The following is a 144,179-nucleotide window of genomic DNA, read 5'->3' as shown; positions in this document are numbered from 1 at the left end:
ATTCTTTCATATGTGATAGATTTTGTATATAGTACAAAATATGCCATCTCAGTGAAACGATCTATAATTACAAATATGGAATCATATGAACTTGAAATTGAAAGATCTATAATAAAATCCATAGAGACAAAAGACTATGATTGTTCTGCTATAGGTAATGGTTGGAAGAGTCCATAAGATTAATGACGAGGAATTTTTGATCTTCAATAAATATCACATATCTATACAAATTCTTTAACAGCCTTCTAGATTTGAAGCCACCAAAAATCTTTGGATACAAGCTCCAAAGTCTTATTATATCCAAAATGTTCTACTGTAGGAAAATTGTGACGAGCTTCAAGAGCACATAATCATGTTTCTTCTTTTGAAACATGTAAGTGTCCTTCAAAAAAGAATAATTTCTCCTTAAACTAAAATTTAGAAGTATCTTGAGACTTAGACGAATTATTTTTTAATATCATGAATAAGAAGGTTTGAGGACATACTTACTTAGATTTGCTTGAAAAAAGTTACATCAACAGTCAATATTGATTTCATTGTTCAAAGATGAAATTATTTTCGCTTCAGTAAAATTCTCTTTTAATGGTCAAAAGCTGCTTCTTCTTCTTCTTCTTTTGGTATAAGATAAGAACATCTATAAATGGCATCAAATAAATCTTATTATTTTCTTGATTGATAAGTGATATTGAACTTGAATCTTCACAAAGACATGCTTCAACAAGCCTAGTGACAATTCATAATATGTGCTAACATGAAATACTCAAGGTTCTTGTGATCCGTGTATATAGTGTCGTGATGTAAAATGACTAATAGGTGAAAGGATGAAGAAATATATCATGCTTTGAGGATCTCACTTCAAAAATATTGTAGCAAATTATCTTGGCAAAATACATATTAGTAAAAGGGTAGAAAAATTAAAGGTGCTAATGCTGCCTTTTTACAAATTATGCTTCTATTTACTTTGTAAGGCCATAAATAAGGCAAAAAAAGATAGATTAGAAAAATAAAGAATATAGACATATGTAAGGAGGAGTTAGGAGTGCAAATTAGTAAAAATTACCTCAAGAAGACGAAAGTTGATACCGAGAGAAGGCCGGTTATGAACCAGAGTTGAATTCAGACCCTGAGGCACAAAACCGAGTCTTGACGACGACTCCAAGAATCTTTGGCAGATCGGAGAATGGGATTTAATAGAAGATTGAATAAGGTTTCTATGGGCATTGATTTTGGGTGATTTGGAGTTGATATGACTTTGTAAGAGCTTTGCAACATGGAGGTTTGTTTCGGATGATTTGGATTTTATGAAATAAAATAGGATTTATGTTTTGAGTGATTTCGAGAGTTTTGTTATAGATCTACGGGTGAAATTTTTTTGAGTTCATGATTATATTTGTGCATAATACATGTTTTAAATTTGAACTTGATCTAACGGTTGAAGTGAGAGATATTGAGGTGTAAGCGGGTCAAGATCTTAGAAAGTAGAATTTTTGGTTCAGTGAGGGTTTTTAAGATTTCATGCAATCTACTAGTTGGATTGGAGTAAAACTTATGTGAAAGGGTATTAGACTTATTTTTCTATGTTCTTGAGAAATTTGAAACCAATCGAACAATGCAAAGAAGAGAAATTGGCTTTGGAAGGTTGGCATCAAGATTGGAGAAGGAGGCCAACTAACACCCGAACACATTTTTGAGGTTTTCGTCAATTTGGTAACTCCGATCCTTTTCAAATTTTTTGTGCTTGTTTTAAACTTGACTTTTAAAAATTATTCAAATTTTGAATTGAGATCAACGGTTTATTCATTAGATATTGAGGTTTAAATTTTTCATAGGAATTATTAGGATTTGGATTAGGGTTTGGCTAGGGTTCGATTTAGGATTTGATTTAGAGTTTAGGATTTGGATTAGGGTTTGGTTAGGATTTGATTTAGGATTTGGATTAGGATTTGGATTAGGATTTAGAGTTTGATTAGGATTTGATTTAGGATTTGGATTAGGGTTTGGATTAGGATTTGGATTAGGATTTAGGATTTGATTAGGATTTAGGATTGGATTAGGGTTTGGATTTGATTTAGAATTTGGTTAGGATTTGATTTAGGGTTTGGATTAAGATTTGATTTAATGTTTGGTTTAGGATTTAATTTAAGATTTGTTTAGGATTTGACTTAGGATTTAGGATTTATTAGGGTTTAAGATTTAATTAGGTTTGGTCTAAAGTTTGAGTGAAATTCAATAGGTTTTTAACTAGAATTAAATTAAGATTGAATTGACATATATTTGAATAATATTTGTGATCATTCTAATATTTCTTTAAGAATTTTATTGTTTGTTTGAAATTTCTTTGAGCTGTTTTGAAATTGATTACGTTTGTTTACCATTATTATAGTCTAATTAGAGCATTGTTAGTATTCTATTAGAATTAGGATTTTGTTATGACAATTTCTATTCTTCCTTCTATACCCAGGTGCCCGGAGCATTCTCAAGCAAGTCTTCACACATTACAACAACGGTGTCGGGGTAGAGAGAGTTTGCCTCAAGAAAGTACTGGACTTCTCGCTACCACTAAATGCTCAATCAAGTCTAAGATGTAAAGTACCAAGTTTATATATATAATATATTTTCTTTTAGGACAATTACATCAATACATAAGTCCAAGTACCAAAAAAACATCCAAATATATGATAAAGTATCTTAAAACCTTATATATCCATATAAAAAATGTTTTCTAAACTTTAACAGCTCATATCTCATGATCGGACTGTCCAAACAATTCTAAATTTAATACAAAGTATTGATATACTTTCAAAAACTACTACAAAAAATATTCAACTGCAAATTCATTACGGATCTTGAGATATCACCAAAATCCTAAAAATAGCTTTAAACCTTAGTTTACATACACCCACATGCTATTTTCTTCATATCTCACAAAATAAGTACTCAAATACTATGAAACTTTAATCTATAGCTTTTTAACCTCATAATTCACAATTATGAAAATTTTGAGCTACAAATTCATCCAAATATTCAAGATATGGCTCCAACCATTACTATCAATAAAATGACTCACTTACTATCTTTGAATTACATGTGCTATCTTCAATGCCCTATAAGTCTTTTATCCAGATTAGAAATTCGTCAAAAAATATATATAAAGTATAGCCATGAAAGCTTTCTTTCCAATTCCAGTCTCCGATCTTTCATTGCACTCCATCCGTATATGTTATGCTTCAAAGAGTGACAGTAGGTATAAATTTGACACCTTAACTTTGAACACCTATATCTTCTTCACAAAAATTCGAAATCATACAAAATCTTTATCCAAATTATACCCAAAACCTTGAACTTAGTGATCCTAGCCTCTAAAGCTCGAATGACTTCGAAAAAGAAACCCTAATCCCTAATAAGGCCTCGGACAGCCTCCTTGAAGCCCATTGGGCATGACATTTGACCAATAGGGATGAAGGTCTTCACTCCTTGCCTTCATCCAACCATGCCTTCCTTTCATCCCTCCCAATAAACCTTCTAGTAGTTAAGAATTTCTTCTTTAGGCTCTAATCTCCTCTCAAGGCTCCATACTAAACATTTAGGTTCTATAATGTTTTTTTTTTGAAATGCTATAAGTAAAAAGATAAACTCAAAATAAAGTTTCTTAAATCCATTCTTTTTAAATTAATCTATTTAACCATTCTAACATACACCAAGTCTTATGAACATATTATATGTTCTAATTAATTTTTACATAGCATAAGCATTTATAATATGACAACAGTGATTGGATTTGAAGTGCCTTCTAAATAATGAAGCCATTCTTGAAAAAAATCCATGGTTACAAAAAGTTCTTTGGTATAGATCTCATAATTAATCTCGCTTACTGAAAATTTTCTTGAATGAAAAGCTATTTGATGAAGTTTGTCATATGCTCCTATTTTTTATAAGACTGCATTAAAGGCAAAGTCACATGCATCTGTCTCCATAAAAATTGCTTTGGAGAAGTCGATGTGATGCAAGATTGGTGCAAAAGTAATTTTTTTTTTCAAAGCTTCAAATGTTGCTTCTATTTCTTTATTCCACATGAGCTTGTCTTTATAAGTTAAGCATATAAGTGGCACTATAACTTGAAAAAAGTTTTAGATGAAGATTTAATAGTAATTGACAAATTCTAAAAAGTATTATAAATCTTTTATTATTTTTAGAAACTTCCATTCCATAATTGTATGAATTTTTTTAGGATCCATCATTAGACCATTGTTTGAAATAATGTATCGTAAGAAGTCAACTTGAGTAGTGTAAAATACACACTTTTCCATCTTGGCATACAATTTCACATCTCTAAGTTTTTGTAATACACGATGAATATGAACTTTGTATTCTTTTGCATTCTTAGAGTAGATTAAAATGTCATCTAAATAACAGACAACAAAATCATCTAGAAACTTATAAAAAATAGCATTCATAAAATATTAAAAAGTAGTTAATGCATTTGTGAGTTCAAAAAGTATGACCTTATATTCAAAATATTCATACTTTGTTTGAAATAAAATCTTCTATTCATCTCTTTCTTTGATGTAGACCAGATTTAATGCTCTTTGTAGATCCATTTTATATAGATCTTAGCTTGATTTAATTGATGAAGAAGTCCAAATATTAAAGGCAGAGGATATCTAATTTTGATGGTAATTTTGTTGAGTCCTTGATAATTCACATACATTCACAATGATCTATCTTTTTTTTTATAAATAAGATAGGAGATTTTGAATGACATAAAATTCCAAGTTACTATGAGTAAGTTATGATAGATTAAAGATAGAATGTAAATAATAAAAAGTTAAGTGAATAATTTTTACCTCAAGGGAAATTTGCTTAAGAAATCAGGAGTTCGAGCCTCACCAAGGCTCATAAGTAGTGTATATTCCCCCCCTCAAGAGGCCTTGAGACCTTGGTCTTATCTTCCTACCTATACCCAAGGTGCTACAACCCATATGGGAATTGTGCACCTCTCTTCCTACAAGGACTACACTAGCTGCTGGTCCTCCTATTATCTACTAGTAAAACTACTTTTTTTGCATTTTTGACTTCACCATAGTGTTCAAAAACACCCAATTAGCCTGAAAACCTTACATTGTCTTCAAATCTTGCCTCATTTCTTCATAATGGCTCTCAAGGTGATAAAATTCAATTTTACCAAAGTCTTGAAATTTTCTCTAAAAATTCATAAAAAATTCTAAATAAAATTTAAAAAATCCTATAATATTTCTATAATATTAATATCCATATGAGGCTGTATTTTCCTATCTTGATGATTTTTTACAGTAATAAAATCAATTTAAATCGACTAAAAATCCTATTTTTTATATAATTAACTAAAAAGACATGAAGCTCTTTTTCATGCTTCTTCTAACTACTAACTAATTATTGATAGGATTTTATAAGTAATACATGTAGATAGGAGCCAATGAAGATATTGGTTTCAATAACTAACTCTTAATACTTAACAATAAGAAAAATACTAAATTAACTAAAATAATTATCTCGGAGACTTACTAAGACTCGATTTTTATAACTTTTCTTCTAATAATACATTTGTAACTTATGAATACTTCTAAATTATAATAAATCCTCGAATAGTCAAAAAAAAAACTCTCTACTCTTAACATTTGTAAAATTGAATGACTTAAAACTATGTTTTTAACTAATCCACTAATTAAGATCAATTTTTGGGACTCACAAACCAAATGGCGGTGTCATGGACATATATATTTACCTCAATAGTTACTTATAAGATTAAGTAGAAATAAATAAAATAGAATAATTTCATAAAATCTTCTTAAGAAGCTTTCTAGAAGCTTTATAGATGTGGTTTTGACTTCAGATATGTTTGTAGGTTAGAAACTTGGCCAAAAAGCTAACCATGTATTGATAGCTTGTGGAACAAGTTATCTCTGTATAGTAGCTTGTAGAATAAGCTAACTACATGGCGCATACATAGATAACTTGCCTTGCAAGATAAGACATGTGACTAGCAAAGTCAATACATGTTGGAGGTTCTATAGGACATCGCCATGTAGCTTTTAGTTAGATAGTATATATGGAAGTAAGAGTAAAGCCTTCTTCTTTCTTAACAATGTCTTTCTAGTCTTAGTCTTGTTTCAAGACTTTTTAGTCTTCTTATTTTTGGCAATAGCCATTCTAGTTAATATTACATCATCTTTAGAGTGACTTTCTAGTTTTCTTCAGTGATAGAAGAGTATATTGAGGATTCTCTTTCTTCAAGATTCATGTCCTTGATAGTTAGACAAGAGTGTTAACATATTCTTTCTGTCTTGTTTTAGAAAATAGTGGATTATCCCGTTTCTATTGTTGTATTTTGAAGGTTGCAGACTATCCACCTTTAAACAAAAAACCTTATTTTCTAATACTTATCTTCTCTTTACCCCTCTTTGTAGGATTTGTTTTAAGAAGTTACAGTTTATTCTCTTCTAATTTAACTTTTGAATTTGTTTGAGTTATCTATAGAAAGAAAGATTATGGATGCTACTATATGTTAAGGACAAGAACATGATAAAGATAAATAAACAAGTGAGACTTCTCTCAAAGAAAGATGATAAAATAGAAATAACTTGATATGTATATTAAGAAAGAAACCGGAATGGCTATTGCCAAAAGCCAAGAAAACTAAAGACCCTTGAAACTAGACTGGAAGCAAGAACGGAGTTGACAAGAGTGAAGAAGGCTTCACTCTTGTTTCTATATATATTATCTTACTAGGGGCTACGTGGGGACGTTCTATAGGACCTCCAATATGTATTGACTTTGTAGAACACATGCCTTGACTTACAAGGCAAGTTTTTTTACATGTGGACCACATAGTTAGCTTGGTCTTCAAGCTAACAACATGTGTGGTACATGATCAACTTGTTGACCACGTTTCTAATTCCAAAAAGTCAATTAAAGATACCTATAAAATCAAAGCAGGATCTATAAAGCTTCTAAGAAGCTTCTATATCAAATACTATAGAATTAACTTACTTTTATCTATTTTTACTGACTTATACTTATTTATACATGTAATTATTGGCTTACATGCATATATCCATGACATTACCCCCCTTCTAGGGATGAGTTCCATGAAGAGCGATAATCATATGTTGAATAAATCTATGATGCGATGAATTGTATTCGCCACATACTCTGATCTTTATTCTCTTCGAAGATGATTAATAGGGCCTTTCAACCATCAGTAGTGTCTCATATCAGGGCGAGAAGACCACCTAGTTATTTGATCATTGTTGAGGCCTTCATAACTTCCTTCAAATAAAATATTTGGAATACCATGAGGAATTGTTCCTACTTCTAGTAAAATCACCAAACATCAAGGGTCCCTTCTAAAGTTGTGATACCAAACGTATTGTATCTTGCCATCTATTTGAGGAAGAACATATCGTTCTTGAAGATCTTCATCTCGATTACATCATCTTGAAGGTTGTGATAATTGTAATGTCTCATCCGATAGGTTAGTAAACAAAGGTTCTTGAGTCAAATCCCCTCGTTGTTGGTTCTCCATCTCTTGAGTGTCACAACTACAATGAAGCTACAAACAAGGATTGAAAGTAGAATGTAATCTTGCCTAGATCTTCTTTTTTTTATAAAGAAGGTTTTCATCTTGATTTTGATGGATGTCGTCAATGAAAAGCCTCGACCGCCTTTGTTATATTTGTAAGATTCTTTACTGCTCTCATGTGAATTCATTAATGTCATATCCATGCCAATGGATAAGATATTCCAATTTATATTGGCGCCTCTTTGAATCTAAAACTTCTTCCACTTCAAACTCTTCATTATTGTCTACTTCTATAAGAGGAGGTAGAACTTGTCTTCTTCTTGGTATGTCCACTGTCTTGTATGGTTCTAGAAGAAAAATGTGGAATACTAGATGGATTTTTATTAACTATGGTAGCTGTAAATGATATGCAATTGGATTGATTTGTACAGAAATAGAAAATGGTTCAAGCCTTCGATAGTCCAACTTGTCACAAAGACGAGTGGTCTTGATATTACGATGAAGTAATCATACCTTATCACCCATGTGAAATGGTGGTTGTTCCTTTCGATAGACACCCGCATTGATCTTTTGTTGTTCTTGAGCCTCTTTTAATTGCGCCTTCATCGTTGCATGTAGCTTTGACAAATGAATTGCCAAATTTTTTGCAGCAGGATTATCAACTTTTGAAAAGTCAAAAGTATCGAGTCGTGGATGATAACCATAATTGACAAAGAAAGGTGTTCGTTTTGTAGAAGTATGTGCTGTGTTATTGTAAGCAAACTCTATCAATGGCAAAAGAGTCATCCAATCATCTTGTTAGTAGTTAATGGTACATCTTAAATACTACTCCAAAACTTCATTAACATGCTCCATTTGTCCATCAATTTGAGGATGGAATGCCAAAGATAGTTTTATATCCACTTTTAAAATCTTGAAAAGTGTCCGCCAAAATCTTGATACAAATTGAATTCCCCTACCTGATATAATATCTTTGAATAATCCATTATAGCGATAGATATTGTCAAGAAAGAGCATAGCTGTTTCTTCACTTGTGATAAATTTTGTACACAGTACAAAATGTGCCATCTTGGTAAAACGATCTACTATCACAAATATAGAGTCATAAGAACCTGAGATTGGAAGATCTGTGATGAAATCCATAGAAATAGAAGACCATAGTTATTCTCGAATGGGTAATGGCTGAAGAATTCCGTAAGGTCGATAACGAGGAGTTTTTGATCTTGAGCAAACATCACAAGATTGTACAAAATCTTTTACTGCTTTCCACATTTATGGCCACCAAAAGTCCTTGGATATTAGTTCTAAATAATATTATTGTATCCAAAATGTCCTGCTACAAAAAAGTCATGACGAGCTTGAAGAATATGTAATCGAACTTCACCTTCCGAAACATATAGGCGTCTCTCAAAATATAGTAGATTCTTCTTGAATTCAAACTTGGAAGTATCATAAGACTTTGAAGGATTTACCTTAATATCATGAATAAGAGGATCAAAAGACATACTTGATTAAACTTGCTTAATGAAAGTTGAATCAACAGTTAGTGTTGATTTTATTGTTCAAAGATGAAGATGCTCTAACTTCAAGAGAATTATTCGCTGTTGATTAAAAGCAGCATTTTCTTCCTTTGCTGCAAAGTAAGATCATCTAGAGAGTGCATCTGATAAACCTTGTTGTTTTCTTCATCGATAAGTGATCTTGAATTCAAATCTTGATAAAGACATACTCCAACGGGCTTGGCGACAATTCAAAATAGGTGCTAACATAAAATATTCAAGGTTCTTGTGATCCGTATATATTTTGGCTTGGCTAGAAGCATCCTTTAGATAATCGCACCATTCTTGAAACAAATCCACGATTACAAGAAGTTCTTTGTCATGGATCTCGTAGTAGATCTCGGCTACTGAAAATTTTCTGGAATGAAAAGCTATTAGGTAAAGTTTATTATCTATTTCCATTTGTGACAATACCGCATCCAAAGCAAAGTGTAATGCATTTATTTCCATAAAAAAATAGCTTAGAAAAATTGACGGGATACAAGATTGGTGCAAAAACAAAGGTTGTCTTCAAAGCTTCAAATGCTACTTCTGCTTCTTGATTCCATTGAAGTTTGTCTTTTCAAGTCAAACGTGTAAGTGGAACTGTAACTTGAAAGAAATCTTTGATGAAGATCCAATAGTAGTTGACAAATCCCAAAAACCATTGGACATCTCTTATCATTTTTGAGATCTTTCAATCCATAATAGTTTGAACTTTCTTAGGATCCATCATAAGTCCATCATTTGAAATGATGTATCCTAAGAAATTGACTTCAAAAGTGTGAAATACACACTTTTCTATCATGGCATAGAGTCCTACATCTATTAGTTTTTGTTATACTTAGTGAACATGTAGTTCATGTTCTTCAGAGTTCTTAGAATAGATTAAGATGTCATCTAGGTAACAGACAACAAAATCATCTAAAAACTCCCAAAAGACATCATTCATTAGATGTTGAAATGCTACTGGTGCATTTATAAGTCCAAAAGACATGATGTTGTTGTACTGTAAATGCTTACAGTATGTAAAAATTAATTAAAACATATTATATATTGATAAATCTAGATGTGTGTTAGAGTGGCTAATAGATTAAATTAAAGAGAGTTGATATAACAAACTTTACTTTGTTTCTTTACTTGTTTTGATTTTGACATTAAAAAATATATATAAAAATATATAGGACTTAAATGTTTAGTATGAAGCCTTGGAAGAAGGTGGAAGCCTAAGGATAAAAATCTAAAATAGTAGGAGGCTAATTGGAAGGGATGAAGGTAATGCATGGTCGGATGAAGGCAAGGAATGGAGAACTTCATCCCTATTGGTCGAATACCATGCTCAATGGGCTTTGAGGAGGCTGCCCGCGACCTTAACAAGCGTTTTGGCGACTTCAAAGAGGGCATTCAGAAATTACAAACTAAGGTTGTAAAGTTTAGAATTTAAGGTACAATTTTTATACAAAAATTAGAGGATTTGGAATTAGGGTGAAGAAGTTATAGCCATTTGAAGTTAAGGTGTTTATTTAAGACATAGTGTTACTCTTTTGAAAGTACGAAGAGTTTTACAGCAGCTTTTGAAGATCGGAAGGTGTGACTAAAACGGCGATTTCAAAGCGTACATCTTTTACAAAAGAATTATTGCTTTTAGAGTTTATATAAAGGAGTTGTAAGGAGTTGAAGGCGGTGCTTCCAAATCAAAAGCAGTAAGTAAACGGGTTTGTTTGTAGTAATGGTTGGAGCCATAACTTGAGTTTTTGGACAGATTTTTGGCTCGAACTTTTTGGAGAATGTAAAATTTTGTGTTAAAAAGCTATACATACAAATTTCGTGGTATTTGAGCTTTTATTTTGTGAGATATGAAGAAAATTGCACGCGGATGTATAAAGACAAGGTTTGAAGCGGCTGTTAGGGTTTTCAAGATATCTCAAGATCTGCAACGAATTTGCAGTTGAGAATTGTTGTAGAGGTTAATAAAAATATATAAGTACCTCATGTAAAATTTGAGTTTGTTTGGACGGTCGGATTAGGAGATATGAGATGTTGAAGTTCAGGAAAATCTCCACATAAGAATAAACAAGGTTTTAGAAGATTTTATCATATTTTGGAAGTTGTGGGTTACTTGAGGATTGTGTATTTGGTGTAATTACTCAAAAAGGGAAAAATTATATATAAACTTAGGGCTTCTCTTATTTTGAAGCTTGATTGAATAATTAGTGACAGCCAGAAGCCCTGCGTTTTCTTAAGGCAAACTTTCTCTATCCTGACAACATTGTATTCGAAATGTCCATACCTTATTCGAAATGTAGTCTTCCATTCATCTCATTCTTTGATGCGTACCAAGTTATATGCTCTTTGTAGATCTATTTTTGTATAGATCTTAGCTTGATTCAACTGATCAAGAAATCCAGATATTAAAGGTAGTGGGTACTAGTTTTTGATAGTGATTTTGTTGAGTCTTCAATAATCAACACCTATCCGCAATGATTCATCTTTTTTCTTCACAAATAAAATTGGAGCTTCTACTGGAGATTTGGAATAGCATATGAAGTTTTTGGCCAAATTATCTTTAATATACTCTTTGAGTTCAGCCAACTCATTTTGAGATAATATGTAGATTGGTCCAAATGGTGGTTGTGCTCCTTCTTGAAGGTCAATTGAGCAATCATAGGAATGATGTTCTGAAAGAGTATCCACATTCTTTTTCTCAAATACATCTTGAAAATCTTGATATTGGCTTGGAATGCTACTTCAGGTCTTTCCACCTATAGAAACAAGTGTGGCATAAATGATACTAGGTGATCCTTCTTTTGCATCATGCAAGAAAGCACTTACACCTACAAATATAGGTTTAATTATACTAGACTTATGACTTCTTATTTGATTAACTACACTCTTAGTTATACTTTTAAAAAAGTCAGGACTACAAGAAGTTCAATCTATTTTAGGGCTATTTTTTTAGCCATGATAAACCTAAAATAACTGGATTAGAAAGAGATCTTATGATATTAAATATTATAATCCTACTATGACCATTAGTTACTATTTCTATACGAAGGATTTTATGAGTAATATCTCTTGAAGATAATGGACGACCATCTATGATTTTTACATGAATAAGTTTAGTTTTCTTTACTAAAAATATGTTATGTCTTTTAGTAAATTTTTCATCTAAGAAACATGCTGAGGCTCCTAAATCTAGCAAGGTAGAGGCTTTGAGATGTTTAGGTCCCAGAATAACATTTATCGTAAAATATAGAGAGGATTTTGAGGAGAGGATAGGACCTTCATTAGGTATTGTACAAGTTTCAGCCACATGGTCCCTATTCTAGTTGGATAAATTCATTTTCCGACATGCTATCTTCTTTGATTGCCGTATTCTTCATTATATGGTTGTGTCATTTCTTTGAGCAATGTTGAGCAGTGTACTTAGGTTCTCTACAATATAAACATAATACCTCCTAACGAGGACAAGTCTTTTCTTACTCAATAAGAGGTTTGAAACATACTGCATCAATTTGCATAACTTCTACTTTCAAATATATGTGTTGAAGAGATATTGGTATTGCTATTGAATTATAGTAATATTGAGGTCCACTTGTATGATTCTCAGATCGAAATTCAAAAAGGGGATTGTTGCACTTCACAACAAAGTCAATTCCTTGTCTCAATGTTTGAGGATCAGGTAAGTTGAGCATTAATTTTTTTTATCTCATAATGTAATCCGTAGAGAAATTGGTGTCACGGACATACTCATGTAAGCTAGTAATTACATATACAAATAAGTGGAAGTAAGTAAAAGTAGATAAAAGTAAATTAATTCTATAGTATTTAATATAGAAGCTTCCTAGAAGCTTCATAGATGTTGCTTTGACTTCATAGGTGTCTTTAATTGACTTTTTGGGATTAGAAACGTGGTCAACAAGTTGGCCATGTACCATACATGTTGTTAGCTTGAAGATCAAGCTAACTATGTGGCCCATATGTAGAAAAACTTGCCTTGTAAGTCAAGGCATGTGTCCTACAAAGTCAACACATATTGGAGGTCCTATAGAACGTCGCCACGTTGCCCCTAGTTAGATAGTATATATAGAGACTAGAGTGAAGGCTTCTTCATTCTTGTCAACTTCTTTCTTGCTTCTAGTCTAGTTTCAAGGATCTCTAGTTTTCTTGTCTTTTGGCAATAGCCATTCTAGTTTCTCTTTTAATATACATACTTATTTATTTATATTTTGTTACCTTTCTTTGAGTGAAGGTTCACTTATCTGAATTATTTTTTTATCGAGTTCTTGTCCTTGATAGATTGACAAGAGTACACCTACAATATTAGAGCTTTGTCTAATCTTGATTAAGAGTGGAGTATCTCTTTTTTTTGATAAGATATAAGCATATTAGAAGTTGCGGATTACCTTCTTCTCAATTGATATTGTCCTTAGTATTTTCTTTGTTCCCAAGTCCTCTCTTCTATTTGTCTTGAGCGATATTAGACATCTTCTCTCTTCTAAGTGTTATCATAGCAGAACTTATTGAAATGAAGAGTACAATGGCACAAATACAAGAGCAATTGAGGGAGTTAATGCTTGCGATGCATCAACTCAATTTACTACCTCAAGGAGTAACAAGATTGGCAGGAAGTGAAGATATAGAAATGGTTGGAGCTGCTTCAACATCTGCACTAAACCATGTGCTTTCTCCTATGATAGAATGCTGTCGTATTACATGCTATCTTGCTTGAGAACACGTCGGGCGTCTGGCTGTAGGAGGTAGTATGATGTTTTGCTAGTACTCAAGCAGTCTATCGAGTTCTTGACTACCCAAATACAATCTATATCGGATTGCAATGTAAAAACTTAATTCCAATATAAAACGCCTAAAGACCCTATATAACTTCAATCTCTTTTGTTATTTTTATTTTATTTTATTTATTTTATATTTTTTTTTATTTTATCTTTATCATTAATTACCTTAATCCTAGACCATGAACTTCGATAAGCTGTGATTCTTAATTTGTCCTTCCAACTTATTGTGAAACATCTATCGCTAGTGTCTCTGCAAGCCCTTTCAAATGCTCAAGAAGTTCAAGTTCAATCTCGCTTACAGATTGTGAGGCTATGCTGCAATCTGCACATATGTCTCTTGGCCGCTCGTCGATATTCCTCTTATCCCTGTCGATAGGTTCCTAGTTATCATAGAAATCGTAAACAACCCCCAATTTGCCAACTCCCAATACTTCTTTAAACTATTGGCAGATATCCTCTATCCGTACAGTCAGATTAACACAACCACGCATGTATTCAGCATACTCAACCTTCTAGACAACTCTGAATTTCAACCACAAAAGTATCTTCTATTTCATCAACAATCAAGAGTACCAGCCTTTTCCTCTCTTAAGAAAAAATCCAGTTCATCAATATAACACTGACCTTCAACAACCCTCTTCTCAGTCTCCCCAAAATCCTATGTATAAAAAAAAATCTTAATTCTTCATCTTTTTCCGAAAGCATGAAACTAGCTCTCCGACCTAAAACCCTGATTCTCAAAAAAAAATAAATACATTTCTTAACCTATCCTCTTCTTTTATCCTAAGAAGATCCTATTCTTCCACCTTGGACTCCTTTTTTTTGCCTTTAAGAGATCCCTTTACAGAAAGGACGTTCCCGGAATGGCACAAAGAAAGGAACAGCCTGAAACAGAATCGAAGCCCCGTAATTGGACCGCATTGGGTTGCCCGACCAAGTTAGGTTTCATACTAGGTAAGAGGCCGTAATAGGACCTGGATTAGATGTCTTCTGAAATTGGATCCAATTGGCTCTCCGAACAAGGCTCACCCGACGTTGAATTGGTCCTTTCCCTTCCTGCTCACTCTTGTTACTGGAATCGAATGTAGCATTTCGTTATTGGTGAGTATGCCCCGGCTGACTATAACGGGGTGACTGAACCTGGCCTCTTAATATTTGAACTCGAATTGGCCGCCGCTTCTAACATCCAAGAAGACTAAATATTAATAGATCTTCTTCATTTATATTTTCATCATATAGACTTATTACAACACGACAACGTATCTCTTCTTGAACCATACAAGATAGTAGACATATCAAGAAGACGACAAGCTCCACCTCCTCCTATAGAAGTAGCTAATAATGAAGAGTTTGAAATAGAAGAAGTCTTAGATTCAAGGCGGCGCCGAAATAAATTAGAATATCTTCTCCATTGGTGCGGATATGATATTAGTGAATGCACATGAGAGCCAATAAAGAATCTTGTAAATGCAGCAAAGGCGATGGAGGCTTTTCATCGATGACATCCATCAAAATGAAGATGAAAACCTTCTTTATAAAAGAAACAACATCTAGGCAAGATAACATTCAAATTTCAATCCTTGTTTGTAGCTTCTTTGTAGTTGTGACGCTGTCGTACTACGTACTTTCTTGCTTGAGAACACGCCGGGCGTCTGGCTGTAGAAGGTAGTATGGAGATTCGCCGATAGTCAAGCAGTCTATCAGTTTTGACTGCTGAAATATAAACGACTGCGACAATGTACCGTAAATCTATACGGATGCTCTTCGACTGCTTGTCGAAGTCCTTTTTGTCCCAGCCGGTAGGTCTCTAGACGTTACAGAGAACCCCGAACAATCCAAATTGTTAATCTTCAATACCGCTTTGTACTTACGATCTTGTATCCACTGACTATCTTGTTAGATTAATCCAATAAATTTCATTCACTCCGCATACTCAATCCTATAGACACCTTTTTAATCCTTCAATCACAGACGTGACTCGATTTCACAAAACAGTCAAGAGTATTCAAACCCACTTCATTAAAAATCCCGATTCACCATTACAATACTGACTTTAGCAACGATTGCCTCAGTCTTCCCAAAACTCTACGAAGAAGAAAAATCCAAATTCTATGTCTTTCCTTCACCGACCCGAAGCATGAAGCTCCTCTTCTCTAATCCCCTTGATCTTCAAAAACCTCCAATGAAAACCGAACTAGTAACCTTGCAAAAGCTTGAAACTAGCTCATCTCGATTCCCAAAGAAAAAAAAAAACCCCCCCTTCAAAACTATATCCCCCTTAACCTTATCCTCTGAATTTCTTTAATCTTCCGTCTTAGATCCGGAATTGGCTTCCACCGTCAAGCTTGGATCCGAAATTGGCTCTCGCCATCAGAGCTTTCTCCTCCGTTTTTACCTTTAAGAAATCCATTTACCGAAAACAACGTTCCCTGAAACGGCACAGAGAACAGGACAGCCTGAAACAGAATCGAACCCCGTAATCGGGACCACATTGAGTCGCCCGACCAATTCAGGTCTCATATTGGATAAGAGTCCAGTAGTAACCTGGATGTTCCCGTAATTGGGTCAAATTGGTCCTCGCGTCGAATTGGCTAAGACCCGTAGTAAGACCTGGATTTCCTGTAATTGGGTTGACTGGCCAATTCAGGTCTCATATTGGATAAGACGACCCGGATTGGATTCTCGAAATTGGATCCAATTGGCTCTTCGAACCCGTCGTGTGAATTGGTCCTTCTCTTCCTACTGACTCCCGTTATTGGAATCGAATGGAGCATTTCAGTATGCCTTGGCTGACTGTAACGGAGTGACTGAACCTAACCACTCAGTATTTGCACTGGAGTTGGTCGATGCTCCCAATATTCGAGGTAACTGAATATTAATAAAATTCCCCTTTCTTTTTATTTTCACTGTATACTCGTGTTACAACACGACAACGCTCAAGAGATGGAGAACCAATAACCAGTGGATTCGACTCAAGAGCCTTCATTTGTTGACCTATCAGACGAGACATTACGATTGTTACAACCTTCAAGATGGTACAATCGAGATAAAGATCTTCAAGAACGACATGTTCTTCCTTGAATAGATGGCGAGATACAACGTGTTTGGTATCACGATTTGGGAAGGGACTCCCCATGTTTGGTGATTTTACTAGAGGTAGGAATAACTCATGATGGTGTTCCAAATGTTCTATTCGAAGGAAGTTATGAAGGCCTCAACAATGATCAAATAATTGGATAGTCTTCCCGCCCTAATATGGGACACTACCAATGGTTGAGAGGCCCTATCAATCATCTTTGAAGAGAACAAAGATTAGGATATGTGGCGAATACAATTCATTGCATCATAGATTTCCTCAATATATGATGATCACTCCTCATGGAACTCGTCTCTAAAGGGGAGGGTAATGTCACAGACATATTCATGTAAGCTAATAATTATATATATAAATAGGTGGAAGTAAGTAAAAGTAGATAAAAGTAAGTTAATTCTATAGTATTTAATATAGAAGCTTCCTAGAAGCTTCATAGATGTTACTTTGACTTCATAGGTGTCTTTAATTGACTTTTTGGGATTAGAAACGTGGTCAATAAGTTGGCCATGTGCCACACCTATTGTTAGCTTGAAGATTAAGCTAACTATGTGGCCCACACGTAGAAAAACTTGCCTTGTAAGTCAAGGCATGTGTCCTACAAAGTCAACACATATTGGAGGTCCTATAGAATATCGCCACGTTGCCCCTAGTTAGATAGTATATATAGAGACAAGAGTGAAGCCTTCTTCACTCTTGTCAATTCTTTTCTTGCTTCTAGTCTAGTTTCAAGGGTCTCTAGTTTTCTTATCTTTTGGCAATAGCCATTCTAGTTTCTCTTTTAATATACATACTTATTTATTTATATTTTGTTACCTTTCTTTGAGTGAAGGTTCACTTATCTGAATTATTTTTTTATCGAGTTCTTGTCCTTAATAATTGGCTAATAAAAGCAGCATCATCCCACTTGATATAAGTTACAATTTGTCAAAATTGTGAAGCATATAACGTTACTGATCGATTATCTTATCATCAAATATGAATCTTATTGGTTGCAACACGAATTGCATCATGTTTTCTATACATGGATCAAAACTCTGTCAAAAAAGCCTCTAGATTATCTAATATTGAATCTCGTTGTTCAAAAAAAGATGAAAACCATGATAATGGTGAACTTGAAAGAAGCGTATCAATGAATCTAACTTGCGATCTTGGAGTTGGATAGCTTTGGGATTGTAGTTCAATCACAAGTTGTACTTGATTAATAAATCCTCTAAACTTTGATCTGGTGCTATCAAACCTCTCGGATAGGAAAATTCTTGGTTCTCTAACACTAGAAGGGCATTCCACCATACCAGAAGGGATATGATTTGGTGCAGATGTTGAAGCAGCTCCAAACATTTCTATATCTTCACTTCCTGCTAATCTTGTTGCTCCTTGTGGTGGTAAATTTAGTTGATGCATCGTAAGCATTAACGCCCTCAATTGCTCTTGCATTTGTGCCATTGCATTCTTCTTTTCAGCAAGTTCTGCCATGATAACACTTAGAAAAGAGAAGATGTCTTATATCGCTCAAGACAAATAGAAGGGAGGACTTGAGAACATAGAAAATACTAAGGACAATATCAATTTAGAAGAGGGTAATCTGTAACTTTTAATATGCTTATGTCGTATCAAGAGAAAGGATTAATCCATTCTTAATCAAGATTAGACAAAGCTCTGATATTGTAAGTGTACTTTTGTCAATCTGTCAAGGACAAGAACAAGATAAAGACAAATAAACAGGTGAGACTTCTCTCAAAGAAAGATGATAAAATAGAAATAACTTGATATGTATATTAAGAAAGAAATTGGAATGGCTATTGCCAAAAGCCAAGAAAACTAGAGATCCTTGAAACTAGACTGGAAAGAAGAACGGAGTTGACAAGAATGAAGAAGGCTTCACTCTTGTCTCTATATATACTATCTTACTAGAGGCTATGTAACAATGTCCTATAGGACCTCTAATATGTCTTGACTTTGTAGGACACATGCCTTGATTTACAAGGCAGTTTTTCTATGTGTAGGTCAAATAATTAGCTTGGTCTTCAAGCTAACAACATGTGTGGCACATGGCCAACTTATTGACCACATTTCTAATTCCAAAAAGTCAATTAAAGACACCTATAAAATCAAAGCAACGTCTATAAAGCTTCTAAGAAGCTTCTATATCAAATATTATAGAATTAATTTATTTTTACTTACTTTTACTTACTTCTATCTATTTATACATATAATTTTTGGCTTACATGCGTATCCATGATACTCTCAATGGAAGTGAGAATAAATTTGCAACTATTACAGATCTTGATGAGCTCATCAACAGTCTAAGAAAGGAAATCTTACATATTTCTAACATGAATTATGGAAGTACTATGCCTATATATATGTAAGAAGTTTAGAGTTTGTGGCAAGAAGTTGTGCAGTTGAAAGAAGCAAATAGATCAACGTCACAATCAAATTTAAGGAGTTTTGTTTCTACAAGTATGACAAGGACAAGGATTAGTATGCATGAGAAGTTTGATGGAATAAGATCAAAATTTCAAGGATTTTTGCAATAAGTCAAGCTCTATCTAAGGCTCCATCCTTTCCAATATCCTAATGTATTTACCTAAGTAAAATTTGTAGGTGTACTACTATCAGGAAGTTTGATGGAATAAGATCAAAATTTCAAGGATTTTTTTAATAAGTCAAGCTCTATCTAAGGCTGCATCCTTTTCAATATCCTAATGTATTTACCTTAGTGGAATTTGTAGGTGCACTACTATCAAGAAGTGCTCTCTCTTGGTTTACACCTTTAATGGAAGAAGATTCATGACTCCTTTATAATTTGAATTCATTCTTAGAAGTGTTTACGGCTACATTTGGAGAAAGTGATTGATAACGAGTAGTAGAGACTAAGCTTTAATCCTTATGGCAAGGATCACAATCAGCCACTACATATGCTGCCAAATTCTAAAATCTTGCTTGCAACATGGATTGGAACGATAAAGCTCTTAGCAACCAATTTCGATATGGATTGAAGGATAGCATCACAGATTTGTTATTAACAATTTTCAAAAGTAGAATCTTTGAAATAATTTAATACTCAAGCCATTGCATGTGATAATCATTTTTTTGAAAGGCGTCAAGAATAAAGATTTGATTGAAGAAGAACAAGTCAAGTAATGGTGTCACCTCCTAATTTTTCTTGAAATATATTTGTCAAAGTTGAAACCAATGCAAATTGATATGATACATTTTAAACCTCTCATAAAGCAAGAAAAGACTCGAGGTCACCAAGAGGGGTTGTATTTATATTATAGAGAAACTAAGTATACTGCTCAATATTGTTCAAAGAAGCAACACAATTATAAAATGAGGAGCATAATTACCAAAGAAGATAATGTGTCTGAAAACGAGTTTTTCTAGCTACAATAAGGATCGTGTGGCTGGAATCATGTGCAACACCTAATAAAGGTCCTATCTTCTCTTCAGATCCTTCACCTTATTTTATAATAGAAGTATATTTAGGACCAAATAATCACAAAATCTTTACCTTGTTAGATTCAGGAGCTTGAGCATGTTTTATAGATGAAGATTTTGCCAAAAATAAAAAAATACCTTTAATAAAGAAAGTTAAATCCGTACATGTAGAAGTCATAGATGGTCGTTCGTTGTCTTTTAGAAATATTATCCATGAAACTATTCCTTTAGATGTACTAATTAAAGATCATAACAGTATAGTAGTATTTAATATAATAAAATCTCCTTCTAATCCAATTATTTTAGGATTATCATGGCTAGAAAAATATAACCATCAAGTAGATTGGATTTCTTCTAACCTTAACTTTCTTGATAGTTTAATCCAAGATTGCATTACCAAAGTAGAAGTATGTAAGTCCAGTATATCCAAATCTTTAGTAGTAGGTGCAAAAGATTTCATGCATAGTGCAAAAGAAGGATCATCTTTTACTATATATGCTACACCCATTTCTAATGGTGAAACAACTTTGAGTGGTATTCCTAAGCAATATCAAGAATTCCAAGACGTTTTTGAAAAGAAGAATGCAGAAATTCTTCTAAAGCATCGACCTTATGATTGTTCAATTGATCTGCAAGAAAGAGCTCAACCACCATTTGGACCAATCTATAGCTTATTGTAGAATAACTTGGTTGCATTAAATGAGTACATTGATGAGAATTTGGCAAAGAATTTCATATACCATTCTAAATCTTTAGCTAGGGCTCTTATCTTATTTGTGAAGAAGAAAGACGAATCCCTGCAAATGTGTGTGGATTATCGAGGACTCAACAAGATCACCATTAAAAATAGGTATCCTTTACCTTTAATTTAATGACTTTTTGACCAACTCAATCAAGCAAAGATCTATACCAAAATAGATCTACAAGGAGCATACAACTTAGTTTGTATCAAAGAAGGAGATGAATGGAAGATTGCTTTTCGAATTAGGTATGGATATTTTGAATATAATATCATGCCTTTTGGACTCACGAATGTACCGGCTACTTTTCAACATCTTATGAATGATATTTTTTGTGAGTTCTTAGATGATTTCATTGTTTTCTATTTAGACGACATTCTAATCTACTCTAAGAACATGGAAGAACATGAGCTTTGTATTTGTCGCGTGTTACAAAAACTTAGAGATGTAGGATTACATGCTAAGTTGAAAAAGTGTGTATTCTATACTACTCAACTTGACTTTTTAGGATACATCATTTCCAATGAAGATCTTATGATAGATCCCAAGAAGATTCAAACTATCATAGATTAGAAGATTCCAAAAAAAATACGAGATGTGTAATGCTTTTTGAGCTTTGCTAATTACTATCGAATCTTCATCAAGAATTTTTCTCAAGTTGCAGTTCTACTTATATGTTTGACTTGTAAAGACAAATTTGAGTGGAATAAAGAAACAGAAGCATCATTTGATGCTTTAAAAAAGAAGTTTATTTTTGTACCAATCTTATATTACGTTGACTTCTTCAAGGCATTTTTTTATAGAAATAGACATGTTAGATTTTTCTATAGGTGTTGTCTTATCACAAATGAGAATAGATAACAAACTCCACCCAATACCTTTCCATTCGAGGAAATTTTTAGCAGCAAAGATTAATTATCAGATCCATGACAAAGAGCTCCTTACAATCGTGGATTCATTTCAAGAATGGTGTCATTATCTAGAAGGCATCTCAAGTCTTTTTACCGTATATACAGACCATAAGAACTGGGAGTACTTCATGTCAATACAAGTCTTGAATCATTGTTAAGCTCATTAGAGCATGTCTTTATCTAGATTTAATTTCAAGATCACTTATCAACCCAAAAAACAACATGGTCTATCACACAACCTTTATAGACATTCTTATCTTGCACCAAAAGAAGGAAATGCATCTTTAAATCAACAAAGATCAATTCTCTTGAAGCCTTAGCATTTTCAACTTTGAGTTATAAAATCAACATTCATTATTAATTCAATATTTGTGAAGCAAATTCAATCAAGCATATCCTCTAATCCTCTTATTTAAGATATCAAAGATACTTCTTCTAAGTCTTATGATACTTCCAAGTTTGAATTCAAGAATAATCTATTATATTTTCAATGATGCCTATATGTTCCAAAAGGTGAAGCTCGATTACATGTTTTTCAAGCTTGTCATGACTTTCTAGTAGCAAGACATTTTGGATACAATAAAACTTTTGAACTAATATTTAAAGATTTTTGGTGACCGCAAATGTGGAAGGTAGTCAAAGATTTTGTACAATCTTGTGATATTTTTTTAAGATCAAAAACTCCTCGTCATCAACCTTATGGATTTCTTCAGCCATTACCCATTCCAAAACAACCATGGTCTATTGTTTCTATTGATTTCATCACAGATCTTTCAATCTCAAGTTCTTATGGCTCTATACTTGTGATAGTAGATTGTTTTATCAAGATGGTACATTTTGTACCATATACAAAATCTATCACAAGTGAAGAAACAGCTAAGCTTTTCGTTGACAATATCTATCACTATAATGGATTGCCAAAGGATATTATATCAGATAGGGAGACTCAACATGTATCAAGATTCAAAAAAACCTTATTCAATATTCTAAAGGTGGATATAAAGCTTTCTTCAACTTTTCATCCTCAAACTAATGGACAAATGGAAGGTGTAAATCAAGTTCTGGAGTAATATTTGAGATGTACCATCAACTATGATCAAGATGATTGGACAACTCTTTTACCATGGGTAGAGTTTGTATATAATAATTTGGTACATTCTTCCACTCAACAAATATCTTTCTTTCCCAATTATGGTTATCATCCATGTCTTGATACTTTTGACTTTTCAAAAGTTGATAATCTTGCAGTGGAAGATTTAGCAAATCGCTTGTAAGAGCTACATACAACAATGAAGATACAATTAATGGAAGCTCAAGAAGGACAAGAGACCAACGTGGATGCCTATCACAAGGACCAATATCAATATAATATGCGTGATAAGGTATGGTTATTTTGTCGTAATATCAAGACTACTCGTCTTTGTGATAAATTAGATTATCGTAGGCTGAGACCTTTTCCTATATTTGAACAAATCAATCCTATTGCCTATCGATTATATCTAACAGAGTCTATGAAGATCCACCCTATATTTCACATATCTCTTTTGGAGCCGTAGAAGACAGTGAATATCTTGAGAAGAACACAAATGCCACCTCCTCCTATAAAACAGGATAATAACCAAGAGTTTGAAGTGGAAAAAGTCTTAGACTCAAGGTGGCACCGAAATAGGTTAGAATATCTTATTTATTAGCATGGATATGATATTAGTGAACGCATATGGGACCCATCAAAAAATCTTACAAATGTAGTAAAGAAAGTTGAAGACTTTCATCAATAATATCCATCAAAACCAAGATGAAGAATAGCAAATCTTTGCTATAAAAGAAATAAGACCAAAGAAAAATAACATTCTACCTTCTATCTTTCATTGTAGCTTCTGTGTATTTGTGATGAGATGGAGTACCAACAACTAGCTGAATGAGCTCAAGAGCTTTTATTTGTGGACTTACCAGATGAAATATTATGATTGTCACAACCTTTAAGATGATGGAATCGAGATGAAGATTATCAAGAACAACATGTTCTTCCTCGAAGATGGCAACATACAACATGTTTGGTATCACAACCTTGGAAGAGACTCCCAATATTTAGTGATTTTATTAGAGATAGAAACAACTCCTAACGATGTTTCAAATGTTTTATTTGAAGAAAGTTATGAAGGCCTCAACAATGACCAAATAAGAGGGTGGTCTTCTTGTCTTGGTATGGGACACTATAGATGGTTGAGAGGACCTATCAACCATCTTCAAAGAGAACAAAGATCAGAGTATGTAGCAAATACAATTTACCGCATCTTGGACTTCTTTAACATATGAAGACTGTTCCTTATGGAACTCGTCCCTATAAGGAGGTGTAATATCATGGAAATATATATTTATCTCAATAGTTACTTATAAGATTAAGTAGAAGTAGGTAAAATAGAATAATTTTATAAAGTCTTCTAAATAAGCTTCCTAAATGCTTTATAGATATGGTTTTGACTTTAGATGTGTTTGTAGGTTATAAACTTGGCCAAAAAGCTAACCATGTATTGGTAGCTTGTAGAACAAGTTATCTTAATATAATAGCTTGTGGAAAAAGCCAACTACATGGTGCATACATAGATAACTTGCCTTATAAGATAAGACATATGGCTAGCAAAGTCAATATATGTTGGAGGTCCTATAGGACATCGCCATATAGCTTTTAGTTAGATAGTATATATGGAGGCAAGAGTGAAGCCTTCTTTACTCTTGTGAATGCCTTTCTAGTCTTAAACTTATTTCAAGACTTTCTAGTCTTCTTGTTTTTGACAAAAGCGATTCTAGTTAATATTATATCATCTTTTGAGTGACTTTTTAGTTTTTTTCAGTGATAGAAGAGTATATTGAGGATTCTCTTTCTTCAAGATTTATGTCCTTGACAGGCAATTGAATTCCTTCTTTAAGATCGATTGAAAAATCATATAGACAATGCTCCAAGAAAATATTTGCATTCTTCTTTTCAAAAATATCTTTAAAATCTTAATAATTACTTGAAATTTCACTTGAAATCTTTCCATCATTTAAAATGGATGTGGCATAAATAACAAAAGACGATCCAATTTTTGCATCATAAAAAAAAGCTTTTGTACCTACAAGTATAAGTTTGGTTATATTAGACTCATGGCTTTTTACTAAATTAAAAAAATTATAAATGATTTTTGACAAAAAATCAACTTTATAAGAAATCCAATCTATAATAGGATTTTATTTTTCTAGCAACGATAATCCTAAAGTAATTGGATTGAAAGGAGATTTAATTATATTAAAATTTATGCCACTATTATGACCATTTATTACTATATCTATAGGAAGTATTTCATAACTAATATCTCTAAATAATAATGGACGATTGTTTATAATTTCTATGTGTATGGATTTAATTTTTTGTACTAACTATATTATGTCTTTTAAAAAATTCTTCATCTAAAAAACAAATTGAGGCTCTTGAATATATTAAGATAGAAGCTTTGTGATTTTTAGATCTTGAATGCACATCTATTATAAATTAAAGAGAGGATTTTGAGGAGAGAATAGGACTTTCATTAAGGATTGTATAAGATTCCAACTACATGATTTCTATTGTACTTGAACAAATTTATTTTCTATTATGTTTTCATCTTAGACAACAGTACTCCTCATTTTGTAGTTATGTGGTTTCTTTGGACAATATTGAACAGTGTGCTTAGCTTCTCCATAATATAAATGTAATCTTTTTTGATGACAACAAGTCTTTTTTTGTTTAATAAGAGGTTTAAAATATATTGCATCAATTTGCATATCTTTTACTTCCAAATATTTAGATTGAGAAGTCATTGATATTGTCATTGAATTGTAATAATGTTGAAGTTCTATTATGTAATTTTTAGATCAAAAATCAAAAAGCCAATTATTACATTTCACAACAAAGTCAATTGTTTGATTCAATGTCTAAGGATTAGGTAAATTGAACATCAATTTCTTTACTTCATATTATAATCCATAAGAAAACTGACTGATGAGTGTTGCATCATCCCACTTAATATTTATTGCTAGTTGTTGAAATTATAAAGCATATAATATTACTGATTGATTGCTTTGTTGCAAGATATAAATCTTGTTAGTTGCAACATGGATTGTATTATGTTCTCTATATATAGATTGAAACTCCACTAAGAATACTTCCAAATTATCCAATATTAGATTATATCATTCAAAAAATGATGAAAATCCTCATAAAGCAGAACTTGAAAGTAATGTTCTAATAAATCTTACTTGTAATCCTTGAGTTGAATAATTTTGAGGTTTTAGTTCAATCACCAGTTGTACTTAATTGATGAATCCTCAAACTTAAATCTTATACCATCAAACTTTTCAAACAATTCAATTTTTGGTTCATTGAAACTTGAACGATGTTCTATTGTAGGAAGAGTAGTATGATTTAGTGTAGATATTGAAGCAACTCTGATCATCTCTATATCTTCATTGCCTGATAATCTTATTGCTACTTATGGTGGAAGACTGAGTTGATGCATTGTAAGCATTAATTCTCTCATTTGCTCTTGTATTTGAGCCATTGCACTTTTCATTTCAACAAGTTTTACCATGCTAGTGCAATAAAAAGAAAGGTGTCTATTTTCACAGAATAAAATACTCAAGAATCAAGAAAAAAAAATTCTAAAAATAATATTGATTTAGAAGAGGGTAATCTGTAACTTCTAATATGCTTATGTCTTATCAAGAGAAAGGGATAATCTATTCTTAATTAAGAAAGGACAAAGCTTTGATATTGTATGTGTACTCTTGTCAATCTATCAAGGATATAAATTGGAAGAAGATACATAAATTCATGGAATCTATGTCAAAATGAAAGTGATAAATTAGAAGAAAGTATGTATATTCAAGGAAGAATTAGAATAGCTATTGTTAAAGATTACAATACATAAGATTCTTGAAACTAGACTAAAAGTAAAAAAAGAATTGAAAAGAGTGAGGAGGGCCTCATTCTTGCCTCTATATATACTACTTAATTAAGAACTATGTAGCAACATGCTATAGGACCTCTAACACATATCCAACTTATAGGACACATGTCTAATTTGTAAGGCAAGTTTCCTAGGTATATGCCATGTGTCCAACTTATACTACAAGTGGTCAGCATGTTGACACGTGGTCTCTTTGTTGGCTAAATTTTCAATCTACCAATCACTTGTAGATATGTATAAAAGAAAAACAACATCTTATGAAGCTTCTAAGAAGCTTTTTATAAGATATTATTATATTTATCTATTTTGACTTACTTCTATCTATTTTTATTATCTAAATAATTATCAAGATAAATATGTATGTCCGTGATATAAGTCTAATGTAATTAAACCTATATTTGTAGATACAAGAGTTTTCTTACATGCTGCAAAAGAAAGATTAGCATGTGTCATTTATGATGCATCCGTTTCTAATGGTAGAAAGATTTCAAGTGGCATTTCAAGCCAATATCAAGATTTTTAAGATGTATTTGAGATAAAAAATACAAATATTCTACTAAAACATCATGCCTATGACTGCTCAATTGACCTTCAAGAAGGAGATCTACTACTATTTGGACCAATTTATAGTTTATCACAGAATGAGTTGGCTTAACTCAATAAATATTTTAAAAAAATTGGCCAAGAACTTCATAAGCTATTCCAAATTTCCAAAAAGAGCTCCGATTTTATTTGTGAAGAAAAACAATGAATTATTGAAGATGTATGTTGATTATCAAAACCTCAATAATATCACCATCAAGAATACGTACCTATTATCTTTAATATCTAGACTTTTTAATCAATTGAATCAAGCTAAGATCTATATAAAAATAAATCTACAAGGAGTAAACAATTTGGTATGCATCAAATAATGAGATGAATAGAAAATTATATTTTGAACAAGATATGGATATTTTAAAAACAATGTCATGCATCTTAGACTTACAAATGTAATAGCAACTTTCTAACATCTAATGAATGATATTTTTTGAGAGTTCTTAGATGACTTTATTATCTATTACTTAGACAATATCTTAATCTATTCCAGGAATACAAAAAAATATGAATTTTATCTTCATCATATATTACAAAAACTAAGATACAAGACTCTATGCCAAGATAGAAAAGTATATATTTCATACTATTCATATTGACTTCTTAGCATACATCATTTCAAATGATGGATTTATAATAGATCCTAAGAAAGTTTAAACTATTATAGATTGGAAGATCTCATTAACAAAAAGAGATGTCTAATATTTTTTAGAATTTGCTAACTACTATTAGATTTTTATCAAGAATTTTCTCAAGTTGCACGTCTACTTATATATTTGACTTGTAAAGACAAACTTCAATGGCATCAAGAAGTGAAAGCATCATTTGAAGCTTTAAAGACAGTGTTTATTTTTGCACCAATTTTATATCTCATTGACTTTTTTAAGCTATTTTTTATGAAAAAAGATGCATTTGAATTTGCTTTGAGTGTTGTATTATCACAAATAGGAAAAAATGATAAAATTCACCAAATAGCTTTTCATTCAAGAAATGTTTTAGTAACCAAGGTCAACTACAAGATTCACGATAAAGAACTTCTTTCAATTAGAGATTCATTTCAAGAATGGCACCATTATTTAGAAGGTGCTTCTAATCTAATCACTATTTATACCAACCATAAGAATCTTAAATATTTTATATCAATACATATTTTGAATTGTCACCAAGCTCAATAGACCATGACTTTGTGAAGTTTTGATTTTAGGATTATTTATTGATTTGAAAAATAATAAGATTTATCAAACGTCCTTTCTAGACATTCTTATCTTGCACCAAAAGAGGAAGACACATGTTTTGATCAACAAAGAATGATTCTCTTGAATTTGGAGTATTTTCATCTTCAAGCAATAAAATCAACATTAATTGTTGATTCGATCTAATAGTAGTTAGCAAACTCTAAAAAATATTTTGTTTAAATTCAATAAAGTATGTCCCATTTTTATATTGTAACAAGACCATATAGTGAAAGATAATAATATGGATCTTATTATAGAAGAGCCAAGTTGAAAGATAAAGTAAAAAAATATAGATAAAAAATAGGAAGGTAGTAAAACTTTTAGTAGTAATGCCGCTTTTTTAAAAAAAATAGCTTCTACTTACTTTGTAGGATAAAAAATAAGGCAAAATAAGGTGGATTCAAAAAATAAATGACATCAACATCTTTAGGAAGAAGTTAAGAGTAAATTCTAGCAAAAATTATCTAGAAAAACTAGATATTGATACCTGAGGAGGGCCAATTATCAACCTGGGTCGAAATCAGACCTTGAGGCACAAAACCGAACACCTACGGCAATTCAAGGATTCTTTTGTAAATCAAAGAGTGGAATTTGATAGAAAACTAGATAGGATTTTTATGAGTATTGGTTTTAGATGATTCCAATTTTTAATGACTTTGTAAGAGCTTTACAAAGTTAAGTTTGTTTTCTGATGACTTGGATTTTGTGAAATAAAATAAGGTTGATATATCTAACTATAGAATAGATATTAATTCGTTTTTGAAAGATATTAGTAAAATATATTAATAGTCTATATAATAAGAAATTCAAGAGGATGGATGAGTGATTTAATTCTTAAAAGTGGTTAATTATAGAATTATGGTTAGAATTTGGAGAATCAGGGGAAAGTATATAGGAGTTGTAGAAGTTAATTAAGGTGCCATCGCTTTGATAGTTGTGAGCCAGGGTAAGCTTGGTGCTACCTCTTTTCTTTTGTTTGTTATTTTCTTTAAATAAGAGGATTGAGAGTTTCTGAATATTGTGAAGTAAATTATGGAATGGAAATGTGATTGGTATTATTTGAGAAGAAGAAAGATTGAATGCTGAAATCTAATTGTAGTTCAGCAGAGAGAATGAGTTTGTGTTTGTGTGAAACACGATAATGTGAATGGCATTTCTATGTGAAGAATTCCAGTGATTGGAATGAAGGTAATTGTGTGATGAAAGCTGTGAGGGCATAGTATTACAGTTGGAGATTATGAAGGTGAATATATTGGTGGAAATAGTAGTTATTGATACGACTGAATTATTGTAAGGAAGAGACCGATAAGGTGAAAGAAGAGATTATAGTTTCCTTGTGTATTCAGATATTAGAAATAGAGACGATACATTCAGGAGGTAATTGATTGTATGACCCTAACGTGAACGCTTAAGCAACTAGTCATTCCCCATGTTCGAATCCCCCTATACAAGTTTATTCCCATTAGATTAATTTGGAATAAGTAAAACGACCAATCACACTAACAATTTCAAGAATTTTGTTATAGATCTATAGGTGAAATTTTTTAGGTTAATGGTTATAATTATGCTTAATATGTATTATAAATCTAAGCTCGATGTAATAGTTGAATTGAGGATTATTGAGGTTTAAGTGGGTTAAGGTCTCAAAAAATAGAATTTTAGATCTAGTGAAGGCTTTTAAGATTTTTTACAATCTACTAATTGGATTAGAGTGAAATTTTTGTGTGAAGATATTAGTCTTGTTTTCCTATGTATATGAAAAATTTGAAATCAATCAAATAGTGAAAAGAAGGAAGATTGGCATCAAGGTTAAAGAAAGAGGCTGGCCTATATCTAAGCACATTTTTGAGGCTATCGTCTATTTGGAAATTTCGATCCTTTTCAAATTTTTTGTGTTTGTTTTTAACTTAATTTTTAAAAAGCATACAAATTTTGAATTAAGATCAATATTTATTTATTAATAATTGAGGTTTAAATCTGTTGTATGAATTACTAGGATTTGATTTAGGATTTAGGATTTGGTTTAGGATTTGGTTAGGATTTGATTTAGAATTAAAGATTTAGTTAGGATTTTATTTAGGATTTAGGATTTGATTAGGGTTTGATTTAGGGTTTAGAATTTAATTAGGATTTATTTAGGATTTAAGATTTAGTTAGTTTTTGGCCTAAAATTTGAATGAAATTCAATAGGATTTTAACTAGGATTAGATTAAGATTGAATTGAGATGTATTTGAGATATATTTCTTTAAGATTTCTTATTATTTCTTTGTAATTCCTTTGAGGTTTCTTTAAATTTGATTAAAGTTTGTTTAGCATTATTATGGTCTAAATAGAGTTTAGTTAGTATTCTATTAGAGTTAGGATTTTATTGTTGTAATTTCCATTCTACCTTCCATAGCCAAGTGCCCAGAGCATTCTCAAGCAAGACTTCACATATTACGACACCATGATCTTCTTATTAATGATATCAAGAACTCTTCTTTTAAGTCTCATGATGCTTTCAAGTTCAAGTTTAAAGACAATCTACTCTATTTTGAAGGATGCTTATATATAATTTTATAATATGTATCAAATCTATCACAAGTGAAGAAACAGCCAAGCTTTTCTTTGATAACATCTATTACTATTATGAATTACTTAAGGATATTGTATCAGATAGGAAAACTCAATTTATATCAAGATTTTGGAGAATGCTTTTCAAGATTCTAAAAGTGGATAAAAAACTAACTTTAGCTTTCCACCATTAAACTAATGGACAAATAGAGCATGTAAATCAAGTTTTGGAGCAGTATTTTAGATACACCATCAACTATCAATAAGATGATTGGATAATTCTTTTGCAATTGGTAATGAAACAAGATCACTCTATCTTGAAAGTCTAAGACTCTTTTAATCCATAGCAATATAAAATCTCATGACAAAGTAGGACAAATGGATCAAAATAAAATTGAACAAAATTAAACAAAATATGACACGAAAGACAAAATTGTGTAAATGGAAATTTGAACAAAAGAAGAAATGAACAAAAAGATGCAAAATCAAAATTTACTAAGAGAGAAGGTCCAAAGCCATACCTCTTTATTTCTTTCAAAAGGCCCTAGCCAATTATAATTATATTTATTCTATCACCCTAGATTTTAAAGAATGTTCCTATATGGTGGATCTCATTTAGATAACTGTCCTAAATTCCTTCTAAAAGGTTCTATGGTGGATTCTACCTAGATAATTTTCCTAAGCTCTTTCTAAAATATTCTACGATGGATCTTGCATAATCCACTAACCTAGCCTCAACTCTAAAAACTTTCAAAATTTTTCAAATATGATTTCAACTATCTAATCCTAAGTATCAATAATACAAATATCTTATTTATACCTTGTTATTGTAAATTCTCCTCCACAAATACAGAACGTCCTCGTTTTGCTCTCTATAGTATTTCTAAATTATCTCTTGGCAAAGGTTGAGGTTCTGTATAGATTTCCACATTGTATCATAGATGAGATAACCTTTCTAAAGAATTTTATATTAAAATTATAAACATCCATTGCCAAAACAAAGGTTACGATATTCCAAAATACTATCTACTTAATATTCTTATTGATCATCAATTACAACTAGTGGTAGTAGTAGTTAGTATTGATTCGTAAAATAAATTTGACTCGATATGAAATTCCTTCAATTGTAAAATATAAAAAATTGAATGGATCCAAATATGTGGCGAAAGCTGAAGGCCGTATGTGACCTCAAAAATCACTTCAAAAATGATGAAAGAACTAAGCTATTGAGGTGCTACTTTAAAGATTTAGGTTGATGTAAAAAGTTGTAAGTTGGGATTGAAAAGTAATACTTGATCACATTCTTCGAAGGTCTTATATTACCAATAGTTATCCGCATAATAATAAGGTATAAGAGAGATATTAAGACATATCAATCATCTTCAAAGAGAACAAAGATCAGAGTATGTGGCAAATACAATTCGCCGCATCTTAGACTTCTTTGACATGTGATCACCGCTCCTCATGGAACTCGTCCCTAAAAGAGAGGATAATATTATGGACATATATTTATTATAATTATTACCTAGAAAATATGAATAGGTAGAAATATGTAAAAGTAGATTAATTTCATAATATCTTCTAGAATAGCTTCTTAGAAGCTTTATAGAGGTTATTTTTACTTTCTATGTATTTATACTTAATTAATAGGTTAGAAACTTAGTCAACAAGTTAATCACATACCACACATGTTGGTAGCTTGTGGAACAAGGTAAATATGTAGTGCCTATATAAAAAATTTGCCTTGCAAGTTAAGATACATGTTGTGCAAAGTCAACATATTTTTGGATGTCTTATAGAACATCGCCATGTAGCTCTTTGGTAGATAGTATATATAGAGGCAAGAGTGAAGCCTTCTTCACTCTTGTCAACTCCTTTCTTGCTTCTAGTCTAGTTTTCAGAGTCTCTAGTTTTCTTGTCTTTTGGTAATAGCCATTCCTGTTTCTTTCTTAATAATTACATTTAGTTATTTCTATTTTATTATCTTTCTTTAAGAAAAGTCTCACTTGTTTATTTTTTTTTTATCAAAATCTTGTCCTTGACAAGTAGCTTTTTAGAAGCTTTATAGATATTGCTTTGATTTTATAGATGTCTTTAATTGACTTTTTAGATTAAAAATATGATCAATAAGTTGGCCATATGCTACACATATTGATAGCTTGAAGAATAAGCTAACTATGTAGCTTACACGTAGAAAACTTGCCTTGTAAGCTAAGGTATGTGTCTTACAAAGTCTACACATATTAGAGGTCTTATAGAACATCGCCACATAGCTCCTAATTAGATAGTATATATAGAGGCAAGAGTGAAGCCCTCTTTACACTTGTCAACTCTTTTCTTATTTCTAGTCTAGATTTAAGAGTTTTTAGTTTCTTTGTTATTTGGCAATAGCCACTCTAATTTTTTTTTAATATACATATTACTTTATTGTGATTTTGCCACTTTTCTTTTGACATAGATTTTTCAAGTTTATGCATCTTCTTCTTGTTAATGTCCTTGATACCACCGTGGAACATTCTAAAAAGAATATAAGATGGTTATCTAGGTAGGGCCATCATAGAATCTTCTTAAAGGAATTTAAAGCAATTATCTAAGTGGGATCTACCATCTAGGAATGTTCTATAAATTCCAAGGTAGTAGAAAAAAGTATAAATAGGACTGGCTAGGGCCTTTTGGGACATTTGATCAAGTATGGCTTCTGACCTTTTTACATAATATAATTGGATTTTGTATCTTCATGTTTTGGTTTGTTTTATTTTAGTTCTATTTGCTCAATTTTATCTTTCTTATGTCATTTTATTTAATTCTATTCAATCTTTTTTTAGTCTAGTTTGTCCTACCTTGTGATGAGGTTTTGTGTTGGTAATGATTAGAAGGCTCTTGCTCACTTGAAATAGACCGGTCCTATTTCATTGATATTTGAGCTAGTATTATATTATTTTTTTAGTAGTGTATCAATAGGTATTATCTAGTCCAATGTTCATTGTTGTGGACATATTAAATATTATTTTGATGCTACCACAAGCTACTTTTAAAAAATCAATCACAACATGAAATGACATTTTAATAGTGGGAACTAGTAAAAAAATTACAACATAGAAGATATGGTAGTGCAATCCCACATAGAGGCTCAAAAACAAGATTTTTTAGGCCACATAGCTACTTTACAAGGACAAATATAAGCTTTATAGACAATGAAGTCGATATCTGCTGGACTAAAATTGAGTAAGGTTAGTACATATTTTTGAACTTTAAGAAAAAAAGATGTATGTCAATATTTCTTTAATATGCAATAATATTTGTAACTATTTGGAATAAATAATGTTGAAGGATTTATATATGTAGCGACCTATTTGAAAGATACGGTAGCCATTTTGTGGCCACATTGAGTTAAAAATTCTGAAGCTTAAGGCAGAGTTTGGAATTCAGAGGAATTTGAGACTGAGTTTAAGAATCAATTTTGGTCCAGTAATATGAGAAAGATAGCATGCAATCAAGTAACAAATCTTATACAATCTAGATCGGTGTAAGATTATGTCTTCCAATTCAATTCTATATGTCTTCAAATAGGTAATAATTTGGAAGTGGAAATAATCGATCGAATCTTACAAGATTGACAACGTGTGGTCTTGTCAAGAACATAAATAGGAAGAAGATGCATAAACTTGGAAAATATGTGTCAAAAGAAAAGTGGCAAAATAACAATAAATTAGTATGTATATTAAAAGATAATTAGAATGGCTACTACCAAATGACAAAAAAACTAGAAATTCTTAAATCTAGACTAGAAGCAAGAAAAGAATTGAGAAGAATGAAGACGGCTTTATTCTTACCTCTATATATACTATCTAATTAGGAGCTATATGGCAATGTTCTATAGGACCTCTAATATGTGTTGACTTTGCAAGACATATGTCTTAACTTACAAGGCAAGTTTTCTATATGTGGGCCACATAGTTAGCTTTTTTTTCAAGCTACTAACATGTGTGGCATATGGCCAACTTATTGATCATATTTTTAATCTAAAAAGTCAATTAAAAATACCTATAAAATCAAAGCAACATCCATAAAGCTTTTAAGAAGCTTCTATAGAAGATATTATGGAATTGACGTACTTTTACTTACTATTATCTAAATCATATAAGTAATTATTGGTTTACATGTATGTCCGTGATACTACCTCCTTTCTAGGCATGACTTCAACAAGGAGCGATCTTCATATATTGAAGAAATTTAAAATATGGTGAATTATATTTATCACATATTTCAATCTTTGTTCTCTTTGAAGATAGTTGATAGGCCCTCTCAACCATCGATAGCATTCCATACTAGGATGGAAAGACCATCTTGTTATTTGGTTGTTGTTGAAGCCTTCGTAACTTCTTTCAAATAAAATATTTAGAATACCATCAAGAGTTGTTCCTACCTCTAATAAAATCACTAAACATCAAGAGTTTCTTCCAAGGTTGTGATACCAAATACGTTGTATCTCGCCATTTATTTGAGGAAGGACATGTCATTCTTAAGAATCTTTATCTCAGTTTTTTTATCTTTAAGGTTGTAACAATCACAATATCTTATATGATAAATTTGAAAATAAAAGCTCTTAAGTTGAATTTACTAGTTATTGATTCTCCATCTCCTTATCATCAAAAATATACAAAAACTACAAAGAAAGATAGAAGATAGAATAAATTCTTATTAGAATCTTATTTCTTTTATAGCAAAGATTAATTATTCTTCATCTTGATTTAGATAGATGTCATCAATGAAAAGCCTCTATTGCCTTTGCTACATTTCCAAGATTCTTTATTGGCTCTTATGTCCATTCATTAATATCATATTCAAGCCAATAGACAAGATATTCCAATTTATTTTGGCACCATTGTTGTATCACGTGATTTACTATCTGAGAATATACTAGGTATGTAGCTATAGAGAGTTTAGCTTAAACTTTTATATATATCTTGTCTTAACTTCCAAAACTCCTTTATTTTCTATACAATTCAAAATATAACAAAATCCCTTCAAAACATATTTTTTCTGCAAAGGATTTTCTCTTCTTGAACTTTATAAATTCATAACACTTGATCTAACAGTTCAATTTGTCTCAAATTTATAAAACAGGTAGGATTCATCCTTAAATTTTATTAAAAAAAAAAACAATTACAAATTCACAACCGATCTTTTGGCATCTAAGAAACCCTATCAGATGCTCTAAACCCTAATTTATAAGCACCTAAAAACTATTTTCTTAATATCTCAAGAATCCAATATTTAAAGACCATCAAAATTATGTATAAATTTTTTTAACATGAACATATACATTTCCTGAAATTTTGAGCCAAAATCTTATCAAATTGCTCAAGATATAGTTCAAGAAACAACCACTAGTAAATCGAGTTACTTATTACCCTTAGATTGCATGTATTGACTTCAAAATCTAATATCTCCTTTATTTTAACTTGGAATCTAGCAAGCAGTATGCAAAAAAGATAGCTGCAAAAGTGTTCTCTCCAATTGTAGTTGCCGATCTTCAATTGCTTTTTGTACACATGCATTATGTCAAAAAGAGTGACAATAGCTCCTAAATCAACACCTTAGCTTTGAGCACCTATATCTGCTTCATATAAACTCCAAATCATATAAAATTTGTATCAAAATCATAGCCAAAAATCTGAGCTCTCTAATCTTATTCTTTAAAGTTTAAATGGTCCCAAAAAACTAACCCTAATCTTTAATATGGCCTCGAACAACCTCCTCAAAGTCCATTGGTCATGATTTTTGACCAATAGGAATGGAGATTTTCATCATCCATCTCCATTCATCTATATGGATGCCCTAAATTCTCTTTTTATTACTAAAATTCCTCTCCAATTCTTTTTTTTACAAGATTTATTCAATATATGCCTTAAACACCAAATTAAAGAATCAAATTAAGACTTCAAGGGTCACCAATGTCTAATAAAGGTGTTTCTAAATATTTAAAGTTACTACCAAAAAAATCAATCTCAAAAGCTTCTATCGAAAGAAAATAAAGTTATACAAATTCTAATGATAATCTTTTTAAACAACCTCCTTTTAAAGTGGTAATTTAACCACATTCTATAACCAACTAAAATCCAGTAACATGGCTCTCACCATGTTGTTAAGTAAATTATATATTAAATACATAATCACATTATTTTTACATGGTAGCCAAACCACAACACAACAACGTAGAAGTGGATATCCATTTTTAATAATCTGTTTATTGAAGCCTTAATAGTCATTGCAAAGTTAAAGTCCACCATCTTTCTTAGGTACAAAGAGTACATGTGCTCTCCATGGTGATGTATTTTTTTGAATCAAGTCCTTTTCTTAGAGTTTGTCTAATATTTTTGCAGCTCTTTAAGTTCATTTGATGCTTGATAATAAATTAGCTAACTTGTTGTTTTTCTCTAAGCAAAGTTCTATTTGAAAGGAAATACCTTAATCAAGAGGCATGCCACTAGGTAGGTCAATTGAAAAAACAACTTGATATTTTTATATGAATTGTTCTGCCCATTCTATTCCTTTGGTTGTCTTTTCCACCACTAATGAAAGATTTGGAACCACCGTATATACCGGTTACTTATGTTATATTTGTTTCTTCTTAAAGATCATCCCTACGAGTAAGTTTTTAGTTGTAGAATGTTTTTTCTCTTCACTTGATATAGAGGTATAAAGAGACACCTTGCATCTACCAGCTTTGAAAGAGATTGTTCTTGCTACTCAATCAACTTGCTTATTTTCTACCTCTAGCCATAACATATCAAGAATAACATCATATCTTAGCTATATCACCTTAAACCTCTTTCTTAGAACATAAGTATTATTCAATGTCAAGATTTCTTCTTCACATATTTCACTTAATATATTCTCTCGGTGTCGTGTTATAACACGAGTATATCGTGAAAATATAAAAAAAAGGGGACTTTTATTAATATTCAATTACCTCGAATATTGGGAGCAACGACCAACTCGAGTGCAAATACTGAGTGGTCAGGTTCAATCACCTCGTTACAGTCAGCCGGGGCATACTGAAATGCTCCATTCGATTCCAATAACGGGAGTCAGCATGAAGAGAAAGGACCAATTCACGCGACGGATGAGCCTGGTTTGAAGAGCCAATTGGATCCAATTTCAAGAATCCAATCTGGGTCCTCTTACCCAATATGAGACCTGCATTGGTCGGGCAACCCAATGCAATCTAGTTACGGGAACATCCAAGTTACTACGGACATCTTACCCAATATGAGACCTGCATTGGTCGGGCAACCCAATGCAGTCTAATTACGGGAACATCCAGGTTACTACGGGCATCGTACCTAATATGAGACCTATATTGGTCGGGCAACCCAATGCAGTCTAATTACGGGGAAATCCGGGTCTTACTACTAGACTCTTATCTAATATGAGACCTGAATTGGTCGGCCAACCCAATGCAGTCTAATTACGAGAAAATCCAAGTTACTACGGGCATCTTACCCAATGTGAGACCTGAATTGGTCGGACGACTCAATGTGGATCCGAGTATGGGGTTTCGATTCTGTTTCAAGCTGTCTTATTCTCTATGCCGTTTCGAAAGCTCTGACGATGGGAGTCAATTTCGGATCTAAGCTCTGACGATGGAAGCCAATTCTGGATCTAAGACGGAAGATTGAAGAAATTCCGAGGATAAGGTTAAAGAGAGAATGAGATCAAGGGAGGGGGGGGTTTTTTTTTGGATCGAGGAGCTAGCTTCAAGCTCTTTTCAAGGTTACTAGTTCGTTTTCATGGGAGGTTTTTGAAGATCAATGGGATTGGAGAGGAGCTTCATGCTTCGGGTCGGGGAAGAAAAGAAGAAGAATTGGATTTTTCTTCTTCATAGAGTTTTAGGAAGACTGAGGCAATCGTTGCTGAAGTCAATGTTGTAATGGTGAATTGAGATTTTTAATGAAGTGGGTTTGATTACTCTTGACTGTTTTATAAAATCGAGTTACGTCTGTGATTGAAGAATTAAAAGAGTGTCTATAGGATTGAGTATGTGGAGTGAATGAAATTTATTGGGTTAATCTAACAAGACAGTCAGTGGATACAAGATCGTAAGTACAAAGCGGTATCGGATATTAACAGATTGGGTTGTTCGGGGTTCTCTGTAACGTCTAGAGACCTATCGGCTGGGGCAAAAAGGACTTCAACAAGCAGTCGAAGGGCATTCGTATAGATTTATAGTGTATTCTTGCAGTGGTTTATATTCCAATAGTCAAAAACAGATAGACTGCTTGAGTATTGGCGAATCTCCATACTACCTTCTACAGCCAGACGCCCGGCACGTTCTCGAGCAGGAAAGCACATAATACGATAAAAGTGGTGAACCCGACGTGAAAGCTTGAGGTAGAAGGTATTGGATTTCGGTTGATTTTATCTTTATTTTATGGAAAACGAAAATAAAAATTTTGAAGGATTTTTGGGAGGAGTTTTTGGTGGGGAGTCTTTTAAAGGACAAGGTATGCACATGGATCCGTCTATTGCTAGTATGTTTCAAGCCTTCTCATTATCAATGCAGCAACAGCAAAGCAATGATTGAAAGGAAGCTTTGGCAACCAAAGCATTGCAAGCAATGGTCAATAAAATTGATCAATTTGATGGGAGGAATATTTCAAGGTATTTAAGATGTTATGTTCGTGAAATGGAATTAAATCGGGTTTCTGAGAAGAAAATGGTTGCACTATTTGGACTTGCCACGATACCGGAGATAAGAGACCACATTACATCGATTACGGATCGTTATGGAAATTCATGGGAGGTTTTTTCACATGCATTGAAAGACGAATATTTCTTGGAAGATGCTGATCGCGTTACTAAGAAGTTGTTTCTAGAATGGATTGAACGGCCCAATAAGAATTTGCAAGCAACAGAGCTACTAAGGGAATTTGAGAGGCAGTACTCTCAGTGTCGAAGGTAGAAAAATTGACATTGGAGCCGAACAAAGTTGATCTATTTCTTCAAGCTGCTCATGGAGAATTGCAAGGGAAATTAGAACTTCTTCTTGAAGACAAAGAAGAAGATGAAGGATTGACAACAAAGTGGAAGAACGTTGAAGATGCGGTGGGGTTGCTTACAAAAAAAGAAAGGAGGAAGGATAGGAGCAATATTCAGAAAACAGTACAAGCACCCAAAGCTCCAGTACGTACAACACCACCAACAATGCCTACAGTTCAACCTTTGACATCCTTATCAAAGAAAGCAGATATGGGGATGGAAGAAATTATACGAGGAATGCGAGATCTTCAAATAAAATTGGCAAGACTTGAAGAGAATACTTCTACGAACAATTCAAAGAATATTTCAAAATAAGGATATGTACAAAGATGCATTTGGTGTGATGATGCTTCACACACTAGAAAAGATTGCAATGAATTTAATAATATGATACAACAGGGAATTATTTGCTGGAAAGATGGGAAGATAGCATTGAAAAATAGAAATGATCTTCTTCAAACCAATTTTGGCAAGGGAAGAATGAGAGCATTAGTTCAAGATTACCTAAAAGAGCATGAAACAGCAACACGAGAAAGAGCAAGTTATGGTGCTAGAGTAGATGATGAAATTGGTGGAAGTACGAAAACTAGTGAGTTTTGGGCTTCTGCCGTTTCTACAATGCAAGAAGAAAAATTACCTCGAGAAGCGTTATTGAGGACTGCAGCTACAATACGAGGTAGAACAGGTTGGGAGAATCTTGTTGAGTCTCTTTCAGTTCATGCATATATTGCTAAGAGCCAACATGAAGCTTTGATGGAAGAAAAGAGACGAGAAAATTTTGATGATATTAGAGAAGGAAATTCTTCTAAGAGGTAAACTTGAGGAGACAAGGCTCGGGAGGCAGCTTCACAAGAATTGCCTGTAAAGGATACCTCAGCATCATTGAGAGAAAAAACAAAGGAGACAAAAGATAAGGGCAAATCAATTGCTTATAAACTACTTTCTGACATTGAAGCGGCAACAAATTTGAAAGGAGTGTTGGAAGAACGTATATTAAATGCTAAGGTGGAATTCACATTGAAAGAAGTCTTGGGAATTGCAAAGAAGGAGTTTCATGATATCATCATTGACAGCATTAAGCGAAAGAGGCAATTAATGGGCGAAACTGGAATGAGTCATGCTATTGATGCAAGAATATATAAAGATGAAGAAGAGGTTGATATTGGTTACAAGCAAGCAACAAATGAAAAGAATGGGTATAATCAACGAGTGCATTTAGAAGATTCTAGTGACAAGGAAATGGGAACTTTGAGCCATTATACTCGAAAGCATTGGGCAAGGGCAACTACTGAGGTATTGGTGAAAGTAGGAGATATAGAAGAACCAATAGTTGCTTTAGTCGACCATGGTTCTGAAATAAATCTCATGTCTAAAGGTCTTTATAAGAAGCAAAAATGGCCAATTGATATGGAACATGGATGGACAATTCGAGCAGCTAATAACACATGGGGCGAATTATATGGAGCTTGTCTAGATGTCAAAATTTGGATTGGGGATGTTGCGACGGAGCAACATTTCTTTGTTCAAGATACAACGTCTTATCCGTTGATCTTAGGACAACCTTATATTATAGCAACACGGATGGAAACAAAAGTACTTGACAATGGTTCTGCTTATGCAAAGGTACGTAGTGAGGATGGGAGGAAAGCTGTACAATTTCTAACAGTACCTCCTAACCATGAACGGAATCGAGATAGGTTGAGGGAGAAACCATTGCCAAAGATTGTTGAAGGATTTAAGGATTTTGAGAAGGTACCACTGTAAACGAGATTATAGAGGTACAAAAGAGGAGGTACTCTAGCGAGATGAAGGTGCCTTTGATGCGAGTTTTATTGGTATATTCGAGAATAGAAATATTATGTATAACAAAGTTGATGATTTTAAAAGAAAAGAAAGAAAAAGATTATATGATATTGAAGGACAATTATGCAAAATAGGTACATTGTAAGATAATGAGAGGATTTTAGGTGTTTATGAAGAAAATGGACTGAAAGATTCATTCGAATTGATTACATCTATTGGGTTAGGCGATAATGATAAGATTGTTGAGATTCATTCAAGAGAGGTTTATACCATACTTGAATCTTTTCAAGCACCAGAAGTCACTGTAGAGACAAGATATAAAACGGCAGATAAGAAGGTAAAGCCTGTTGCCAGACCATTACCAGAAGATTCTAAAGAACAAATGGGAGAAGCATCAAAAGAAGCAAGTTTAAGAGATCCAATGAGTATTGGACACTAATTTACTAAAGAGACTTTTGATGAATTGAAGATTGATTCTGATGGTTCTTTATTGCCGAAGGAAATTACTTGCTTCAAAAAGATGTTGGCTAAACAAGGTAGATCGTTTGCTTTTGAATCTCATGAAATTGGGTGTGTGGATCCAAATATTATAACACCTATGGTTATCTTCACTGTACCGCATGTACCTTGGAATCTAAGACCGATTCCAGTACCGAGGGCACATTTACCTAAATTGGTGGAACTATTGAAAGAAAAGATAAAGATGAAAATATTGGAACCTTCATTTGCGCTGTATTCTAGTCGATGGTTTACGGTACCTAAGAAGAATGGGTCACTACGGTTTATTCAAGATATGCAACCGGTGAATACAGTAACTGTGAGGAATGCAGGAATTGGACCTATTGTGGATGAATTTGCTGAGGCGTTTGCTAGAAGGGCGATCTATTCAATGGATGATTTGTATTCAGGTTATGATCAATTTCAACTTGGCGAAGGAAGTAGAGATATGACAACGATGAGGACACCGCTTGGATTGGTTACAATGTGCACTCTTCCTCAAGGCGCGACCAACTCAGTTGTGCATATGATGAATGGGATGAATAAGGTATTGAGAGATTTTATTCCGGAAAAGACTATACATTTTCTGGATGATGTTCCTATAAAAGCATGCAGAGAAGGAGACAAGGATGAAACTTTAGATACGAGGGGGTGTCGCAGATATGTTGTTGATCATATACAAGATTGTGAAAAGATTTTAACTCAGCTTGGAGAAGTTCATCTTACATTATCAGGTATGAAGTCCGTATTTGGAGTACGAGAGGTTGTGATTGTTGGACATTTATGTGGATCTTACGGAAGAAAACCAGATCCAACTAAAGTTGGTGCAATTGGAAGGATGAAAGAGGATTGTGATTCTTTAACAGAGATTCGTAGATTTTTGGGTGCATGTGTATTTTATCGAATCTGGATCCCTCATTTTGCTCACATAGCGGATCCATTATATGAACTGTTACGCAAGGGTTACCGATTTGAATGGAAAGAAAGGCATATTCAGGCAATGCAAAGATTGAAGAAATTATTGATGTCACCTCCAATATTGAGGAAGGTTGATTATAAGTGCAATAGACCAGTGATTCTTACTGTGGACGCTAGTCCAATTGCCATTGGATGGGCTGTGGATCAAGATGATTCAAATGGGAGTAGATTTGCAATTCGATTTGGGGCTAAAGTTTTAAGTATTCATCAGCGTGCATATTCGCAAGTCAAAAGAGAACTTTGGGGAGTCGTTTCGGCTATGAAAGCTGAAAAGGACTATTTGATTGGGGCAGTAGTAGTAATTAAAATAGATTGCTTGCCATTGCTTGGAATGATTATTAAATGTTCAATGCCAGATATTGCAATGTTAAGATGGATTGCTTATATTAAGTCACTAAATCCAGAATTTAAGCATATTACTGAGAAGGACAATTTAGTAGCAAACATGCTATCTCGAGCAAGATACAAGAGGGAGGACGAAATGATTGAAGACATTGATGACGTCGGATAGAAATTCTATTCAATATCAAATCTCAACAGAGAAGACAAGCTATTTCTTGAAGAATCTTATGAAGGAGAATTATTGGATATTGGTCATTACTTGAATATCTTGACTAAGCAGGGGAATTGGTCTACAGAAAAATTCAAACAAATAAGAAAAAAAGCATATGGATTTTTACTTCGAGATGGATTCTTATGGAAGAGATCGAAGAAAGGAATTGGGATGCCACAATGAATGATAGGCAAAAAGGAAGAAAGACTAAAATTATTAAAGGAATTTCACGATAGTTTATGGGCAGGGCATAGAAGAATCTAGGCTACTTTTGCTAAACTCAAGGAACGATATTGGTGGAAAAATATATATCGAGATGTGCTCTCATTTGTAGAGTCATGTGAAATCTGTCAATTGTATTCTAATATCCGACATCGAGATGGTCTTCATCCTACGTATCCTCTGGCTATTCATTTTAAAAGGGTTGTTGATTTGGTTATTATGTCGGTTGGGTTATGGCAGATGAGATATTTGGTTTTAGCTCGTGAAGATTTATCAAAGCAAGTAGAAGGAAGAGCATTGAGGACAAAATCTATAGAGGGGATTTATAGGTTTTTGCTTGAAGATGTCATTTGCCGTTACGGGTGCGTAGGAAAAATCACTGCAGATCGTGGAGAATTAAATGGACAAGAAGCTCGTAAGTTCTTTGAAAGATGTGGAGTTAAACTATCACTGACTACTGCTTATAATCCGGAAGGGAATGCAAAAAGCGAACGCGGTCACCCGCCGATTGTGAAAGCATTGGTTAAAGCTTGTAATGGGAAGGTTAAAGAGTGGCCACGGCTATTGTCATTTGCATTATGGGTTGATCGAACTACACATAGTTCGGTGACATAATATATGCCAGTAGAACTTATGACAGGTCAAAAACCAATTATGTCGATTGAAGAAAAGGTATTTACTTGGAGTATGCTACCATGGGAAGATAGATTGACAAGAGAAGAACTTTTGGCTATTAGGATTCGACAATTGGAGCAAAGAACGGAAGATGTCCGGATAGCATTGGAAAGGTTAAAAAGAGCAAGGTTACAAAACAAGGCGCGATTCGATAAGCAACATCGATTGAGACCAAAAGCAATCGAGGAAGGTGACTGGGTATTTGTTTATGACAATAGTCTGGATAATCAACATAGTACTTTGCGGAAATTTTTAAAACGTTGGTTTGGACCATATGTAGTAACAACAGTTCATGATAATGCGACTTACTCGTTACGGGAGTTGGATGGTACAAAATTGAAAATACCAATTGCAGGGAAGCTAGTAAAAATATTTAAACGAAGATACGCAGAGATGAATATGGAAGACCTTAATGAAAGTATAGAGATTCCACAGCAAGAAGATGAAAGTGATTTGGATAATGAAGGTGACGAAGACGAATTGGCCAAAGACGTAGAAGATATATTCTGAATCAAACAGCAATTGGGTAAATTGGTGCATATCGGAGGATGCACAGGTTCAGAGGGGGTGGATGTCGTGTTGTAATACGAGTATACCGTGAAAATATAAAAAAAGGAGACTTTTATTAATATTATGTTACCTCGAATATTGGGAGCAACGACCAACTCCAGTGCAAATACTGAGTGGTCAGGTTCAGTCACCCCGTTACAGTCAGCCATGGCATACTGAAATGCTCCGTTCGATTCCAATAACGGGAGTCAACATGAAGAGAAAGGACCAATTCATGCGACGGGTGAGCTTGGTTCGAAGAGCCAATTGGATCCAATTTCAAGAATCCAATTCGGGTCCTCTTACCCAATATGAGACCTGCATTGGTCGGGCAACCCAATGCAATCTAGTTACGGGAACATCCAGGTTACTACGGGCATCTTACCCAATATGAGACCTGCATTGGTCGAGCAACCATATGCAGTCTAATTACGAGAACATCCAGGTTACTACGGGCATCGTACCCAATATGAGACCTGCATTGGTCGGGCAACCCAATGCAGTCTAATTATGGAGAAATCCGGGTCTTACTACTGGACTCTTATCTAATATGAGACCTGAATTGGTCGGCCAACCCAATACAGTCTAATTACGGAAAAATCCAAGTTACTACGGGCATCTTATTCTCTGTGTCGTTTCGAAAGCTCTGACAACGGGAGTCAATTTCGGATCTAAGCTCTGACGATGGGAGCCAATTCCGGATCCAAGACGGAAGATTGAAGAAATTCAGAGGATAAGGTTAAAGGGAGAATGAGATCAAGGGGGGGGGGGGATTTTGGATCGAGGAGCTAGCTTCAAGCTCTTTTCAAGGTTACTAGTTCGTTTTCATGGGAGGTTTTTGAAGATCAAGGGGATTGAAAAAGAGCTTCATGCTTCGGGTCGGAGAAGAAAAGACGGAGAATTGGATTTTTCTTCTTCATAGAGTTTTAGGAAGACTGAGGCAATCGTTGCTGAAGTCAATGTTGTAATGGTGAATCGAGATTTTTAATGAAGTGGATTTGATTACTCTTGACTGTTTTGTAAAATCGAATTATGTCTGTGATTGAAGGATTAAAAGGGTGTCTATAGGATTGAGTATGTGGAGTGAATGAAATTTATTGGGTTAATCTAACAAGACAGTCAGTGGATACAAGCTCGTAAGTACAAAGTGGTATCGGAGATTAACAGATTGGGTGGTTCGGGGTTCTCTGTAACGTCTAGAGACCTACAGGCTGGGGCAAAAAGGACTTCGACAAGCAGTCGAAGGGCATCCGTATAGATTTATGGTATATTCTTGCAGTCGTTTATTTTCCAACAGTCAAAAACTGATAGATTGCTTGACTATTGGCGAATCTCCATACTATCTTCTACAGCCAGATGCCCGACGCATTCTCGAGCAAAAAAGCACGTAATACGACATCGGTCATCTACAAGATATATACTTCGTCTCTTAATTACCTTAGTTTTAATCTTAAGTCAATTGATAATTTCAATCGAGATATAATTTCTTGTAGATCTACAATCCACAAAGACTTAACATCGTTGTCTTCTAAGTAGTCCTATTAGATGCACCAGTTGAGTCTTTTTATAATTATCCAAGGTCATATCATTTTTCTCTGAGAGATAATAGCTATCTCTAATATTGGCCTTTGGTACCTTTATTAGAAACCCTCATTTTTCTACTCTATTTCATGATCAACTTAGTGAGTCTTGAGATAATAAACTTTCTTTATTTTATTGGACATTGAATTTTGATGTTTGGGACAATCTCCAATCTCATGGCTTAGCTCCCAACAATAAAAATACAATCTCTTTTAAACCAATATTTGTCATCTTTGTAGTATCATTGATTCTTGTAGGACATCAATTTCCATTGGCATTGATTATACTATCATAATATTAAATCATAGTATATGATTTCATGCTTTAGATTGTGTCCTACAATTTCTAAAATCTATAGCATCAATCTTCTTTGTAATTATAATTGCCTCTTCAAATATTCGTAGATCCTTTAATTCTACCTTTTGCTCAACTCCACATTTCAAATCTCGTAGAAATCAATCTATTATTTCTACATTTGAAACATTGTCAATTTAGAGACATAAGAACTTAAATCAAGAGACATAATCTTGCACCAAATTAGATTCTATAAGTTTTGTCAATTAATCATGTGCTATTTTTTCTGCATTGATGGGCCAAAATTAATTCCTAAATTCAATCTCAAACTCCTTTTAATCACAAAATCAACCTTGAGCTCTATAACTTTATACTTGATGTTGCTACCAAATGGCTATCGCATATCTCAAATAGGTGGCTGCATACATAATTCCTTCAATAATATTTACCTCAGATAGTTAGATGTATTGTCATATATTTAAGAGCCATTGACATACATCTTCTTGTCTTGAAGTTCTATAGTATCTACTAGACTTACTCAATTTTAGCCTAGAAGATGTTAACTTTCTTGTCCTTGAGGCTTCTATTTGTCCTTACAAAGTAGCTATCTGGCTTAAGAGGTACTATATTTGAGCCTCCATCTAGGATTGCTCTATCATATCTTCCATGTTGTAATTTCCTTATTAGACTCCACTATTGTAATGTCTTTTAATCTTTTGGTTGATTTTTTAAGAATAGCTCATTGTAGCCACAACATAGTATTCAATATGACCATAATAATTGACTTCAAATTAAATGATGGCTATTGACACATTATCAAAGAATAATCTAATAGTTGATTTGATACCAATGAAATAAGATCAATCTATTTTGAGAGTCTAAGATTCTTTTAATCCATAGCAATATAAAAATTCATCACAAAATAGGACAAATAGACCAGAACAAAATTAAAGAAAATTAAATAAAATAAGACATGAAAGACAAAACTCTACAAATAGAAATAAAATAAAATAGAACTAAATAAAAAGATGCAAAATCAAACTTTACTAAGAAAGAAGGTCTAAAGCCATATCTAATCAGCTCTCTCAAAAGGCCTTAGTCAGTCTTATTTATACTTGTTCAATCACCCTCAATTTTATAGAATGTTCCTAAATGATGGATTCCACTTAAATAATTGTCCTAAATTCCTTTTAGAAGGTTCCATAGTGGATTCTACCTAGATAAATACCCTAATTTTTCTTTAAAATATTTTTTCGTGGATTTTATAGAAGTTTCTTATAATAATATGGTACATTCTTTTTTCTAACAAACATCTTTTTTTTTACTAATTATGATTATCATCCATGACTTGATGTTTTTGATATTTCAAAAGTTGATAATCTTGTGACAAAAGATTTAGATAAGTATTTATCTGAGCTACATAGAATATTGAAAGTACAACTTAAAGAGGCTTAAAATAGTAAAAGAGCAATGTAAATGCTTATTGTAAGGAATAACTTCATTTTCATATTGGTGATAAGGTATTATTACTTTATCATAATATTAAAACTATTTGTCCTTATGACAAGTTGGATTATCATAGTCTTACACCATTTCTTATTTGTGAACAAGTCAATTTAGTTGCTTATCAATTACATCTATTGGAGTCTATGAAAATCCATCTCATATTTCATGTGTCTCTTTTAGAGCCATATAAGACAATAAATATTCCAGTGTTGTGATGCACTTAATTTAAGTGCATCAAAGATATTTAGAGGAAAATTAATTTTACTTATAGGAAAAAGAGAAAGAACATAATATTAATACATTTATAATTTGAATAGAATTTAGAATGTGAAATTGATGTCTTATGGGAATTATTTGATCTAAAAAGTATTATAAATATCTAACTCTATAAAGATTTAAGAGGGATATTGGAAGGAGGTGAAGAGTAAGAATTTTTGACATCAAGGTTTTTTTAATTTTGAAAAAAGAATGAAAGGGACTGAGTCAAAAAGAAGAAAAAGAGAAGTCGCTAGAGTTTTTGGAATAAGAAGGACAAGATTCAAGTCTTGTTTGGAGTTTTGAAGGCTACTTATACAATTTTAATTTTTTTTTTCTAAAATTTCAAAAGAAGTTAGGTCATACTTTAAGCTTTTCAATAAGCTATAGCACGCAAAAAATAGAGCTATGACAAAGAAAAACCATATAAATTTGTAAAATTAAGGGTTGTTGGAGTTTTCAGGTAGTGAGATTCAAGATTGGTTAGGTATTTCTATGCCATTTCTTGTATTTTCTTCTTCTTCCTATTTTATAATTTTGAGAGAAGTTAGATTATTTTGTTATCTTTTCAACAAGTTATAGGATGTAAGAAATGGAGCTATATCGAGGAAAAACCATACAAATTTGTGAAAGGGGGGTTGTTGGAGTTTTTGGGCGGCAAGATTTAAGACTAGTTAGGGATTTCTATGCCATTTCTTATATTTTCTTCTTATTATTTTGAAATTTTGAAAAAAATTGGATCTTATTTTTAGCTTTTTAAAAAGCTATTTTATCTAAAAAATAGAGCTATAAAGAGGGAGATACCAAAAGATTTGTGAGAAGGGAATTGCAAGAGTTTTTTGGGTGGCGAATTCAAGACTACTTTGGATCTTTCTATGCCATTTACTGGATTTTTTTTTTTTTTAATTTTAAAAATTTAGAAGAAGCTAAAACTCATTGTCAGCTTTTCAACAAGCCTTAATATACAAGAAGAAGAGCTATAATGAGGGAAATCCAAGCTGATTTGTATACAAGGGTTTTGAGGCAGCTATTGCAACAAGTGGCCAATGTTTTTTTCTCCTTGATTTGGCTCTAATTTCCACAAGATTTTATTTATGGACTTTAATAATTTGAAGTTTATAGCTTGAATTTAGCTTAACAAGCTAAACTTTTCTTAGATTAGATTAATAATAAGTAAATTATAGGTATTTTAATAAGATGAGGTATGGATTTAAGATTTGAATAAGGAGTTGGATACATCTTGGTACAATAAAGAAATTAGTCTAAATTTTGTATTTAGCCTTTGACTAACTTTTCATATTTGACTTCATTTAGGTAATATTATGCTCTTTACAACCTACTTGTAATTAAAGACCCTATATTCTTTCAAGGAGGCTTGCCTTCTTGACATCAAAAAGAAGACAAATACCATCGCCTTCTATAAAAGTAGATAATAATCAAAAATTTGAGGTCGAAGAAATCTTAGACTCAAGGGGGCATCGACCTAGGTTGGAATATCTTATTCATTAGCATGGATATGATATTAGCAAAAGTACATATAAGCCAACAAAAAATCTTACAAATGTAATAGAGAAGATCAAAGTTTTTTATCAACAATATCCATCAAAATTAAGATGAAGGATAGCAAACCTTTCCTATGAAAGAAATACAATTTACGATAAATTGCATTCAACTTTCTATCCTTGTTTATAATTTATGTATAATTGTGGCATTAAAGAGATAGAGAACCAATACTTAGTTGATTCAACTCAAGAACCATCATTTGTTAATTTACCAGATGAGATCTTGTGATTATTACAACCTTCAAGACAATGTAATAGAAATGAAGACCTTTAAGAATAATATATTATTTTTTGAATAGATAGTAAGATACAACGCATTTAATATCAAAATCTAAAAAGAGACTCTTGATGTTTGGTGATTTTATTGGATTTGGATACAATTCCTCATGGTATCATAAATATTTTCATTCAAAGAAGTTACAAAGGTTTCAATAATGATCAAATTACAAGATAGTCTTCTTGCCTTAGAATTGGATATGATTGATGGCTGAGAGGACCTATCAACTATCTTTAAAAGAAACAAAGATCAAAGTACATTACAAATATAATTTGTCAGATATTAGACTTCCTAAACATATGATCATTACTTCTCGTGGCACTCATTTTTAGAAAGGGAGATAATGTCATGGATATAAATTTATTATAATTATTATCTAAGTAATATGAATAGATAGAACTAAGTAAAAGTAGATTAATTTTATAATATCTTTTTGAAAAGATTTTTAAAAGCTTTTTAGATATTATTTTGACTTTACGTGTATTTGTAGTTGATTAGTAGATTAAAAACTTGATCAACAAGCTAACCACATATCACATATATTGGTAGCTTGTGAAATAAGCTAATTATATAGCACCCATATAGAAACTTGCTTTGCAAGTTAAGATATGTATCATGCAAAGTCAACATATTTTTGGATGTCCTTTAGAATGTCACCACATAGATCTTAGGTAGATAGTATATATAGAAGCAAGAATAAAGCCTTTTTCACTCTTGTCAACTCCTTTCTTATTTCTAGTCTAATTTCGAGAGCCTCTAGTTTTCTTGTCTTGTGGTAATAGCCATTCTAGTTTTTTTTTAATATACATATTTCTTTATTTTTATTTTGTCATATTCTTTGAGAGAGTCTCACTTATTTGTTTGTTTTTATCGAATTCTTATCCTTGACAATATATCGAATTTAGGTCAAAAATAATCTTCAGCTAAAATATTTATATAAATTCCTTTTTTAGACTAAAATTTTTGAAAACACCTTGAATCCTCTTGATTTTTATTTCCCACATAGAGATGTTTTTCTTGCATTTTTACACTTATTGCATACATGCAAAAATACATAAGTTATTGAAAATGGATTGCCTACCTTAACTAGAAATTCTTTATTAAAATTCCTCCCTTCATCCTATTAAAACTAATCCTAATGCATCTCATAGATTAAGAATTGGTGTCAAAAAATTTACTACATATGCAATTATTTATGTTAAAAAAGCACAAAGGATTCAAAACAAGATATATTCTAGATACAAGTTTAATAGCTTAAAATTATCTTAATAGCAATTAAAAGAAAGTCACAACCTAGTGTGGCATCTAAGTGACGTAGTGTGATGTTTTTACAAAAGAAAAAAATAGAGGTAAAAAAAATTTTAAAAAAGTAGAAATTCAATGAAGAAATAATGGATTTCCACAATGAAGTTATGTTTTGTCAACCTGAAGAAAGGAAGAATTGACACTCAATGGATGAAGCGATGCGCAATAAGAGTAGAAGGTGAGTTGCCATTAGGACAATTGATTAGGATGTTATTGCTAATGATGGTAAATGATAAAAAATAGAAGTATAACACAATAATTGAATCTTGTCATATCGTCAGCTGTAGGGTCCAAACTTGCGCGGGGGAACCCCAACAGATTTCAAGTCTGTCGCCTTAACCACTCGGCCAAATTGACGAGGCAGATGCCAACAGCATTCCTATTTCCCTCTATATTCTATTACTCATCTCCAAACACCTTCACCTCCTGCATCCACATGCTCATCACCTGTGGCAATATTTTATGATTCTTACAAGATGTAATTATAATTAATATATTCATCAAAAAAATAAAAGCAATAAAGTAAGTTACTTTATAAACAATATCAATATAAAAATTATCATTAAAAATTAAAATATTATAAACTTGGTTTAAAATCTTATGCTTTCATATATTTTCATTTGTAAATGTATGCTACATGTTGGACTACTAATACCTCGCAACTTTAAAAAAATTATAAGATAATAGTAGCAAAAAGTGAGCCAATTGGTTTGAATACCATATATTTCTTTGAGCTTAGTATTACATGACTTTTCCAAACATATTATTTCAAAAAGTAATATTTTTTATATTAAATTAAGTTATTTTATTTATATTATAATAATATATATTTTTATATAACTTCCTTTGTTTTTTTACTACTTCTCTAAAATATATATATGCATATTAATTAAGGGGGGTTGCACCCATTGAACATTGCAATTGTAGCATGTATTTATTAGGTTGTAACGATATCAATTAAAGATATAGCATTAACAATTCCCTATACATGTATGTATATAGGCAGTGTAACTGAAGTTGTATTCACCAAAAGGCAAGTTAGTCATGAGAATGTTGGGAAACGAATCAATGAACAAGAATGTCCAATAAGACATCTCTTTTTTATTTGGTGGACATCCATAATACCATGCACCCACACATGTACACAAAAGAACTCTAATTTGTAATAAAGACATTATAAAAAAATTATAATAAAAGACTTGTGTAGAAAATCTCATAGCATTTTTTTCACAAATATTATATTAAATTTTTAAAAAAATTATAATACATCTCATTATTTTTATCATTGGATTTAAAACAATCTAATTTATTACTTATAGATCTGTAACAATGTATTTATTCCTAAAACTTTTCTTGTATGTACAAGAAATTTACTACATGAAAAGAAAGATGTGAAGCACAAGAAGAACCACTTAGTAAAAGGTAGATGTCCATATAGCGATCTCATTAAAAATAACCAAATATACTACAACAAAATCTATATGCATTTAAATTATTCAAGATTTAAACACAATTATATATATATATATATATATATATACATATATGAACATAGTAAATTATTAATAATTAATAAACAATTAGTATTCCAAAAATGTACCTAAGATCTAAAAAACAAATAAAAATTTGGTAATTCAATTAAAAAAGCTTGTAGTATATTATTATTCAAATTTAATAAGCTAAATATAGAAAAAAAATACCGATTTTTTTTTCAATTACTATAAAACTTTAATCTACAATTAATAGTAAAAACAAATAGATATCAAATTGTTAAGCAAAGTTAACTAGATCTAGTATCAACTTATTAATTCTATAAGAAATCTAAAAGAACTTTCAGAAATAATTACAAAAAAAAAAAAAAAAAAAAAAAAAAAAAAAAAAAAAAAAACTAATGGACAAATTGTAAAAAAGTAATGAATAAACATATGTTAAAATATGTAAACTGAAAAAATAAAAAATATAAATATAAATAAGAAAAGATGATATTGAATCAGCATAAGAAAAAATTTAAATTCTATAATTATTTATATAATTTGTCTAATTTAATTTCTAGGTCTTTAAAACAAATAATTTTTATAAAAAAAAGAAGTAAAGAACAGAATGAGATAAATAAAAAGATGATGAGGATAATTTGACTCAAAAAATTAAGAAAACAAAATACTAATATATATATATTTATATATATTAATCTTTGAAAATAATAATATCAAGTTTTTTAAATGCATATGTAATACAGTTTCTTTTTAATGAGATGTACCATATCATTTTCTTCACTTTACACATATATATATATATATATCTAATTTTATTTTTTTTCTCTTTTTACAATTCTAGATATAACAATTATGAAGGAATTTGTGCAATACACCATACTGATACACAAGTTAAATAGACCCAGAACATAAAATTAAGAACTTTTTCATGGCATAACTTATATTTAAAACAAATACGGTAAAATCATCCTTTAACAATCTCGGATGTCTATAACTAATATGACAAAACCATGTTATTGTTCAACACATTTACAATAATTCAACAATTTCGATTCAATCAAAATTTGAAATATAATCAAGTATGATGTGTACACCGAAAATCAAAATTAATTACAGTAATCTTTGCAATTAAATGTATAATGTATCATCTTCACATTTTTAAGAACACTATTCTGCAATATGTTATGCTCTTATATTTAGAAGCAAAATGTAGAGGCCTGAAATAACTAAAAAAGTGTATTAGAAAAGTCAACACAAATTAGTTCAACAAAAAAATTTACTAGCACCTCATTGCGTAATTTCTCTACACAACAGTTTTATGAATTAATAAATAAATTCTACAAAAATTAAAATAAAAAATACAGCAAACTAATAACCTAATGAGAATAAAATACATAGCGTTACAAAGAAAGAGAGATAAATTACAGACAATACCTCAATAACACTACAATAATAAAATAAGAAAACACATATATAAAAAAATATATATACATATACTTCAATAAAGAAATATACCTTAACTTAGCCACAAAAAATATTATAAAATGAAAAAACAACAAAACAAATGACAAAAACTATTCCAACAGTAACTTCAGTTTTAATCAATGAAATTAGTCAACAAAAAGGTCATACCTAAGAATTTCAAAAACCACAGCGGTTGCAAATAAACCACTCAAAAGACGAAAAAGCATTCTATGCACGAAATGCACGAACTAGCCATATACTATGGCAGAAAATTAATCTCAATCATATCAAGCAGCGATAACTCCGACCACCTCAATGAATATTTGAGAGCTGGTTCAGGCACAGAAAAGGATAACCAAGCGCTGTATTGCCATACTCGATTCATGAACTGGGGTAAAAAAAGACCTACCGGAAACAATGCAGACATGGCGGCGATCTCCCGCATCGTGGTACCCTCCAAATTACTAACAAACCTGCATACCCCACCGTATTCACGTTATGATCACAAACAACAACAAAACCAAGAAAACAATAAACACGGAGACACGTCAAGGAAAGGAAAGAAAGCGCCACTCACTCCTCCTTGAGACGCTTCATGAGATCAGGAGAATACGAATAATACGCCATTGCATAAGCAGGAGCACGAGCACGAGCTCCTCTACATTCACACACTCCGATCCGAAAATCCTCCGATTTTTCCAAACTAATTCAATCGCCCGAGCTCTGAGCCCACCTCACAAAACGCGAACAGCATCTCAATCCCAACGCTCACTCAAATCTCGACCAACTCTTGGTCCACATCATCCGCTTCTTCCATCAAAATCCCCCCAAAACATGGTCAGCCCAAACACCATTCCGACAAAGCCTACCGCGTCAAACGCCGCAAAAGCGACGCCGCCACCGGAAGCACAAATCGAAAGCCCGCGAGAAAGACGAACGAAATGTAGGAGCGAGAGCAGGTGCGTGGGAAATTCCCACCTTCGCTTCGCTGCGCTTCAGTGGAGCAGACAAGCTTCCAAAGCTTCTAAAACTTCACATAACCCTCCAGTAATTGCTTCTCTCTTAGTGAGAGACGACAATGAAATATAGTATTTACTAAGAAATACACTTTCAAATACTAAATGAAAACCCGAAGAATCCAGACAGATCCGTTGGAGTCGGTTCCGCCGGGGGTATAGCTCAGTGGCAGAGCAATCGGCTGCAGTCCGATAGGTCAGCGGTTCAACCCCGCTTGCCCCCTCACACCCCACATCTTCAGTGAACCTCTTAAGACTTGGTGCCGAAACTGTTCGAGATCGTTTGCGCACCTCTGAACACAAGTTTTAAATGTTCTAGTTGAGTACTTTATACCCCCCCTCCCCAGCATGGGGTGATCGTCGGTTCTTGAAAAGTCCGATGTTGTCAGATCTTTTACACAGAGTTTGTTGTCTCTTGGATCGTTCTGACCTGAAGTGTCTGAAAAGTCCGATGTTGTCAGATCTTTTACACAGAGTTTGTTGTCTCTTGGATCGTTCTGACCTGAAGTGTCTTATGCCGAGCTTAACTTCACTTTTTTATTTGTTTTTATTTGAATATTGGTGGATTCAGCAATGAAAAATAGTGTGTTTTGCCTTGTTGAGTTGGTTTGCTATGACCAACCTGAATAAGAACTCTACATGTTCTATTTTGTTGGAATTGTTATCACCTTCTATTTAATAGACCCACAAATAATTTGCATATTGAAGTGTCTATAAGATAACATTGTGTTTTAACACACCATCCTCCCTAAATTGAATTAGGATGCTATAATTTAAATTGTAATAAAATGGTCTCTTACTTGACTTTCATGTTCTTTTTCTTAATTGTTTAATTCCAATACACACAGCTTCAAATGAAGACATTTTTTTTAATTGGTTGGATTTAAGTTGTTTAGGATACATATGTACTTACAAGGTACAAATGCAAGCGACAAGGAATACATCACTAGGCTAGAGCAAGAGAACAAAGATGGACAACGACAAGTTACTAGAAATAAAACAACAACCAAAACCATCAAGTAAGCTCTTTAATCCCAAACTTGGCCATAGATTCTTGAAAAGACCAAATTAACTCTGGAAGCTTTTTTAGCCTCAACTCCTTAGAAAAACGATCAAAAGAGAGCTTCAAACTTCAACTTCTTCACTTTCCACCAATAAGAGAACATCGGCCATGCCCTCTTCTCCTTTCAAAGGATGTTATCAACCTTCATAGAAAAGACTCTTGTTGTGCAACCTTGGTGGCAAGCGAGGACAATTAACACACAAAACAAGAGGATTCAGAGCCACAATTAACATACACCCTCAACCCCCAAACACCTACACAAGAAACTATAACAACGAGCAACTCAAAACAAATAATAGATGACCTATCTACACCAAAACTCCACAACCCAAGTAATCTGGGAAATGAACATGGTTTGACACCACATGCAACAAGGCTAACAGTATAAATCAAGAAACAACAAGATCAATTCCAATTAATAAAACTACCCACAATAAAACTACTCCAAAAAAATTGACAAGACCAGACAACAATCCAACTTAGTTCAATTACAACTACAGAAAATTTGCCATAAACACTTGGAAAAACAATGCAACTCCTTTTGAGCTAAATAGATTATGGTAGGAAATTACTAAAATTTAGAATTCTTAAAACACTATAGAGCACAATATTGAAAGATAGAAATCTAGGAGTTTAACAATAGTGGTTGTATATTGTCTCACTTAAAAGACATCCCTATTTATACACAAACATTTAAAAAAAAAAAAACTATATACAAAAGATATAGAGGTAGAAACAAACAATGTAGCTTGAAGAAGGTGCTTTTCTAGTTTGCCAAAATTAGCTATAGAAGCAGAAAATAAAGACATGGAATATGACACAATAACAAAAGAGATAAAAATAACAATAAAAGATCTACTCAAAGAAAAATCACTTGGGTTGGACATGGTATTGTCAAAAGTTTTCCAACAATGCTGGTTTGACATATGAGCAGATGTGGTAGAACTGGTACAAGAAGTCCTATTAATAAAAAGACTCTTTTCTAAACTCAATATTAGTAATATTATATTAATTCCAAAATTAAGTGACTTACATTTAATTACAAATTATTTTTCAATTTTTCTTTTGAATCAAATTTATTAGATCATAGAAAAAATATTGAAAAAACAATTAATACCAAACTTGCCTAGATGGATTCTCACAATTCAAACAAGAATCATAAGAAGACAATACATATTTTACAATGTATTCCTAGTGATGGAAGCAATGACTTGAGTAAAAGAAAATAATCAAGATATTTTTAAATTTTGAAAAGACATTTGATTGCATTAGTTGGACCTTCCTAAAAACAACAATGATACAATTAGCATTTATAAGCAAATGGATTGAAATAGTGATGTCACTTATTATAGAAGTGGTAGCCTTAATTACTATTAATGGAAAACATGGGCTAATTTTTACCTTGGAAATATTGGTCCACTAAAGATGCTTCCAATACCATACTTATTCCTCTTTGTAATAGCTATATTAGGGCATATATTAGACAATAAAAAGAACAAAGTAGAAGGCATCATCTTACTACATCAATCAAAAGACACCAACTCTATGTTTGCAAATAATATTTAAGTATTTCAAGTGAATAATCCACCAACTTGTTTGTTTGATAATATATGTATAAAGGTTTCTCCATACATATATATAAATGCTTTGATTATCTTAAATTTTAAACACAAATCTAAATTTAATATACATATATATATATATATATATATATTATAATTTAATAGTTGTAATTATTATACTTATATTTGGTGGTTTGGCCTTAATCTATTTGGTAGTAAAGTAGGTTGCTACTATTGGTATATTAAGTCATATGTTTTGTAGGCCTAATAGTATGGAGTCTCTATTTTATAGAAGGTTTAGCCAATAAACAACTCACTAAGATGAGAAGTTTGGTTTAGACTAACTTCCTTCTTTGATAAAAAAAAATAATCAATATTCTACTTATTTATTCTCAATTTTGGTTTTTCTAAAACTAAAAGCTTCGTAAAATCACAATATATTATGGTCTTGAAATCTCTTTTATTTATTTTAGAATTTTTAAAAAAAATAATTGTATAAGTTGTATAGCACTCTTAATGCTTCTTAAAGATTCTATAGTATTTTAGAGGATTCTAAAAATCTTCTAAAATCTTCTTAGAAATTTTCCGATTTTTTATAATATTTTAAAAACTTCCATAGTCTTGAAGATATTTCTTTATAGAATATTTTTTGGAATTGTATAATATTTTATAGTTTCAATAAAATCTCTTAAAAAAGTATACATAAAGTTTATATGCCATAGTAATGATATAAGGGCAAAACATTCATAACCTTAATTTCACCAACAAAAGTTTTGAAACAATTCAAGAATTATTTTTGTTCTAATTTCATGCCTATTCTTCATATTAATCAAGAAGATTATATCATTATGAATTTTGAGATATATTTATATGTTTTTTGGTTTGGTTTCTTTCATAAATTGACAAGGTTTTCTTTGCCACATCTTTATGTTTCTTTCAAAAGTAGGTTGAATATTGTTCTTGCAATAAATACTTCTACTTTCCAAATTTTGTAGATTATTTAGCTTTGTAGTAGTTATCATATCAAAAAGTAGTCTTAAATATATGCACACAAACACTCTTTTTTTGCACAATATATTTTGTTGTGAAGATCACTAATTCTTTTTGGAGAATGGTTAACTATTAAAGAACATCACACCAAGCATATTTCATCACAAAAAACTTATCAATTATGCCATATAAATATAAAAATCCATTTCTTTTAATTCTAAACCCTAGTGCATGGATGTTGGGGGTTTCTAGACTTACATCGTAGGGTTTTTCAGTCATAATTCGGAAGAATGATGAACGATGCCATATTATAGATTAGTAAGATCATTTCTTATAAAATTTAATTTTTCTATAATGTGTGTGTAAGATCTCTGCACCAGCTCATGTCACAATGCATGTTTTCAAATATTTATGAACTGTTGTACACATTTTTTCATGAAGGGAAAAATAACAAGAATGGAAATTTGCGTCTTGCCGAAACTTTGAGGTTGAAATACTGAAAATTGTTGCTTTGCAATGAAGAACAATGGACCGTCCCTTCACGTCCCTCTGTTGGACCTCTCCAGATTCACGACACGTTCCGATGGCGTTCCCATCGGGAAGTCGTTCTCGAATTGTGCGGGCGCTCGCTGGCCCAACAGACGTTTCTGTGTCCCAGTTCGCCGCCGAAGTCGCGTTCGGAGGGTTCTCCCGTGACAGCAGGGATCGTTCGGTCATGCGGCCTTCGGCATCGCCTTCCCTGTGATGTTTCTCCCAGGGATGGCATGACTGGTGAAGGGGGCTTGGTGCGGGGGCTCTGGAGTGTTGTTGATTGTGGGTGCAGTGAGTTTGTGGAATGCGAGTAACCAAGTGGCTCGGGAAATCTAGAGCTTTGGAGTTGTGCTACGGGATGGCGTCGACTCGGTGAACTGCGGGTGGTCGTGTTTTTCTTTGACAATTCACACAGATACGAGCTGAAGCAGATCACGGCGTGGAGGTTGTTGTGGTTTTGCTGGTTCTTGGTTGCCAGAGATGGTGCGGTGTGGCATGACGGAAACAACTGAATTTCGAAGGAGGGTTGATTTCATACGAGTCTGGGATGGAGTGATTTTTCGTTCAGGGACAGAGCATGCGATCGAATCTTTTGGTTGGTTGTCTGGTGAGCGTGCAAGGGCTTATGGCCACAGGTGATGAGCATGTGGATGCAGGAGGTGAAGGTGTTTGGAGATGAGTAATAGAATATAGAGGGAAATAGGAATGCTGTTGGCATCTGCCTCGTCAATTTGGCCGAGTGGTTAAGGCGACAGACTTGAAATCTGTTGGGGTTCCCCCGCGCAGGTTCGAACCCTGCAGTTGACGTTTTGTATCCACTACACACTTGTATTTTGGCTCGTATTGGAGGCTCAGGAACCCCTTCCTTCGTGGTTGCTTTGGTGAGACTTCTGCACAGCATGCTCTGAGTGGCCGTACAAATCAAATACTTATTGTATTTAGACCTTGGCATGTTCGTACCACGTAAGGTCCTGCTGCTGCCACCATTTTCCTCCCTCAGCGATCTCATCCTAATCAAAGACATCCATTGGCAACTCTCTTTGTGCATTGCTTCATCCATCGAGTGTAAATTCCTCCTTTCTTCAGGCTCTTTGTTACACATGACAAACATCACTTTATTGCAGGAATCCATTCCTCACCCTAAGTGTCCAAGGTCCATTGTGACAATCTAATCTTTCTTATGTTCCTTAAGTCTAACCGACTCCCATGTTAGTCTTAGGTGCCTTTCACTCTTCACTTGCATTTGTCCTTCATCACTCGTTACTCATTAGAGAGTACTTCCATTCAAACTCACCTTTGGATTCAAGGATCTTTGCTTGGGATTTGCTGTGCCACCACCCAACCACTCCTTAAAGCATTCACCAAGGTAAATATATATTTAGGTCTTGAGACCTATTGTGAGTTACATTGGTTTGAAGATCACTTTAAATCAAGAGGTTTTTTCATTAATACAAAAATATGCTTAGTATCTTGATAAATATCTTTGGTGTAGAAACATTAATATCACAATTCATAAATTGAATTGATGAAAAACAAGTATGTCTTATTTCAATATGATTATTGTTGTTTAGATGGTTGTAAAATAAATTCTCCTATTGTAATTTAATATAATACACAATTGTTGCTTCTTATTCACGATATATATATATATATATATATATAGTTATTTATTTATTTAAAAAATATTATACATACTACCATTTTTATTATTTTATTTGTATTATTTTGTATCAATCTTATAATTTCTTCTTATATTATATCATCAAATATTAAACATATTTAAAATTACATTCATTGATCTATTTATATTTTTTTATGTTAATATTCATCACAAATATACATGTGTTATAGTTCAATTCAATTATTGGAAGCCAATCAATTCAATTATTTTAGTCAATTTCTACATGGTGCCTTAAATATATGTTGTTAGTATTAATTAATTTTTCTGTTTGACCATCATTCTTTAGATGCAAAATTTTAGTCATTATGCCCTCAATTCTAGACTTCTTCACTATATATTGCCAAAATATTGTATAGAATTGCATATTCATATTACTAAATATATTTTAAGATAATCTCTAATTATTTGACTATTTATCAAGAAATAATGTTGTTTTGATATTTATAATGATCTTAAATCTTTGATAAAAATGAATAGATTTATATTTATTTATTTATTTATTTATTTATTTTTGTTTTAAAGATTACTGATTGTCCTGCTTGAATATTTATATTTTTTTATATTCTCATATGAAATATTTTTTTAAAGAAAATGGACTACCTTTTTTTTTATAAAAATTTGATGTGATATTAAATGTTACAGATTTTGACTTATAGTTTTGTTGAAATTATCTATTATAGAGATAGAAGTAAAGTTTGTGGATTCTACATGAGGTAGAAGTGAAAATAGATTTGTAACTATTGCAAATCTTTATAAGCTTATCAACACTCTTACAGTAAACATTCCATATATTATTAATACCAACCATCAAATTGGTATATGTATGTGAATAGAAGAAGTTAATTATGAAGTCCAATATCTACACAAAGAAATTGTGTAATGGAAAGAAGCAAGTAGATCATCCTTACAAGCAAATCTAAAAACTCTTGCTACTACAAATATGAGGGAGGCAAAGATTAGATATAAATTACAATACATGATATAAAGAATCAAGAAATTTTTCCCTATAAAAGAATAGATGTTCAATGAAGATTATATCTTGTCTTTAATTTAATATTATAAATTCTATGTATTTTAATACAATCAAAAAGATGAAGAATCATCAACCAATAGATTCAACTCAAGAGCCATTGTTTGCTAACTTACTAGATGAGACATTATAATTATCACAACCTTCAAGATGACATGATTGAAATGAAGAGCTTCAAGAATGATTAGTTCTTCCTTGAATGGAAGGAAAGTTATAATAAGTTTGATACTATAACCTTAAAAAAGACTCTTGATGTTTAGTGATTTTATTGGAAGTAAGAATTATTCTTGATGGCATAATCAATATTTTGTTTGAAAGAAGTTATAAAGGTCTCAAAAATGATCAAATAATATGGTGGTCTTTTTGCCCTGAAATAAAATATTATTGATGGTTGAGAGGACCTATCAACTATCTTTGAAAGAAACAACAATCAAAGTATGTGACAAATATAATTTGTCACATCTTGGATTTCATCAATATTTGATTACCACTCTTTGTGGAACTCATCCCCAAAAAGAAAAATAATGTCACAAACATATTTATTTTAATAATTATCTAAGTAATATAAATAGGTAGAAATATATAAAAGTAAATTAATTTAATAATATCTTATAGAAAAGCTTCCTAAAAGCTTCATAGATGCATTTTCACCTTTATATATCTTAATAGGTGATTAATTAGTTAGCAACTTTGCCAAGAAGTTAGCCATGTATCACACTTATTAGTAGCTTATAGAACAAGCTAATTATGTTGCATATGTACTAAAAACTTGCCTTATAAGTTAGACATGTATCTTGCAAATTGGATACATTGTCAAGGTCTTATAGAACGTTACCATGTATCTCTTAGATAGATAGTAAAACCTTCTTCACTCTTGTCAATTCTTTTCTTATTTCTAGTTTAGTTGTAAGAGTCTCTAGTATCTTAGTCTTTGGCAATGGCCATTTCAATTTCTTATTAAATACATTAACTTTCTTATTTCTATTTTATCATCTCTCATTAATTTATTTTTGACTTGTTTATGTATCTTCTTTGAGTTCTTAACTTTGATAGCAATCTTTGTCATAAAAATAAAAGTCTTTATCTTCATTTAATTTTTTTGATCACTTTCTATAAATGTGGTGATAAATACTTCCAAGAATAAATCAAGAATATATACGAGTCATAAATCCATCTTTATAAAATGCTCAAATTAAAAAAGCGTCCTTCCAAATATGAATGTGCCTATAAATTTAATCTAAGTAAATCCATCAAGACAATAAAAAAAGATGTAATCTTAAATAGAGCTTGATATGTTGTAGAAATCTTTAAATTTTTCATCTTATTCCATCAAAATTCTTTTAAATACTAATCTTTGCCTCCCTCATATTTGTAGTAGCAAGAGTTTTTAGATTTGCTTGTAAGGATGATCTACTTGCTTCTTTCCATTACACAATTTCTTTGTGTAGATATTGGACTTCATAATTAACTTCTTCTATTCACATACATATACCAATTTGATGGTTGGTATTAATAATATATGGAATGTTTACTGTAAGAGTGTTGATAAGCTTATAAAGATTTGCAATAGTTACAAATCTATTTTCACTTCTACCTCATGTAGAATCCACAAACTTTACTTCTATCTCTATAATAGATAATTTCAACAAAACTATAAGTCAAAATCTGTAACATTTAATATCACATCAAATTTTTATAAAAAAAAAGGTAGTCCATTTTCTTTAAAAAAATATTTCATATGAGAATATAAAAAAATATAAATATTCAAGCAGGACAATCAGTAATCTTTAAAACAAAAATAAATAAATAAATAAATAAATAAATATAAATCTATTCATTTTTATCAAAGATTTAAGATCATTATAAATATCAAAACAACATTATTTCTTGATAAATAGTCAAATAATTAGAGATTATCTTAAAATATATTTAGTAATATGAATATGCAATTCTATACAATATTTTGGCAATATATAGTGAAGAAGTCTAGAATTGAGGGCATAATGACTAAAATTTTGCATCTAAAGAATGATGGTCAAACAGAAAAATTAATTAATACTAACAACATATATTTAAGGCACCATGTAGAAATTGACTAAAATAATTGAATTGATTGGCTTCCAATAATTGAATTGAACTATAACACATGTATATTTGTGATGAATATTAACATAAAAAAATATAAATAGATCAATGAATGTAATTTTAAATATGTTTAATATTTGATGATATAATATAAGAAGAAATTATAAGATTGATACAAAATAATACAAATAAAATAATAAAAATGGTAGTATGTATAATATTTTTTAAATAAATAAATAACTATATATATATATATATATATATATCGTGAATAAGAAGCAACAATTGTGTATTATATTAAATTACAATAGGAGAATTTATTTTACAACCATCTAAACAACAATAATCATATTGAAATAAGACATACTTGTTTTTCATCAATTCAATTTATGAATTGTGATATTAATGTTTCTACACCAAAGATATTTATCAAGATACTAAGCATATTTTTGTATTAATGAAAAAACCTCTTGATTTAAAGTGATCTTCAAACCAATGTAACTCACAATAGGTCTCAAGACCTAAATATATATTTACCTTGGTGAATGCTTTAAGGAGTGGTTGGGTGGTGGCACAGCAAATCCCAAGCAAAGATCCTTGAATCCAAAGGTGAGTTTGAATGGAAGTACTCTCTAATGAGTAACGAGTGATGAAGGACAAATGCAAGTGAAGAGTGAAAGGCACCTAAGACTAACATGGGAGTCGGTTAGACTTAAGGAACATAAGAAAGATTAGATTGTCACAATGGACCTTGGACACTTAGGGTGAGGAATGGATTCCTGCAATAAAGTGATGTTTGTCATGTGTAACAAAGAGCCTGAAGAAAGGAGGAATTTACACTCGATGGATGAAGCAATGCACAAAGAGAGTTGCCAATGGATGTCTTTGATTAGGATGAGATCGCTGAGGGAGGAAAATGGTGGCAGCAGCAGGACCTTACGTGGTACGAACATGCCAAGGTCTAAATACAATAAGTATTTGATTTGTACGGCCACTCAGAGCATGCTGTGCAGAAGTCTCACCAAAGCAACCACGAAGGAAGGGGTTCCTGAGCCTCCAATACGAGCCAAAATACAAGTGTGTAGTGGATACAAAACGTCAACTGCAGGGTTCGAACCTGCGCGGGGGAACCCCAACAGATTTCAAGTCTGTCGCCTTAACCACTCGGCCAAATTGACGAGGCAGATGCCAACAGCATTCCTATTTCCCTCTATATTCTATTACTCATCTCCAAACACCTTCACCTCCTGCATCCACATGCTCATCACCTGTGGCCATAAGCCCTTGCACGCTCACCAGACAACCAACCAAAAGATTCGATCGCATGCTCTGTCCCTGAACGAAAAATCACTCCATCCCAGACTCGTATGAAATCAACCCTCCTTCGAAATTCAGTTGTTTCCGTCATGCCACACCGCACCATCTCTGGCAACCAAGAACCAGCAAAACCACAACAACCTCCACGCCGTGATCTGCTTCAGCTCGTATCTGTGTGAATTGTCAAAGAAAAACACGACCACCCGCAGTTCACCGAGTCGACGCCATCCCGTAGCACAACTCCAAAGCTCTAGATTTCCCGAGCCACTTGGTTACTCGCATTCCACAAACTCACTGCACCCACAATCAACAACACTCCAGAGCCCCCGCACCAAGCCCCCTTCACCAGTCATGCCATCCCTGGGAGAAACATCACAGGGAAGGCGATGCCGAAGGCCGCATGACCGAACGATCCCTGCTGTCACGGGAGAACCCTCCGAACGCGACTTCGGCGGCGAACTGGGACACAGAAACGTCTGTTGGGCCAGCGAGCGCCCGCACAATTCGAGAACGACTTCCCGATGGGAACGCCATCGGAACGTGTCGTGAATCTGGAGAGGTCCAACAGAGGGACGTGAAGGGACGGTCCATTGTTCTTCATTGCAAAGCAACAATTTTCAGTATTTCAACCTCAAAGTTTCGGCAAGACGCAAATTTCCATTCTTGTTATTTTTCCCTTCATGAAAAAATGTGTACAACAGTTCATAAATATTTGAAAACATGCATTGTGACATGAGCTGGTGCAGAGATCTTACACACACATTATAGAAAAATTAAATTTTATAAGAAATGATCTTACTAATCTATAATATGGCATCGTTCATCATTCTTCCGAATTATGACTGAAAAACCCTACGATGTAAGTCTAGAAACCCCCAACATCCATGCACTAGGGTTTAGAATTAAAAGAAATGGATTTTTATATTTATATGGCATAATTGATAAGTTTTTTGTGATGAAATATGCTTGGTGTGATGTTCTTTAATAGTTAACCATTCTCCAAAAAGAATTAGTGATCTTCACAACAAAATATATTGTGCAAAAAAAGAGTGTTTGTGTGCATATATTTAAGACTACTTTTTGATATGATAACTACTACAAAGCTAAATAATCTACAAAATTTGGAAAGTAGAAGTATTTATTGCAAGAACAATATTCAACCTACTTTTGAAAGAAACATAAAGATGTGGCAAAGAAAACCTTGTCAATTTATGAAAGAAACCAAACCAAAAAACATATAAATATATCTCAAAATTCATAATGATATAATCTTCTTGATTAATATGAAGAATAGGCATGAAATTAGAACAAAAATAATTCTTGAATTGTTTCAAAACTTTTGTTGGTGAAATTAAGGTTATGAATGTTTTGCCCTTATATCATTACTATGGCATATAAACTTTATGTATACTTTTTTAAGAGATTTTATTGAAACTATAAAATATTATACAATTCCAAAAAATATTCTATAAAGAAATATCTTCAAGACTATGGAAGTTTTTAAAATATTATAAAAAATCGGAAAATTTCTAAGAAGATTTTAGAAGATTTTTAGAATCCTCTAAAATACTATAGAATCTTTAAGAAGCATTAAGAGTGCTATACAACTTATACAATTATTTTTTTTAAAAATTCTAAAATAAATAAAAGAGATTTCAAGACCATAATATATTGTGATTTTACGAAGCTTTTAGTTTTAGAAAAACCAAAATTGAGAATAAATAAGTAGAATATTGATTATTTTTTTTTATCAAAGAAGGAAGTTAGTCTAAACCAAACTTCTCATCTTAGTGAGTTGTTTATTGGCTAAACCTTCTATAAAATAGAGACTCCATACTATTAGGCCTACAAAACATATGACTTAATATACCAATAGTAGCAACCTACTTTACTACCAAATAGATTAAGGCCAAACCACCAAATATAAGTATAATAATTACAACTATTAAATTATAATATATATATATATATATATATATATGTATATTAAATTTAGATTTGTGTTTAAAATTTAAGATAATCAAAGCATTTATATATATGTATGGAGAAACCTTTATACATATATTATCAAACAAACAAGTTGGTGGATTATTCACTTGAAATACTTAAATATTATTTGCAAACATAGAGTTGGTGTCTTTTGATTGATGTAGTAAGATGATGCCTTCTACTTTGTTCTTTTTATTGTCTAATATATGCCCTAATATAGCTATTACAAAGAGGAATAAGTATGGTATTGGAAGCATCTTTAGTGGACCAATATTTCCAAGGTAAAAATTAGCCCATGTTTTCCATTAATAGTAATTAAGGCTACCACTTCTATAATAAGTGACATCACTATTTCAATCCATTTGCTTATAAATGCTAATTGTATCATTGTGTCACGGCCATAATCATGTAAGCTAATAATTACATATAGAAATAGGTAGAAGTAAGTAAAAGTAGATAAAAGTAAGTTAATTCTATAATATTTAATATAGAAGCTTCTTAGAAACTTCCTAGACGCTGCTTTAACTTCATAGGTGTCTTTAATTGACTTTTTGGATTAGAAACGTGGTCAACAAGTTGGCCATGTGCCACACATGTTGTTAGCTTGAAGATCAAGCTAACTATGTGGCCCACACATAGAAAAACTTGCCTTATAAGTCAAGGCATGTGTCTTACAAAGTCAACACATATTGGAGGTCCTATAGAACGTCGTCACGTAGCCCTTAGTTAGATAGTATATTTAGAGACAAGAGTGAAGGCTTCTTCACTCTTGTCAACTCCTTTCTTGCTTCTAGTCCAGGTTCAAGAGTCTTTAGTTTCTTGTCTTGTGGCAATAGCCATTCCAGTTTCTTTTTAATATACCTACTTGTTTATATTTTGACTTATTATATCGAGATAGCCCTTTTGTGTATATTTTCCTTCATCGAGTCTTTGTCCTTGACAGATTGATAAGAGTACACTTACAATATCAGAGCTTTGTTTTTCTTGAGTGAGAGTGGATTACCCCTTTCTCTTAACAAGACATAAGCGTATTAGAAGTTTGCGGATTACCCACTTCTAAACTGATATTGTTCTTAGTATCTTCTTTGTTATCAAGTCTTTCTTTTCTTTTCTCTTGAGCAGTATCAAATAAATTTTTCTTAGTGTCATTATGGTAGAGCTTGTTGAAATGAAGAATGCAATGGTACAAATTCAAGAGCAAATGAGGGAGTTAATGCTTGCGATGCATCAACTCAATTCACCAACACATGAAAGAACAAGAATAGCAGAAAGTGGGGATATAGAGATGATTGGAGCTGCTTCAACATCTACAACAAATCACGTTCCTTCTCCAATTGTACAACACCCTGTAAGCACTAGAGAACCAAGAATTGCCTTACCCAAGAAATTTGATGGTACGAGATCTAAGTTTCGAGGGTTCATCAATCAAGTACAATTAATAATTGAACTTCAATCACAAAGCTATTCAACTCCAGGATCACAAGTCAGGTTTATTGGCACTCTACTTTCCGGTTCTGCATTATCATGGTTTTCGTCTTTTTTTGAACAACGAAATCCAATATTGGACAATTTGGAAGCTTTTTTGGCAGAGTTTCGATCTATGTATGGTGAACACGATGCAACTCGTGTTGCATTAAATAAGATCCGAATTCTACGACAAAGAAATCGCTCAGTAACAGTGTATGCTTCACAATTTCGACAACTTGCAATTGACATCAAGTGGGATGATGCTGCACTCATGAGTCAATTTCTTTATGGATTGCAATACGAAGTAAAGTAATTGATGCTCAACTTACCTGATCCTCAAACTTTGAGTCAAGCAATCGATTTTGCGGTAAAATGTGATAATCGACTTTTCGAATTTCGATCTGAGAATCATTCACGAGAACCTCAACGTTATTACTCAATGGCAACATCAACATCTTTGCCAAAAGTACATTCGGAAGTAGAAGACATGCAAATTGACGCGGTACATTTTAAACCTCTAACTGAGCAAGAAAAGATTCGTCGTCGTCAAGAAGGATTATGTTTATATTGCGGAGAACCTAAGCACACTGCTCAACATTGTCCAAAGAAACGACGCAACTATAAAATGAGGGGTACGACGGTCAAAGAAGACAACATGTCGGAAAACGGATTTGTCCAGCTACAATAGGGACCGTGCAGCTGGAACCTTGTACAATTCCTAATGAAGGTCCTATCCTCTCCTCAGAACCCTCTCCTTGTTTTATAATAGACTTATATTTAGGACCTAAGAATTACAAAGCCTCTGCTTTATTAGATTCGGGAGCCTCAGCATGTTTTTTAGATGAACAATTTGTTAAAAGTCGTAAAATACCCTTTGTACAGAAACCTAAACCAGTACATGTAGAAGTCATAGATGGTCGTCCCTTGTCTTCTGGAGATGTCACTCATGAAACTCATCCTATAAAAGTAACAATAGACGGTCATGATAGCTACATAGCTTTTAACATAATTAAATCCCCGTTCAATCCAGTTATTTTAGGTTTATCCTGGCTAGAAAAATATAACCCTCGAATAGATTGGAATTCGCGTAAACTTGACTTTTCCCAGAGCATTATTAATAGTTCTACTAACCAAGTAAAAAATTATAAGTCTAGTATAGTAAAACCCGTACTGATAGGTGCAAAAGCATTTATACACGCAGCAAAACAAGGATCAACTTTTGCTATTTATGCTGCACCTATTTCTGAAAACGTAAAGACTTCAAGTGGCATTCCAAGTCAATATCAGGAGTATCAAGACGTTTTTGAGAAAAAGAATGCAGATATTCTTCCTGAGCATCGTCCATATGATTGTTCAATCGACCTCAAGGAAGGAACTCAGCCACCATTTGGACCAATTTACAGTTTATCGCAAGATGAGATGGCTGAACTAAAAACATATATTGACGAGAATTTAGCGAAGAATTTCATACGCCATTCAAAATCTCCAGCAAGAGCTCCAATTCTATTCGTAAAGAAAAAAAGATGGATCTTTATGAATGTGTGTTGATTATCGAGGACTCAACAAGATCACAATCAAGAATAGGTATCCATTACCTTTGATATCAGGACTCCTTGACCAGTTGAATCAAGCTAAGATCTATACAAAAATAGATCTAAGAGGAGCATATAATCTAGTACGGATCAAAGAAGGAAATGAATGGAAGACTGCGTTTGAACCAGGTATGGACATTTCGAATATAATGTCATGCCCTTTGGACTCACGAATGCACCATCTGCTTTTCAATATCTCATGAATGATGTATTTCGTGAATTCTTAGATAATTTTGTCGTCTGCTATCTAGACGATATCCTGATCTATTCTAAGAACGTCGAAGAACATGAAATACATGTTCATCAAGTATTACAAAAACTTAGAGATGCAGGATTGTATGCCAAGATGGAAAAGTGTGTATTTCATACTACTCAAGTTGACTTTTTAGGATACATCATTTCAAATGATGGTCTCATGATGGATTCTAAGAAAGTCCAAACAATCATGGATTGGAAGATTCCAAGGACGGTAAGAGATGTCCAATGTTTCTTGGGATTTGCCAATTACTATCAGATCTTCATCAAAGCTTTCTCACGAGTTGCAGCTCCACTTACACGCTTGACTAGTAAAGATAAATTTCAATGGAATCAAGAAGCGGAAGCAGCATTTGAAGCCTTGAAGACATCGTTTGTCTCTGCACCAGTCTTATATCGTGTTGACTTCTCCAAGGCATTTTTTATGGAAACAGATGCATCAGATTTTGCCTTGGGTGCAGTTTTATCAAAAATGGGAACAGATGACAAACTTCATCCGATAGCTTTTCATTCAAGAAAATTCTCAGCAGCCGAGATCAATTATGAGATCCACGATAAAGAACTTCTTGCGATCGTGGATTCCTTTCAAGAATGGCATCATTATCTAGAAGGCGCTTCTAATCCAGTCACTGTGTATACAGATCACAAGAACCTCGAGTATTTCATGTCAGCACGCGTCTTGAATCGTCGTCAAGCTCGTTGGAGTATGTCTTTGTCAAGATTCGAGTTCATTATCACTTATCGGCCAGGAAAACAACAAGGTTTGTCTGATGCCCTATCTAGACGTTCTTATTTTGCACCAAAAGAAGGAGATGCAGCTTTTGAGCAACAAAGAACGGTCCTCTTGAAACCGGAGAAATTTCATCTCCGAGCAATGAAATCAACATTGACTGTTGATTCAACTTTTCTCAAGCAAATCCAGTCCAGTATGTCCTCAGACCCTCTTGTTTATGATATCGAGAATAATTCTTCCAAATCTCATGATCCTTCTAAGTTCGACTTGAAGAATAATCTATTATATTTTGAAGGATGCCTATATGTTCCAGAAAGAGAAGCACGTTTACGTGTTCTTCAAGCACATCATGACTTTCGAGCAGCAGGGCACTTTGGATATAATAAGACTTTGGAACTCATATCAAGAGATTTTTGGTGGCCACAAATGTGGAAGTCAGTCAAAGACTTTGTACAATCATGTGATATTTGTTCAAGATCAAAAATTCCTCGTCATCGACCTTACGGACTTCTTCAGCCATTACCTATACCAGAACAACCATGGTCTTCTGTTTCTATGGATTTCATCACAGATCTTCCAAGCTCAAGATCTTATGATTCTATATTTGTGATAGTAGATCGTTTCACCAAGATGGCACATTTTGTGCCATGTACAAAATCTATCACAGGTGAAGAAACAGCTAAGCTTTTCATTGATAATATCTATCGCTATCATGGATTACCTAAAGATATCATATCGGATAGGGGAATTCAATTTGTGTCAAGATTTTGGAGGACCTTTTTCAAGATTTTAAAAGTGGACATAAAGCTATCTTCGGCTCTCCATCCTCAAACTGATGGACAAACAGAGCACGTAAACCAAGTCTTGGAGCAATATTTAAGGTGTACTATCAACTACCATCAAGATGATTGGACAACCCTTCTGCCATTGGCAGAGTTTGCTTATAATAATACGGTACATTCTTCCACGCAACAAACACCTTTCTTTGCCAATTATGGCTATCATCCACGACTTGATACTTTTGATTTTTCAAAAGTTGATAATCCTGCAGCAGAAGATATGGCAAATCGGTTGTCAGAGTTATATGCAATAATGAAGACGCAAGTGAAGGAAGCTCAAGAACGACAAAAGATAAACGCAGATCTATATCGTAAGGAGCAACCACAACTCAATGTGGGTGATAAGGTATGGCTACTTCGTCGCAATATCAAGACTACTCGACCTTGTGACAAGTTGGACTATCGTAGGCTTGGCCCCTTTTCTGTTTCTGAACAGATCAACCCAGTTGCATATCGGTTACATCTACCGGAGTCAATGAAGATCCATCCTGTATTCCACGTGTCTCTTCTTGAACCATATAAGATAGTGGATATACAAGAAAGAAGACAAATGCCACCGCCTCCTATAGAAGTAGATAATAATGAAGAATTTGAGGTGGAAGAGATATTAGACTCAAGGCGGCGCCGAAATAAGGTGGAATATCTTGATCATTGGCGCGGATATGATATTAGTGAATGCACATGGGAGCCATCCAGGAATCTAGCAAATGCATCAGCTAAAGTCAAAGTTTTTCATCAACGACATCCATCGAAACCAAGATGAAAATCTCTCTTATAAAAGAGACAAGATTGAGGCAAGATAACATTCAATTTCCTATCCTTGTTTGTAACTTCTTTACATTTGTGACGCTAACTAGATGGAGAGCCAACAACCAACAGATTCAACTCAAGAACCTTCGTTTGCTGACCTGCCGGATGAGACATTATGATTGTCACAACCTTTAAGACGACACAATCGAGATGAAGATCTTCAAGAACGACATGTTCTTCCTAGAATAAATGGTGAGATACAACGCGTTTGGTATCACGATTTGGGAAGGGACTCCCGATGTTTGGTGATTTTACTAGAAGTAGGAACAACTCCTGATGGTGTTCCAAATATTCTATTCGAAGAAAGTTACGAAGGCCTCAACAATGATCAAATAACTGGGTGGTCTTCCCGCCCTGGTATGGGACACTACCGATGGTTGAGAGGCCCTCTCAATCATCTTCGAAGAGAACAGAGATCAGAGTATGTAGCGAATACAATTCGTCGCATCATAGATTTCCTCAATATATGATGACCGCTCCTCGTGGAACTCGTCTCTAGAAGGGAGGGTAATGTCACGGCCATAATCATGTAAGCTAATAATTACATATAGAAATAGGTAGAAGTAAGTAAAAGTAGATAAAAGTAAGTTAATTCTATAATATTTAATATAGAAGCTTCCTAGACGCTGCTTTAACTTCATAGGTGTCTTTAATTGACTTTTTGGATTAGAAACGTGGTCAACAAGTTGGCCATGTGCCACACATGTTGTTAGCTTGAAGATCAAGCTAACTATGTGGCCTACACGTAGAAAAACTTGCCTTGTAAGTCAAGGCATGTGTCCTACAAAGTCAACACATATTGGAGGTCCTATAGAACGTCGCCACGTAGCCCCTAGTTAGATAGTATATTTAGAGACAAGAGTGAAGGCTTCTTCACTCTTGTCAACTCCTTTCTTGCTTCTAGTCCAGGTTCAAGAGTCTTTAGTTTCTTGTCTTGTGGCAATAGCCATTCCAGTTTCCTTTTAATATACCTACTTGTTTATATTTTGACTTATTATATCGAGATAGCCCTTTTGTGTATATTTTCCTTCATCGAGTCTTTGTCCTTGACACATTGTTGTTTTTAGGAAGGTCCAACTAATGCAATCAAATGTCTTTTCAAAATTTAAAAATATCTTGATTATTTTCTTTTACTCAAGTCATTGCTTCCATCACTAGGAATACATTGTAAAATATGTATTGTCTTCTTATGATTCTTGTTTGAATTGTGAGAATCCATCTAGGCAAGTTTGGTATTAATTGTTTTTTCAATATTTTTTCTATAATCTAATAAATTTGATTCAAAAGAAAAATTGAAAAATAATTTGTAATTAAATGTAAGTCACTTAATTTTGGAATTAATATAATATTACTAATATTGAGTTTAGAAAAGAGTCTTTTTATTAATAGGACTTCTTGTATTAGTTCTACCACATCTGCTCATATGTCAAACCAGCATTGTTGGAAAACTTTTGACAATACCATGTCCAACCCAAGTGATTTTTCTTTGAGTAGATCTTTTATTGTTATTTTTATCTCTTTTGTTATTGTGTCATATTCCATGTCTTTATTTTCTGCTTCTATAGCTAATTTTGGCAAACTAGAAAAGCACCTTCTTCAAGCTACATTGTTTGTTTCTACCTCTATATCTTTTGTATATAGTTTTTTTTTTTTTAAATGTTTGTGTATAAATAGGGATGTCTTTTAAGTGAGACAATATACAACCACTATTGTTAAACTCCTAGATTTCTATCTTTCAATATTGTGCTCTATAGTGTTTTAAGAATTCTAAATTTTAGTAATTTCCTACCATAATCTATTTAGCTCAAAAGGAGTTGCATTGTTTTTCCAAGTGTTTATGGCAAATTTTCTGTAGTTGTAATTGAACTAAGTTGGATTGTTGTCTGGTCTTGTCAATTTTTTTGGAGTAGTTTTATTGTGGGTAGTTTTATTAATTGGAATTGATCTTGTTGTTTCTTGATTTATACTGTTAGCCTTGTTGCATGTGGTGTCAAACCATGTTCATTTCCCAGATTACTTGGGTTGTGGAGTTTTGGTGTAGATAGGTCATCTATTATTTGTTTTGAGTTGCTCGTTGTTATAGTTTCTTGTGTAGGTGTTTGGGGGTTGAGGGTGTATGTTAATTGTGGCTCTGAATCCTGGTCACGGCCATAATCATGTAAGCTAATAATTACATATACAAATAGGTAGAAGTAAGTAAAAGTAGATAAAAGTAAGTTAATTCTATAGTATTTAATATGAAAGCTTCTTACAAGCTTCCTAGACGCTGCTTTGACTTCATAGGTGTCTTTAATTGACTTTTTGGATTTGAAACATGGTCAATAAGTTGGCCATGTGCCACACATGTTGTTAGCTTGAAGATCAAGCTAACTATGTGGCCCACACGTTGAAAAACTTCTCTTGTAAGTCATGGCATGTGTCCTACAAAGTCAACACATATTGGAGGTCCTATAGAACGTCGCCACGTAGCCCCTTGTTAAATAGTATATATAGAGACAAGAGTGAAGGCTTTTTCACTCTTGTCAACTCCTTTCTTGCTTCTAGTCTAGTTTCAAAGGTCTCTAGTTTTCTTGTCTTTTGGCAATAGCCATTCCAGTTTCTCTTTCAATATATATACTTGTTTATATATATTTTGTTACCTCTCTTTGAGTGAAGGCTCCCTTGTCTAAATTATTTTTTCATCGAGTTCTTGTCCTTGACAGATTGACAAGAGTACACCTACATTATCAGAGCTTTGTCTAATCTTGATTAAGAGTGGATTTCCCCTTTTTCTTGATAATATATAAGCGTATTAGAAGTTGCGGATTACCCTCTTCTAAATTGATATTGTCCTTAGTATTTTCTTTGTCCGCAAGTCCTCTCTTCTATTTGTCTTGAGCGATATTAGACATCTTCTCTCTTCTAAGTATTATCATGGCAGAACTTCTTGAAATGAAGAGTGTAATGGCACCAATGTAAGAGCAATTGAGGGAGTTAATGCTTGCGATGCATCAACTTAATTTACCACCACAAAGAGCAACAAGATTGGCAGGAAGTGAAGATATAGAAATGGTTGGAGCTGCTTTAACATCTGTACCAAATCATGTCCTTTCTCCTATGGTGGAACGCCCTTCAAATGTTAGAGAACCAAGAATTACCCTACCCGAGAAGTTTGATGGCACCAGATCCAAGTTTCGAGGATTTATCAATCAAGTACAACTTGTGATTGAACTTCAACCTCAAAGCTATCAAAGTACAGGATCACAAGTTAGATTCATTGGTATGCTTCTTTTAGGTTTGGCACTATCGGAGTTTTTATTTTTTCTTGAACGACGAGATCCAATATTGGATAATCTAGAGGCTTTTTTGGCGGAGGTTTGTTCCATGTATGGAGAACATGATGCAATTCGTGTTGCAACCAATAAGATCCGTATTTTACGACAAGGCAATCGGTCAGTAACATTAAATGCTTCACAATTTCGACAACTTGCAACTGATATCAAGTGGGATGATGCTGCACTTACTAGCCAATTTTTCTACGGATTATTATATGAGGTAAAAAAATTAATGCTCAACTTACTTGATCCTCAAACATTGAGTCAAGCAATTGACTTTGCGGTGAAGTGCGACAATTGCCTTTATGAATTCCGATCTGAGAACTGTACAAGTGGACCTCAACGTTACTATAATTCAATGGCAACACCAACACCTCTTCAACACATACATTTGGAAGTAGAGGATATGCAAATTGATGTAGTATGTTTCAAACCTCTTATTGAGCAAGAAAAGATTCGTCGTCGTCAAGAAGGATTATGTTTATATTGTGGAGAACCAAAGCACACTGCTCAGCATTGTCCAAAGAAACGACGCAATCACAAAATGAGGAGTATGGCTATGAAAGAAGATAATATGTTGGAAAACGAGTTTGACCAGCTACAATAGGGACCGTGCGGCTGGAACCTTGCACAACTTCTAGTAAAGGTCCGATTCTCTCGTTAGAGCCCACTCCTTGTTTTACATTAAATGTTATTTTAGGACCTAAATATTACAAAGTCCCTGCCTTGTTAGATTCAGGAGCCTCAGCGTGTTTTTTAGATGAAGAATTTACTAAAAAACATGACATATCTTTAGTAAAGAAAACTAAACCTGTTCATGGAGAAGTCATAGATGGTGGTCCATTGTCTTCTGGAGATATTACTCACGAAATTCTTCCTATAGAAGTAATGATCAATGGTCATAATAGTTTTGTAGTATTTAATATCATTATATCTCCCTCTAACCCAGTCATTTTTGGTTTACTGTGGTTAAAAAAATACAACCCTCAAATAGACTGAATTTTCCGAACTCTCACTTTCTCTGAAAGTATAATTAATAGTGTAGTTAAGCAAGTAGAGAGTCATAAGCCCAGTTCAATTAAACCCATATTTATAGGTGCAAAAGCTTTCTTGCATGCTATTATGAAAGAATCATCGTACATTATTTATGCTACACTCGTTTCTACTGGTGAAAAGACTTCAAGTGGCATTCCAAGCCAATATCAAGAATTTCAAGATGTATTCGAAAAAAAGAATGCGGATACACTCTCGGAACATCGTCCCTATGATTGCTCAATTGACCTTCAAGAACGAGTACAACTACCATTCGGACCAATCTATAGTTTATCACAAAATGAGTTGGCTGAATTCAAGGAGTATATTGAAGAAAATCTAGCCAAGAATTTCATACGCCATTCTAAATCTTCGACAGGAGCTCCAATTCTATTTGTGAAGAAAAAAGATGGATCATTGCGGATGTGTGTTGATTATCGAGGACTCAACAAGATTACCATCAAAAACAGGTATCCACTACTTTTAATATCTAGACTTCTTGATCAACTGAATCAAGCTAAGATCTTTACAAAAATAGATCTTCGAGGAGCATACAATCTAGTACGCATTAAAGAAGGAAATGAATGGAAGACTGCGTTTCGAACTAGGTATGGATATTTTGAATACAACGTCATGCCTTTTGGACTTACAAATGCACCAACAGCTTTTCAACATCTAATGAATGATGTTTTTCGAGAGTTTTTGGACGATTTTGTGGTATGTTATCTAGACAACATCTTGATCTATTCTAAGAATCTAGAAGAACATGAACTTTATTTTCATCGTGTGTTACAAAAATTAAGAGATGCAAGATTCTATACCAAGATAGAAAAGTGTGTATTCCACACTACTCAAGTCGATTTCTTAGGTTACATCATTTCAAATGATGGACTTATGATGGATCCTAAGAAAGTTCAAACTATTATAGATTGGAAGATCCCATAAACGGTAAGAGATGTCCAATGTTTTTTGGGATTTGCCAACTACTATCGGATCTTCATCAAAGACTTCTCTCGAGTTGCAGCTCCACTTACACGTTTGACTTGTAAAGACAAACTCCAATGGAATCAAGAAGCGGAAGTTGCTTTTTAATCTTTGAAGACAGCGTTTGTTTCTGCACCAATCTTGTATCGTGTTGATTTTTCCAAAGCATTCTTTATGGAAACAAATGCATCGGACTTTGCTCTGGGTGCGGTTTTATCACAAATGGGAACAGATGACAAACTTCATCCAGTAGCCTTTCATTCAAGAAAATTCTCAGCAGCAGAAATCAATTATGAGATCCACGACAAAGAACTTCTTGCAATTGTGGATTCTTTTGAAGAATGGCGTCATTATCTAGAAGGCGCTTCTAGTCCAGTCTTCGTGTATATGGATCACAAGAACCTCGAATATTTTATATTAGCACGCGTATTAAATCGTCGCCAAGCTCGTTGGAGCATGTCTTTATCAAGATTCGAGTTCATCATCACTTATCGGCCAAGAAAACAACAAGGTTTATCCGATGCCTTGTCTAGACGTTCTTATCTTGCACCAAAAGAAGGAGATGCAGCTTTTGAGCAACAAAGAACGGTTCTCTTGAAGCCGGAACAATTTCATCTTCGAGCAATAAAATCAACATTGACTGTTGATTTAACTTTTCTTAAGTAAGTCCAGTTAAGTAAGTCTTCAGACCCTCTTGTTCATGATATCAAGAACAATTCTTTTAAATCTCATGATCCATCTAAATTTGATATCAAGAACAACCTACTCTATTTCGAAGGACGCCTATATGTTCCAAAAAGAGAAGCTCGTTTACGTGTTCTTCAAGCTCGTCACGACTTCTCAGCAACAGGATATTTTAGATATAATAAGACTTTGGAGCTGATATCTACGGATTTTTGGTGGCCTCAAATGTGAAAGGGAGTTAAAGATTTTGTACAATCATGTGAAGTTTGCTCAAGATCGAAAACTCCTCGTCATCGACCTTTTGGACTTCTTCAGCCATTACCCATTCCAGAACAACCATGGTCTTCTGTTTCTATGGACTTCATCACTGATCTTCCAATCTCAGGTTCTTATGACTCTATATTCGTGATAGTAGATCGTTTTACCAAGATGGCACATTTTGTACCATGTACAAAATCTATCACAGGTGAAGAAACAGCTAAGCTCTTTCTTGACAATATCTATCGCTATCATGGATTATCCTAGGATATTATATCAGATAGGGGAACTCAATTTGTATCAAGATTTTGGCGAACTCTTTTCAAGATTCTTAAAGTGGATATAAAACTATCTTTGGCATTCCATCCTCAAACTGATGGACAAACAGAGCGTGTTAATCAAGTTTTGGAGCAATTTTTAAGATGTACCATTAATTACCAACAAGATGATTGGACAATTCTTTTGCCATTGGCAGAGTTTGCTTACAATAACACGGTACACTTTTCTACAAAACAAACACCTTTCTTTGCTAATTATGGTTATCATCTACGACTTGATACTTTTGACTTTTTAAAAGTTGATAATCCTGCTGCGAAAGATTTGGCAATTCATTTATCAGAGCTACATGCAACGATGAAGGCGCAGTTAAAAGAGGCTCAACAACAACAAAAGGCCAATGCGGATGTCTATCGAAAGGAACAACCATCATTCATCTTGGGTGATAAGGTATGGCTACTTCGTCACAATATCAAGACCACTCGTCCTTGTGACAAGTTGGACTATCGAAGGCTTAGACCATTTTCTATTTCTGCACAAATCAATCCAGTTGCATATCGTTTACATCTACCGGAGTCAATGAAAATCCATCCAGTATTCCACGTGTCTCTTCTTGAACCATACAAGATAGTGGACATACCAAGAAGACGACAAGCTCCACCTCCTCCTATAGAAGTGGACAATAATGAAGAGTTTGAAGTAGAAGAAGTCTTAGATTCAAGGCGATGCCAAAATAAATTAGAATATCTTATCCATTGGCGCGGATATGGTATTAGTGAACGCACATGGGAGCCAATAAAAAATCTTGCAAATGCAGCAAAGGCGGTGGAGGCTTTTCATCGACGACATCCATCAAAATCAAGATGAAAATCTTCTTTATAAAAGAAATAACATCTAGGCAAGATAACATTCTACTTTCATTTCTTGTTCATAGCTTCGTTGTAGTAGTGGCGCTCAAGATATGGAGAACCAACAACCAACGGATTCAACTCAAGAGCCTTCATTTGCTGACCTGTCGGACGAGACATTACGATTATGACAACCTTTAAGATGACGCAATCGAGATGAAGATCTTCAAGAACGACATGTTCTTCCTCGAATAGATGGCGAGATACAACGCGTTTGGTATCACGATTTGGGAAAGGACTCCCGATGTTTGGTGATTTTGCTAGAGGTAGGAACAACTCCTGATGGTGTTCCAAATGTTCTATTCGAAGGAAGTTACGAAGGCCTCAACAATGATCAAATAACTGGGTGGTCTTTCCGCCCTGGTATGGGACACTACCGATGGTTGAGTGGCCCTATCAATCATCTTCGAAGAGAACAGAGATCAGAGTATGTAGCGAATATAATTCGTCACATCATAGATTTTCTCAACATATGATGACCGCTCCTAGTGGAACTCGTCTCTAGAAGAGGGGGTAATGTCACGGCCATAATCATGTAAGCTAATAATTATATATACAAATAGGTAGAAGTAAGTAAAAATAGGTAAAAGTAAGTTAATTCTATAGTATTTAATATGAAAGCTTCTTAGAAGCTTCCTAGATGCTGCTTTGACTTCATAGGTGTCTTTAATTGACTTTTTGGATTAGACACGTGGTCAACAAGTTGGCCATGTGCCACACATGTTGTTAGCTTGAAGATCAAGCTAACTATGTGGCCCACACGTTGAAAAACTTGCCTTGTAAGTCAAGGCATGTGTCCTACAAAGTCAACACATATTGGAGGTCCTATAGAACGTCGCCACGTAGCCCCTAGTTCAATAGTATATATAGAGACTAGAGTGAAGGCTTCTTCATTCTTGTCAACTTCTTTCTTGCTTCTAGTCTAGTTTCAAGGGTCTCTAGTTTTCTTGTCTTTTGGCAATAGCCATTCCAGTTTCTCTTTCAATATATATACTTGTTTATATATATTTTGTTACCTCTCTTTGAGTGAAGGCTCACTTGTCTGAATTGTTTTTTCATCGAGTTCTTGTCCTTGAAAATCCTCTTGTTTTGTGTGTTAATTATCCTCGCTTGCCACCAAGGTTGCACAACAAGAGTCTTTTCTATGAAGGTTGATAACATCCTTTGAAAGGAGAAGAGGGCATGGCCGATGTTCTCTTATTGGTGGAAAGTGAAGAAGTTGAAGTTTGAAGCTCTCTTTTGATCGTTTTTCTAAGGAGTTGAGGCTAAAAAAGCTTCCAGAGTTAATTTGGTCTTTTCAAGAATCTATGGCCAAGTTTGGGATTAAAGAGCTTACTTGATGGTTTTGGTTGTTGTTTTATTTCTAGTAACTTGTCGTTGTCCATCTTTGTTCTCTTGCTCTAGCCTAGTGATGTATTCCTTGTCGCTTGCATTTGTACCTTGTAAGTACATATGTATCCTAAACAACTTAAATCCAACCAATTAAAAAAAATGTCTTCATTTGAAGCTGTGTGTATTGGAATTAAACAATTAAGAAAAAGAACATGAAAGTCAAGTAAGAGACCATTTTATTACAATTTAAATTATAGCATCCTAATTCAATTTAGGGAGGATGGTGTGTTAAAACACAATGTTATCTTATAGACACTTCAATATGCAAATTATTTGTGGGTCTATTAAATAGAAGGTGATAACAATTCCAACAAAATAGAACATGTAGAGTTCTTATTCAGGTTGGTCATAGCAAACCAACTCAACAAGGCAAAACACACTATTTTTCATTGCTGAATCCACCAATATTCAAATAAAAACAAATAAAAAAGTGAAGTTAAGCTCGGCATAAGACACTTCAGGTCAGAACGATCCAAGAGACAACAAACTCTGTGTAAAAGATCTGACAACATCGGACTTTTCAGACACTTCAGGTCAGAACGATCCAAGAGACAACAAACTCTGTGTAAAAGATCTGACAACATCGGACTTTTCAAGAACCGACGATCACCCCATGCTGGGGAGGGGGGGTATAAAGTACTCAACTAGAACATTTAAAACTTGTGTTCAGAGGTGCGCAAACGATCTCGAACAGTTTCGGCACCAAGTCTTAAGAGGTTCACTGAAGATGTGGGGTGTGAGGGGGCAAGCGGGGTTGAACCGCTGACCTATCGGACTGCAGCCGATTGCTCTGCCACTGAGCTATACCCCCGGCGGAACCGACTCCAACGGATCTGTCTGGATTCTTCGGGTTTTCATTTAGTATTTGAAAGTGTATTTCTTAGTAAATACTATATTTCATTGTCGTCTCTCACTAAGAGAGAAGCAATTACTGGAGGGTTATGTGAAGTTTTAGAAGCTTTGGAAGCTTGTCTGCTCCACTGAAGCGCAGCGAAGCGAAGGTGGGAATTTCCCACGCACCTGCTCTCGCTCCTACATTTCGTTCGTCTTTCTCGCGGGCTTTCGATTTGTGCTTCCGGTGGCGGCGTCGCTTTTGCGGCGTTTGACGCGGTAGGCTTTGTCGGAATGGTGTTTGGGCTGACCATGTTTTGGGGGGATTTTGATGGAAGAAGCGGATGATGTGGACCAAGAGTTGGTCGAGATTTGAGTGAGCGTTGGGATTGAGATGCTGTTCGCGTTTTGTGAGGTGGGCTCAGAGCTCGGGCGATTGAATTAGTTTGGAAAAATCGGAGGATTTTCGGATCGGAGTGTGTGAATGTAGAGGAGCTCGTGCTCGTGCTCCTGCTTATGCAATGGCGTATTATTCGTATTCTCCTGATCTCATGAAGCGTCTCAAGGAGGAGTGAGTGGCGCTTTCTTTCCTTTCCTTGACGTGTCTCCGTGTTTATTGTTTTCTTGGTTTTGTTGTTGTTTGTGATCATAACGTGAATACGGTGGGGTATGCAGGTTTGTTAGTAATTTGGAGGGTACCACGATGCGGGAGATCGCCGCCATGTCTGCATTGTTTCCGGTAGGTCTTTTTTTACCCCAGTTCATGAATCGAGTATGGCAATACAGCGCTTGGTTATCCTTTTCTGTGCCTGAACCAGCTCTCAAATATTCATTGAGGTGGTCGGAGTTATCGCTGCTTGATATGATTGAGATTAATTTTCTGCCATAGTATATGGCTAGTTCGTGCATTGACTTAATTTGTGTTCTTGTTTACATAAATGAGTATATCGTATGACTTGAATTTGAAAATGTTTCGAATAGTCGGAATGAATATGTTTCGCACTTTACTTCGACTAACTGTCCTTAGCATTTTAATTGGAATGATGTATTGTAAGAACTGGATCAAGACCGGTCATTTTTGTGAGAAATGTTTTTTTTTTTTCTGTTCAGGCATTTTTGCTTCTGCGGCAGTGTTGGCCAGAATCCTCAGGTTTTCTTCAATCTCTTCTACTTGTTCATTAGTTTGAAATTGCTTGTATACATTGGAGTGGAAAGTGATGATCTAGCGAGGGAAATGTATCTTTAAGGATTGGTGTCTGTCGTTAACTTTACGAAATGGCTCATGGTTTTTCAGTATTGAAACCTGAGACGGGGAGCAGCGAAGAAGATTCAAAAAGCAGTATGATACGAACTAAGTTCTGGAGGAGCATTCTTTTGGATTTTTTGGTGATCGTTGTGCCCGCAGTGGCATGCCTTACGGTGAGATCCTTCCACTCAGTGCCATAAGCCACTTTCAGAATTGTCTTTTGTAGAATTCTATCTAGAATTTTGTCTCCAAGTGTACATCACACCAGTCGTTCTAATAGTGACAGACACAAATTTTTCTATGCCATGACTTGTGATGCTGCAGGTTCTTGCTGATTGGCTATACACCATTTTGCCTGTCACATTTGGATTACTTTTCCTTGTACTCGGTTCTAAAAGGTGGGTGTCATTCATGCCCCAGCTATGTCTTCAAAAGTTTAGTTTTATATTTAAGCTTACACGAGCTGACTCTGATGCATTTAAGTGTAAATGAACGTTTTGAAGGTCGCAGTCATCATCTATCATTGGAACCCCAGTGGAGAAAAATCGAAATGCAACACGAAAGATTTATCTCTCATCCTATCGATTTGTAATGGTACGTTGAATCCAGATTTTTGGTGATGTTGGTCTTATCACTGCCAAAGTTTTCAAGATTGCACAGGAGAGTTAATGGACCTTCAAATCTGTCATGCAGATGTTGGTTACTTGTATGACTATTTTAGCAATTGATTTTACTGTATTTCCGAGAAGGTACGGCAAAACAGAGACCTACGGAACAGGATTGGTATGAGTCGAATCACCCTAAGTCCACGAGTTGCGATTAATTTGCTTCTTCATTGCGGCTTCTGAATTATCATGGAATTTGGCCTAGAATGTACTTGAGATGGATGGTGAATGGACGGTTGGACTGATTAGTGCTGGGTAATCAAATAGATGGATCTTGGTGTGGGCTCCTTTGTGGTGGCAAATGCATTAGTGTCACGTCAAGCGCGCAACCTCCCACCTTCGTATGTGTCTTCTGACCCAAATTCTCTTCTGGATTGTGCATGTGTGAACATTGGTGTGGTTATTCTTGTTGCCTTGGACCTTGCTGCTGTACCCAGCAGCTTGCCATGCTAATGCATGACGAAACTGAATGTGAATTTGAGCGTATTCGATCATTATATTGTCTAGTTAAATTCGTAATAGATAGACCTCCAGAATTGGCATTGTAAAAGGGACAAAGATGAAGACTAACGGCTTGCTGTGGCCTGTGCTTTCTGGCATTATTACAGTAAGTATGGGGGTGTTCTACGGAATACGAGTCCCTTGCTGCTGCTGGGATTTATTCGGCTTATTGTGACGAAGGGTGTTGATTACCAGGTCAGTCTGAATGCCAACTTATTTTTGACGTTTCAGTTGGTTTATGCAATAGCGTTGTCTTAATATCCTGTAGTATGTGCGCAGGAACATGTCGGCGAATATGGAGTTCACTGGAACTTTTTTTTCACCTTGGCAGGGGTTTCCCTGCTAACCTCTCTGATCTCGATTAAGTCGTCTTGGTGTGGACCTTTAGGCATCACGATCCTTGCAGGTACAGAGTTCTGATGGAGCTTGCTTTTTCGTAATGCTTGTAATTGTTTTGTTCTTTTTCTTTTTTTTTCTTTTCCGCCATTGAATTCTTGTACTGGACGTTTGATATGTTAGAGCATCTCATAAGTCGACAAGTTCTTATGTAAGTCGTTTCCTGAGAATAACCCTGATCGAAAATTGCAGCTTTTAATCTTTTTCCACATGCAGTTTATCAGATAGTGCTCTCAAGTGGATTGAACGTATATTTATTATCACCACAACGAGGTCAAGGGCTTCTCAGCCTGAACAAAGAAGGAATTGCAAGTACCTTTGGTCAGTCTCCATCCTAGTGCCCTTCGGAATGCACAATTCATACGAAGGACATTGTTTCTTTATAAATGTTACTAAATTTTGTTTGGTGGAACATGACAGGTTATTGGGGTCTTTATTTGATCAGTGTCCATCTAGGTTATCTTCTCAATTCCAAACAGACAAACGTTGTGCAGACTATTTCTCCATCTTCAAATATTGAGACGGAAAAGAAAGCAGTGACATTGCGCCGGGGAGTCGTTGTTGGAATCTGGGTTCTTGATGTATTTCTATGGTAAGTCCTTTCATGCGTTACTAAGATTTTCTAATGTACCCTGGAAACCACGGTGAGCGAAGGTACTTGCAAATATCTGGGTTGCCAATTTACCCAATAAGTTAAGTTTGACTGGAATTTTGATACCTTGCCTGATCAATTGAAGCATGACTGAAAGCATGTGCCCATTATCATTTGATTTATGCAGGGTTTTAACTGTCTGGGCAGATTACTTTGTGGAGAGAATCTCTAGAAGAACGGTGATTATTCTGAAGCATCTTTAAAAGATTGTCTTGTTTTGTAATGATCACTTGAGTGTATTTATGTCAAATGCGGTTCTGAAGTTTACTATGTGGCAATTCTTAGATATTTGTTTGTAGATTTAGAACAAATTGTTCCGTTCCTACAACTCAACTTTCAACGGTGGTTTTATTTCAGAATGTTGATTAGGGTTTTTCTTGGTGTTGATTGCAGTGCAACTTGTCATATGTTTTGTTCGTGTTGGCTCAGAATTTTGAGGTATGTTTCAATACTGTCACTGCTGTTTATTTATTACGTTAATAGGGTGTCTTGCACAGGGTATATCCACTGCGTTTTTTCTGATGACGTGAATTTAGGAAAGCTCTTGCGAGGGAATAATGAAAGAAGGTACGATGTGTTTTTCTTAGTAACCAGAGTGGAAGGACCTGATTGCCTTGTTGACTCTTGCAGGTGATAGGCATTTTTATGCTTGCTGAAGTATTGGCCCCACTAAGAGAAATTGCGATTCTCAATGTATTTGATCGCAACATGCTGCCTACTTTTCTTCTGGTAAGTGGGAACATTTCCTCTGATTATTATGACTTTGAAACGGACTTCATTTTGCCCTTCATTAAAATTATCTTATTTTGCATTTTAACAGTTTTTGTTTAGATCCTGCCAATGAACTTGAATTGACTAATCGGGGTACAATGCAGGCAAACCTGTTGACAGGATTGGTCAACATGAGCATGTACACCATCTTTGTGGCTCCAGCAAAGGCCGTTGTGGTTGTAATGCTGTACGCATTGACTTTAGTGGGTCTCATGGGACTAGTCGACGTGAAAAAGCTGAAGCTCAAATTTTGGTAGACTTATTGACTACTTCCTAAATGCTAGTATGGTATGCCCTCATATATTTACTACTTTATATGGTAAGATATTCATTTGCAGAGTGCTGTACTTTGATTGGTGAAGCTCATAATCAAACGCTTGTAAAGTAAATCGAACCCATTAAAACATGAGTTTAACGCTGGACCTATTTCCTGAACAAAGTGTGCCGCAACATTTTTCCACGATTGTGAGACCAATTCTTGCAGGACTCCAAGTGAAGAAAAACTATGACTGTATGCGCCACATGTATCTGGGAACGCACCAACGTCAACCAACTTAGTGAGCGTGTATAGTTGATGCTGCGTCTAAAGATAAGATGGCACCGCTAATGCAAATTTTTTTCATGATAAAAACGTTTACACGAAAATACTCTACTGCCTATGAAAGTATTGATAAGGGCCAAATTTAATCGACCTACAAACTTGCCTTCGAATCCATCCGCCACAGGAGTAGGGCTCTGTAGCTGTGACAGGTCGTACTACTCCCTATCTACACTCTGCATACCTTGCAATTTGGCTGAAGTACATGGTTAGGGTTTCGAAAATACATGCTAACGTTCAGAGGGTTAACTTCAGAAATTGTACCAACAAGTAGAGCAGCGCGACCACCAAACCAACCTGGTAAAGATCCTTCTGCGGGTTATCTTCCATTTGGAAAAACTGCACACGAGAAAATTTCAAAATTGACGAATCAGACGCTGTTGATGAACTGCTCCTGCTTCACAAGAGAACGTTCGGCTTTTCCTACGATACTGCAAACTCTTTTCTCGAGGTTAACGAATCATAACCCTCAATTAAAAGCCGAGAGAAGAGAACCTGGAAGAGCAAATGATGGTTGCATTCAAAATGTTAAAAAAATGAACATCAAATTTTGAGGTTTGCAACGTCTGGGGACTTACTTTTCTTGGATCACCGGATGGGTCCGGATAGATTGAGTTACTGTTGTTTTCTTGGCCTTTATCTAGTTGCTTCGCTATTCCTTGCACACCAGATGCAAAGTTCTTTCCTCCCTCCACAGCTGAGAAGGCCAATCTTGCGGTCCAGAAGTAGGCCTGTGCGGCTGGATCTGAGGCTGACAAGTCCCACTCGTCTTCATGCAAAGTAACCTGGCCACTGATCTGGTTCATAGTGAAGGTTGAGCTCACAGCTAGCACGACCCTACCACCCAATGCAGATGCTGGCGGAAGCTTCGGCGTCCCAGTGACGGTCCACTTGATCTTCAGTACGCTTGTGGATATCATCTTCATCTCACGCACTGCCTGGGCCAGACGAGATCTGAAGTTAATTGATCATCAAACCAAGTTGCACAAGTAGGCAGGAAACTCAACGATTAAAACTCGAGACAATCCCAATTTACTCACTTCATTACCCAAGCTGAAGCGTAAGCCTCATCGGTTTGAAAGCCAGGCAATAATTACTAGGAGACAGACACTGGATTAAGTGAAGAACGTACCACTGTGGGCTTCTCCAAGGCAGTCTTGATCCAGTTTGCGCCTTTGTACTTGTCCCGCCCTTTAAATGATCGAAGTGGATCCTGCAAGTTAGGAGAATATTCTCAGGCTGTGAGAAAAATCACATGCATTGCATTTACGTCACGTAGTATCAATCAATACTGGCAAGGGATCACAGTGATAGCGCAACCATTTCTACGAATAATTCACTCCATGTGTAAGGACTGAGCAATGCTGAAACATTCGAACCTTATATTCAACATTAACTCCGAAATTTGACAATGATCTCTCGCCCTCTCGAAGGTCTATGATGTCCTTCACAAGCTGCCGTGCCGTTCTTTCTACAGCCGGACTGCTAATGCACTCAAACTCGTCACATAGCTGGCCAAAGGAAAGTCCGTCCATAAGTCTGTCCACTTCAGTCTTTTCAGCTGTTTTATCAACAACAGATGTAGTGGCACCATCCTCAGGACCTCGGTCGCTAGTGTCTGCTCGGACTCTAAATGAAGCTGCTGCAACCATTTGAAATAACAAGCATTTTATCTCAGTGAGTTGCACATGATGTGGTGTCGGATCCCTTGGTATCTTAGTAAAATTCAATAATCACTAAATCTCATCTTGAAGACAAATGAGACAAAGTCACATTGAGCACACACTAAATAGCTTCAACGGGTTCACAAGGTTTGAGTGGTCTCTGAAATTTGCCATTCAATGTAATCAAGACACAACCAAACTATGGTGAAGAGCTATGCCGACTGTAGCCATCTACTCACAAACACTCTACTTCATGCTTAACAAAATTGAGTGGCTAACAATGTCTCTGCAGTATATGCAAATCATTTCTCCACTTATCAATCCGCGTGGTCTAACATCAGATTCACTATCGCACTAACCACTTCAATCCATAACCTAGAAGAGATGGCAAGTAAAACCGCTGAAGAGATCGCATGCCTCCCAAAATCAGACAATTTGCAAATTCTAGGCACATTCAGATAACCTACACAGATAGACTTTGCCCACAGTTTACTTCCTACAAAAAGCACATCTATTTGTGGCGTTATAAATTTGCTCATGAGACCAAACTATTTTAGCCGTCGGTATCAAAAGACAACACCGAAGACAAGTCAGCCCAAGATGAGAATTCTAGAACAGTAACCCGCTGATAACGATTCGAAATCCTACTGTGTCCTTTACTCGCCCTAGGATGACAGAATTCACAATTGTGATTCGCTATTTGCAAGCCGACGCACTCTTAAATCTTCCGTTTCAGCCATTTTGCTTGCCTTACAAATATAACCATCAATTCATCCACAACATAGAGAATGATGCAATGGGACTCTGACCAGATCTCAAGCGTTGGGAAGACTTGGGCAAAGGCAGAGTGAATCCATGGCACAATGTCTTCAACGAAGTCGTCGTGCGGGCCGGTTTGTTAGCTCCAATGTTTCTTTCTAGTAGAGAACTTGTAGCTGGGATCGCGGTAAGAGCCCCAAGGGGTCCAACTCCCATGGTCGCTGCCATACAAGCTCCTCCACTACGGCCCTCTAACAGCCTCTCCCACAACTCCAACAACTCAAATATACTCCTACAGCTCCCACAACCCCAAAACGCAAATGTGCTTCTCTAATCTCCGAACTCTTCCAAGGCTCGCCACTCCTCCGCAACCTCTAATCTCAACACAAGCAATCAAAACCGCCCGCAAATAGTGGAGGCCTAAATTTGAATGCTTCACAACCTCTCATAACGCTTATGAGACAATATCCAAAGAGTGATACGGGCAACTTTTTAGGAGCGGCTCCTGTGTGGCAGATATCGGACAGCATCCGAATTTGCGCCAGAGGTGTTTTCGAAAGTCCCCACCGTAACCAGCTCAGCTCAGACAGGAAGGAACATCTGATTTGTGTTGGCATGAATTGATAGCCCGATTGGATTGACAGCTCCAGAAGATTCCGCGATTGAACTTCCGCAGCTCAATCTGCGCAGCACTATCTAGAAGCCAAGGAAAGTATTTGTCCGGGGATCACAAAAGCAGAAAGCAACCGACCTATCCGCAATCCAACTTTCTTAGTCCATCGAACGGCACACAACGGCTACTGTTATGCTGGAGAACTGCACTCGTGGATAGAGGAACTAAAACGAATATGTAAAATTGGGTGGCAATCGCAATCATAGTCATTGCAAGAATTTTTTGTGACGCAACTATTGCCCGAGTCAACCGAGAATCCAGTAGGGTGACTGGTGCAGAATCTGAAGTAGGTTGGGAGGAGCAGGAGCAGGAGCAGGTTCACAAGAGGCAGAAAACACAACACAATTTAAAGACAAGGAGAAAATTCCAGTAGACAGCAGAATTCACAAGCTGCTCCTTGAAGAGTTTACTCATTTTAGGTTCGTGATTTTTTTTCTTTTCTCATTTAAAAGCTCTCAGGAATGAAGTACGCGCTCGTGTCGTCTTGGGCTTTCGAGAGACTTCTTCACTTGTCATATGACTATCAGCTACTATGCAACAGAACTCACTAGATAATACACGATTCATGTAGTACTTGGAGTTGGTTCAAAAATAGCATTAAACCCGAGAGGGGAATAAGCAGTTTTGAAGAAAGCAAATGTAACAGATTAGAATGCTTCGGGATGATGCCCTGACCCAAGAAGCCTGGTCTAGTGTACAGAGGAGCTACTGGCTAAACCCAATTGCAGTCGCACCTCAAATTGTTCCTAAAATTTTTCTATGCTAGCTTGCGGGGAGGAAGTACATGATAGTGGAGAAGCTTGCGCTCCTGGCCACCGATAACCAAGGGCCACTTCTTGTCAGCCCGCATATGCATGGCACGTGTAACCTCGGCGTTTCCGCTGAGGGCGTATACATCAGCACAACTACATTGAGATTTCAAAAACCGGCCGAGCCCTTGCCAGGTTTCATACACCCACTCGTTTTCTTCATTTCTGCAGAACCTAACCGAGAGAGGGATCAGCAGCAAGAAGAATCATCCCTGATAACTAGGAATGCCAGTTTGAACCTAGGATTGAGAAATTCGAAATTTTTCAAGGGTTTCCTAAAACCCACGAACCGGATGGTTTGGAACTACCAAGCCTAACCAATGAATACAACAGTGAAAACTACAAATATATTCTTCGAGGAAATGCTAATCTAATAACATAAAGAGGAAGTAGCGCAAACCTCGAGTCGATGAGACGTTCTCCCCATGGAGGGTTGGTTACTACAAGAGAGGGTACAACAAGGGGCTTATATTCTTGAATATCTTTACAACTGAGTTCTAACAAATGACGAACACCCGCAGTTGACGCATCTCTGTGGCACAACGATAAAGCCCCTGCATGTATATCGTTTCCTAATAACCTCACTCCAGACAACGAGGACTGCTGCATTGATACTGCATTGTCCTTGCACTGTTTCCAAGCGTTCTCATCAAAATCATGCCATTTCTGAAAAACAAACACGGGACAGCATTCAGAGATGTATGCAAATCATTTTCAGCTTCAATTTTGTTCACAAAAAGGATGATCAAAGCTTCGGGTTCTGTTTGAGGGTCTTAAGTTCTTGGAAAAACTGTTAGTGCCTGTGTCCAAGTCCTGTGTCCAAGTCCTTCTCCGAAACAGCATAGGGAACTAACAGAATGCCAAGGGTTTGGAACTTAAAAGTTTGAGATCTTCAATTGAAAAGACTGGAGTCTGAAATTTACCTGGAAGGGCCACTGTCGACGCATCAATCCGGGTGCAACATTGCTAGCCATGAGAGCAGCTTCAATCAAAAATGTACCTGAACCGCACATGGGATCCAATAAAACGCGCTCTTCGCCTGGTGCGTTCACATTTGCATCACCAAATCCAGGCACTGCCCGGTTCCAGCCTGCTATTGTCAAAACAGCAGCAGCAATGCCTTCGTTCAAACTAGCCCTGTGCATAACGTCCCGATAGCCCCGCTTGTGAAGGCTGACTCCAGACATATCTCTATACAAAACTGCCTCATCTCTGAACAGGAAGAGAAACAAAGGTACATCCGCCGTAGATCCTCCATGCTCTGGCGGCTCGGGTCGATGGCCACCACAAGCTTCACGCATAGCATCGCAGATCGCATCTTTGGCCCTCACACTCGCAAAAGCCGAGTTGTGAATGTCAGTACAACTCCACACCCTGCTTTGCACCCCAAAGTTCCTAAACCTAGGAGCTTGTGCTGAATGAGTTGCAGTCCCAGCTCGAGAGTTGGACATCTCATCGCCCCTCCCTCCAGAGTTACTCCTCGGTCTATATCTTTCTGCACAAATTCGAGAGTCGCTACATATCAACAGAATAACAATCATCATGAAATTAATAGAACGGTGGTATATGACTAAAATAACACTGAGAACTAGAACAGAAGTTTTTGAACTGACTGACCATTCGAATCTGGTTGCTGTGTATGGGATGAGCTGTCGTCAAGAAGGATTGAAGGCCAATCTATAGCATCTCTAATAAACGTGTAGACAGGATCATTCCGGCCACGGCCTTCAGGCAAAGGCCCGGCAGCAAGCTGCACTAGTACACGAACTGCAGTACGCAGCCAAAGACTAGCCTTGTAACCCGTAACCTTCAAGCCCACAAAAGATACCCCAGCCTTGCCAACTTCTACCTCCTGAGCGCCGATGAGGGGCGAAGAAAGCTCTGCTGCAAGCACAGTTTCCAATCCCGGTGCGCAAGTTGCAAAATATTTCGTCAAAGTCTCATTTTCACCTCTTCTCACCTCTCTCGCCTTGTGGTCCAAAATATCAGAGATTAGTTTCAAACCAGCAAGTGACCGCTGCAATTGCTCGATATTTGGCGAAAACTGAAAGTTCTACGTCAAATGAGCAATAGTGTGATACCTTAAATTGAATCCTATTCTTGACACCAAAATTTGAAAAACGGCTGGGGCGACTCGAAGTGTTGACGCTATCCTCAAATTCTCGACTGGAAGCGTCTGCTCGGACGCTAAATGGGGCTGCAACGACGTTCACACAACAAGAATCAATTTTAGTGTATTTTCACATGAGTATCTCAAACACCTAACGTCTTGACAAATTCTTTCGCTCTGAGATAAATGGGGTTAGACAATTGTATAGCCTACAAATAATAGATGACGTGCTCGCAATGGTTTCACACATAACTGCAACTTGGTATTTCTTATCATCTGAGTAAGAACTTCCAACTTGGGATAGGGTTATAGACCAACTGCAGTTGTGCAACCACATAACCACACATACACACACCTCGAGGTGATATACATTTACGAAGCTGAATATATATCCCTATGCAACAAGCGAGCGGCATTCGTCTGGGTATGAATACTAGACAATGAGAGCAGTGCGAAAGATATCATGACACTCAATTCATTACCAGAAGATTCAACTAGTGACTTGCATGCATATAACGTCAATAACGCGTCTCAATAATTCATTATGTACGTTCATGAATTCAGCTGTGATCTTTACAATTAGGTTACATAACAGGCGTAAGAACATCGACCTTCACAACCGAAATCAAAGTAAACGGATTAGAGGGTAAGCGGGCTCGATTCACCGACCAAAGTGGAAATTCCAGTACACTACTACAACACCATCTATTCGCACTAAGAAGACAAAATCTATCATTTGGGTTAATTAAAGTTGATTAATTGTCCCAATAAGATATTTCTAACCATTGCTGACCACCTCCAAATATCAACGTAAACAAAAACCCCGAAAATTTATATATATATGCAAAATCTGATGGTAAAACAGGACACAAACCACATCCTGGGCGCTGGAAACGCTTGGTCGACGGAGACGACCACTCAAAGCACGATTTCCTCAATGAAGTCGTCGTGCTGGCTCCGATGCTTCTATCCAACCGCGAAATCGCAGCTGGAATTGTAGACAGAGTCCTGAAGGGTCCAACTCCCACGGAGGTTCCCATAGTACCCCACCACGGCCCCTCCAAACACCGTTCGAAGGTCCGCTACAATCCTAAACCCACAGCCTTCTGCCAAACAACGTCAATAACCCTTCCAAACCTCACCACTCACTCCCCAACGCCTCCAATACCCACGAAGTCAAAACCCAGCGGGTGCCTGCATTCTACAGCTTCGAGAACCTCTCACAAATACATTTGATTTTAGAACTGGTTGCCAGCTTTCGAACAAGACCTACGTAGCAAAATTGGGACCCGCAACAGCATTTCAATGCAGAAAACACGTTAAGTGTAATCCCTTTGCAGCTCCAAGAGTACCAGAAACTCCCTGCGCTGTAAACTGCTTATGAGCTACCTCGATAGATTGCTGGAGACCCAATTCGCAAGAGCGCCAAGCTCCTCGAGCTTGAAGCTACGGGGAAAGAAGGTCGTGTGGATTTGCGGGGCCACACGATCTTGAGCTTCAATAACTCCAGCAACAGCTTCCAGACACCGTCAAGGTTGAGGGTTTAAACCGGAGAGCCTGTTTGGCTTTGTCATGTATTTAAATAACATTTTTCCATTGTTTTGGATCTGATGTTTGTAAATATCCACGTGTTCAGATAGAACAGAAAATGAATATATCTGTATATGCATGTATATATATATATATATATATATACATATAGAATGCCATGTATATGCATTTACACAACGTGCATATACATATGTATATGTATATGCATATATATATATATATATATATACATATCTATGCAAAATGACTCATATTGAATGTATCATGGTTGTGTAAATGTATTGTTAACATTTAAAAATTAATAAATTAGGTTTAGGAACATATGCCATAGAAGGCCAAATTAGTTCTTTTTGTGTATTCAAAAGGTTATAGAATAGTTCTGGAAAAGGAGTTTTTAATATATTAAACGTGGGGACTTGTCAAAGCTTGTCAAAACAAAATTTAAATCTTAACAATTCATTTGGTTAAGGACAAAGGTTAATATTTGGTTAAGAAAGTTAATGTTTTACCATGATCATAGTAAAGCATTACATAATTAGCACAGAATGTGCACATGAACTTACATAAGTGGTGCAAAATCAAAAGAATTGTTATAATAAATAAATTGTAGTATTTATATTACCTTTTAGATTATTGTAAAAATGAGTTGATAGTATTCAAACTTGTACATTTTACTTGTATAGGCACAATTACTAAAACTAGTAGTGCAAACTTATTTTTAAATAGGAGCTCTTCTTTGCAAATAAATAACTGAACAGGAAAATAGAATCATAATTAAAAACAGAAAACACCATCCAAGGAAAGTTTTTGAAGGAACTTATCAAACACTTTAGAAAGCAGTAGGATTACATAAATATATCAGTTTTATTTTTAAATTGTCAAATCTAACTACAACTTACATTGACACATTTCATCAAAAATTGCATAAAATTAATCAAAATAAGACATTATTAACAATTCTTGGACAAACTAAACATTGTTTTCACAACAAAACTTAAATATTTTTTTGAGTAAGACAAATGTCAATTTACAAAAAGATTAAAATTTCATCACAACATCATTTGATGACATAGTATTTAATTATTGAGAATTGTTGTGAGATTCAATGCATTATGTGAAATGATGTGTATCACTGTCTGAACTTTATCCTTTTATTCAATAAGTTTATACAAATATTACATGTATCATTGGAAGCAAGGAAAGCAATGCTGGTTTAACGTTCATTTGCATGATAATATGCCTAAAAAAGGGCATGTTAACCTCATGATTTTCACCTTGCTCTGCTATGTCTCACCTCTAAGGTTTGAGTCAATAAGTCTTATATAAGACTTTGTATTAACATATTGTGGTATACACAAATAAAGTCGAATTTAAGTGAAGGCGGGTGATTTCCAGAAAACCCTTGAGCTTGGTATTTTTACAAGGATATGGTTCCTGGAGGATGGATACTGTGGAAATAACCTAAGCAAAATAATTCTGGTGCTTCTAGATCTCATCACCAAATATGCATAAAGTTAACTTTGTACAAGCCAATCTTCGTGCTATAATGATAGTATAATTACAGAAAATACTAGGAGGTCCTAATCTAAAACGATGTAGGAACGAAACTAACTCTAGTCCGGCTCTACAACTTTAGGATATGCAGACTACTGCTGCCGCTCAGAGGGTATGGATGATATGTGCTGTAAGTCTAGAACAAGGACATGGGCAAACAAGCTCAAAGAACGCATGTCTCCAGATGCATCATTTACATCCTGATCTTACGAAGACCCAAATTCGGTTAGCCACTTTTCATGGCGCTCAATATCTGCGGTGGAAACACTCCTAGAGATTTTGTTGATAGCTTCATCAAAATCACGCATTGCCACTGGCTCGTACATCTCGTCCTTGGTCATGTTTTTTATCTCCTCTGGGGTTTTTCCAGAAATTTTCCGCCGCATACCGTTCATTGATGCATCCCTACAAATGTTAGTGAGGTCATCACCACTGTAACCTTCAGTTCGCTTAGCAAGGGCATCTATATCCACATCCTTGGCAACCTGCATCACAAGCCGATATGACCATCAGTTAAGCTACGTACTCCAGGCGCAGCATGGGATTCGAAAGAATACAACTTGAACATGAAACTAAACGGTTCTGAAGTTCTGAACGAGTCTTTAACCGAAAAGCTCAGAGTAGACCAATAGAATACAGTATTCAAACTCTCTACTCTCTGTCACAGTTACTGCACACTTTCAAACGACGTCGAAACTGACGGTTTCCTTCAGAAAACTGCCAGGAATCCGTCATCAAATGCTCTCTAATGCTGCTTCCTTAAGAAGAAGAAGAAGCCATCCTGACAGCCGTATTGGAGAATGAAATTGAGACAAATAGAAAAAAGAAAAGAGAGAGAGAGAGAGAGAGAGAGAGAGAGGGGTTAGCTTAGACCTCAATATCTTTGAGGTTGATGCGAATGAGTTCCCGCCGACCCTCTTCTACTGGAAGAGGAATGTAAATCCTCTTTTCAAGTCGTCTCCTGCATCAAAAAGAAACCAAGATATCATATCATTCGACCCTTTATTTAGTAACCTTCGTTTAGTAGAAGTACTTCTCTTCCTTTTCGTCACACACAAGAAACAGCCCTAGAAAACTGACAAAAATGTAACCTAAAAAATATTCCATCTATCAGATGCATCAGCCTTTCAATATGTGCTCCAAACCTGAGTGCTTCGTCAATGTCCCAAGGGAAGTTTGTTGCTGCTAACACCATAACGATTTTCTTTTCACCATCCTCGCCTGTGCCATTCACACCATCCACTTGCACAAGTAGCTCTGATTTCACTCGTCTCGATGACTCGTGCTCTCCAGATGAACTGCGTATACAGGATGGACAAAAAGACTGTATCATAAATATTGCTCTCAGAATGATAACCAACAGTGCTGCAAGAAATCTAACAGAAACTTCATACTAAAATCTAGAGACAACCAACTGTAAATTGCAGAAAAGCAATCAGAAGCAAAAATTAATGATTAGGATGGTGATCCTCAAAAGCACCTGAAAATATTTTCATTCCTAGCTGCACCGTAAAATCCTAAGAGAAAAGCACAGAGATCAGACTTACCCACGGGCATTGCAGAGAGAATCGATCTCGTCAATGAATATTGTGCTAGGAGCGTAGGCACGGGCAAGATCAAATAAGACTCTCACCATACGCTCACTCTCCCCTCGCCATTTTGATGCCAGCGTGGCGGACGAGACGTTAAAGAAGGTAGTCCCGCACTCTGTTGCCACTGCTTTCGCTAGAAGTGTTTTACCTGCATTCAAGCCAATATAAGATCACAATCTAGCACTATTGGCTCAAAAGTGGAAAGAGCGACGAGGTTCAAATAAAAATCAAATTATTTACCAGTGCCGGGTGGACCAAACATCAGCACCCCTTTCCACGGGCGCCGAATCCCCTACACACCCAATTTTGCTAATTCAGAACCGAAATGCTGAAAAGGGAATGTATCATAACGCAACATGCATCAAATATCCAGAGTATACCTCGCTGTGAATCCTTCCTCAAGTCGCTTCATCCAAATAGCAGTGAGCAATCATTAGAACAAATAGACCATGCGTGGTCTTAACAACAAAACAATGCATGATTGGCGGTGTGATTCGACACCTGGAAATATTCAGGCATCCAAAGAGGCAAAACCACAGCTTCCTCTAGCAAACGCTTTGCTTCAGTGAGACCCGCAATGTGCTCCCATCGGACACCAGGACTACTCTCAAGGACATCTCTTTCCAACATAGCCGCAAGCTCAGTGTCGGGACCTTCGTATTTTCCTTTTCTACTAGGCATTCCTCGTGGTACCTCCTCTTCTGGGGCCCCATTCTGTAGGATGAGTCAAAACTCATGTCAGGCACTCCCCGAAAATAAATTTTCACCCCTACCGGCGAGATGAAGCGATCATCCCACCACGATTACAGGTGCTGAGCATAATTCTAATTGAGGCCAGTAGAAGAAATATCATGAAATTCCATTCCACTGATACTAAAATAGCAAAGACAAAATGCACTTGAAAAAAAGTGATTAAAATTCAACAGTACCAATGCTTCTCGTTTAGTGGAGGTTGAGCGACCAGTCATGCTAGTGCTTTTGCGAGGGCCCGTGTTGCCAGGAAGAGAAGATCCCTTCGAAACCGCCCCAGCTCCTGCGCCAAAGCTTTTAGACGAAGCTGTTGTGATCACCTTATTTCCTCGCCCCACTTGAGTGGAAGCCTTATCCCCTGCTCCTCTAGCGTAGGCAGCCATTCGTTTAGCTTGAGAAGCTGCTGCCATTTGGCCTGCTTTTGTTGGCCGTCTTGTTCCGTACTGTGGAAGAATATCGCGACTAGGAGGTCTCCAAACATCGGGGTCGTCAAGGGGATCTGACCTCGAATTATCTGTTCGACTTGGAGGATGAGACACAAATATTTCTTCAACAGGAAAGAAAGTATCTCGTTCTTCCCTGTAACGTTCTTGCGCATGGCGTATTGATGATGCAGCTACTGCTATTGGCGGAGATGACGGACGAGGATGACTGCCAGGAGCATCCTTGAAGGCTTGCCTCTCAGCGTCAATCTGCTTCACAATATCGAATTCTTCCATAAGATCTTTCTTGCATTTATTCCACTTAGTACGAAGATATGGATCGCCCACATTGCTTAAATGCCTGGGCAGACAAAGACGGACGCAGAAAATAACACCTAGGATGTCAGAAACAAATTTACAAACAAATCAAATTAGTAAACAATCGAAGAAGTGTACCAACGCTGTTGAAGCTGGGAGTGCAATGGCATATTTTGACCTGACCCTCTCTAGGTAGTACTACAACGACTTAATTCCTTCAAGGAACTCGACCGAATGCAAGATACAGAAACAGATTCAATTGCTGCTCAGCCCTTTTAAATGGACTGAAGGAATGGCTGCGGATTACACGCACTGAGGTGAACTCTTACGCAATACTAACATCTATGCTCTAACGAAAAGAATTGTTTTCTAATCTAGATAATCTTAGCAGCATTCACGTTACAAGAGAAAAATGGATAACATAATCCTAAGAATCATAATCCACCCCAAACAATATTAGGGCTTAGCTCTATGTAGAGGCTGTGGGACCTATGAAGTCGCAATGGTGTACAAATCTGTTTCATAACCTGTACGCTACGTGACATCCGACAAAGGAAAAAGAGGAAGCAAGGAGGAAGGGAACGGGAGGGAGAAAAAGGGTGCATTCCCTACTTATTAATTTGCGCGTGAACTCCTTCAAAAAAAATCAGAGCGGTGTCATAGTTTCCTAGCAATGCGTACTCCCGGGCTAAGGTGAGGTGTTCGCCTAAGGTGTCTAATGGCCCTCCCATGCTGTCCTCCTCGTCCCGCAACGACCTCTTCAACTCACTCCACCCCTGCAAATTACCTCAGCAACAAACCCATCACAAAACACCCTCTCCCCAATCCCTTCTTCTCGTTCCTCCTGCTAAAACTCTACTCTTATGACGATCTCCAACACACTTCTCCAAACGCCATCAAATCATTGCCTCCTACCACACCACTCAACCCGCACCAAATCTCTACACATCTTCGCCGCACTCCACAAAACCTCTGCAGCTTCTATTCCAAAACCTGCCAAATCCAACCCAGACCTCAAAATCAGAAGCTCCCCGGGTCCATCGACCACCACCCCAGCAACAATCGCACTGACAACAACCTGTAATCACAGCACAATAATGCCGCATTCAGCCGGGCCCGCTGTACCTTCTCCTCGCCTCTAAGCCTTCACTTTGCGACACAAAAGCTCTTTAGCGTTGGCCAATCTTTCTAAACCGTAATTGAACCCACAAGCGCCGTGATCTAATCGAAACTTCATGAAACTACAAAACCGATCCGATGCAGCATGCAATCCGGATCAGCAGAAATATCGGTAGCTGTTTGGCAATCGTGATCCCCTCTCGTGAAGTCTAGCCAAGATGCAGAATACTGGCCATTCTCGAATGGCTTGAATGGCAATTTTTCGTTTTTTTTTTTTTTCTTTCTTTCTTTTTTTTCTTCTTCTGGAATTCATGTTAGTTATCTCTTTCCGTAAATTCGAATTGTGTGCTTCGAGAATTCGGAGAGAGAGAGAGAGAGACAGCTAGTTGAATGAGTTTTTAATTTGAACGGGGGTAATGCGCTTGGATAATGGCGCTACCGTTCTTGGCGCGTTTTCCACCTCCATTCCCAAGACCAGGTAGGAGTTTCAAAAAGTTTCAAAGTGACGATGGATGGAGTGTGGGTTTGTTTCAACCCATTAAAATGTTGATGATGAAGCAGACTAATTCGAAAAGTAATGAATAAAAAAATCGTTAGCTTCATTTGATTCCAAGGTGCATATGTTGTTTTGTATTATTCTATTGTGATGCTTAAACCAAAGAATAAATTCGAAACCTTACAATGAAAATAAATAATTTTTTTGCCTTGTTTTATTTTCAATCGTTCAGATTAACTCAGTGGCATACACAAAATTTCTGGATGTTTAAAGTATTGATGGATCAGATTTTTATACTCTTTTGATTGTTAACCAGATGTAGCATTTCTAAGTTTTTTTTTAATCGTTGAGTTTATTTTGAACAATGATTTGAGAATTTGAAAGTTTGGTAAAATGAAAGAAGAACCTCAAAACAACATAAACATCATTACATGACCTTCAGTTTTATATACAACTGTACATGAATATACATTGCATTCAAGTTGATAAAATAGAAACAAGATTTTATAAAATACATATCTAAAACTTAAACACTAAATCTGTAAGAAAGTATAAAATAAATGTAATTTACCCATTTTTAATAGATAGCACACACACACACACAAACATATATATATATATATATATATATATATATAACTCCGGGATAAATTATTCACTCTCTTCTGCAGCAACATTTGAAAACTAAAAACTTAGGGTGATTTTTAAAACTATCAATTACAAAATAACCAAATCCGTGTATGCCACTATTATCATAAAACACACATACATTTATTATATTTAAACGTAATTATGTTTTAATATCATGAAGTTATATTTAAAATAATGAGTTCTCTTAGAAGAAAGTTAATAAATCAACATATGTAGTTATGCTGTTGTCAAACTTAAATGTGTTATATAAATCAATTTTGTCAATGCAAGAATGAATACAGTAAAACTAATATAAACAACTTTGGTCTCTTCAAAAATGTTTAGACCTCTCCAAGACCATCCACAAAATCCAGCATCTAATATCCAAGTACTAAAAGAAAAGAATAGAAAACAAAACATACATCAAGCTTTGAGAAGAAGAATCTTCACAACATGAATGGAGAAGTGTAACACAAGGTGTATAAGAAAAACCCCATTATGTAGAAAAATATTTCACTCACAACTGAAGATAAATCCTTTTTATGAATAATCAAGCAATGCTCACACAAATGCACAAGATTTAGATGCAACTTGTCTCACCCAAATTCATTCAGGAATTCATTATTTATGGTCAGAAGCATTTTAAAATGCCACCCTCTCCATGCCCTAATCCAATGCTGATGGGCGCAGTGTGAACGCGGTAAAACTATCGTAGCATTGTGAACGCAACAAAAGTGTCGTGACAGTGTGAACAGGGTCCAAATATTGTAGCAGTGTGAACGAGGTTCCAATATCGTGGCAGTGTGAACGCGGCCCCTTCATAAATTCTCCCCAATTGCAAACTGGAGAGGAAGCTTTGGGCGCGTGCCGCAGCGGCGAAGCGGGTGAAGAAGAGTGCGCATCGAGCGTGTATGAATCTATCTGTCGCGCTTGATCGGGGGTTTTCCAGCTTCAGTGCGAAATAGCAAACCAGGATTTTCTTTAAGTGTGGACGCTTTAGAATTTTCGGCATTCTGTTCTCCGCATGTGATGTGAGTGAGGGTAGCTCTTATTAAGCCATGGCGGCCATGGAGTCACTGCGCCTCGCTCTCGATCCTTTCCCGGCGCTGGTCGCTTCTGCACGTACGACGGTGTTCTAGTTCTTCACTTTTGCTTTGTCTCTGAATGGGTTGGGTTTCGTAATTGGTCCCATTCAATCCATGACATTGGCCTTGTTGCTGAATTCCTTCTCTTTTAGAGCTCTGCTTGGTTTCGAAATCAGAATGAATTCGTATTTTTTGTAAAATTGGCGAGTTGTGCTTTTTGTTGGGGTTGTGGTGGCAGCTCCCTCAAAAGTCGATCGTCAGTTGCGTGAGGTGGCCGCTGCTCTCACTGCTCTACTTGCGTCGGAGGTAGCCCTGTCTTGAATGCTTTGCATTTTAACATGGTTTATTTTGCTTAATTAGAAAAATACGATAGTAAGATTACTTATTCAGCATTTTAAAAAATAAAATAACACCATTATCTTATTATTATTGTTATTATGGTGGGGACACCAGTAGTGTGCAGTATGGAAATGATTCACATGCATCATACTTAAAAACGCACTGCCACTGCATTGAGGTACAGCAGGAGATGGATGAAGTATTGCAGGAAAGGCAGGCTGTGCAAGATGCAGTGCTCCTTCTGCTTGATACTTTTTGCCGTGCACATGCAGAAGGTACATATCTCCTCAACTCTTCACATAGCATCACCATTCATATTCTGTGACGATATTTAAGTAGGTGTGAATTGGCATTAAAAACCAATTTGTTAGCAAAAGTAGCTTGTAACTTGTCAAATTAGCCATCTGTAATTATCATCCCTTTTTGCGCTTGGTGGAGTTTCCATGTCTCCAGAATCATTTGAAGGTTTTCAATATGCTTACTGCTTCGTGGTGGTCCTTGTTTGTCACAGATCATATGTCAGACCATACGAAGTTGGGGTCGTGGCGTTTGCCGTACGTAGCCATGCTGCACAGCTATTCTTTTTTGCATCTGCCTCTTATAAGACATTTGGAGATGTTGTTGCACTCTTCTGGAGCTTCCCTGGGTCCTGTACAGTGCTCAGCCCTTAGCGCTTTCGTTTTATTCATGAACCCCTTTCATATCCTTCCGAAAGATGTGACAGTAGATGTAGATCAAGTAGACAGTAATTCTAAAGATTTCAAACACAGTACTTCGCCAAGTTCCAAGGACAGTATGGATGGTATTGAGATTGCCAACAATTCTCCTAATCGGGAACTGAAGTCAACAATGAAGGAAAAGCAAGTGGGTAAATGTCGTGTTAAAGCATTGTTTGAATGGCGTTGGGAGGCTTGCTTCAAAGCCGAAACTTCGGCCCTTAAATCCGCATACAAGGTTGGGCACGATTGTCAGGTGCGAAGTGAAGGCTCGGAGTCTGGGAGGAATGCGGCAGAGTGTATGAAAAATCTATCAGCAGAGAGTACGGTAGCAGGCGACCATTGGATGAATCAATTCTATAGCGCATTTGCCACAGACAATGAGAAAAATATTCTTTGGGCTACTCGTTTTGCAGCAAGCTACTTGCGGAATGTGGTTGTGTATTGGGAACATATCATGTTTGACAAGGGTACCAATGAGACTTGGCTGCTTACCGACTTGGCACTCCAGCTCAAGAACATCACCTTGGTCGGTCCCATCTTTGGTTTGTACATGTCTCACTACTTTGTGAAGTAGAAGCACGCTGCAACTTGTTACATTCATTTTTCCGCACTCCTCAACACTGGATTATAGAACTTGTTTTCAAATTTTTTGATACAAACCATAAGAATAATAATGTTATTATTTTAACGAGGCATTTATCTTTCAAGGTGTGAATTCTATGTATGCGATGAGCAGCCTTGTCAAGGAATGGGACTTTATCATGCAGTTTCTGACTCTATCTTGACTCATATGCTTTGTGCAGTGGCATTTGTCCCTCAGAACATGGTCATATTTCTCATCTGGCTCCAGCAGCGGTTAGACTTCGCTAACGTCTTCGAGCAGTCATCCGAGAGTGCATGGTTGAAGAAAGCCTTGGCCCTCTGTGAAACAGTTCTAGCCAGCCCCTTGGGAGTTCTACTGCGATCTACCAAAGTACCCTTGTCTTTGAGCAAATTTTTCGAAATGGAATTAAGAATAGGCTGGAAGGAGTGGGTCTTGAGCAAGAGTCGGCTCCTGTTTTTGCGGTACGTTACCTGGAGGTGTACTACCTCTGGAGCTTACGAGTATTTCCGCTGGGGTCTCTTGTGGAAAGACTATGGTGGCGATAGAGCACGTGCTTGCCTCGCGTTAACAGCAGTTTTCCTTACCTCTCAATGCCCAAATAATGTTGAGTCTCGTCTTATTGAAGGGCACCTTTTGCGTGTCGGAAGCTTTCGGAAAAGTGCTGATGACATGCAGAAGAGCTCATGGTCTGGAACAAAGAAGCAGTGTGTTCGTGCAGATACTCCTGATACACAGGACGTGCCCTATTGCATGTGGCTGAAAGAATCTGAGCCAAACCCTGCTGAGGTGCATGTGCTCCAGATTATCCTAGAGCTCGCATCGAAACTGGACCCGCAACATGGACCTTGGCTCTTGGAGGTATTTGCACTCCTCAGCAGGCCCCCACACCTATGCCTTGACGACGAAACGAGTTTGTATTGTTTTGATTTAGAAGTATTGTGCAACTCACGAGCAGTAAAAGGAGTTCGTGAACTATAGTGTTAGTCTCTTATGTTTATCAAATTCCTAGAGTGAAGATTTTTTATCAGTTACTTATTGTTAGATTTTTCTGGCAGGTGGCATTTGATTGTCTCAATAACCAAGCAAGGATGGAGGATGCAATATTGATGCACTGTGATGCTTGTACCTATGCACATAAGTGTAAGAGCAAGCATTATAATCCCGGAGTTTGTAGTGCTTACAGGCTGAAGAGTTGTATAGCTGCTCTTCCGCCCTCGCATTATCTCTCACATGAAAGGTGAGAATCAAGAATCTATCGTGCCTTTAGCCCAGAATAAAGCCTCAGGTTTGGATAACATGTTGCCACACAAGAATTTTCAGGCTTTTTACATGATGCAGTTATGAGCTAAGTGAAGTCTCTAAGTTGATCTCATGAATTTTATATGAAGTTGTGTTATTTAGTAAACGCCCTGGCGTTCTATACCAAGGACCTTAATTCCAAGCTCTTTTTCGGTTTCTGCTGCAGTTTACATAAAATGGAGAAAGTGTTCAAGTTCTGCTGGCTTGGGGATGGACCTTTCTCAAGCGACTTTGCTGGTCAAGTTCTTTCATCTTTCCATAACTCAAGTACAACCACTATGTTTCTGAAGGTACGAAAGTTGCCTTCAAGTTAAATGGTTGCCTTCATGTTACCTGGTTATGCAGTCTTCATCAAGGGGTTGGTGAAATCATCATGAGGACATTGTGTGCAGACACAGGGTGATCGATCTGTATTTTGTTTCAATTTTCTATTTATCTTTCCACATCGACCTTCTAGCTTGAGTTGGTGATTGTTGCCACTAGTGACTCTCATGATGACCTCGGATTGTTTCCCTTGTTCCATTCCAACGTGAATCATTACTTGTGTTCAGGCAGAAAACGAATGGAACACCCTGTTACTGGCTGCATGGGTGCGTTTTTTCGATGTTGTTGGACCGCATATTTTGAATCTACATCATATGATCGGTGACTTTGAGCTTGGATCAATTTTGAAGCATTTGCATGCCACGCAACAGTTCCTTACGTCTAATTCGTGAGCTTTCACTATCATCTACTGAGAATTCTGTTTCTGTTTCGTGTCTGACCTTTCTATGTACTTAGATTCCTTATCAACCATTTGAGATTTTAACTCCTGCATATTCATATACAATTCAAGTTAGTAACTATTCTGCTCAACCGCTGCAACATTCAGTTACAATCCTGTGATCTCATTCGTTATTGCTGTATACTGCAGCAAAAGTGTTAGCGTGGACACAGATGGCTTTAAAGCGGCTGCTATAGCTATGCCGCAACTTGCAGCTGTTACTATGATAGAAGCCTTACTCACTGCGTCTTCCAGCACAAGTTTTATACTAAAAGAAGGCTATTTGGCAAAGCTCGCAACAGTAGCATCTCAACGACAGCATGAAGTATCGGTTAGGACCCTGGATATCTTAAGAAAGGTTACAGGAGGACCTAGGGAGCAGGAAGCATGTAGTCACAAGGACCAAACGACTGTTTCTGATGACTCTACAAGCCTCTTCCTCAAATCCCTCTTGTTTAAACTTGTTGATTTGCTATCAGTGGCGGCAATCCCCAATTCCGACTTGATCATTAAAAAGTGGACAGCTTTGGAGTACAAACGGAAGTGGGTGTCTGATTATACTCCCTTGCAGAAGGAACCGCGAGGTGGCAGAAACTCAACAAATGTATCTTTGGAGTCTTTAGAATTAGAGTTTGAGGAGCGAATCGACAATCCACTGAGAACCATTTGGGACATTCTCCTTGGGTGGGTAGTTACTTTGATTAGACTTTCTCCTGACTCGACAAGTTCTTTGCTTACCAGCGCCAAGGTGTCTAATGTTTCCCCTCTTGGGGAAACTTCTGTCCAGGGTCCAGGAATTCAGGCTACTGGTCTGAAAGCTCTTACATTAAGTATCGTAGTCGCGGGTCTACCTAGAGACACGGTGACGTCTCTTTTGCAGTCCAAATCTACTAAAGCAAGCTGGATCCTCCTCTTGGCACAGATGCGCTTGGGTCTTGACGAGGGCTTTAGTCAATTATTTCTTGGTAATGTAAAACCTTTGAACTGCAACTCTTCTGTCATTAAGGCAGAAATGGACTTTCACTTACTTCGGTTGCAAGGTATCATACAGGAAAGTGTATGATGGACTTCTGCGAACCACCCTTAGTGGTTTACATTTTCATTAAAATTGTTTTCCTTCGAACTTGTACAGTGGACAATTTGCCACCTTCACTGAGCTGTTAAATCTGTTGTAAGATATCTGTATTAGAAGTGCAGGCGCTGGTATTTAAATTGACTGTTGACACATGAGCTCACAAGACCCAGGTGAGCAGAGGCTGTTTTCTGATTACGGGTCGGTGCTAACATGAACAGTTCACAACTTGGAGATGGAATCTATACACAAAAAGGTGTGTGCTAATCTATGCGCCCCGAATGTTGAGGAGTAAAAATTCTATCTACCTGTTATAAATGAGTTCATTCCTTCTCAAGGTAAAGCGCTTCCCATGATTTCCCAGCGTTCAGTAGAAAGAATGGTGTGAAAGAGAGTTAGACGAACATTTCCATGGATTCCATTCGACCAGTTCCTCGAAGTGAGAGATGATCGTGGTAGACGTCGATGTAGCCATACGAATCTGTGCCTGGTGGACATTCCAAGACTGCTTCAAGGACGTGATGGTGAATTCCGTGAGAATCCACAGAATGGCCACCCTCATGGGCATGACCACCCAGACAAGCAACGACGCAATTGAACTTGTGCACAATCGTCATGACAGCATCATAATTCCAGAGAAGACTCGTAGGAAACGATGCACCTGGATCTAATGGCAAGTGACAACATATTACCACCTTTTGTCCAGCATCTTGCGCTTCCTGCAATTTCGTCTCCATCCATTCCAGTTGCTTCTCTCCAACTGCACCGTTGAATTTCACGAATCTTTGGTTTACACCCCTGAGCCCTACTGGACTGTTCTTTTCGTCGTTAGGGTTCCTGCGGTTCAATAGCTCCATCGCAGCTTTAAAGTGCGGGTGATCCGTCGGCCATCCCAGAGTACTTATGTCGTATCCATCTAATGCGACGAAGAGGAACTCTGGCATAGGGCTGAAGGAATAGTATGATCGTTGTTCTGATTTTGAAGTGGGTATATGGAGGATTTGATTGAGCTCCTGTCGGGGGAGGTTGTAGAGGCAGTGATTGCCGATCATGTGATAGACGTGGCCACCCTGAAACTTCGCAAGTTCGGAGAGAACAGTATTGAATGCTGTTCTGGATTTCTCCTTTGGACAAAAACCGTCCACAAGGTCGCCGAAATGAATTGCGAAGGAAAGATCACCCTTCTTATTCCAAGCTTGCACTGCTCTCTGAACCCCAATAAGAGCGTGACGGTAGTAGCGAGGAACGCCCAGAAACGATCTCCCATTGTCAATGTCCGCGTACTGGATGTCTGTGATCACTCCGAATGAGAACAACGGCTTATGAGGGGTGCTGTTGATCTTCGTATCCACCGCACTCTTCATTGTAAGAAGGACCTCGTCATCCTGAACTCCTACTCCCTCAGCCACGTCGTTAATTGCACGTCCATCTCCTCGTCTGTGAGGCATGCTAAAACCAGCACGTGCAAGCCCACAAAGCCTGGAAATCCTACCAAAGAGAGCCAGATGCGCTACTGAAACTCCTCCGGGATTCTGAAATTCTCACACTGCTGCTCTTACAATGCTTGAAGTGCATGAAGCGATGGCGAAGCTCCGATTTGGAACAGAAAACTGCAGCATAAGAACAAACCAGTATGTAAAGTATCTCACCCTAGATGAATCGAAAACAATAGACTGAAATCATCACAAAACAGAGCTCAGCTATGGCAGGTAGACGGGTCAAAATCGAAATTTCTTATGGATAGTCAAGGGACTCGGTTTTTGGTAGCAGGACTATGAGGCAAAACAATCACAGATAAAATTGGCCGCAAGGCAGAGATAAAGGAAGGAATAATCAGAAGCTGACAGATGTTGCAATTGCTTACAACTGCTGGAACAAGCGTCGACGAAACAGGAACGACGGCTCGTGAGGGACGTTTGCATGCTACCTGGCATGCAGTTTCTGTGTCCAGCACTTCAAGACTTGGCAACTCCAAAGGATCTGCGGAATCACTGGCGCGGATTCTTTTCCGAAATTTTACAGAAATTAGTAAAGAGGACATCGTTACCACAACTACCCAGAGTGCTGTCTGGATGTGGACTCAAAATTTCAAATCCTCTGGGCCTACTGCAAAACTTTTTCTGAAATATTCATTCAATTGCGTCTACAAGGAGAGAGAAAAAAAAAAAAAAAAAAAAAAAAAAACTTGGTTCGACCTAAAGAAATGCAAAGTACAAAAGAGCTTCGGATTTAGCGGCATTCTAATTGGGTCACAATTATGCAAACATTTCATAGTCATTAACATGGACTGTTTCTGATATGTACGACTAATTTTTTCTTCTCCCCTGCTACTGCTGTGGCACTGCTCGCATTCCCGGTGCTACCCCTCTGGATCCTGGAGCAGCTAGCATCTACCACACCGACAATCAGAACACGCACAGTTCTTTCTATGAATATTCCTGTTTCTTAATGCTCTTGTTTTATAATCACCTGGTGTAGTTATGCACTTAGGGGTGAATTTGGAGATCCTTAGCAGCCACGATTCGGCAGGTCTCGTCTCTGGGTGCCGCAATTCTTTTAGTTAATTTAGAGTATTTTTGTGGGCATTCTGCATTGGAGAATCTAAATTGCATGTCGGAGAGTGGTGGTTGGGTTCTTGAATCTGGTAATAGTGTTCAGAACTTTCGTAGTTGGATTTGTGGGTTTCTCGTATCTGGGAGGGCTTGGTTTGTGCGTAGGGTTCGGATTTTCTCTCCTGTGACGGATATGGCTGAATGAAGAGTTCTTCTGATGTTGTAGTGTTAGTCTATTTTCGAGAAAAGAGAGGATCAATTGGATGAGCTCTAGTTTAGCTGCGCTGCAGCGGCTCAAAGCTGGTGTGCAAAGCTTTTGGTGTTGTTTGAAAAGCTAATTAAGGACTCTGTGCTCTTGATCAATCGAGAGTTTTTAAAATGTCGCTCAACATGAAGTCGTTTACCCAAGCCCTCGCGAAGGCCTCTGCCGTTATTGAGAAGACGGTGTCTAGCACCGTGCACGAAGTGACTGGACCCAAGGCGATGCAGGATTACGAGTTGTTGGAGCAGATAGGATCCGGAGGTCCAGATTTAGTTTGGAGGCTGTATGTGGGAAGGCCGCGGAACAAAGTCACTCAGATGCACAATCCTGAAGTATGTGTTTGGGTTCTGGACAAGAAGGCTCTTACAGACCTCAGGCAACGAGTCGGTATATCTAGGTATTGATTAGTCCTTAAACTCTTAACTACCATTCGAGCTTCTAGTTCTTTCTCTCAAGAGTAGGGCTACTATCAATATTAGAGTTTCCATCAGCTGGATGACATAGGCTTTTGCTGATGATTGCAGCACCAGTTGGAACTCCACTTGTATGGTTTAGTGCGCAGCATGTTAATTGAACAATGCCTCATAAATTTGGGCCGCTTATGATTTGCAGAGCAGCGGAGGAGGCATTTTTGGATTTGGTACGGCAAGATGCCGCGCAATTGATGCGCTTGAGGCATCCAGGAGTAATACGTGTAATACAAGCTTTGGATGAAAAGCAAGACAACAATGGCCATGGTTACTGAACCAATCTTCGCTTCTTTAGCCAATATATTGGGGCGATTTGACAACATCACAAAAGCGCCCAATGAATTGAAAGACCTGGTAGATTATTTTTTCACGATTTGTCATGTCTCTGACTGTGCATGCGTGTGTGTTATCCCTCACGAGTACCTGACTTGATGCATTTGTGTTTACAGAGTTTTCTTACAATGAAATACAAGCTTACTGTATGACTGTGTAGTTCTGGATCCTATCTCAACACCTGCATTTGGCTCATGTGATTGTAATCATGAAATCAATGTGGATGTTTTTGTGTACGTACTTGCAGGAGCTAGGTCAGCTCGAGGTTAAACATGGTTTGTTGCAGCTTACTGAGACTTTGGGATTTCTTCACAACAATGCACGTCTTCTTCACCGAGCCATCGGACCAGAGGTGAAGCTCCATTTCTTTAACTCTTCTCCGTCACTCTCCTCTGTTTTTTTTCCTCTATTTCTTGGATCGTCCCTTCATGAAGGATTCGTTGTCTTTTTATTGGATTAATTGCTGTCATCAATTTAGTGCATCCAGTGTCAGTGACTTCTTTGTATGTTCATTATTACTTGAATCAGTCAGACTCTCGTTTCAACGAACACCATTATATCTCTAGTTTCAAGTGTCGCTTTGATGTGTAGATTGGTTTCGATCAGTGGTTTGAAATTATTTAGATGTTTGGTAGTGCTTAAATTATTGGAGAGCCGTAATACGTAGTGATACTGGATGCGATATACCTGATGTTCCTTAGCGATCACTTACATATCAGTAGGAAGTTAATGGGCAATGTATTGTTTTTTTCTGTGTGACAGTCTGTTTACCTTACATCCAGTGGAGCATGGAAGCTAGCTGGGTTTGGGTTTTCCATCAGCCTAGATCAGAGTGGAGTTGATCCAACTGATGGTCCCGCTTTTCATTTCCCGGTAACGCCCTTATTCCGTTTGACCAATCTTTTGTAGTTTCCATCTGTTTACATGGCGAGGCCGTGTCTGAGGAACTCTTTGTCGACTTTTTAAATTTACTCCACCTGTAGCCTATAAGTCAGTAATGTATACTTATTTCATCTACTTTATGTAACTTCCTGGTTGGTTGAAACGAGCATTTGTTATGCAGGATTATGATGTGGATGATGTAGTTTTACCGTTGCAACCACCACTCGATTATACAGCGCCCGAGTTGACACGGAAAGGAGCTGGTGGGCCTGATGCATCGACAGACATCTTTAGCCTTGCTTTGCTTACATATCATCTACTGTCTCATCAGGCACTTCTACAGTGCAGGAATAATCTCCAAACGGTATATTCGTCAACCTGAACTTCCCCATCCGTGGGAGCCTATGTGTATCTTTGAAATCCTTGGCGTGAAGGATATTTATTTGTTTTCTGCAAAATATAGGCTATGTTGTTCTCATGCCAGAGCAGTTGTTTAATTTGCTAATCCTGTTGGCAGCTCCGCGCGTTGTTTCTTGATCGTTCTCTAAATAGCTCGTCTCTACCTGTCTTTGGTACATGTGCTCTATTGTGAGGTTGATTTCATCCTGAGTCTTGTGTCCATTTAGAAAATTAGTATTCATTATCCTCTTTATGATCTGCTTTTTGTCATGAACTTCTAGTATATTGCAACAATTTGACTCGTATCTAATTCGGTACTGCAGTATACAAACAAGGCCTCATACCTTCCAAACGAAAGCTTCACGAATATTCCGTCAGATGTTTCTGAAGATTTGAAACGGATGCTCAGTTCGGATGCGCGTTCCAGGCCTACCGCTCATGACTTTACTAGTAAATCTCTTCGTACTAAATGTTCTCGTAACGTTATTTGTTTCTTTTCATTTTCAAACAGTAGTGTTTGTTCTCTCCCTATGTTTTGAAAAGTACTTAATAAAGTTACGTTTAATAGTCCTTAGGTTATTTGTGCACAGGCTGTGCACGAAAGTTGGTGTGCTGCATCTTTAGGGTATATTGTCCTCCTTGCAAAGTCAGGTTCGTTGCAATAGAACTGAATTGAGGCTTTAATCTCCAACTCATCTGTGAGTTGTATTGCATTACTGTAGTTTGAACGAGGATCAACGAGTCAAGTATTTTGTTTAAGGAATTTTTGCGCCCAAACTCTGTGGTAAATGGTACTTATGGAGGCTGTTGGCATGTTTTTGATAGCTTCTCCTTTCTTCCGGGACGATACACAGCTGCGTGCGTTGCGTTTCTTGGATCACATGCTGGTAATCATGTCTTTTCCGATTGAGTTACGGATGCTATGGTGATAGAAGCCTCTAAGACGAGTAAAACTTTGTCGAATATTCATCATATTTTTCTAGACCATGACGAATAAATGCCGCATGATATGACCTATTCATGGGGTTCTATAGAGTTATGTCAAGTGTTAAGTGTTTAACATACTTGAAGTATAAAGGACACGAAAAAAGCATACACTGAGCATGCTTACCACAGTTTTTGTGCCTAGTATGCTTTTGGATATTTCTCTGTCCATTTCGATACAGTAGAGTTAGGTTAATTGCTGGTAGGGCATCTAGAAGGGTGGTTTATTACTGTTGACCTCGATTGGATGTTGTCTATTCTTAAATTGCATAGCTACTTGCTAGATTCTGTTCTAATATCAGGCCTATTTCGTATGCACAGGAAAGAGACAATATGCAAAAAACTCAGTTCTTGAAAGCTATGGCAGATATGTGGACCAGTTTTGATGCCCGTGTGCTGCGTTACAAGGTTCGACTGTGTGGATGTCTGCAACTTTTCATACCTTCCTCTTTGCTACAGTAGTATGATTGAGTACGGGCAATCACTTCTTTGAGCTAGATGTTATAGCTAATTTTTGTTTCATGAGCTGTTATGCTGGAGGATTTGTCTCCAGAGTGGTGTGTGTCTGTGCACGTCTTGCAAATTGACTAATCTAGACGCAACTCAATTTCTGGAATGAAGGTGCTACCACCATTATGTGCGGAGCTTCGCAATGAAGTGATGCTGCCCATGGTGCTTCCCATGGTGCTCACTTTAGCGGACTCGCAGGTTGGTGCTAATATATGACCTCCTCGTACAGAGCATTTGTTTTGTTACTTGATCAATGAATCTGTTCTCCTTGTTCTATACGGAATCTAGCGTTAAGTCAAAGCTTTGTCATTATTTGCTGATTAATCCCACTAAATTGGTTTTTTCTTGATGATGTGTTGCAGGAGATGGTGGATTTCCAATCTGCCACACTTCCAGCATTGTTGCCTGTTCTTGGAACTGCCACTGGAGATGCTTTACTTTTGCTGATTAAGCATGCTAGCCTCCTCATTAATAAGGTGCTCCACCTGTTTTAGGACAGCTTGCTAAATGTATTGTTTGCATTCGGATCCTGCTTCTGTGTGCAGTTAGTTTTCCATGTATTCTAGAATGACATGGAAAAGTGTTGTTCCTTATTTATGACGTTTAGCTGTTTAGGACGTTGCCCCGATCTTTGCACTTGCCTATTATTGTGTTTGGTGTGGCCCTAGCTTACTCGACAAATATCCAATCCTGAATTACATGTCGCTGCCATTCGGTTTGCAGGCAGGACCAGATGCCTTGACAGCCAATGTGGTACCCATGATTGTCCGTGCTTTTGAAGATCCTGATGCTCGAATGCAAGAGGAAGTCCTTAAGCGCACCTTGTCGCTTACAAAGCAGCTTGATTTCACAGTAAGCACCTTCTCCTTGCCTTCTGCATTTGGATCAGTCTCATTTCTAATACAATTGCCTCAACAACTGTGTGTACTCTTGCGTATTGCTTGTATTTCATGCATTACTTTAATACAAAGAACTATGTTGATTGTCAATATCTTGCTTTTACATGATACACAGTTATCTTCATAGTTTGAAAGCGTTGCGGTAGGTTTTGTTAGTACTTTTGTGATGTGATTTCCCTGCCTGAGTGTTTTAATGTTCTGATACTTGTTTACTTTTGCAGGTTCTGAGACAATCAATTTTACCTCGCGTTCATGGTCTGGCTCTCAAGACTACAATGGCAGCTGTATACACCTTCCTTGATTCTTCAGATTTTATTTGGTGTGATTGGGTTGTAATTTACTTGCAAATAGGCGATTAGATTTTTTTCTTTGCAATGTTATTTTCCTATTTGCTATCCTTGGTGCTAGTGTTCATTTCTCCGTCTCTTATTCGTGATGAAACTCGGAGTGGTCATTGAAAGTGAGCATACCGTTCATGTGTTGTAATCAACTTTGAATTTGGCTGATGCAGGTGCGAGTGAATGCGTTGTTGTGCTTAGGCGAGGTTGTTCCACGTCTCGACAAAGTGGCCATACATGAAATTCTGCAGACTCTGCAGCGTTGCACTGCTGTCGACCATTCTGCTCCCACTCTAATGTGTTCACTGGGAGTTGCATCTGCCATTCATAAACAGGTTAGTTCTGTTATATATAGATGAACCGTGTTTTCGTCATGATTAATTTTTACATCTTGAGTTACATGGTAGAACTCACTGTTGTGCTGTGACTCCAGATGGGTGTGGAGTATGCTGCAGAACATCTACTTCCACTTCTTTGCCCTCTGCTCACTGCACAGCAGCTAAACCTTCAGCAATTTGCAAAATACATGCATTTTGTGAAAGAGGTTCTCAGGTAAAGTTTGCAATCGTGTCGTTTTCTGGTTCTGCTTTCAGATGTGTGGGCAGTAATAGTTGCTTCAAGGCACAGTTGTTCTAGCGAACGACAGAATAACCATGGTGATCTTACAGGAAAATAGAGGAGAAACGAGGTGTTGTGGTCAACGAGGTGGAGCCAGTTTCCCTTGACATGAAGACGATGGCCCTTGGCGGTCCTGCGAAACCCAACGTGAAGGCAACAGGAAACGGGACAGACAACAGTTCATGGGACGCTGACTGGGCTGCACCTAAGAAGACATCCACCAGAACGGCACTCGACACTAACGATTTATTCCCTGAAAATGCTTCCCCTGCAGCTCCAAGTGTGGCGTCAGCTCCACAAACTCAGCCTTCCATGCAACAGCCTTTTCTGTCATTTGAATGGCCTCCGCCAGCATCTACTCCTAATATTTCAACCACGACTTCGAGCGTTTCCAATGCTGGTGCAATGAGTACAGTCTTCGGCAACACAAATCCTAATTCTTCAAAGAAACTTCCATTCGTCAGCAAACACTCAAACCAGTGAGGAGAATGATCCATTTTCTAATTGGCCACCACGAGCATCTTCAAATCCGAGCAATATATCTAACCAGTCCAGTTGGAATAGTGGATCTATTTCCTCAAAAAATCAAAGTCTCAGCAACCTTAAGATAGCAACGGGGAGTTCAAACTCTATCTTGAATGCGAATGATTGGACTATGCGAATGATTGGACTATTGGATAGGTATTGATTAGTTTGCTTATTTACGACTGCGCTAGTTGCCATCACTGTAGTCACGGGTGTGTGACTATCTATTGCGTTAGACCATTCTTTGTTTGTAGTAATCATTCTTTCACAGGTCTAACCATTAGCAGAGTTTTTTTTATTTTTTATAACTTGGAATGTCTTCTAGGTGGTGACTAAAATCACAGAGTACGGTGATTTACATTGTGACTCTCAAGTATGCTTCACTACCTGCGCAGGTTCAAACGCTCGAAACCAAAGTTAACGAAAGCAAAGAATCTTAGTTCATTGTTTTAACTCCGCACCATTTACATATCAAGTCACAGCGGGCTTTCAAAGAGTTGGTGGTCAACAAATTGTAGTGACTGTGGATTTGTTCCCATGCTACGAACATCCAGTGGTCTATGCAAGGTGACAGAATTCGAACATGTGCTCTTACAAATGAGGAAAATATAATCTCACGCGGATCGACTGGATGAAGTGTTGTGGTTACTTTCTGTGGCATGTTCAGCATGGAAATGGGCGCACCTTGTCGTGTGAACCTCTCTGCTGCACAACACAATCTGATAATGGAGCAAAGTACAGCAATGTTTTCAGCACTGGCAACACATCAACATTACGCATCATTGGAGCAGTTTCATAAACAACCCAGCCAGTAAATCACTCTTTAGAATTACTCTAGAGAAACTACACTGGGTACTCATGACATCCAACTTGGAGACAAAGGCTCTAGTAATTCATGCAGAAGTGATGAAACTACACGAGAGGTCTGTAACCAAGACTCTCTGCGCATGCGATGGGATGTAACAGCGTTATCAATATTTACATGGAGACAAGTCAAAAGCTTCAACCGTTTCTGAGATGTCTAAAAATCACATCTTTTTTCACCAGCTGAGGATGGCCAAAGTGATAAACAATTGTGCACGTGGACAAAATCGCATCCATCATGACCACTATCGGACCTCAGTGGAGAACCTCCCATGGACACTCATGATCAAAAAGTTTACGATACACGACATTCCAGGTGGAAACTGCCGCTGAAACCGCAGTTGAAGGTCAAACGGCATCCGGCTGAAATACAGGATTATTATCCCGGGGCCATGGATCAACAGACAGGCCACTACATGGAATTGACAAAGCCAGAGGGGGTTGAAATGCGGCGCTGAAGACATCGCTCAAAATTGCCCACAACCTTGATATAGAGTTTAAGCACAGTGGTGAATCGATGCAAGCTTCGACGTGTCATGCATGTCGGTAACGATTAGATTCCGTTTCTTTATAACTTGAAGGTGCCGCACATAACAACAGTTCAAGCTTCTGCACACACGGATCTCTGAAACTTGACGACAAAATTGGTGGATCTTCCACAGATTGTTGCAGAGATTGCATGGGAATCAAAGCTTCTTCGATTCAATGCGACGATCAGGTTCATGCCATATGCGCGGAATCAAAGCTTCTTCGATTCAATGGCTGAACTGATTGACGCCTCTGTGCTCTGCATCAGACATGGTTGTGGGAATCCGCGCAGACATTCATTTCAAAACGACACATTGCTGCAAAACAGGAATCATTTCACTTGTGGGGTGCTTCATTTAATGCAGACGACCCACTTAAACATATCTGCAGTATGGGTATGATAAAATAAAAAAATTCCCCATGTAGGGAAATAGAATTCCGGAGGATTCTAGGTTTTTTCATATCTTTTTGCGAAAAAATAAAATTACTATGAGTTTTCTAGCTGAAGATTCTGTTTAATATAAACTTGTAATATATAGGTTAATCTAATTCCGACCAATGGTTGGTTACAAAATTGAGAATGCTTGATTTGTGTAATTGAGAATTGTGGCACTTAAATATGCTTTCAATCTATACTTCATATTGTGCTATCTAAGGATGATAATATGTAGATGATGCAACCAAAATTCCAACATTTGGTTGTAAATAATTAATTATTTCAAGTGAGATTTTTGTAGCAAGATTTCCTTATTTTCGGTTGTCTCCAAATCCTAATTCACTCATCTTATAATTTTGTTCCAATGGCTCTCTTAAGCTCTCTCTTTAACATTTAATTGCATTGGCCATGCACTTTGTACATGGTATGGTATTGGAATATGTTGCAATTGTATAAGAGTTGGAATCATAAGAGAGCCATCGGAACAAAATTGTTGCGATTGTAGCATGGAGTATATACAAATGGAATAATTTTGAAATAGACTTACAAATATAAAATGCATGTTGCTCATGAGCTGCAAATTGTATGTTAGAGATTGTAGATTAGCACATGGCAAAGACGCATGTTGAAATGAACGTGTGAGCATAATTAAAAGCTCCAATGGTTAATTACAATTCTTTTTTTAATTTTTAATATATTTTTACTAATTTTAATTCTAATATAACTAATTAATAGATCCAAATTAGTTTTTTTAGTTAATTATGACTTTGATCATATCTTTAGGTTGTTAATTAGATGGATACTTCTAATTAGTAGATTGATTGACTATTTTAAAACTCAAAAGAAAAAATAGTAAATTTAGAAGGTCTATGATTTTCTTTTCTTGAATTACTTTAAATCTTTTTCTTAGTAATAACACTACAATTTTAGTAGAATTTCTCTTCTAATTCTTAGGAATTATATCTTAAATTAATTCACGATCTTAATTTTCAATCCAAAAGCTAATTTCTAATTTGACTATGGTTAGAAAGACCCTTAAATCTAATTGCTCTATCTTCTTAATTAATTTAAAAGATTTTAAAGCTTAAATTCATTTCGTAATTTAATTGGATTAAAAATATAAAGTCTAATTGTTAAATTAATGATGATCTTAAAAAGATGGAGACAAGCTAAATTTTTGGTGGAGTTTCCTCTCGTAGTGATTTTAATCACTACTTGAAGTTAAAAAAAAAAGGAAAAATTGGAAAAAATCACAAATTCAAGGCCAATTTACAATTAGGTTTTAGATTTGCCAAGAGTTCATGCTGAAGGGAGTTTAAATTGAAGAATGGTGATTATGAAGGCTTTGATGGCAAGAACCCTTGCTGATTTCCAAGTAAACTAATTAGAATTAGAATTGTAGTTGAAATGTGTAACTAAATTAGCAAATTAATTGATTCTTATGATTTAGAACTCAAATTTGGGCTTGTGAATAGTATTTCTTAGGATAAAAATATGTTTTAAAGACATTGGTGGTGTTGGTTTCACCAAAAATGTGTTAGTTTTGAATTCTAGGCATTTTTAGTCTTGAAATCGGATTTGTGCTGAGAGTTATTGAGGACCCTTGATCTTCATTAGGGATTTTCCAATTTTGATGGTGGAGATGTGTCCGCCACTTTTGGGCCTCCTCCCACCTAGTTAAGAAGGCTTAGGTAATTGAGCTCCCTTTCTCTCTCTCCATCTTCTTGTGGCGAAGCCATGGCAAAATGTTCCCCCATCTTATGAATGCAAATTTTCTTCTTTAAACTTATATGGTTTCAGTTTTAACTCGCTCAGTCTATCTCTTTTTATTTTCTTTCTGTGAAACTTTGTAAGCAGATTCTACTCATCTTTAGCTTAGTAACGGCATAAGGCACGCTTGATTTAAAGTTAAGACGAATTTTTGGCGAGTTTTCAAGGTGGTAGGGGTCTATTGCCTTGGCAATGTAAGAGCATCGGCTTAAAAAATCTATAACTTAGTGACCTTTGACTCAACTTTGATGTGGATTTTTGAAATGAATGCAATCTAAAGTTTATTTTACTAAAAAATTTAAATCTTTAATCCCCGATCTATATCAAGTTTTTAATGATTTTTTAAATGCAAAGGGATCTATTGCCTTGACAGTGTTGAACAATCAGCTTTGAAATTTTTTATCTTAATACTTACTTACATTTTTTTGCTGAAATTTGTTGGAAAAAAAACTCTATTAAGTGTGTTTTTAGGAAAAATTATACTTGTCAATTTTAAACTATTAATTGATTTTTAGTAAATTTTTAAGTAGAAGGGGGTCTGCTGCCTAGGCAGCTCAAGTCGCCTTGCTTTGAAAACACACATCTCGAATGTCAAACCTTGGATCACCATGAAATTTGGTAGATAGGAGCAATTCTACGTCAACCTCAACTAAAAAAATTTTCAAGTGCATAAGAGCTGTGTGGAATTGTTAGCAAAGTTTTGAATAACAAGGGATCTACTGCCTTCAACTTGACATACTCTAAGTAAGTTTTTCTTCCCTAATCACCCTCTAATCACATCCCTTAGCATCTAAATTGCTATATTATTACTCATTCGTCTTATTACCATCAATTAATGTTATTTAATAATTTCAAAGAACTTTTACCTCACTTGGAAATTAATCTTAAATTCTTATCTTTCCATTCATTCTTATCCTTAAGGATAAAATAAAATAAAAAATAAAAATAAAGATTAATCTGATCTTTTAATTTTTTCCTATTTCTTTTAACCTTAATCTTTTAATTTTTTCTTTTAACCTTAACCTTTTAGCTTTTACTTTTAACCTTCAACTTTAAACTTTTACTTTTAATCTTCAACTTTAAACTTTTACTTTTAATCTTAATATTTTACTTTTATTACTTTTAAACTTTCACTTAACTTTTAATAATTAATTCTAACTTAAATTTTAATTAATTTAATTTAATTTATTTAATTTATTTTAATTTTTTAATCTTCCAAATTTCATCTTTTAGCTTAAAAAAAATCTTAACATCATGTTGGTACTGAACTTAAATATTTAAGGCTGTTTATTACTGAATTTCCAATTCTAGATGAAGTTTTGTCATAAAAACTTCATCTATAGCTAACTTCTTATATAGAACTCCAATTTACATGATTAATACTACCTTAGAAAGCCTTAGACTAGCACTCTAGCATGGTATTCATTATTTTTATTTTATTTTATTCTAATTCATAATTTTCAGAATAAGTCTTGAAAGGCACTTAACTAAATGAACTACAAATGCTAAAAATTAAATCATAAAAAAGTGTAATTAACTTGTTGTGTTGTTGGATTAATCTTAATTATTACCTCATTTTGGTTTTCCTATCTTATAGATGATTTGCATCTCTACATTAATTAGTATTGGGCTCTAATGTAAGTTATGATCTAATTAAATCAAATTTAAGTGGGGAAAAAAATCCACTTACAGAAGGCTTAAAATTTTGTCCTCTCTTTACACCCTATGCTAGAGTTGTAACATCTTGTTGCTATGCCTTTGTTTGCAACCTCTTTACAACCTGCAATGTCCAAGCCTTTATTTGTAAAGCTTATTGGTGCACCTTCAAGCATATTGTCTTTCACTCTTCTGTCTTGTGTATATGCTCTTCTCCCACATTATGCTAGTAAGCTTCTTTCAAAATTGTCCTTTCCTCCTATTCTTATAATTTTTTTTCTTTCAATTCTTCTCGTCAAATTTGTGGATTTTTTTTTCTTCCTTGCTTGTTGAAGATTTTATTCTTGGATTTGCTACACAATACTCATATATATATATTTATATTTATATATATATATATATATATATATATACATATCCAAATTTATTATTAATAATTTAGAAAAATTTATAAATAAATCTATATTGTATCTTTTTGAATTAGACCTTTTTATGACGATCGACAAAGTTAAGAAGCAAATTATGGATTTTTGGATTAATGCAAGGAAGATCTATTCCACGAACATCTTTTGTAAATTAAAAATTGAATATATTTACAACGACAAAAAGAAAATTGGTAGCAGAATTTGGAGCGAGCTTCAATTCAATTATAATATTATTAAGCAAAAAGAAGGTTTGATATCACCATTTGATCTTATATCCAACTTGCTTTCATCTTTATGTAATGCAAAATATCTAATTCTATTGTTTTTACCTTGTCTAACTTGTTTGGAAAATTGCATGTATGTTTTGATTGGATCTATGTCTTTATCTATTGCCATTTTGTTTAATTAAAATATTTTAATAGAATTAAAGCCTTAAGTAATATCATTTACTACCAAAGTCTACTTCAAGCTTAGAAATATCCAATACATAAGAATATTTTTATGCTCATTTATTTAAATTTTTAGATATAAAATAATTTCAATATTTCTTAAAGTAGCTCTTGAATGATCTAAAGATATATATATGTAGAGGCTATATGGTATAGGATGTATGATATATTAGGGTTAAAAATTCCCCTCTTGCATTTTATGCTAGTTTTGTAACTTCAGTAGTAATATGGCTTGTATGTTTGTCAAAGATCAATAGATGTCTTTGAATAAAAGAAATGTCATCAAGTTGTCTCATGCTCTTAATAAAATAAAAAATCCATGTAGAAAACAAATAATCCATTGTTTCATCTTTGAATTGCATTATCATAGTTGTACTTCACTTGTACCATTTTATGTAGTTTTGGCAAAAATGCTTCTCTCTAAAAATGTAGAACAGTAATATGGCTAACTTTATGGCTAACTTTATTGCATTAATATAGATTAAAATTGTAAATCATTCTCTTTAATTTGAAATAATAAAATACGTCCAGCAAGCACTTCTTTGAGCTATAGTAAATACATCACCATTTCTTCTTATTTCTATGCTAGACTTGTCACAATTCTATACCCTATTTGAAGGATGTCTATGCAAAATATGTCTCAGACATATATATTTTCTTAGATAAGAAGTGCTAATTAGAAAGTAAATATAGATAGATTTGATATTATCTTGTGGTAAAGCTTCATAGATGCATATTTGATTTTATACATGTTTATAATTGATTGATAAGTTAAAAACTTAGCCAAAAAATTAGCCATATATTGCATGTGTAGATAGCTTGTGGTATAAGCTAATGATGTAGAATGTATATAAGAAACTTGCCTTGCAAGTTAAGATACATATCTCACAAATTAGACACATTTTGAAGCTCATATAGAATGTCATTACATAGCTTTTATTTAGATAGTATATATAGAGGCAAGAGTAAAGCCTTCTTCACTCTTGTCAATGCCTTTTTAGTCTTTAATCTTGTTTCAAGTCTTTTCAATATTTTTATCTTTAGCAATGGCCATTCTAATTTAATATTATGCCATCTTTGAGTGATTCTCCAATATTTTTAAATGACACAAGAGTATATTGATCTTTTAATTCTTTAAGATTTATATCTTTGATAAAATGTATAATTCACTGAAATTACCATAGGAGCTTTGCATATTTTCTTTTTATGTTGTCTTTATACTAAAAGATTTGAAGACTTATGTCACCTTCAATGTGAGATCCAAGTAATAGTGTTTAAACTATCTCAACCATTCATACATGAGATTCTATTTTAAACAAGGTACATCAAGTTCTAGTTAATTAAAAAAATCTTATTTTTAAAACTATAGAATTCAAACCTAGGCCCCTATTGCATATAGCTAGAATTTATATCACATACTTGTTTACTTTCTCTATAATTAAAACTTCTTAATTTTTATTTTTATTTTAAAATATTTATACATCATAACAACACTCTTTAAAAGTTATGAAATATTATGGTTTATTGCTGCTTATCTAATGCTTGCACCATGTTCATTCTTTATTTAGGCCATTCTCATTTGCTGGTCACTTTAATTAATTAATTAATTAATTGATTTATTATCATTATTATTATTATTTTATCTTAACAATGATACTTCAATGTTGCTTTCATTGACGTGGTTAGAATTGATAGTTGCTATAATCTCCTACTATTGTTTGAATGCTTGTAATGTCTTTCACATTAAAATTACTAAAGAATAGTACTTTACTTTCTTTCTTTACCTTAATCATATCTACAGCTCTATCATAGTTGCCTCTGCCTTTGATTTGTCCCTTGTAACTTTTCTTACTTCTCTTTGCTCTTCTATCAACTTCACCATCCACAAAAATATGCTTTCTTTACAATTATACAATCTCAATTGCTTTATAATTGTTAATTTGAGTTCCAATAGAAGAATTAAGATCACTTCTATTACTATATTAGTCTTGTCTGCAATTGTTAGAGCTGAAATCCACTTGCTTATTTCAAATTGGCATAAAATTATTAAATTCTACCATATTATTGTCAAAATGTACAATCAAGCTATCAGATTTTTTCTTCTATTTCTATTTATATAATTGAATAGTAATTGAACAATTTAAGTATTGATTCAAATTATAAATTGATAAAATGTGCACAATCATGTTTGCAATTAAGCTAATACTCTTCTCATTTTTTCTTGCTTATGCAACTATGAATCAACTAAGAATCCAAGAATTGACTCAAACAGTGATATTAATAAAATGTGTACAATCAACTTCACAATTGAGCTTATTCTCTTCTTCTTTGCTTCTACTTATACAACTGTGTATTGAATTCAATTCAAAACAAAGCTTGTATCTATTACTTTTAGCCACTCCTATTGAATTCAAATTCTATCCCAACTTATCAATAACTATCAATAAAATTGAAATAAATCTATTTTTTCTTGTGATACTTTGTTGGAATTAGAAACCCAAAAATCTAAAACATGGATTGGAATGAAAAAATTCTTATCAATTAATTTTGATATGGATTAAAAAATAATATCATAAATTTATTATTAATAATTTTAAAGACAAATTCATTATAATAATTTATTATTTAAGATATTACAAGCAATAATTGATTTTTTGAAAGATATTAAGAATAAAGATCTGATTGAAGACATATTAGTTAAATCATGATAAAAATACTTAAAGTTTTAATTTATATATTTATTTGTTTTTATATTAAGACTAGAATCTATACAAATTAATATGGTATATTTTAAATCTCCCATTAAGAAAAAAAAGAATCAATATTGTCAAGAAAGATTGTGCTTATATTATGGAAAACCTAAGCACATTACTTAACATTGTCAAAAGAAGCAATGCAATTATAAAATGAGAAGAATAATTTCTAAATAAGAAAATATGTCAAAAAATAAGTTTATTCAGCTATTGTAAGAATTATATAATTAGAATCTTATGCAATGACCAATTATTTGTAAAACTATTTCTTTAGATATAGCAATTAATGGTTATAATAACTTATTAATATTTAATATTATTAGATTTTTTTAATCTAATTATTTTAGATTTTTTATAACTAGAGAAGTATAATCATTGAATAGATTGAATTTCTTACAACCATGATTTTTTTTATAGCAAAATCTAAACTTTTATTATTCAAATAGAAAGTTATAAGTTTAATACAACCAAACCTTTATATATAAATATAAGAATATTTATCCATGCTACAAAAAAAATCACTTTTTTCTATTTATATCGTATCTATTTTTATTAGTGAAAAGACTTTAATTAGAATTTTAATCCAATATCAAGATTATCAAGATGTTTTTTTAGAAGATAAATACAAATATTCTTCTAAAACATTTTCCTTGTCATTATTCAATTGATCTTCAAAAAAGAGCTCAACCACCATTTAGATCAATCTATAGCTTATCATAGAACAAGTTGGCTCTACTTAAAGATTACATTCATAAAAACTTTATAAAGAACATTAATTTTTATTTAAATTTTTTAATAATTTTTTATTTTATTTATTAAAAAAAATACTATTGATGTCTATAGATTTATTAAGAACTCAAGAAGATCACCATCAAGAATAGATATTATTTATCTTTAATATCAAGATCTTAATTAATTGAATCAAATAAATTTTTATATAAAAATAGATCTATAAGGAGCATACAATGTAGTACATATTAATAAAAGAAATGAAAAGAAGCTTACATTTTGGACCAAATATAAGTATTTTTAATATAATATCATGCTTCTTGGACTCACAAATGTACTAATTGTTTTTCAACATCTAATGAGTATTATATTTTAAGACTTTTTAAATAATTTTATCTTCTATTATCTAGGTAATATTATAATTTATTCTAATAAAATAAAATAATATAAACTTCATATTTATTGTATGTTAAAAAAACTTAGAAATAGAAGGTTATACTCCATGATGGAAAAGTAAGTATTTCATACTATTTGAGTTGATTTTTTAGGATATATTATTTTAAATGATGTTTTTATGATGGATCTTAAGAAAGATCAAATTATCATAGCTTGAAAGATTCTAAGAATAATAAGAAATGTGTAATGTTTCTTGAGATTTTTTAATTATTATTAAAAAATTTCAAGATTTTTTTTCAAATAAATTTTTTATTCATATGTTTGACTTATAAAGATATTTTTGAATTGAATAAAGAAGAAAAATATTATTTAAAGATTTTTTTTAATTTTTTTTTAATTTTTAAGTCAATCTTCTATTGTTTCAACTTCTTCAAAGCATCTTTAATAGAAACAAATGCATCAAACTTTGATTTGACTACAATATTTACAGAAATAGAAGTAGAAGATAAATTTTATCTAATAGCTTTTTATTTTAAAATTTTTTTAGGAGAAAAGATCAATTGGAAGATCCTTGACAAAAAAATTCTTGTAATTATGGATTTATTTCAAAAATGGTACTATTTTTTGGAAAGCACTTCAAGTCTAGTAATTATTTATAGAAATCACAAGAATTTCAAGTATTTCATGAATACTTATGTTTTAAATTATTTCCAAGCTATTAAAATATGTCTCTATCAAGATTTAAATTTAAGATCACTTATCAACTATGAAAAAAACTAGATATATCAAATACCCTTTGTAGATATTTTTAACTTATAATCAAAGAAGAGATGCAACTTTTGAATAATAGCAAATAATTCTTTAGAAGTGAGAGCAATTTCATCTTTGAGCTATGAAATTAATATTTATTACTAATTCAATCATTCTTTAAGCAATTTCAATCAAATATGTCTTAATATCTTCTTATTTATGTGAAATACATTACAAGATTATGTCTCTCAGTTTGTCTCTGAGGTACAATCTATTATATTTTGAAAGACACTTATATATTCTAAAAATGAATTACAACTGTGTTTTTATCAAGTAAGTCACAATTTTTTAATTACATGACATTTCAGATGTAATAAGATTTTAGAATGAATATCCAAAAAAATTTGGTGGCCTCAATTGTGGAAAGCACTTAAAGACTTTGTACAATCATATAATTTTTTTTTCAAGATTTAAAATTCCTTATCATCAATCTTATAGACTTCTTACACCATTACCTATATAAAACAACTATAGATTTTTATTTTTATGAATTTTATAACTTTATATTTATAATAGAAGATTATTTTATAAAGATAGCATATTTTTTATTATATATAAAAAATATCACAAGTATTTTATTTTATTTTATTTTATTTTTTAATAATATTTATTACTATTAGGAATTACTAAAGGATATTATATTTATAGAAAGATTCAATTTGTATTAAGGTTTTCAAAAAATATGTCTTAAGCTTAAAAAAGATTCTTTATAATTTTAAATAATGGATATTGAAGGTAGACATAAAACTATCTTTGGCTTTTCATCTTCAAATTGATAGACAAATAAAATTGGTGAATCAAATTTTAGAGCACTATTTGAGATGTATTATTAATTATCATTAAGGTGATTTGATATATATATTTTTTATTAATAGAATTTTCTTATAATAACATAATACATTCTTTTATTTAATAATTTTTTTTTTGTTAGTTATAATTACCATCTACAACTTGATACTTTTGACTTTTGATAAGTTGATAATCTTATCATTTTTTGATAGTATATTAATAGCCACCATTTAGTTGAAAGTCAATTATTGTAATCACATTATGTACTATTTTGAAGCTACAACGAGCTACTTTAAGAAGTCAACTAGAAAGAGAGAAGGTGTTATAATAGCAAAGTTTAGCAAGAAAATTGTAGCATAGGAGATATGGCAGAGCAATCCTAGATGGAGACTCAAATACAACATCTCTTAGGCCAAATATCTACTTTGCAAGGAAAAATAGAAGCTTGTAAGATAAAGGAGTTGATATCTACTAGGCTGAAATTGAACAAGCTTGATACATATTTAGGGACCTTAAGGCAAAAAGGTATATGCCAATGATTCTTCACTATGCAACAATGCCTTTAATTATCTGGGATAAATACTAGTGAAGGAATTATATATACCTCTAATTATTTGATAGATGTAGTAGCTATTTGGTGGCAACATCAAGTTCAAAGCTATCGACCTCAAGACAGATTTGATGACCAAGAGGAGTTTGAGATTTAGCTTAGAATTCAATTTTGGCCTATCAATGCAAAAAAATTAGTATGCGATCATTTGACTAACTTTATACAATCTAGATCAATGCAAGATTATGTCTCTCAGTTTAAGTCTCTATGTTTCTAAATTGACAATATTTCAGAGATAGAGATGATGGATTGGTTTATACAAGGGTTAAAACTTGTAGTCTAATAAGATGTGGAATTAAGGAATCTACAAATATTTGACAAGGCAGTTATGATTGTAGAAAGAATTGGTACTATAGATTTCAAAAATCATGGAGTACAACCTATAGTACAAAGTTCTATACAACTAGCCAATACTATGGTGCAACAACTAATGCCAATGGAGATTGATGCTTTGTAAGGACCATTGACACCATAGAGATGAAAAATATTGATACAAAAGAGATTGTACTTTTATTATTAGGAGCTAGACCATCAGATCAAAGACTATCTAAAATGTCAAAGTTCAAGCACCAATAAATTAAGAAAAATTTATAATCTTAAAGGTGATTAAGTTGATAAAGAAGTAGAGTAGAAAAATAGGGCTTCTTAGTAAAAGCACCAAAGGTTAGTGTTGGAGATTATTATTGTTGCTTAGAGACAAATGGCATGGCTTCAAATAATTATCAATGGATTGATTGGTGCATCTAACAAGTTGACTAAAAGGACAACTATATCAAGTGCTTATGGATTGCGGTTCTATAAAAAATTACATCTCGATGGCAATTATCAACCAACTTGGAATTAAAACAAAGGTAATCAAAAAAAGAAATATATACATAACAGATGATTGAGAGAACATGTTAAGTAAGATAAGTGATGAAAAAATCCTAAGGCTAATTGATTCCTATGCCTTAAGGAAGAAGTTCAGAGTAACAAAGCTTAGATATGAAATTATCTTTGATATGCCATGGCTAGATGTGAAAAATAAATATGTCAATTGGCTAAAAAAGACAATCTCTTTTAAGGATGGAAGATGCATAGTGACTCTTTGTACCCTTGTATTGAATGGGATAGCAAAAAAATTTGTTGCTAAAAGCTTATTCATAGAAATGACCTTTATAAAGAAATAAATACAGTATAAGAAATTGATATATATGATGGTTCTGAAACTTACTTCAATGGTAGAAAAGACAACCAAAGGAATAGAAGGGGTAGAATAATTCATACGTGAATATTGAGATGTCTTTCCAACCAACTTATCTAGTGGTGTGCCACCTAATCAAGGTGCCTTTTTCAAATAGAATAAGTGCTTGGAGCCAAATGATAAGTTAGTTAATTTATTACCTAATATCAAATGAACTTGAAGAATTACAAAAATCATCAGATGAACTCTTGGAGAAGGGTCTCATTTAGAAAAACACGTCACTATAGCAAATAATTGTACTCTTTGCACCAAAAAAAGATAGTAGACTTTGACTTTGCATCAATTATTAGGGCATCAATGAGCAAATTGTCAAGAATGCATATCATTTTTCATGTATAGATGATCTTTTTGACCAACTTCAAGGTGTAATCACCTTTAGTAAATTAGATCTTTGGAGTGGTTATTGGCATATCTTTATTATCAAAGAATATATAAAAAAGATGGTATTCCATATGTGTTTTGGATATTTTGAGTAGCTTATATTATCTTTTGGCTTCATCAATGTTCCAGCATCTTTTATGGGTGACATGAAAAAGTTATTTTAAGACCTTTTAGATAAGTATATGATTGTCTTTATTGATGATATCTTAGTCTATAATAAAATCCTTGAAAAGTATGAGAAATATCTATAGAAAATATTATGCTTGCTACATGATAGTCACTTCTATTGCAAGCAATCAAAGTATAAACTTTGGAAGTCAAAGGTCACCTTTTTGAGGCATGTACTGTCATTTCAAGGCATATGTATGGAACAAAACAAGGTGAAACCAATGGAAGATTGGCCAACTTCTAAAGATGCTTATGAAGTCTAATCATTCTTAGGCCTTGTTAGATATTATTGCCATTTTGTTTGATAATTTGCATACATTGTTGCCTTATTAATAAGCTTATAAGAAAAGAGTGCTCTATTTGAATGGAAACTAGAATAAAAAAAGACCTTTGAGGAGTAGAGGGAGGCATTGATTATTACTCCAATATTCCAACCATATGATCTTAATCTTCTATGTATACTTGACATTAATACTTTTGACTTTTCTATTGGCACAATTCTTCAATAAAAATTTGGTAGAGGCCTTCAATCTATGGCATATGAATCATATAAACTTAGAAGAAAAGAGCACAATTATTTTACACATGATTGAGAACAACTAACAATTGTGCATGCCATAAAGATATGGCAACAACATTTGTTGGAGAAGCCAGTGGCTATTCAAACTAACCACCGGCCCTTATTATATAATTTACATTTAAAAAATATGAAATCACAATATTAATAAAAGAAAGAGCAATTGTAGATCTTTAACATTTAGCTTGAATACAAGCAAAGGTGACAACATAATATGTTAGATACCTTAATATATAGACCCTACTTAATATCCAAATCAAATAGTAAGATAAAAATTGCTACAATTAGCACTATTATTTTAAATTTAATGAGAAGAGCAGAATGAAAAAAAATTGTGTATTATGATGCTTACTTCAAGATGATTACTGATTGATTGAAGATAGATGATCTATAATATTGAGATTATCGTATCTATGATGACTTATTCTATTTTAAGAAGTAGATTTATATATCTGATAATGTTATATTTTAGGCGTAGTGGGCATAAAATTCGCTCCTCAACCCAATTACAAAATGGCCATAATTAAGAATTTTTTGTAATTGATGATATAAAGTAGAAATAGCAAGAATAAGAAAAAAAGAAGCAAAATATAAAAAATAAGTAAAACAAGTGCAAACAAGTAATTGTACACTATAAAACTAGTCATAGCTTGTTTGCTGAATTTTCATCTAATAAAAAAGTAAAAGTAAAAGTAAAAAATATTTTTTTAATCTTTTCAATGATATAAGAAAAATATAAACCTGAGTTATTATGAATAAGTTAGAAATTTAATTTTATTATCTTTCCAATGATGTAAAAAACATGTAAATCCGAATTACTATGAATAAGTTATGAAGTTTTAAAGATATGAAGTAAAGAATTGAAAAGTGAAGTGAAAATATTTTACCTCAAAGATAACTTGCTTATAGATCAAGGGTTCGAGCCTCACCAAGACTCACATGTAGCATATAAAGTTGTCTAAGAGAGGCCACGAGGCCTTAGTCTTATCTTCCTAGCTACCTTCAAGGTGCTACAACCCATATAGGACTTATGCACTCTCCTTCCTACAAGGACTACACTAGCTGTTGGTCCTCCTATTTTCTATTAGAAGGACCAATATTTTTGTAATTTTGACCACACTATGGTGTTCAAAAATACCAAATTAGCCATAGAAACTTGTGTGGCCCTCAAATCTTGCTCCATTTCTTCATAAAGACTCCCAAAGTGATAAAACTCATTTTTACCAAGATCTTAAAAATTATTCTAAAAATTCCTAAAAAATTCTAAATAAATTTTAAATAAATTCTATAATATTTCTATAATTCTAAAATCCATTTAAGGATATATTTTACTACCTTAATGATTCATAATAATAATAAAAATAAATTTAAATCTATTAAAAATATTATTTTTTATATCAATAACTAAAATGACATGGGATTCTTTCTCATGCTTCTTCGAACTAATAAACAATATATATCTATATAAATATATATATATATATATATCTATATAAATATATATATATATATATATATTTAATAAGTAATATTTATAGATAAAAGACCAATATAAATATTGACCTTAGTAAATATCTTTTAATATTCAATAATAAATAAAAAATACTAAATCAACTAAAATAATTACCTCGAAGTCTTACTAAGATTTCAATTCTACAACTAACATTTTAATTTTCTATTTGTCTAAATATTTTTATAATATTCACCATATATTATGATTTTAAGTACTTTAAATGCATCTTTTTATCCTAAAATAACTAGTGAGTTGATGAAATGACTTATATATGGCAACCATCTTGGACAACTTCTAAAAGAAAAGGACCTAGAAGTAATTGTGTAATATCTGCTACTTGAAAAGTGACATGGCTATAGAAGCTATGAATTTTTTTAAGATCAAAGTAAGTGAACTATTGCTTTTCAATATTTTGATCAAGTTGGATTGATCTAGCTCACTATCCAAGAAAAACAAAGGATTTAAAATCTTTATTGATTAAGACTTTTAAAAATAAAAAAATATTAGAAAAATTTAAAAAATTAATATCATAGAATCTTCTCCAACTTGAAAAGAGTATGATATCTACCTTAGAAGGCTTACATATCCTTTGATTATTTATTGTTGGTCTTTCCTGTATTAACACTAGGTAGTTGATATAGCATATTTTTTTCAACCCAATTCAAATCAAAGACCCTGTATTAACAATTCTGTACTTGATCAACAATTCTATAACCTTTGGATGGTTAAAAAAAGACTTAACCATTATTTCTTAATATCCAATTTTTTTTTGAAGAACTAAATTGAATAAAAATCAAGATGAATGAATATATCAATGCTAGTCTTGAATCCTAGAGTTTTAGTTATCTAAATTCTACCCAATTTTGATGATTTGCCACTTAAGGAGTGGAATCAAAGTGATTTTAAAGATAAGCCATTTGATCATGTGTATAATAAAAAATACAATCTATATCAATTTTTTCAAGTTCTAGTAAAAAAAAATCTTCTCTATTGAAAATTTGTAATCAAACTAAATTGTTTGAAAAGATTTCTTTAACCAAATACAATCTCAACCATATGGCATCAAATTTTCTTAGAAAATTTAGTCTCCTAGCATCTTATAAAAGGACTAACATATAAGGACTAAGGATTCTAATCTTATATTAATTGTCAAAAGTAAATTTCTTTCTTCTTAGTATAGCCTTGATTAATTGGAATTCCACCTTAATGAATTTTGAATCTTCATTTTTTGAAGTCACATCCATCAATTTATAATCTAGGTTGTGTACATGAGATTTTTTATAGATTCTCTATATCAATCATTTGATATTGGTGAATAGATAGCCATGTCATTTTTAATTATAAGTCTACTAAAAGTTTATTTCAATTGTAAGAGTAAAATAAGATAGCCTTCATCTATTAAGTCATTTAACTTATATACTTTGATGTCATCAAAGTTCATCCCAACAACATCTTCTAATTTGATATTATCTATCAATGAATTTAAGTTCATATCTATTTCATTATTTTTCCAAATAGCAAAATTATTGATGAAGTTAACATGCATCACTTCATTTGTGCTAAATATAAGGTGACTTACGAATTAATGGATAAATTCTCCATCATCCTCTCAATCACATAGACTTGGGCCCATACAACTTAATGGAGTAGTTTGGACTATACAAGAGTGAGCCAATTCCTTGCCCTCTAAATTGACAAACCTTACTTTTTTTTAAACTCCTTCTTAGTTTGTAGAATTTGATCTTCTTCTTTTGAAGAATTAGATGAGGTTTTTTCAATAATAATCTTTGGGATTGAATGAAAATTTTTGTGAGGTTTTCTGGTGGACCATAAATAATATGGAATTTTTTATCACCCCAATCAATTTTGGCTTTTGATGCCTTTAATCATAATCTATCTAAAAGCAATGGATATGAATTTTTGCTAAAATGCATGTAAATCACGTGAAAAGTGAAGGAATACTCCTTACCACTCTATAGCCACTAATCTTGTCCAAAAAGGTGTCTTGGCTTTGATTAGTCATGTTAATTATATAAAAAGAAGGGCTAGTTATACTAAGATCCAATTTCTCTATTGTTTGTATGGACATTATATTTAATTCACTATCTCCATCTATAATTATGTAGAAAATGATTTTGTCAACTATTGAGAACTCTAATTCAATTGCCTTAACTTCTTATGGCCTTTGAATTGTTCTTACATGAGATTGGATTTTTTTCTTAGATATTTGATGTCTATTGATAGGTATGCCTATTTTTAAAATTCTTTTTATTTTTAGAAATATCTCTAATAATTAAATAATAGTTATATTTTCCTTGATTTTTTTCAAGTCTTTCCACAAATCATATGACATCCTTTAATAATTATTTTTTAAAGATACTAAAATATTGAATTCTGATTCTAGGACCTTAAGACCTTCCATCTCTTTCATAAAAGAGAATTCTTCTACAAGGATTTTTTTCTTTATTATCTTGGTTTTTGAAGTGGTAGTGGATTATAAATCATGGCGTACTTGTCCTGATTTCTTCACATTATACATTGCTTCTTGTGTGGCTTCATTTAAATCAAAAAAATGAAGAGAATCTTTTGAACTATTTTCACTCTCTATTGAAGTCCAAGGAGGAGGGCTAATATATCTAGACCTAGTTATAACTATCAATGCTAGTATATTAAGAAGACTTTTAACTTTATTAAGAACTTCCTCATGAAAGATGTAATGTATGTGAAAAGACGACGGTAGGTCTTGAATGAATTGAGAACCTTATTTCTTGGTTGATATTTCCTAATATCTTATATTTTGTGAATTTTATCTTTTGCTTTGTTGGCCATGTTGAGATTGGCCAATGCTTAATGGAATAAACCCTCCTTGTATATTTAAACTTGAAAAAAGATATTGAATCTGATGATTATTATTATAATCATAAAAAAAATTAATAAATCTTAAGGTATTATTATAATTTGAAATTCTTGCTCCTTTGAAGTAATCTTAGTCTTATTGTTGGTAATTTTTTTGTGAAAATTTTAAGGAAACTATCTTGTTAGGTTGTCTATTCACGTTTTCGTATTACGTGTTTTTCTGCTCGAGAACGCGCAGGACGTCTGGTTGTAGAAGGTAGTATGGAGATTTGCCAATAGTCAAGCAGTCTATCAGTTTTTGACTGTTAGAATATAAACGACTGCAAGAATACACCGTAAATCTATACGGATGTCCTTCGACTGCTCGCCAAAGTCTTTTTTTTCCCGACCGGTAGGTCTCTAAACGTTACAGAGAACCCCGAACAACCCAAACTGTTAATCTTCGATACCGCTTTGTACTTACAATCTTGTATCCACTGACTGTCTTGTTAGATTAACCCAATAAATTTCATTCACTCCGCATACTCAATCCTATAGACACCCTTTTAATTCTTTAATCTCAGACGTAACTCGATTTCATAAAACAGTCAAGAGTAATCAAACCCACTTCATTAAAAATCCCGATTCACCATTACAACACTGACTTCAGCAACGATTGCCTCAGTCTTCCTAAAATCCTATGAAGAAAAAAAAACCCAAATCTCTGTCTTTTTTTCCCGCCCAAAGCATGAAGCTCGCTCTCCCCGATCTTCAAAACCTCCCCCAAAACTTATTCTCCCCCTAACCTTATCCTCTGAATTTTTTCAATCTTCCGTCTTGGATCCGGAATTGGCTCCCACCGTCAGAGCTTAGATCCGAAATTGGCTCCCGCTATCAGAGCTTTCTCCTCGGTTTTTACCTTTAAGAGATCCATTTACCGAAAACAATGTTTCCTGAAACGGCACAGAGAATAGGACAGCCTGAAACAGAATCGAAACTCCGTACTCGGGTCCACATTGAGTCGCCCGACCAATTCAGGTCTCATATTGGGTAAGATGCCCGTAATAACCTGGATGTTTGCATAATTGGGTCAAATTGGTCCTTCGCGTCAGACTAGCTGAGGCCCATAGTAAGACCTGGATTTTCTCGTAATTAGACTGCATTGAGTTGCCCGACCAATGCAGGTCTCATATTAGGTAAGAGGACCCGGATTGGATTCTTGAAATTGGATCCAATTGGCTCTTCGAACCAGGCTCACCTGTCGTGTGAATTGGTCCTTTCTCTTCTTGCTGACTCCCGTTATTGAAATCGAATGGAGCATTTTAGTATGCCCCGGCTAACTGTAATGGGATGACTGAACTTGGCCACTCAGTATTTGCACTGGAGTTGGTCGTTGCTCCCAATATTCGAGGTAACTGAACATTAATAAAAGTCCCCTTTCTTTATATTTTTACGATATACTCGTGTTACAACACGACATCCACCCCCTCTGAACCTGTGCATCCTCTGGTATGCACCAATTTATCCAATTGCTGTTTGATTCAAAATATATCTTCTACGTCTTTGTCCTGTTTGTCTTCGTCACCTTCATTATCCAAATCACTTTCATCTTCTTGCTGCGGAATCTCTATACCTTCATTAAGGTCTTCTATATTCATCTCTGCGTGTCTTCGTTTAAATATTTTTACTCGCTTCCCTGCAATTGGTATTTTTAATTTTGTACCATCTAACTCCCATAACGAGTAAGTCGCATTATCATGAACAGTTGTTACTACATATGGTCCAAACCAACGTTTTGAAAATTTTTGCAAAGTGCTATGTTGATTATCCAAACTATTGTCATAAACAAGTACCCAGTCACCTTCCTCGATTGCTTTTGGTCTCAATCGATGTTGCTTATTGAATTGCGCCTTGTTTTGTAACCTTGCTCTTTTTAACCTTTCCAATGCTATCTGTACAATTTTCGTTCTTTGCTCCAATTGTCGAATCCTAATAGCCAGAAGTTCTTCTCTTGTCAATCCATCTTCCCATGGTAGCATACTCCAAGTAAGTACCTTTTCTTCAATCGGCATAATTGGTTTTCGACCTGTCATAAGTTCTACTAGCATATATCATGTCACCGAACTATGTGTTGTTCGATCAGCCCATAATGCAAATGACAAAAGCCGTGGCCACTCTTTAACTTTCCCATTACAAGCTTTAATCAATGCTTTCACAATCGAAGGGTGACCGCGTTCACTTTTTGCATTCCCTTCTGGATTATAAGCAGTAGTGAGTGATAGTTTAACTCCACATCTTTCAAAGAACTTACGAGCTTCTTGTGCATTTAATTCTCCACGATCTGCAGTGATTTTTCCTACGCATCCGTAGCGGCAAATGACATCTTCAAGCAAAAACCTACAAATCCCCTCTGTAGTTTTTGTCCTCAATGCTCTTCCTTCTACTTGATTTGATAAATCTTCGCGAGCTAAAACCAAATATCTCATCTGCCATAACCCAACCGGCATAATAACCAAATCAACAACCCATTTAAAATGAATAGCCAGAGGATACGTAGGATGAAGACTATCTCGATGTCGGATATTAGAATACGATTGACAGATTTCACATGACTCTACAAATGAGAGCACATCTCGATACATATTTTTCCACCAATATCGTTCCTTGAGTTTAGCAAAAGTAGCCCAGATTCCTCTATGCCCTGCCCATAAACTATCATGAAACTCCTTTAATAATTTTAGTTTTTCTTCCCTTTTGCCTATCACTCGTCGTGGCATCCCAATTCCTTTCTTTGGTCTCTTCCATAAGAATCCATCTCGAAGTAAAAATCCATATGCTTTTTTTCTTATTTGTTTGAATTTTTCTGTAGACCAATTCCCCTGCTTAGTCAAGGTATTCAAGTAATGACCAATATCCAATAATTCTCTTTCATAAGATTCTTCAAGAAATAGCTTGTCTTCCCTGTTGAGATTTGATATTGAATAAAATTTCAATCCGACATCATCAATGTCTTCAACCATTTCGTCCTCCCTCTCGTATCTTGCTCGATATAGCATGTCTGCTATTAAATTGTCCTTCCCAGTAACATGCTTAAATTCTGAATTTAGTGACTTAATATAAGCAATCCATCTCAACATTGTAATATCTGGCGTTGAACAGTTAATAATCATTCCAAGCAATGGCAAGCAATCTGTTTCAATTACTACTACTGCCCCAATCAAATAGTCCTTTTCAGCTTTCATAGCCGAAACAACTCCCCAAAGTTCTCTTTCGACTTGCGAATATGCACGCTGACGAATACTTAAAACTTTAGCCCCAAATCGAACTGCAAATCTATTCCCATTTGAATCATCTTAACTCACAGTCCATCCAATGGCAATTGGACTAGCGTCCACAGTAAGAATCACTGATCTATTGCACTTATAATCAACCTTCCTCAATATTGGAGGTGACATCAATAATTTCTTCAATATTTGCATTGCTTGAATATGCCTTTCTTTCCATTTAAATCGGTAACCCTTGCGTAACAGTTCATATAATGGATCCGCTATGTGAGCATAATGAGGGATCCAGATTCGATAAAATACACATGCACCTAAAAACTTGCGAACCTCTATTAAAGAATCACAATCCTCTTTCATCCTTCCAATTGCATCAACTTTAGTCGGATCTGGTTTTCTTTCGTAAGATCCACATAAATGTCCAACAATCACAACCTCTCGTACCCCAAATACGGACTTCATACCCGATAATGTAAGATGAACTTCTCCAAGCCGAGTTAAAATCTTTTCACAATCTTGTATATGATCAACAACATATCTGCGACACCCCCTCGTATCTAAAGTTTCATCCTTGTCTCCTTCTCTGCACTCTTTTATAGGAACATCTTCCAGAAAAGGCATAGTCTTCTCTGGAATAAAATCTCTCAATACCTTATTCATTCCATTCATCATATGTGCAACTGAGTTGGTCGCGCCTTGAGGAAGAGTGCACATTCTAACCAATCGAAGTAGTGTCCTCATTGTTGTCATATGTCTACTTCCTTCGGCAAGTTGAAATTGATCATAACCTGAATACAAGTCACCCATTGAATAGATCGCCCTTCTAGCAATCGCCTCAGTAAATTCATCCACAATAGGTCCAATTACTGCATTCCTGACAGTTATTGCATTCACCGGTTGCATATCTTGAATAAACCGTAGTGACCCATTCTTCTTAGGTATCGTAAACCATTGACTAGAATACGGTGCAAATGAGGGTTCCAATATTTTCATCTTTATCTTTTTTTTTAATAGCTCAACCAATTTAGGTAAATGTGTCCTCGGTACTGGAATCGGTCTTAGATTCTAAGGTACATGCGGTACAATGAAGATAACCATAGGTGTTATAATATTTGGATCCACACACCCAATTTCATGAGATTCAAAAGCAAACGATCTACCTTGTTTAGCCAACATCTTTTTGAAGCAAGTAATTTCCTCCGACAATAAAGAACCATCAGAACCAATCTTCAATTCTTCAAAAGTCTCTTTAGTAAACTGGTGTCCTATACTCATTGGATCTCTTAAACTTGCTTCTTTTGATGCTTCTCCCATTTGTTCTTTAGAATCTTCTGGTAATGGTCTGGCAACAGGCTTTACCTTCTTATCTGCCGTTTTATATCTTGTCTCTACAGTGACTTCTAGTGCTTGAAAAGATTCAAGTATGGTATAAACCTCTCTTGAATGAATCTCAACAATCTTATCATTATCTCCTAACCCAATAGATGTAATCAATTCCAATGAATCTTCCAGTCCATTTTCTTCATAAACACCTAAAATCCTCTCATCATCTTGCAATGTACCTAACTTGCGTAATTGTCCTTCAATATCATATAATCTTTTTCTTTCCTTTCTTTTAAAATCATCAACTTTCTTATACATAATATTTCCATTCTCCAATATACCAATAAAACTCGCATCAAAGGCACCTTCATCTTGCGAGAGTACCTCCTCTTTTGTACCTCCATAATTTCGCTTTACAGTGGTACCTCTCCAAAATCCTTAAATCCTTCAACAATCTTTGGCAATGGTTTTTCCCTCAACCTATCTCGATTTCGTTCATGGTTAGGAGGTACTGTTAGAAATTGTACAGCTTTCCTCCCATCCTCGCTATGTACCCTTGCATAAGTAGAACCATCGTCAAGTACTTTTGTTTCCATCCGTGTTGTCGTAATATAAGGTTGTCCTAAAATCAACGGATAAGATGTTGTATCTTGAACAAAGAAATGTTGCTCCATCGCAACATCCCCAATCCGAATTTTGACATCTGGACAAGCTCCATATAATTCGCCCCGTGTGTTATTAGCTGCTCGTATTGCCCATCCATGTTCCATATCAATTGGCCATTTTTGCTTCTTATAAAGATCTTTAGACATGAGATTTATTTCAGAACCATGGTCGACTAAAGCAACTATTGGTTCTTCTATATCTCCTACCTTCACCAATACCTCAGTAGTTGCCCTTGCCCAATGCTTTCGAGTATAATGGCTCAAAATTTCCATTTTCTTATCACTAGAATCTTCGAAATGTACTCGTTGATTATATCCATTCTTTTTATTTGTTGGTTGCTTGTAACCAATATCAACCTCTTCTTCATCTCTATATATTCTTGCATCAATAGCATGACTCATTCCAGTTTCGCCCATTAATTGCCTCTTTCGTTTAATGCTGTCAATGATAACATCATGAAACTCCTTCTTTGCAATTCCCAAGACTTCTTTCAATGTGAATTCCACCTTAGCGTTTAATATACGTTCTTCCAACATCCCTTTCAAATTTGTTGCCGCTTCAATGTCAGAAAGTAGCTTATAAGCAATTGATTTGTCTTTATCTTTTGTCTCCTTTGTTTTTTCTCCCAATGATGCTGAGGTATCTTTTACAGGCAATTCTTGTGAAGCTGCCTCCCGAGCCTTGTCTCCTCGAGTTTGCCTCTTAGAAGAATTTCCTTCTCTAGTATCATCAAAATTTCCTCGTCTCTTTTCTTCCATCAAAGCTTCATGTTGGCTCTTAGCAATATATGCATGAACTGAAAGAGACTCAACAGGATCCTCCCAACCTGTTCTACCTCGTATTGTAGCTGCAGTTCTCAATAACGCTTCTCGAGGTAATTTTTCTTCTTGCATTGTAGAAACGACAGAAGCCCAAAACTCACTAGTTTTCGTACTTCCACCAATTTCATCATCTACTCTAGCACCATAACTTGCACTTTTCCGTGTTGTTGTTTCATGCTCTTTTAGGTAATCTTGAACCAATGCTGTCATTCCTCCCTTGCCAAAATTGGTTTGAAGAAGATCATCCCTATTTTTCAATGCTATCTTCCCATCTTTCCAGCAAATAATTCCCTGTTGTATCATATTATTAAATTCATTGCAATCTTTTCTAGTGTGTGAAGCATCATCACACCAAATGCATCTTTGTACATATCCTTGTTTTGAAACATTCTTTGAATTGTTTGTAGAAGTATTCTCTTCAAGTCTTGCTAATTTAATTTAAAGATCTCGCATTCATCGTATAATTTCTTCCATTTCTATATCTACTTTCTTTGACAAAAATGTCGAAGGTTGATCTGTAGGCATTGTTGGTGGTATTGTACGTACTGGAGCTTTGGGTGCTTGTACTGTTTTCAGAATATTACTCCTATCCTTCCTCCTTTCTCTTTTTGTAAGCAATCCTACCGTATCTTCAACGTTCTTCCACTTTGTTGTCAATCCTTCATCTTCTTCTTTGTCTTCAAGAAGGAGTTCTACTTTTCCTTGTAATTCTCCATCAACAGCTTGAAGAAATAGATCAACTTTGTTCAGCTCCAATGTCAATTTTTCTACCTTCGACAATTGAGAGTACTGCCTCTCAAATTCCCTTGGTAGCTCTGTTGCTTGCAAATTCTTATTGGGCCGTTCAATCCATTCCTGAAAAAGCTTCTTAGTAACGCGATCAGCATCTTCCAAGAAATATTCGTCTTTCAATGCATGTAAAAAAACCTCCCATGAATTCCCATAACGATCTGTAATATATGTAATATGGTCTCTTATCTCAGATATCGTGGCAAGTCCAAATAGTTCAACCATTTTCTTCTCAGAAACCCGATTTAATTCCATTTCACGAACATAACATCTTAAATACCTTGAAATAT

General features: G+C 34.8%; 8 protein-coding genes, 1 long non-coding RNA gene and 4 other non-coding genes across 22 annotated transcripts; 5 read left to right on the top strand and 8 right to left on the bottom strand.

The window, feature by feature from the left end:
• Positions 1–55,145: 55,145 nt before the first annotated feature.
• Positions 55,146–56,823, bottom strand: LOC149987730 (uncharacterized). Of its 3 annotated transcripts, none has more exons than XR_016506658.1 (3): positions 56,379–56,823; positions 56,087–56,232; positions 55,146–55,982 (listed from the first exon to the last, which is right to left on the bottom strand). It is a non-coding gene; the product is annotated as an uncharacterized LOC149987730 (long non-coding RNA). The 3 variants fall into 3 exon arrangements; XR_016506659.1 differs by having other exon boundaries at positions 56,488–56,823; XR_016506657.1 differs by having other exon boundaries at positions 56,087–56,823.
• On the top strand, positions 56,678–56,749 carry TRNAC-GCA (transfer RNA cysteine (anticodon GCA)). The gene has a single exon. It is a non-coding gene; the product is annotated as a tRNA-Cys (tRNA).
• Positions 56,824–61,396: 4,573 nt separating the features above from the next.
• TRNAS-UGA (transfer RNA serine (anticodon UGA)) lies at positions 61,397–61,478 on the top strand. The gene has a single exon. It is a non-coding gene; the product is annotated as a tRNA-Ser (tRNA).
• A 5,085-nt stretch (positions 61,479–66,563) lies between these two features.
• TRNAS-UGA (transfer RNA serine (anticodon UGA)) lies at positions 66,564–66,645 on the bottom strand. The gene has a single exon. It is a non-coding gene; the product is annotated as a tRNA-Ser (tRNA).
• Positions 66,646–83,991: 17,346 nt separating this feature from the next.
• Positions 83,992–88,818, top strand: LOC112292795 (uncharacterized protein At4g17910). 2 transcript variants are annotated; one of them, XM_024541618.3, is made up of 17 exons: positions 83,992–84,427; positions 84,574–84,719; positions 84,824–84,887; positions 85,259–85,298; positions 85,443–85,567; positions 85,719–85,792; positions 85,898–85,988; positions 86,088–86,177; positions 86,327–86,400; positions 86,668–86,755; positions 86,840–86,966; positions 87,173–87,277; positions 87,377–87,548; positions 87,736–87,787; positions 88,002–88,046; positions 88,239–88,337; positions 88,484–88,818. In XM_024541618.3, the coding sequence occupies exons 2-17, from the start codon at positions 84,670–84,672 to the stop codon at positions 88,634–88,636; spliced, it is 1,449 nt and encodes a 482-aa protein (XP_024397386.1). In that variant the 5' UTR covers positions 83,992–84,427; positions 84,574–84,669; the 3' UTR covers positions 88,637–88,818. The 2 variants fall into 2 exon arrangements, with proteins under 2 accessions (XP_024397386.1, XP_024397387.1); XM_024541619.3 differs by having other exon boundaries at positions 84,184–84,318.
• TRNAC-GCA (transfer RNA cysteine (anticodon GCA)) lies at positions 84,057–84,128 on the bottom strand. Its single transcript has one exon. It is a non-coding gene; the product is annotated as a tRNA-Cys (tRNA).
• Positions 88,819–88,963: 145 nt separating the features above from the next.
• LOC112292797 (uncharacterized) lies at positions 88,964–91,816 on the bottom strand. 2 transcript variants are annotated; one of them, XM_024541621.3, is made up of 5 exons: positions 91,451–91,816; positions 90,357–90,619; positions 90,110–90,190; positions 89,556–89,915; positions 88,964–89,316 (listed from the first exon to the last, which is right to left on the bottom strand). In XM_024541621.3, the coding sequence occupies exons 1-5, from the start codon at positions 91,626–91,628 to the stop codon at positions 89,215–89,217; spliced, it is 984 nt and encodes a 327-aa protein (XP_024397389.1). In that variant the 5' UTR covers positions 91,629–91,816; the 3' UTR covers positions 88,964–89,214. The 2 variants fall into 2 exon arrangements, with proteins under 2 accessions (XP_024397389.1, XP_024397390.1); XM_024541622.3 differs by having other exon boundaries at positions 90,357–90,616.
• Positions 91,817–92,653: 837 nt separating this feature from the next.
• LOC112292794 (uncharacterized) lies at positions 92,654–96,531 on the bottom strand. 2 transcript variants are annotated; one of them, XM_024541616.3, is made up of 6 exons: positions 95,867–96,531; positions 94,964–95,079; positions 94,500–94,851; positions 93,806–94,377; positions 93,283–93,548; positions 92,654–93,056 (listed from the first exon to the last, which is right to left on the bottom strand). In XM_024541616.3, exons 1-6 carry the CDS (start codon positions 96,030–96,032, stop codon positions 92,831–92,833), a joined length of 1,698 nt encoding a protein of 565 aa, XP_024397384.1. In that variant the 5' UTR covers positions 96,033–96,531; the 3' UTR covers positions 92,654–92,830. The 2 variants fall into 2 exon arrangements, with proteins under 2 accessions (XP_024397384.1, XP_024397385.1); XM_024541617.3 differs by having other exon boundaries at positions 92,654–93,047.
• Positions 96,532–97,845: 1,314 nt separating this feature from the next.
• Positions 97,846–102,167, bottom strand: LOC112292178 (katanin p60 ATPase-containing subunit A1). Its single transcript, XM_024540403.3, has 8 exons — positions 101,792–102,167; positions 100,619–101,222; positions 100,191–100,403; positions 99,930–99,981; positions 99,645–99,837; positions 99,243–99,395; positions 98,971–99,058; positions 97,846–98,582 (listed from the first exon to the last, which is right to left on the bottom strand). The coding sequence occupies exons 1-8, from the start codon at positions 101,908–101,910 to the stop codon at positions 98,304–98,306; spliced, it is 1,701 nt and encodes a 566-aa protein (XP_024396171.1). The 5' UTR covers positions 101,911–102,167; the 3' UTR covers positions 97,846–98,303.
• Positions 102,168–104,347: 2,180 nt separating this feature from the next.
• LOC112292175 (uncharacterized) lies at positions 104,348–109,358 on the top strand. 3 transcript variants are annotated; one of them, XM_024540398.3, is made up of 9 exons: positions 104,348–104,546; positions 104,748–104,815; positions 105,036–105,123; positions 105,360–106,109; positions 106,371–107,029; positions 107,227–107,408; positions 107,637–107,760; positions 108,022–108,182; positions 108,384–109,358. In XM_024540398.3, exons 1-9 carry the CDS (start codon positions 104,483–104,485, stop codon positions 109,294–109,296), a joined length of 3,009 nt encoding a protein of 1,002 aa, XP_024396166.1. In that variant the 5' UTR covers positions 104,348–104,482; the 3' UTR covers positions 109,297–109,358. The 3 variants fall into 3 exon arrangements, with proteins under 3 accessions (XP_024396166.1, XP_024396165.1, XP_024396169.1); XM_024540397.3 differs by having other exon boundaries at positions 105,033–105,123; XM_024540401.3 differs by lacking the exon at positions 104,748–104,815 and having other exon boundaries at positions 104,418–104,546; positions 105,033–105,123.
• Positions 109,262–111,033, bottom strand: LOC141044321 (manganese-dependent ADP-ribose/CDP-alcohol diphosphatase-like). Its single transcript, XM_073539131.2, has 2 exons — positions 109,711–111,033; positions 109,262–109,399 (listed from the first exon to the last, which is right to left on the bottom strand). Exons 1-2 carry the CDS (start codon positions 110,751–110,753, stop codon positions 109,336–109,338), a joined length of 1,107 nt encoding a protein of 368 aa, XP_073395232.2. The 5' UTR covers positions 110,754–111,033; the 3' UTR covers positions 109,262–109,335.
• Positions 110,777–111,438, bottom strand: LOC112292179 (uncharacterized). 2 transcript variants are annotated; one of them, XM_024540409.3, is made up of 2 exons: positions 111,233–111,438; positions 110,777–110,915 (listed from the first exon to the last, which is right to left on the bottom strand). In XM_024540409.3, exons 1-2 carry the CDS (start codon positions 111,344–111,346, stop codon positions 110,847–110,849), a joined length of 183 nt encoding a protein of 60 aa, XP_024396177.2. In that variant the 5' UTR covers positions 111,347–111,438; the 3' UTR covers positions 110,777–110,846. The 2 variants fall into 2 exon arrangements, with proteins under 2 accessions (XP_024396177.2, XP_024396176.2); XM_024540408.3 differs by having other exon boundaries at positions 110,782–110,915; positions 111,170–111,438.
• A 193-nt stretch (positions 111,439–111,631) lies between these two features.
• Positions 111,632–118,535, top strand: LOC112292177 (SCY1-like protein 2 A). Of its 2 annotated transcripts, XR_016506656.1 has the most exons (16): positions 111,632–112,516; positions 112,732–112,943; positions 113,170–113,274; positions 113,685–113,795; positions 113,986–114,168; positions 114,527–114,653; positions 115,029–115,090; positions 115,509–115,595; positions 115,809–115,895; positions 116,060–116,173; positions 116,421–116,549; positions 116,818–116,880; positions 117,108–117,269; positions 117,368–117,486; positions 117,603–118,233; positions 118,473–118,535. XR_016506656.1 is itself a non-coding variant. In XM_024540402.3 (15 exons), the coding sequence occupies exons 2-15, from the start codon at positions 112,830–112,832 to the stop codon at positions 118,033–118,035; spliced, it is 1,896 nt and encodes a 631-aa protein (XP_024396170.2). In that variant the 5' UTR covers positions 111,713–112,516; positions 112,732–112,829; the 3' UTR covers positions 118,036–118,535. The 2 variants fall into 2 exon arrangements, 1 of the variants encoding a protein (XP_024396170.2); XM_024540402.3 differs by having other exon boundaries at positions 111,713–112,516; positions 117,603–118,535.
• Positions 118,536–144,179: the final 25,644 nt, after the last annotated feature.

This window comes from Physcomitrium patens, chromosome 15 (genome assembly GCF_059467195.1).
Source record: "Physcomitrium patens ecotype Gransden chromosome 15, ASM5946719v1, whole genome shotgun sequence".
NCBI classification, from domain to species: Eukaryota; Viridiplantae; Streptophyta; class Bryopsida; order Funariales; family Funariaceae; genus Physcomitrium; species Physcomitrium patens.
The sequence above is the reverse complement of the archived record's forward strand: the minus strand, read 5'-3'. Positions and strand labels throughout refer to the sequence as shown.

Coding starts and splice junctions, on each gene's coding strand:
- LOC112292795 (XM_024541618.3), top strand. CDS start 84,670: ATGGCGTATTATTCGTATTCTCCTGATCTCATGAAGCGTCTCAAGGAG. Junction 86,401..86,667: donor GCGCGCAACCTCCCACCTTC/GTATGTGTCTTC, acceptor GCATTATTACAG/TAAGTATGGGGGTGTTCTAC. Junction 86,756..86,839: donor CGAAGGGTGTTGATTACCAG/GTCAGTCTGAAT, acceptor GTATGTGCGCAG/GAACATGTCGGCGAATATGG.
- LOC112292797 (XM_024541621.3), bottom strand. CDS start 91,628: ATGGCAGCGACCATGGGAGTTGGACCCCTTGGGGCTCTTACCGCGATC. Junction 90,191..90,356: donor GAGTTAATGTTGAATATAAG/GTTCGAATGTTT, acceptor CCTAACTTGCAG/GATCCACTTCGATCATTTAA. Junction 89,317..89,555: donor CATCCGGTGATCCAAGAAAA/GTAAGTCCCCAG, acceptor TCTCGTGTGCAG/TTTTTCCAAATGGAAGATAA.
- LOC112292794 (XM_024541616.3), bottom strand. CDS start 96,032: ATGGGAACCTCCGTGGGAGTTGGACCCTTCAGGACTCTGTCTACAATT. Junction 95,080..95,866: donor TTTCCAGCGCCCAGGATGTG/GTTTGTGTCCTG, acceptor ACGTCGTTGCAG/CCCCATTTAGCGTCCGAGCA. Junction 94,378..94,499: donor ACAGCAACCAGATTCGAATG/GTCAGTCAGTTC, acceptor GAATTTGTGCAG/AAAGATATAGACCGAGGAGT.
- LOC112292178 (XM_024540403.3), bottom strand. CDS start 101,910: ATGGGAGGGCCATTAGACACCTTAGGCGAACACCTCACCTTAGCCCGG. Junction 100,404..100,618: donor CCACTAAACGAGAAGCATTG/GTACTGTTGAAT, acceptor CTCATCCTACAG/AATGGGGCCCCAGAAGAGGA. Junction 99,396..99,644: donor TCTCTCTGCAATGCCCGTGG/GTAAGTCTGATC, acceptor CTGTATACGCAG/TTCATCTGGAGAGCACGAGT.
- LOC112292175 (XM_024540397.3), top strand. CDS start 104,483: ATGGCGGCCATGGAGTCACTGCGCCTCGCTCTCGATCCTTTCCCGGCG. Junction 104,547..104,747: donor GGCGCTGGTCGCTTCTGCAC/GTACGACGGTGT, acceptor TTGTGGTGGCAG/CTCCCTCAAAAGTCGATCGT. Junction 105,124..105,359: donor TTGCCGTGCACATGCAGAAG/GTACATATCTCC, acceptor TGTTTGTCACAG/ATCATATGTCAGACCATACG.
- LOC141044321 (XM_073539131.2), bottom strand. CDS start 110,753: ATGCCTCACAGACGAGGAGATGGACGTGCAATTAACGACGTGGCTGAG. Junction 109,400..109,710: donor CGAATGGAATCCATGGAAAT/GTTCGTCTAACT, acceptor ATCTTACAACAG/ATTTAACAGCTCAGTGAAGG.
- LOC112292179 (XM_024540408.3), bottom strand. CDS start 111,346: ATGTCCTCTTTACTAATTTCTGTAAAATTTCGGAAAAGAATCCGCGCC. Junction 110,916..111,169: donor CGACGCTTGTTCCAGCAGTT/GTAAGCAATTGC, acceptor CTTATGCTGCAG/TTTTCTGTTCCAAATCGGAG.
- LOC112292177 (XM_024540402.3), top strand. CDS start 112,830: ATGAAAAGCAAGACAACAATGGCCATGGTTACTGAACCAATCTTCGCT. Junction 112,944..113,169: donor CCAATGAATTGAAAGACCTG/GTAGATTATTTT, acceptor ACGTACTTGCAG/GAGCTAGGTCAGCTCGAGGT. Junction 114,654..115,028: donor TACCGCTCATGACTTTACTA/GTAAATCTCTTC, acceptor TGTTTTTGATAG/CTTCTCCTTTCTTCCGGGAC.